Source organism: Phyllopteryx taeniolatus, chromosome 6 (genome assembly GCF_024500385.1).
Source record: "Phyllopteryx taeniolatus isolate TA_2022b chromosome 6, UOR_Ptae_1.2, whole genome shotgun sequence".
In the NCBI taxonomy this organism is placed as follows: domain Eukaryota; kingdom Metazoa; phylum Chordata; class Actinopteri; order Syngnathiformes; family Syngnathidae; genus Phyllopteryx; species Phyllopteryx taeniolatus.
The window spans coordinates 21,934,148-22,042,886 of record NC_084507.1 but is presented as its reverse complement, the minus strand read 5'-3'; the positions used below and the strand labels follow the sequence as shown (position 1 = coordinate 22,042,886).

General features: G+C 41.0%; 1 protein-coding gene across 5 annotated transcripts; it reads left to right on the top strand.

Annotated features, from left to right (window-relative positions):
* The first annotated feature begins 1,218 nt into the window (after positions 1–1,218).
* On the top strand, positions 1,219–108,079 carry mef2d (myocyte enhancer factor 2d). 5 transcript variants are annotated; one of them, XM_061776796.1, is made up of 13 exons: positions 1,430–1,720; positions 36,302–36,394; positions 56,899–57,172; positions 67,871–68,074; positions 77,882–78,019; positions 85,902–86,139; positions 88,341–88,394; positions 92,954–93,138; positions 94,319–94,348; positions 96,225–96,342; positions 98,777–98,936; positions 99,773–99,841; positions 102,270–108,079. In XM_061776796.1, exons 3-13 carry the CDS (start codon positions 57,119–57,121, stop codon positions 102,721–102,723), a joined length of 1,704 nt encoding a protein of 567 aa, XP_061632780.1. In that variant the 5' UTR covers positions 1,430–1,720; positions 36,302–36,394; positions 56,899–57,118; the 3' UTR covers positions 102,724–108,079. The 5 variants fall into 5 exon arrangements, with proteins under 5 accessions (XP_061632782.1, XP_061632783.1, XP_061632780.1 ...); XM_061776795.1 differs by lacking the exon at positions 36,302–36,394; XM_061776798.1 differs by lacking the exons at positions 36,302–36,394; positions 99,773–99,841 and having other exon boundaries at positions 1,219–1,720.
* Positions 108,080–108,739: the final 660 nt, after the last annotated feature.

Genomic DNA, 108,739 nt, shown 5'->3' with positions numbered 1-108,739 from the left:
GATTTTGGGTGTTTTAGCGATACAGGCAATTGTGCTTTCTCAAGCAATTGTTTTTCATGGGTTTTGACAGCATACAGGCAAGTCCAAATTTAGAGTTGCGTGCCTTCAATATGGCACCACGTTGTGCTACAACATAGCTGGCAGCACTGAGGTCTACTGGAAGAGATGCAAATTAATCAAGAGTGAGAAGAAGAGGCGGAGAAGGTCCCCAACGAAGCTGCAGTAATGGTCACTTCCACAAAGCAGAATATATTCCTGCGAGTATTGTTATTAGGCTCTGTTTGTATGTGTTGCTCCTCCATGTGTGTTAAAGTAGCAGTTCTTTCACAGTTTAAAAATACTGTAACACCTATCTAAATGTCTGTTAGTCTGTCTATGGCGTTTTGTATTGCGCGTTAGATGTAAGCTATTGGAGCTTCATTATTATTAGGTTTGGTGAATAATTTTCTTGTTTGATTACACAATGTTTAATTCTCTTTTGTTTTACATGTCAGTTTTACAGTAAACCTCAAGGTGACAAATACACAGCTTGAAGCAGGCACGCTAAGCCTCTTATTTGGAGGACTGTGCAAGCGAGCTTTAAAAAGTGCGTTTGAATACATTTAAGTGAGCTCTAAGACGTTTAAATGTATTCGAACGTGTGTGTCGGACGGGTAAAACTATATAAGAAATGTATATGGTCTTTCTACATCACAATTTTAAACTGGTCGGTCTGGATTGTAAACGGGTTCACTGCATCACTTTCGCGCTGTCTCGAGCCTAGTTGCCGTTGACGTCACCACGACCGCAAACGAGCTCGAGGATGACGTCACCTTAGACAAAGCTGCTTCCACTCCAAACTGAGTCATATTTGTTCATAAGTCCTATTGTAAAATACAGTAATATGCAAGTCGTTATTATTGCTGGATGCGCGCACGTGCTGCACTGTCACGAGCGCACGCTACCACCCCCTCTCCTCCCTCCGCCGTGACGTCAACTTCCCCCGCCTTGCTCGCTGTAAACATAGTGTTCATCCACCTGACAAAGTAGTGCGTGGGGTCGCTTCCGAAACGCACGTCTTTCGAAGGTAGAACTGGCCGCTCGTGCGCCACATTGAAACGCATAGTATCCATCTAGCCCTGCATGTAACCATGCTGAAAATGAGGAAAGTAGCAATAAATCACGAACATTAGTTGTGTCGCTATGGCTGCTGTTAAATGGCTACACGAGGGTCCACGTTAAGGCCAGTCACAGTCAGCCAGCTTGTCGACAACTTTGACGGCGTTTTTAAGAAGTCTTGGTGGTAATTTAAACCGACACTTGGCGTAAATAAGTTAGTTTAACTGGTGAAACGTTGGGACAGCGTGCGACTCGAGGCAAAGCGGAGGGATACAAGCCAACAAGAGGGCGGTCTAAAAGCCCCGCCCACTTCCCCGCAGCTCACCTTCTCTGCCGCCACCCGATTGGCCGTAGCGACGCGGAAGCCTCGCTCCTATTGGTCCGGGCTAGCTGTCAATCACTGCGCGGCGCCTCCTCAGGACGAGCCTCGGCTCCATTTGCAGTGTAACTAAATAGTTACGCCGCGCTTCAAGTCGGGGACAATTTGATCGCTCGCAGCCGGGGCGCGCTCGGCGGGACGAAGCACACTCGGCGACCGCGACTTGGGACGGTTTGAGCGGGCGTTGGACGCACCGAGACCTCGCTCGCCTCCTTCGGCAGATGCGGATGCTCCTTTGGCCCGGTAGGTGACTGACTGCTGCTTCTGGCTGGCTTAGTGTCATCTTTTTCGGGGTATTCATGTGTGTGCGTCCGCTGCTTAGGAATGTGTGTGAAAAGCCGAGGACCGAGCTGGAAAGGTCGTTAATTGTTTTTATGTATTTATTTATTCATATATTTATATATATGTTTTTAAACCTCACGTCACTCTGCTACAACGTGTACATAACATAGTAGTGCTGGACTCCATTTATTTTGCGTAAAATATGCCTTAAACTTGCGCAATCTCATGTAGTTGAGACTTTAGGTCAGCGAGCATCAAAGGAGAAACTGCGAATATTTGGCTTCTTCTTTGGCCCCCCCCACTCCGTCAAAGTTAAGCCACACTCTTTTTTTTTTTTATTATTATTTTTTTTTTAGGGTAAGACTGTGTGGTTTTATAGTCTTGACTTTGTAGTTCATTGATTTTTATACTTCTATGTAGGTTTTAAAGTGTTTGCTGTACAGTTACACATAATGATGGTGACAGTTTTACCCACGGGCAGACATTTAATTAAGAATTTACTCCGGAACAGTTTTACCCAGCCGTAGACATTTAATGACGATTCTGCGATGGTGGCAGTTTTACACTGGAATGGAACGTTAATGCATAGTTTTACACAGGAACAATTAATTAATGGATGGTTTTTACCCCGGAACTGACGTATAAGGAAGGTACTATGATGTTGACAATTTTACCCAGGAACAGACAGCTAATGAAGGTTAAATGATGGCGGAAGTCTTACTTTGGACTGGACACTTGATGACAGTTTTACCCTAGGAAGTCAGACAATTAATAAATCTTCCAAAATGGTGGTAGTTTTCCCCTGAAACAGAGTTAATGAATGACCTGGAATGGACAGTAAATTAACTCATTTCATCTGGATTGGAACTGACTTTTAACAAAGGTTAAAGGTTCTATGATGCTGACAGTTCTACCCTGTAGTGGACAGAAAGTTTTACCCCGGAACTGACAGTAAATGGACAGTTTGATCCTGGGACGGACATTTTATGAAGGTTTTACACTGGAACATAAAACTGTTCGTTTAATGTCTAGTTGTAGGCTAAAAATGACTGTTAGTTGCAGGTAGAGCTGCAACAATTATCGAATTAATCGACAACTATTTTGATAATCTAGTAATCGTTTAGCGACCTTGTTTCACTTGAAATTGTCCAAATCCTCGGAATTTCCACCTCTTAACACTAAATCATCCCAGATATGACAATTGTCCATGAAGGCAGACTGATTTGATCTTTGTGTAATCAAAATAACATATTTGCAAACATCTGCTTTTGCTTTGGAAAGCAATGATCAACGTTTTTGCCCATTTTCTGACATGTTAAGGGCCAAACCATAAATCATAATCAATTTATGTTTGTGCATTTTCTGCACTGTCGATTTGAAATACAGTCCTGTTTTTGAATAGAGGGGTGGAAATGAAAAATGTTCTGTTTTCATCCGATTTATCGATTAATGGAAAAAATAGACAGATTAATAGATTATTAAAATAATCATTAGTTGCAGCTCTCGGCTCAGGGTAAAACTGTCGCCACTGTAGAATCTTAATTCCCTGTCTGTTCCAGGGTAAAACTGCCATCAACTGTCCTGTCTGGGGTAAAACTTTCCTTACCGCAGAACCTTCATCAAGAGTCTATTCCTGGGTAAAACCTTCATTAACTGTCAGTTCCATGGTAAAACCTTCTGTCCACTCCAGGGGAAAACTTTCACCATTAAGTCACCGTCATTAACTTTCCATTCCAGGGTAAAACTTAAAGTATTTTAGAAACTGATGGCAATAGTTTTACTCAGGAACAGACAGCTAATGCAGATTCTGTGATGGTGACAGTTTTACCTACGGCAGGATGAGTTCTCCGATTTTCTGTGCGAGTGAGTTCATCGAGTTGCTCATGGGAGGTTGCCTGTGGTTGTGTTATTGTTTACAGTAGTGGAGGAAGCGGATTCATTATGCGGCGCTTGTTGACATCGTTACGACGGCGTCCATTTACTCAAAGTGTTCAACGGCAGGTTTGCGGCACACGTGGAAGTAAATCACAGTTCGTCCGCGGGAAGACTGTTTGCGTCACGATCCGGCGGAATGAAACGACTGCGCGTCTTTTGCGCCGGGTCCATTTCCGCTCGTTGTGCTCTCATTACGGCGCGTAATTGCCTTTCTCCCGGGAGGAGAGAGTGTCATCAAACTTCTCATTTCCTCTTCCGACCTGGAAACCATTTTGCTGGTGGATGCCGCCACTGACGTGTGATGGTGGCATCAATTACAGCAGCTGCTCAGCTTCTTGAGCCAGGTGATGGCCACCGGGACCACGTCCTTGTCTTTGATGAGTTATTGTAATGCCAGTGTTTCCCCCCGCTATATTGCGCAATTTTTAAGCAGCTTTTTTTTATTTTTTTTATGGATTTTTACTGTATTCACCCAAATCTGAATTAAGAGTTGTGCGCCTTCAGTGTAGTACCAGATTGTGCCACAGCATGCCGGGCAGCACTGAGCGCTACTGGAAGACATGCAGCGTATTTAAGCGGAAGATACAATGGTATTATTCGAAAAATATAAAAATATTCGACAAAAACATTAGACAAAAATACTAGACAAAAAAACCCCCATAGAAAACAATGGCAAAAAATCTAAAATATTAGAGAAAAAAACCCACCAAAACTTAAAAAGTACACAATTATAATAAAGAAAATACAAAAAGATAAAAAGTAAATACTTGAAAAGATTTTAAAATAAATAAATACTTGACATAAATATATGGATATTTGAAAAGCACTTTTGACTAAAATACAAACATTTGGCAAAAAAAGACATACAAAACCAAAATATTAGAACAAATACCACAATATTAAAAAAATTATCTATTAGAGGAAAAATTTTTAAAAAATAAAATACACAAATATTAGACTGGAAACAGAAATATATTCGAAAATTACAGAGTACATTGGAACCCTGCTATTCGTGGGGGTTAGGGACCGCCCGACCGCCAATAGCAAAAATCCACAAATAATTGACGCCATTACATTGCATTGAAAAAAACAAATTTAAACCCCCAGAATTTTTGAATAAGCAGGAATATACCGCCAATAAGCGTTTTCCATGAAAAACGGGGGGTTGTGAATATGTGAATCCGTGGGTGCCAAACCGCACATATACGGGGTTCCACTGTAACAGGAAAAATAAATATTTAACAAAAATACAATACAACTAAGCATAAAAACAAATAGAACAAATTCCACAATATGAAAAATATATATTTAATAGTATTTGACAAAAAATACAAAAATATTAGACAAAAAATAAAAACCTAAATATCTGAGAAAAACACACATATTAACAAAAAATACAAACATTAGAAAAGATTAGTCACATTATAAAAAAATACAAATACTACACAAAAGTAAAAACATAGACAAAAATACAAACATTACAATGTTTTTGGTTGGCACGGTGTACGACTGGTTAGCACATCTGCCTCACAGTTTGAGGGACCGGGGTTCAATCCCCGGCCCCGCCTGTGCGGAGTTTGCATGTTCTCCCTGTGCCTGGGTGGGTTTTCTCCAGGCACTCCGGTTTCCTCCCACATCCCCAAAACATGCACGGTGGGTTGGTTGAGGACTCTAAATTGCCCGTAGGTGTGGATGTGAGTGCGAGTGGTTGTTTGTTTCTATGTGCCCTGCGATTGGCCGGCGACCGGTTCGGGGTGTACCCCGCCTCCCGCCCGAAGATAGGTGGGATAGGCTCCACCAGCCCGCGACCCTTGTCAGGATAAGCGGGAAGGAAAATGGATGGATGGATGGACAATGTTTGCGAAAAAAATACATGAATGTCAAAAAATATGCAATTTAAAAATATTAGAACAAAATACAGAAATTTGACAACAATATACAACCATTTTGATGCACAGATATTGGAAAACAATTGCAAAATATTAGATGAGAAAATGATATGAAAAAATGCATTTCAACTTTCTTTGAGCAAAATAATACAAAATATTGAGAAATACAGAAAAAATAGTAGAGTCATATTTAATGGGAAAAAAATACAATGAAAAAAGTCACAGTCACCTGTGCAGCCTTTTACAGTTTTACCCACGAACAGATAGTTAAAGGTGATTCTGCGATTTAGCCTAGAACTAAAGAAGGTTGATAGCCGTCGAGTACTTTTCTTTTGGCATCCCATTCAAAGTACACAATCCACACACTGTAGGAAGTATCGTAGGTGGACTTGTCGAGCAAAAGGGGGCTTAAGTGGCAGATAACGAATGTGTTTAGCGTCACTAATTTGCTTTTGTGTTCCTGAAAGCCGTGACTGCTGGTACATCCATCCGCACTACCCCCCCCCCCCCCCCCCCCGCCCCACCCCGTTCCGTGTTATCAACACAGCAGGGAGGAAAATCAACTCCCCCTCCTGGAAGTACACTCTGCAATAGTTGACTCTTTTAAAGGGTCACCTTTGACATGTATTGCAGTCAACTCTGTACTAATCAGCTAAAATAGTAGAGCATGCGATTGGCTCGTGACCAGTCAAGGGTGTCCCTCGCCGCCTCTCACCCAAAGTGCTGTAGCTCAGGCGTCTGCAACCTTAAATACATAACAATGTAAAATATAGATTTGCAAAATAATAGCCAAATAAAATCTTTATTTTACCTGTTTAATGAGATTCAAATGTGTTATTTATTTTGTTTGCTCCTGAACCTCAGCGTACAACGTTGGCGCATCAGGGCTGTGGCGTCACTTTCATTTTCATAGCCGATTGTCATCTGTGAGGCGTGAGCGATGTTTGTTTCTAATGTCATCATTAAACGTTCTGTTTTCTTGAGAAATGTCTCCTTTCTTGGATATATCTATGGCTTATCTACCGGAGGTTGAATAGCTCAATAAATCAGGTGGTAAGTGTTGCACATTGGCGGTTCTGACGCATGTTTTGAGCAGCCCAAAAAATGTAAACGTTTTATTTTAACGTTACAAGAGCACCGCAATCTTCAAATTTAGAATTACATTAGAAAAATGAACCACTAAAATAGAAACAAATTTAATCCTCATTATTTATTTTCCGAAGTCACAGAGAGCCACAGCAGAAGGATGAAAGAGCCACATGCGGCCCTGGAGCCGTAGGTTGGAGACTGATTGCGCTAGCTCACCTCCGAGTGAAGGGTCAGGACAAGCGGCACAGAAGATGGATGGATAAGATTAAACAAATATATATGTTAGACAAAAATGAAAAAAATATTAAAAAGAAAATAAAACATTATAGGAAATAGGGCTGCACAATTAATCAAATTGGAATCGTGATTGCGAGTTTGGCTGCCAAGTTTAAATGAGCCTGATCGTTGGCGATTTTTTTATTTATAATTTTTTTTTTTACATTGAAAATGCGGACACTGCTGCAGGCAAAAAGTGCTTAATTAGCAGCAGTGCCCGCAACCTAGTCAGCCAGCCACCAGGGGGCGAACTTATGGTTAATGCTTCAATAATGGCCAACTTCAAAATAAAAGCTTAAAATGGCATTGACGTCCAATGTCGTAACATATGTAGCTTTTATTTTGAAGTTGGCCCTCTCAGCATCGTCGTAGCGGCTGCCTTGACTTCCAACTTTTCGGCTGGCCTAACTGCAATGAAAGACCCCCGGGAGTAAATAGAGAAGGAAATCGCAACTCTCGAGTTCTTTGCCGTTTGTGACCATGCATGACTGACCAGTGGTTGAGCAGAACAACAGAGATTTACCGGTACTTGACAAATGAAAAGTCTGTGCTTACAGCCTAATGTTTTATGCATTCACTGTATTTGCTTCCATTCAGTTGTAATTCGTGGTAGCACTTTGTAATAGCATATTTCCCTGTATTCAGTTAGCCTTTGCTAAAGGAGATTTCTTTTGTTGTTGGATGGATTGGATTATTATCTATCATTTATGATTATTTAAAGATTCATTTTGCACTGAGAACTGTGACATTGTTTTTTGAAAAGTAGTCCCGTAAAAATAAAGATAACTAACATGAAGAATGATCGTGATCACAATATAGTCATTGCAAAATAATCGCAATTATTATTTTGTCCATAATTGTGCAGCCCTAGTAGCAAGTAATACCAAAATCTTAGAAAATAATACACGAGTACAAATATAAAAACAAAAAATATTAGGTGATAAACACAAAATAGTTAATTGAAAAATACAAACATGTTTAAAAAAAAATGTTAGACAAAAACCAAATATAAACAAATACTAAAAATATGTACAAACATATTTAAATATACAAAAATTACTAATTACCAATCATTATTATTTGACAAAAATACCTATGTAAAAATATTAGTACATAACACAAAAATGGTATAAGAAAATGCAAAAATATTTGGAACAAATACAAAAATATTATAACAAAATACAAAAATATTTAAAACAAATAGTAAAGTAAGTGGAAAATTAATGGATGGTATAAAAAAAAAAATACAAAAATATTTAAAACAAATAAAAAAATACAAGACAAAAATTATTAAAATGCCTGTGCGTACTGCAGTATGCTCTGTTTGTATGCATTGCTGCTACGTGTGTTAAAGTAGCAGTTTGTAATTACCGTAACATCGATGCTGATTTCTGTTAATAATTTTGTATTCTATGTTAGCATTGAGCTAGCGGACTTGGCTGAAATTATGTTTTGGTTGAACATTTTGGTGTTTGAATATGCAATGTTGATCAGTTTTACAAGAAACTTGAAAAGTAAGAAATAAATAAATAAATAGTATATACTTTCTCCTCCTTGAGCCGTCACCTTGTCGTGGTGGAGGGGTTTGTGTGTCCCAGTGATCCTAGGAGCTAAGTTGTCTGGGGCTTTATGCCCCTGGCGGGGTCACCCATGACAAACAGGTCCTAGGTGAGGGACCAGACAAAGCACGGCTCAAAGACCCCTAATGATGACGACAAACAATGGACTTCGTTTTCCCTTGCCCGGACGCGGGCCACCGGAGGGGGTGCTGGAGAGCGCTCCCGCTGGGGACTCCATTGTTCTGTTGGGGGACTTCAATGCTCACGTGGGCAATGACAGTGAGACCTGGAAGGGCGCGATTGGGAGGAACGCCCCCCCCCCCGATCAGAACCCGAGCGGTGTTCTGTTATTGGACTTCTGTGCTCGTCACGGATTGTCCATAACGAACACCATGTTCAAGCATAAGGGTGTCCACACGTGCACTTGGCACCAGGACACCCTAGGTCGCAGTTCGATGATCGACTTTGTGGTCGTGTCATCGGACTTGCGGCCGCATGTCTTGGACACTCGGGTAAAGAGAGGGGCGGAGCTGTCAACTGATCACCACCTGGTGGTGAGTTGGCTCCGATGGTGGGGGAAGATGCCGGTCCGACGTGGCAGGCCCAAACGTATTGTGAGGGTCTGCTGGGAACGTCTGGCAGAATCCCCTGTCAGAAGGAGTTTCAACTCCCACCTCCGACAGAACTTTGCTCATGTTCCGGGGGAGGCGGGGGACATCGAGTCCGAGTGGACCATGTTCCGCGCCTCCATTGCTGAGGCGGCCGACCGGAGCTGTGGCCGTAAGGTGGTCGGTGCCTGTCGTGGCGGCAATCCCCGAACCCGTTGGTGGGCACCAACGGTGAGGGATGCCGTCAAGCTGAAGAAGGAGTCCTATCGGGCCTTTTTGGCCTGTGGGACTCCTGAGGCAGCTGATGGGTACCGGCTGGCCAAGCGGAATGCAGCTCTGGTGGTCGCTGAAGCAAAAACCCGGGCATGGGAGGAGTTCGGTGAGGCCATGGAGAAAGACTTCCGGACGGCTTCGAGGAAATTCTGGTCCACCATCCGACGTCTCAGGAGAGGAAAGCAGTGCACCACCAACACTGTGTATAGTGGGGATGGGGCGCTGCTGACCTCGACTCGGGACGTGGTGAGTCGGTGGGGAGAATACTTCGAAGAACTCCTCAATTCCACCGACACGCCTTCCCATGGGGAAGCAGAGTGTGGGTTCTCTGAGGCGGGCTCTCCTATCTCTGGGTTTGAGGGCACCGAGGTAGTTAAAAAGCTCCTCGGTGGCAGGGCCCCGGGGGTGGATGAGATTCGCCCGGAGTTCCTAAAAGCTCTGGATGTTGTGGGGCTGTCCTGGTAGACACGCCTCTGCAACATCGCATGGACATCGGGGACAGTGCCTCTGGATTGGCAGACTGGGGTGGTGGTCCCCCTTTTTAAGAAGGGGGACCGGAGGGTGTGTTCCAACTACAGGGGGATCACACTGCTCAGCCTCCCTGGTAAGGTCTATTCAGGGGTGCTGGAGAGGAGTGGTCCGTCGGGAAGTCGAATCTCAGATTCAGGAGGAGCAGTGTGGTTTTCGTCCTGGCCGTGGAACAGTGGACCAGCTCTACACCCTCGGCAGGGTCCTCGAGGGTGCATGGGAGTTCGCCCAACCAGTCTACATGTGTTTTGTGGACTTGGAGAAGGCGTTCGACCGTGTCCCTCGGGGAGTCCTGTGGAGAGTGCTTCGGGAGTATGGGGTACCGAACCCCCTGATACGGGCTGTTCGGTCCCTGTACGACCGGAGTCAGAGTTTGGTCCGCATATCCGGCAGTAAGTCGGACTCGTTCCCGGTGAGGGTTGGACTCCGCCAAGGCTGCCCTTTGTCGCCGATTCTGTTCATAACTTTTATGGACAGAATTTCTAGGCGCAGCCGAGGCGTAGAGGGGGTCCGGTTTGGTGGCCTCAGTATTGCATCTCTCATTTTTGCAGATGATGTGGTTCTGTTGGCTTCATCAAGCCGTGATCTCCAACTCTCACTGGAGCAGTTCACAGCCGAGTGTGAAGCGGCTGGGATGAGAATCAGCACCTCCAAATCTGAGACCATGGTCCTCAGTCGGAAAAGGGTGGCATGCCATCTCCTGGTCGGGGATGAGATCCTGCCCCAAGTGGAGGAATTCAAGTATCTTGGGGTCTTGTTCACGAGTGAGGGAAGAATGGAACGGGAGATCGACAGGCGGATCGGTGCAGCGTCATCAGTGATGGGGACTTTGTATCGGTCCGTTGTGGTAAAGAAAGAGCTAAGCCGAAAGGCGAAGCTCTCGATTTACCGGTCGATCTTCGTTCCTACCCTCACCTATGGTCACGAGCTGTGGGTCGTGACCGAAAGAACGAGATCCCGGATACAAGCGGCCGAAATGAGTTTCCTCCGCAGGGTGTCCGGGCTCTCCCTTAGCGATAGGGTGAGAAGCTCGGTCATCCGGGAGGATCTCAGAGTAGAGCCGCTGCTCCTTCACATCGACTGGAGCCAGATGAGGTGGCTGGGGCATCTGATTCGGATGCCTCCCGGACGCCTCCCTGGTGAGGTGTTCCGGGCATGTCCCACCGGGAGGAGACCCCGGGGACGACCCAGGACACGCTGGAGAGACTACATCCTTCGGCTGGCCTGGGAACGCCTCGGGATCCCCCCGGAAGAGCTGGATGAAGTGGCTGGGGAGAGGGAAGTCTGGGCGTCCCTGCTGAAGCTACTGCCCCCGCGACCCGACCCGGATAAGCGGTAGAGAATGGATGGATGGACGGATGGAGTATATACGTTTTTTTGTATATCCATCCATCCATTATCTGAGCCGCTTCTCCTCACTAGGGTCGCGGGCGTGCTGGAGCCTATCCCAGCTGTCATTGGGCAGGAGGCGGGGTACACCCTGAACTGGTTGCCAGCCAATCGCAGGGCACATACAAACAAACAACCATTCGCACTCACATTCATGCCTACGGGCAATTTAGAGACTCCAATGAATGCGTGTTTTTGGGATGTGGGAGGAAACCGGAGTGCCCGGAGAAAACCCACGCGGGCACGGGGAGAACATGCAAACTCCACACAGGCGGGGCCTGGGATTGAACCGGGGTCCTCAGAACTGTGAGGCTGACGCTCTAACCAGTCGGCCACCGTGCCGCCTTTTTTTGTATAAAGATAACATATTTGACACGCATGTGCCTGCTATAGTCAAAACAGCAAGGAGGAGAAATCAACTGCCCCTACTCGCCGGCGCTACTCGTTGAAGGAAATAGGATCACTCTCTCTTTCTCTCCCCGCTGAACGGCAACGGCCTCGCTCAGCTGGCGTGCACTCCAGACGTGACACAGAGTGCTGTTGTGCGCCCTCCGGGCCTCGTCGCACTGACCGCGCAGTTTGCTGCACGGGAACCTTCTTCTTCCTTTACAACCCTTTTCTTCTCCTCCAGTGGAACTGTGACAAGACATCACAGAGGGAGCGGTTGTTTTGGTGGAAAGGCTCCAACCGTTTCCCTGGCTGCAGTACATTTTGAATCTAACGTATTAAGTTCTCAAAAGGTTTTCTGGAGAATTTTAAAACTGCAATAGTGCTCCAACTATGATGAAAAAACGCCTAAAAAAATATAAGGTAAAAACAAAAGTACAAAATGGGTGGCTTTTGAAAAGGGGGGAAAAAGTTTTTTCTACATTGGCCATCAATTACACGCCGACTTTCGCTAACCGCTGTCGGGCCCGGTCCCTTCGAATACCTAATATATATATAAAATATACAAAAATGCACAAATATAACTAAAACAAAGCCAAAACATATTTCAAAAAATGCACAAATATTAGCGCTAATACCCAAAATATATGACAAAAATATTGAAAATATTAGGCAAAAATATCTCAAATTCTTAAAAAGAAATGTCCACAAAAAGTGTAAGAAATATTAACTAAATTAAACATTTTAACAAATGCACAAACATCCAACACAACACAAAACACATCTCCAAAATATTTCAGGCAAATAGATAGATATTAGAAACACTATTAGAAATACAAATCTCATGACAAGTAATGCAATAAAATGATACAAAATCTTAGAAAAATCTCCAAATATTAGACAAAAATGCGCAAATGTTAGAAACAATATAATCTTATTATAAGTAGTACAAGAAATAATTGAAAATATTATATCTCTACAGAAATCAGACACAAATTCACAAATACAAAATCTACAAAAAATATGACATAAAATAGACAACTAAGAAAATATTCGCAAAAAGGTGATGACTGGTTAGCTCATCTGGCTCACAGTTCGGAGGACCCGTTTTCAAATTAATAGTTAATTGAAGACTGTAAGTTGTCCCTTAAGTGTGATTGTGAGTGCGAATGGTTGTTTGTTTGTATGTGGCCTGCGATTGGCTGGCGACCAATTCAGCCCCGCCTCTCGCCCGAAGATAGCTGGGATAGGCTCCAGCACGCCCGGCGACCCTAGAGAGGATAAGCGGTACGGAAAATGAATGAATGAATATTAGCAAAAATAAAAAAAATATTATTAAAAAATATACAATAAAATAATAGAAAAATCTACCCAAAATATTATCCCAAAATATAGCAAAATAATGAAAATATTGGCTATTAAGAAAAATACCCAAAACATTAAACAGAAATACCAAACATTTTTCACAAAAAAATACAAAAATAGTAACCACAACCCATCCACCCATTTTCCATATTTCCCATTATTCTCACTAGGGTCGCGATTGTGTTGGCGCCCATCTCAGCTGCCTCTGGGCAAGACGCGGGGTGCACCCTGAACTTGTCTCCAGCCAATCGCAGTAGTAACAAAAAAAAGAAAGTATGACAAAGTGAGAAATACATCAAAAATATATGATGAATACAGTGAAAACATACCGCCCGAGCTGCCATTTCACAATCTGCATCTTCTTCTATGGGTCACATATTCAACTTTCTGTGTTTCTGTTTTTTGTTTAGTTCTCAGTAAATAATCGATGAAAATTCAGGCCTAAATGGTGCCACATTGTGGTCCAAGTGTGTGGAACCAACTGAGAAAGCCTGGAAGAGATTTGCCGAAAGTCTTTGTTCTAGTGTATGAGAAGCTATCGTGGGGGCGATACTAATGTGCTGTTGTTGTAGAAAGCTGTCAGGTTGGCGTCTTGCCCGCCATCCCGCTGCTTTGGCCGCTTACCTCCTCTACTCGCGGCGGAGGAGCGTCCTGCCAGGTGAACATGTGTTGTCCGTGTGTCCGGTCTCTCGCCGGGTTACGAGAACACACCCGTGCTCCTTTTCCCACTATTTCCTCATTCTGTGTCTTTCGACGCTAGATGAAAAATACACAAATATCAGATGAAATATGCTCAAATATTCAATGAAAATCGGCAAATATTCAACAAAGAATATGCAAATATTCAACAAAATACACAAGTACAGCACCAAAATGCATGAATATTAAAAAAAAAGAAAATACGAAATGAAGAGACCAAAATATTAGATGTAAAATGCACAAATATTTAATGCAAATTTCATACAAAAAATGCACGGTGTGAGCCAAAAATATACATGTATGACAAAATTGCGCAAAAATTTGAAAACAAAACCACACAAAAATAATGGACGAAAAATACAAATAGTCTAAAATGTCAGTTGAAAGAATAATGACAACAGTATTGCAAAATGCAAATGTATGTGAAATATTAGAAAAAAATACATTATTTTTTAGAAAAAAACGACAAAAATATTAGCTGAAAAATGCCAAAATATTAGGTGTCATTTTAATCTATACATGCACTGTGCATTCCTCCATCACAGTCACATTAACAGATGATGAAGACTTTTGTGATAGTAGTGTGAGTGACGATTGTGATTGTGTCTCAATACGTTTGTCTCTTTGGTGCATTTGCATGACCCACCACACAATACTGTACATCCAAAACATTTGCAGCAATTCATTAGAGTTATTCGAGCATGGCGTGTGTGCGTGCGCGTGTGTGTTACTGTGTTTGCACGTCCCCCGAGAGCGTTGATAAGTTTATTTAATCAACTCTCATTGAGGGAATTGTTAGACAGCCTCTGGTATTGTTCTCATGTTCCTTGCTTTTTTTTTTTTTTTTTTAAAGAAAAAAAGTGTTTATTTTTTTTAATGATATGAGATCATTAAAAAGTCCTTTGAGCCTCTTTTCTAACGCTGCAATATGATGCAATGAGTCTTGGTTTCGTCGCAACACTCAGGAACAAATGTGCTAAAAGATTTGTCAATTTATTATTTTTTAATTTTTTTTAATTTCTGTATTTAAAAAAAATACAAACAAGTCCATCAGAATGACATATACAGTCCAGCTATTTGCTTTTATGGGCTGAGGTTGTTGAACGCAAGTAGCACTCAGCATTAGAGTTTTCATCACTTTTTGAGGTGAAGAAAGAATGCTCGTTTTTCCTGAATGGGAGCCAATTTCAACTTAGCAATTTGGTAGGCTTGTCAAACATGAGTAGACCCACAAAACGTCTCATGAAGCCATGTCAACATGCTAGAGATTTGGTCAAATTGCTACCAAATTTGGAGCAAGTATACCAGACAGATAGGTGGTGGTAAATTGCAAAAAACAGAACATTTTCGTCCTTGTATGTGGGTGGAGCATGCCCGCACAGTTTGATGACTCTTGGTTGCAGCTTGTAGAATTAAAAAAAAAAAAAAAAAAAAAAAAAAAAAAAAAAAATCCTGTCCTTGAAGCCAGTCTGACTTAGCAACATCGAATTTGGTAGACATGTCTATCGTATGTAGACCCACAAAAAAGACCGGAAGGAAGCCATTTTGGTTTGAAGAGGACGGTTTAGGGTTATGTTGGCTCCATCTAGGACAAACTTGTCCAATTGCTAAACGATAATGGAAAAAAAATAGCAGAGCGAACTGGACTTGTTGACGGAAATGAGCTTTTAACGATCGAACCTTCGTTTAGGGTGCAAACTCGAGCGCTATGCCAACTGTGACGGTGCATCCGGGCTTTAATGCTGAAATTCTTGGACTGAGTGGAATAACAATGGACACTGGATCTACCGAAGAGCACACTTTAGTGGACAGCCGGCTGGCCTTCACTCCTGTCCTAAAGGTCAGCGGTGTTGGACTCTCCCGGATCATTTCCACTGGGATGATCTCAGTGTGGAGTCATTCCTGATCTTTTCATACACTTGGCTGTCATCTGTCCACACCATGTTGCATAAACATTCATGGGAATTAAAACAAAACAAAAACAAAAACGGTAATCCCCGCTCAGTTGTCGATTTTGGCTAAAAATAATCAGTACACAGCGCTAAATTTACCCGCTCCGCCTCTGACTGAATTGCTGTCAATTCGCTTCCGAGCCAGGATGGAAATGACCGACCTGGCTTTGGCTGCTGCGAGTACAAGCGGATGAGCGAATGAAAAACATTGAAGGATGACTACATTTGTTTTCATCAGGGATTAAGGAATCTGCCAGAATCTGGCCGTCTCATTAAATTTCATATCCGGGAATCTGTGCCCGCTGACGCATTGATTTCTCTCGGCAAACACAAGCGAGCCTGATCCGAAGCCGGTGGTCCTGCGTGGATCCGCAAGCTGCGGAGTCTCGTGTAGGTTAAAGAGAATTTAGAGCGCAATTGGTGGGATTATCCCCAAGTGATGGGGAAATGGCGGTGCTCGGAGTTGCTGCGCCACACAAAAAAAACTCAAGAGCCCGGCTTGACCTTGACTGGGTCATGGTGTCAAAATCCACTTAGATTCTATTTGAATCCGTTTAGTTCGGCTTCGGGCAACCTTCAGCCGCGCCGCCTTTTATTTGGAATTGCATTAAGAAGCTCACGCTTGGCTCTCAATTACGCTTGTGGGAGCTTTTGGCAGGAGATTGAAATGGAGGAGAGGAAATGCGACAATGAGCGCTTCCGTTTGGATTTTGCTCTCATGTTAGAAATGAAAGTCACAAAACGGCATTTTATTGCAAAAGCAGAAAACTTGTCTCATCCGTGAATGTCAGCGCTCTTCTCCATGTTGTGTTGTGTCAATCTAAATAACAATGAAAACATGTTTTATGATGTCATTGTAAACTTTTGCGAAGCATCATCAACAACGGGGCTCTAACAAAGAGTGTCTCCACGCTCTTTGTTATTTTTACGCATTATTAACCAATTTAAAGTGTTGAAAATGGCTTGAGAGCAAATCTATTAACTCACTTGAAGTGCCTGGGGAGTGTTGTAAAACTGTGCGCAAGCCGTGCGGAAGTATGTCGCCTCAACATTGTAGGTCTAAGTGTTTTTAGTAACGAGTGAAAATAGTTTTCCAATAGCCGGTTTTGTTAAAAATCGATAGCTGTATTACATTACTTTGGTGCAGAAGGATCGAGTCAGCCACAAAGGTAAGCTTGCCTGCAGATTTATTTCCGTCCGTCTATGACACTGCTTCGGCAGCCCATCATTTTATTTATTGCATCGCTCATGACTAGAAGTTTGAGGAAGAGTTTGAGAAGATGATGTGACCACAGTTGTTTCCTTTTGTGAAGCGTTAAAGGCCTTTTGTCTGGTTGGGGGTCGGGGTTGTGCGCAGACAATTATACATCAGAAGAAGTAGTATTTCAATGACGAACACGTCCTTGCATTCTGCACCTGGAGGCGTCGGTTTCGACCTAAATGTGGGCAGGCCAAAATCTGGCAGAACTTCAAAGTCCGGCATCAGAAAACAAGCTTCAAATTTCTACTCACCGGGGTCTACACGAACTTTTGCACTAGTAGCACAGTTGGTCGCACCGGCACATGATTTTTTTGTTCCCACCATTTTTTGGAGAGGTTTCAGCATGACCATGGCATACCATAGTTCGCATGAAGTAAAGATCGACAGTGACTCGAGATATGATATTTGCTAAACATTTTACTGTGAGCAAGAAATGTGTCCGTAACAAACAGTGGCAGACAAAACAGGCCAATGGAAAAAACAAAACAAAAAACAAAACAAAGGCTTTACTTTTATTTGATTATTTGTTCGACTTAGAGGGGCCAGTTTTTATTGCGAGGGCTCCCTTGGAAAACCACTTCATTTTGAGCAATACCACGACCATATGATTGTTACATTTCAAAATGAATACACAAGCGTACCACCACCATATAAAAGTACCGTTTATGATTATTCACACTATTTTGCAAATGATTTACTTGCAAAACAAACCAATTTACCTATTTCAAATCATAGTCCCAAACAGAACATTTCGAAATCATTACTGCTGCAATCATTGCACTTTATTTGAATGATAGTTTGTTTTCCTATGAAATCCTCATTAAAGGAGTTTGGGCTTTTCAACTTTGCACATTATCTTCATATGTCTATGCTATAAACAGGGTTCAGGTAGACGGATAGATAGAGTTGTTAGCTTTGCTAGCTTTATAACAATGTTATTAAAACCTTTGCACGTGACTATGTGAAGTGTTAAAGGCCCAACACACACACACACACGCACGCGTGCACTCCCTCATAATCGTCATCATACGAGACGTCGCGCGGGGAAAACATTTGGTTTTATTCCCTTGACAAATCTAGCAGCATTTATAATGTTTTGTGTCAATCGAAATGCTGCAGGTGACTTGCAGCAGCTTTATCGGACTTTACAAGGTAGGTGCGGGCGAGCTAGTAGTTCAGATGAGTTGACGGCTCACACTTGTCATTCCAAATGAATAAGTAGCGGGCCGGCATCGATATACGCACGTGGTGGCCACTCCACTGGCCGGACACGACAGCGTACAAGCCCGTCTGTGCCGCGCATATGTGGTGCGCATGGACGCTGAGGGTGTCCACAACTATGGAATAAGTGCCGATGTTCACAGCTTTAGAGAAGGTCCTTTAAGATAGCCACTTCAATTTAAAAAAATAAAAAATAAATAATAATAATAATAATAATAAAAAATGGCAGACTTCCTGTGTCTTTTCAGGCATGGGTTGTCTACTCATAATAGACGGAGCTCGCAAATTTCACGTTGGTAAGTAGAAGTGGCTTCGGGGGAAGAGTTTTCAAAGAGTGTGGAGTTTAAAGAAGTTGAGAGAGGTTAGGTTGTCCTGTGTGTTTATCTTAATTCTAAACTGGCCACGTCAATCCAAAATAGCAGACCTCCTGTGCGCTTTCAGATATGGCTTCTTGAGACCTTTTTTTGTGTGTGTCTACTCATGATAGACATGTCTACCCGATTTCATGTGACTAAATAAAACTGCCGTCAAGGACTGAATTAAAAAAAACAAAACAAAACAAAAAAAAATCCAGGGGGGCCATTGATTTGGATGTGCGTTTTGGCAATGAGGCTCCTCGACTAAGCCAGCAACAGAAGGTGAAACCAGAAGGAGGTCATGTGACACGCGCGTTACCAAAGGAACGAGTGCGGTCAAACCAAAAATGGTTCAGGCAAGCATCGTTATACGAGCGAAGCCAAACCAATGTGAATTTAGCGGCAACAGGACTCAACAGGAGTGCCAATAAGTAAGCACTGCGAGCAGCCTCCCCGTCTTCTTACTGAGTCGCAAAGAGCCCTGCTGTCAAAAAGCGTTGGCAGCGACTCCAACAAAAAGCATTTCTGGCAAAGACGACTCGCAGCTCGTATTCTGCTCGGGAGCAAAAGGCTCTTTGATTACGAAACACGGAGGCTGGGAGATGAGTGTACTTCAAGATGCCTTTCTAAAACAGACGCATGACATTTTGGAGATTCTATATTTTTCTTCTCTGCTGTTGCTACTTCCTGTTTTGAGAGGCGTGTGTGCACCGCTTGATCCTCCTCGTTTCAGCTTCTTTCTTCTTCGCCTCTGTTGAGTTGTTAACAAAACCAATCGGCGACAGTCTGAGCCAAAATGAAAATGAAAATGAAAGAAGAGCATACAACAATAATCAGGCATACATTCTCTCCGCTCTGTGGCAACAACGTCGATTAGAGTTTAATTGGGGGACCTTTTCTGCCTCTTCTTGTTGCTCTTAATTACCCATCGCTTAAAAATCAGCGATATGGCGTGAATGATTTGTCGGTGTACCTTGAGCCAAACGTATGTTCGGATCATTTGTGTCTTTTCGTACATTCCAAGAGCAATAAATAGGTCCTGGAAGTACTGAGATATTTGCTCTTAATGTGACGATTTGTCAAATGGGGAATTTAAAAATAAATAAATAAATAAATAAATAAAAATGTTTTTTTTTTTTTAAACACAGACCAAAAACAAAGGGACGCTCGCTCACAGTCTATGCGGAGAGCAAAATAGTGCTAGAAAGCAAGGGAGCGAGAGAAAGCGAGAGAGAGAGAGCGCACTTGTTTGGTGTCAGCATGGTTGGCATTAGATAACGTTTTATTTGATGCTGTTCAATGGCTGACTCGTCCTCACCTCTCGCCCAAGCCTCTCCAGCCCACACACACGCACACGAGCAAAGACACACACACACACACACACACACGTCCGCCCACTCACACACACACACATACACGCACGCACGCACGCACGCACGCACTCTCTGGAGGATTCTGGCACTTGTTTATGTTATTGAACTGGTTATCACATTACAGCTGCAACTCCAGAGTCCTCCAGCTTCCGCTAGGAGGATACGAAGTCAAAGTGTTCTTTAGCATCCCGCTTTCACGCTGCCATTGTATGACACTCTTCACTGTGTGTGTGCACGTGTGTGCGCGTTTCCGTCTTTCCGGCTTGTGAGTTGCTTCACGCGAACAGACGACCTCGTTTGTACAAGATGGTATCTACAGCACTGTTGTTGTTTTAGCAATACAGTGAGCAATTATAATGACCACATGTACTGTACTACCCTTTGTTTACATCTGCGACCACGGAGGCCTTTATTTATATGCATTTTTTTTGGAATACTGTTAAATAGTATTAGCAGTATATTCCGCTTTATGTCAGGAGAAAGTGGAGTATTATGGCGAAATGCCGAAAAAAGGCACACAACATTGTGGAATGGCCAAATGTCAGAAACTGTCGTTTAAGACAAAAAGAGTCGGAGAGTTTATATGGCGTTAACGCTGCCGTTCTGGTGAGCAAATGGGCCATGAGGGAACTTTTTTTTTTTCCCCTGCTGGGGTGAAGGGGAGGCACCTATTTGAGGAGAGGCTTTTTGTTTCAGCGAATGACCCACCATCTAAAATCATTCATCATATTGTAACTGCAATAAATCGTAACACATCTTAATTGGAGTAAATTGTAGCACATGGTAATTGGAGTCATTCGTATTTCATTGAAATCTTAATTGGAATAAATTGCATCACCTGTAAATGTATTAAATCATATCACATTGTAATGCATCGCAATCTGAGTAAATCGTATTTTATTATAAGCCCAAGCCCTTGGATCACTTGTAAATGTATTAATGCATATATATCATATCGTCATTGGAGTAAAATTGAATGAATTGTGATGTGACTAAATGGCATTGCAATTGTAGTCAATCACTTTGTATATGGAGTAAATCGTATCTTATTGGAATAGGAGAAACGTTCAATGATATTGTAATTGGAATAAATCACATCGCTTATAATTGTATCATATCATAATTGGAATAAATCGTATTGCATTGGACAAAATGTTATCGCATCGTAATTGGAGTAGATTCTATCAAATAAGTAACGTGTAATAAGAAAATCTCTGAATTATATTGAAATCATAATGCGTCACCATTAGAGTAAATCCTATTAATTGTAATTGGAATCCATTTTATCACTCGTAAACGTGTTAAATCTAATTGTATCGTAATTGGAGTCAAATGGAATCATACCATGATTGGAATAATTCTTATCTCTTGTAATTGTATCACATCATAATTACATGAATTGTATTGCATTGGAATTGAACAAAGTCTTATCACATCATAATTGGAGAAAAAATGGAATTGTATTGCAATTGGACTGAATTGTATTGGAGTAACTCTCGTCATATCACATCATAATCGGAATCATTGTATGTAATTCTAATTTTAGGAAATTGTATCGCATCATAAGTGTGGTAAAATGAAATGATATTGTAAATTGGAATTTGGACTGAGCGGTATTGTATGGCAATGAAGAAGAAGTGACTTTCAGCTTGTTCCTGCCAGGGGTTGCCACAGCGAGTCACTCGCATGATTCATTTGGCACAGTTTTTACACCAGATGCCCTTCCTGAAGCTGCCCACCCATTTTTATCTGGGCATGGGACTGGCAGTGGCTGGGAATTGGTGCGCTGACCAGGAATCGAACGGTCCTTGTATTAGATCAAAGGCACTTTTAATCAGTTTTTTTTTTAATGCATATCTTAATCTCCGTGGGTGACCTACACACCACCCGTGTGTGTGTGTGTGTGTGTGTGTGTGTGTCCCAGGTACATGAGCTCAGGTTGCTGACTGTCGCTCTCATGCACGTTGCCATGGTGACAAGATGAGAGCATCAGTGACTTCTCACAGTGGTTGCGACCACTCGCCGTCAGCCCAGCCCACAGTGATGTTGCACACGACGTTCATGAATATGAAATATGAAATAAAGTTTTTGCCTCACGCAGCAAAACAGCAGCAGTTCAGCGATGGGGGACAAACTCGTTTGGTGAATTAAAAGTCACCTTTTTTTTCAGCTGTTTTTGCCCACACGGCAGGAATATATCACGCACAGATGTTTTTCCTCGCTTTCTTTTGTCGTCAAAAGAACAACAAATATAAAAATGCTGTGCGTTCAAATCTCTGCTCGTCCTAAATATCCCGCCGCAATTCACTTTTTATTTTCCTTAGACAAAAGTTTGTAAGCAGGAATGTCAGCATCTCGTTCCTAACGCTAAGTGTTTCTGCTCGCAACCGCTTTCACTTTGACTATCGTACCACAAGAAAATTGGTAATAAACGATGAACCAAAAGTGAAAAGATAACCATGAAATTATGTTTTGCCAATTTTGTCAAACATTCAAAAATAGTTGTAAGCATACATATTTCAAATGGACCTTTAAAGCAACCCTCATCAATAACCGAATATGTTTTCCCAACAATTGTGTATTTTGAGAGCAATGCAGCTCTATGGGGGGCACAAGCCAGTGCAAACTGCAGGCCGGTCCCAAGCCCGGATAAATGCAGAGGGTTGCGTCAGGAAGGGCATCCGGCTTAAAACTTTGCCGAACAAATATGAGCGTTCATCCAAAGAATTCCATACCGGATCGGTCGTGGCCCGGGTTGACAACGTCCGCCACCGCCGCCGTCAACCTGTGGAAATTCAGCTACTGTGGGTCGAAGTCGAAGAAGAAGAAGAGGTGGAAAGCGGGTTCTTTGGCAGAAAGAGAAAAGGAAAGCACAGAGCCTAGAACTGAATGTGGGGACTTTGAATGTTGGGGCTATGACAGGAAAATCTCGGGAGTTGGTTGACATGATGATTAGGAGAAAGGTTGATATATTGTGTGTCCAGGAGACCAGGTGTATCGGCAGAAAGGCTAGAAGTTTAGGGGCAGGGTTTAAATTATTTTACCATGGTGTAGATGGGAAGAGAAATGGAGTCGGGGTTATTTTAAAAGAAGAGTTGGCTAACAATGTCTTGGAGGGGAAAAGAGTATCAGATCGTGTGATGAGGCTGAAACTTGAAATTGAGGGTGTTATGTATAATGTGATTAGTGGCTATGCCCCACAAGTAGGATGTGACCTAGAGGTGAAAGAGAAATTCTGGAAGGAGCTAGACAAAGTAGTTCTGAGCATCCCAGACAGAGAGAGAGTCATGATTGGTGCAGATTTTAATGGACATGTTGGTGAAGGAAACAGGGGTGATGAAGAAGTGATGGGTAAGTACGGCATCCAGGAAAGGAACTTGGAGGGACAGATGGTGGTAGACTTTGCAAAAAGGATGCAAATGGCTGTAGTGAACACTTTTTTCCAGAAGAGGCAGGAACATAGGGTGACCTACAAGAGGGGAGGTGGAAGCACGCAGGTGGATTACATCTTGTGCAGACGATGTCATCTGAAGGAGGTTACCGACTGTAAGGTAGTGGTAGGGGAGAGTGTGGCTAGACAGCATAGGATGGTGGTGTGTAAGATGACTCTGGTGGTGGGGAGGAAGATTAGGAAGACAAAGGCAGAGCAGAGAACCATGTGGTGGAAGCTGAGACAGGACGAGTGTTGTGCAGCTTTTCGGGAAGAGGTGAGGCTCTTGGTGGACAGGAGGAGCTTCCAGAAGACTGGACCACTGGAAAGGAGAGAAGGAGACTTGGTGGTGGAACCTCACAGTACAGGAAATCATACAAGGAAAACGGTTAGCTAAGAAGAAGTGGGACACCGAGAGGACCGAGGAGAGGCGAAAGGAATACTTTGAGATGCGATATAGGGCAAAGGTAGAGGTGGCAAAGGCCAAACAAGAGGCATAGGATGAGGTTGGACACGAAAGAAGGAGAAAAAGATCTATACAGGTTGGCCAGACAGAGGGATAGAGATGGGAAGGATGTGCAGGAGGTTAGGGTGATTAAGGATAGAGATGGAAATATGTTGACTGGTGCCGGTAGTGTGCTAGATAGATGGAAAGAATACTTCGAGGAGTTGATGAATGAGGAAAATGAGAGAGAAGGGAGAGTCGAAGAGGCAAGTGTGGTGGACCAGGCAGTGGCAATAATTAGTAAGGGGGAAGTTAGAAATGCATTAAAGAGGATGAAAAATGGAAAGGCAGTTGGTCCTGATGACATTCCTGTGGAGGTATGAAAGCATCTAGGAGAGGTGGCTGTGGAGTTTTTGACCAGCTTGTTCAATAGAATTCTAGCGCGTGAGAAGATGCCTGAGAAATGGAGGAAAAGTGTTCTGGTGCCCATTTTTAAGAACAAGGGTGATGTGCAGAGCTGTGGCAACTATAGAGGAATAAAGTTGATGAGCCACACAATGAAGTTATGGGAAAGAGTAGTGGAGGCTAGACTCAGGACAACGAGCAACAGTATGGTTTCATGCCTAGAAAGAGTATCACAGATGCATTATTTGCCTTGAGGCTGTTGATGGAAAAGTACAGAGAAGGTCAGAAGGAGCTACATTGTGTCTTTGTGGATCTAGAGAAAGCCTACGACAGGGTACCCAGAGAGGAACTGTGGTACTGCATGCGGAAGTCTGGAGTGGCAGAGAAGTATGTTAGAATAATACAGGGCATGTACGACGGCAGCAGAACAGCGGTGAGGTGTGCTGTAGGTGTGACAGACGAATTTAAGATGGAGGTGGGACTGCATCAGGGATCAGCCCTGAGCCCCTTCCTGTTTACAGTGGTGATGTATAGGCTGACAGATGAGGTTAGACTGGAATCCCCGTGGACCATGATGTTTGCAGATGACATTGTGATCTGCAGTGAAAGCAGGGAGCAGGTGGAGGAACAGTTAGAAAGATGGAGGCATGCACTGGAAAGCAGAGGAATGAAGATTAGCCGAAGTAAGACAGAATATATGTGCATGAAGGAGAGGGGTGGTGGGGGAAGAGGGAGGCTACAGGGGGAAGAGATAGCAAGGGTGGAGGACTTCAAATACTTGGGGTCAACCGTCCAGAGCAATGGTGAGTGTGGTCAGGAAGTGAAGAAACGGGTCCAAGCAGGTTGGAACGGGTGGAGGAAGGTGTCAGGTGTGTTATGTGACAGAAGAGTCTCTGCTAGGATGAAGGGCAAAGTTTATAAAACAGTGGCGAGGCCAGCCCTGATGTACGGATTAGAGACAGTGGCTCAGAAAATGGATGGGATGGATGGAAGAATATTAAGAAAAAAATGTAGCCATTATTTTGACACAAACGTATTACTTTTTTTTAAGAAAAAATAGATTGCGAATGAAATGAATTTGTTGTTGTTACTATGAGCGTAAAGAACAATCGCATCGCATCGTGACTGGAATGACTATCGTCATTGGAGTGAATCGTATCACAATTGGAGTAAATCTGTCGTGGGTGTGTGCGTTCCGGTTGTTGTCTTCCCCCTGTCTCATACACACCTGCTCCTGAGAGCATCTTCACCACTTGTGCCTCGTTCACCCTAATTACCCCTTGCATTTAACCGCGTGTCTCATTCTTTCTAGTCGCCAGTTCGTTGTACCTCGTCGTCACGTTCCAGCATTCCTTGTTTCCACGTCAAAGACTCACAGTAAGACTAGACCCTGTTCCGATTATGGACCTCGCCTTTTTGCCTCACGCTTTTGGATACTGTTGCCTTTTTTGGATCGCCTGCCTGTGTACCGACCCGCTCGTTGATTAAACCTCTCTCTTTTTGAAACTGTCCATTTGTTTTGGGGTCGTGCATTTTGTGGGTCCTATCCTCTGTTCCGTTCATCACACAATCTCGTAATGGAAGTTTATTGTATCGGCTTTACACAATCAGGATTTTTGGGGCCGATCACTGATCAATGAGTTTAAAAAAGAACGATAACCGATCATTGATTTTTTATTTGTATTTTTTTTCTCAAATACATTTTTAAATATTTTGGAATATGTTCTAATATTTAGATTTTTGTTTTTTGTCAAAAATATTCTCTAGTCGGGTCATGTATTCTAATCAGTCAGGTCAAACCAAACATTATAACATGACAGAAATAATGGGTGCTTACTGTAATGAAATTACTTTATTGTAATGAAATTACTTCACACAAACCGAAACTTTAATTGGAGTTGTATCACTTCAGATTGTAATTAAAGTAAAGCATAGGGTACTGAATTGGAGTCAATTGTATTGTAATTGTATTGCGTTGCATCAAAATTGGAGTCAATCGTATTGCATCATAATTGAAGTGAATCGTATTACATCGTAATTAGACTATAATTGTATGTTGTCGGAGTAGCTCATATCATATTGCATGGTAATTTGAGTAAATCATATCGGACTTGTAGTAAGTTGTCATTGGAGTAAATCGTATTGCCCCGCATCCTAACTGGAGGATATCGTATCGCGTCATAATCGTAATTCATGTGTCTCGTATCTGCATCATATTTGGAGTGAATCATATTGGAATTGGAGTAAATCATACTGTATTGAACTGGAGTTTTGCATTGTAATTTGAATTCATCGTATTACATTGTAATCGTAGTAAAATGGAATTACTCTGTATTGAATTGGAGTTAATTAGATCGTAATTGTTTTGTATTCTAATCATCCCGCATCATAATTTGAGTTAATCGTATCATGTTGTAATTGGAGAGGATCGTATCAGAAATGTAGTAAATCCTCTCATAACTGGAGTAAATCGTGTCGCATCATATTTGTAGTCATTTTTATTATTCCCTGTGCTCAAAAAGGAGTTTGAGCCCCTGCTGCTTCATTCAAGTGTGGCCTGTGGAATTATCACATTAGCGTCATGCATGTATGTGCCATACACGCATGTGTCATACATGTGCTATGCACTATGGGTGTCATCATAGGTGACTGCACATTGTTTCCTGTTCTAGTAAAGATGACAGATTAACATGACGGCTTGTTCTTTTCTTCTTCCTCAACTGCTGCTGCTGCTGCTGATAACGCTACCACCTCCTCCTCCACTGAAGCAAAGAAGCTTACGGCTTCTAGCCTTTAGCTCGGCTCGCCGCTTGCATCTGTCGCCGCACGCATGCACAAACGCATGTGTGCGCACACACACACACACACACACACACACACACAAAGGCCTCTCCAACACATGCTGGAGGGTCATAAAGGCTTGTTTTGATGCCCAGCGAAGAGGTGGGTGATACGGCATTTCACCCCAGGACAATTCCTCTGGAGTCACAACAGGTGTGCATGTGTGTGTGCGTGTGCGCGTGTTTGTGTGTTTGCGTGCACTAAAAGGGAAGTATGAGCTCTACAAAGGTGGGAGGAAGAGGGGACAGAGGACTTATGGAGGGTCGCCTCTGACCCACCTGTAGCCTGTCAGCTGTTGTAAGCCTGTTAAAACGTCAGCTGTTTCTGAGGACAAGTGTGTGCGTGTGTGTGTCGGTGGGGGGGGGGGGGGGGGGGGGGGGGGGGATCGGGTGGTCAGTTGCTGGTTGCACATACACCGTCTCGTGTCCTTTGGGGGTTTTGTCATGTGTCGGCCACTGTGAAAATCCTGCTCAATACAGTAAACTCCCTTTTACCGCAGGGGATATGTTCCAGACCCAGCCGCAATAAATCGCTACTATAGAGAGACAATATGAAAATAGATATTTTTAATAGTTTTAGCCCTCCCACACACTTTAAATATGCCAAAACATATTAAAACAGGTGGCACGGTGGCCGACTGGTTAGAGCGTCAGCCTCACAGTTCTGAGGACCCGGGTTCAATCCCCGGCCCCGCCTGTGTGGAGTTTGCATGTTCTCCCCGTGCCTCTGTGGGTTTTCTCCGGGCACTCCGGTTTCCTCCCACATCCCAAAAACATGCATTCATTGGAGATTCTAAATTGCCCGTAGGCATGATTGTGAGTGCGAATGGTTGTTGGTTTCTACGTGCCCTGCGATTGGCTGGCGACCAGTTCAGGGTGTACCCCGCCTCCTGCGCGATGACAGCTGCGATAGGCTCCAGCACGCCCGCGACCCTAGTGAGGAGAAGCGGCTCAGAAAATGGATGGATTAAAACGCACTAACTTGTATTCTCTTGTTAGCTCGTAAGTCCAGGCACCAGTGTATTAAAGATATTTTTACGCCACAAATCATGGATTTGTCTCATGCTGAAAATCAAACAATATCCCAGAAACGGAAACAAAGAATCCTTTTTTTCTTTCTGGGCGCAATACATCATGGGCTTTACTGCTCTTCTAGTGACTATTGGTCATTCACTCTTTATCACAATGCATTTAGGGCACTGTAAAGGGGATAACCTAGAGTCACTACACAGTTGAACAGCACTACAAAATGGCCAACTCACTCGATAGTGGATAGGTAGCGATTCTGAACACAGTCTAGGTTGTGGGGTGGAAGCCATTTTGAATATGGTCTGGAGCCGTGCAGCGCCATAACCTAACGCAAGCGTCCGGGAGCTTTGGGCCTGCGCTAAACTTCCGGTTTCCTCTTTTGAACCTCTTGAGCAAACCTTTGTATTTCATCAGGCATGACTGCTCTTATTTTACCGTACGTAAGCTAAACGTCTGCCGCCTCCTGACCGGTCGCAGCATGGGAGTCGTCGCGGCTGTCGGGTGATTTATGACTTTAATTTACTCGACAGATTAGAATGTAACACAGCCACACGGGCGGCGTTGTTAATGAGGATATCGCAGGGAAGTCCCGTCTCTTTGCGGATTCTTAGTTTTATTGATTTCACCTTCAAACGAACAAGACGAGGAAACAGCTGAGGACATTTTGAGTTGATTTTTTTCCTCCCCCCCTCCCCCCCCCCCCCTTTGGCTGCTGAGTCGAATGGACATGCAGCGTCTGTTAGGGCTCGTCGTGACGCTCGTGAACTTTCACCTTTGTGCTGTGACAGCTTCAGGAGTGGGGGCACGGCTTGTCGAAACATAGTGACTGTCGCGTCTTATTTGCTAGAAATATGTCAGGGATTCGCTCCTGGAATTGTAAATGTCAAAATACGAGGTACACTTGCATACGTACTCTAACACACACTCACAGCAATAATGCACAAATATATGAAACAATTGACAGAAAAAATCCATCCATCCATTTTTTGTACCGCTTATCCTCACTTGGGTCGCGGGTATGCTGGAGCCTATCCCAGCTGTCTTTGGGCGAGAGGCGGGGTACACCCTGAACTGGTTGGCAGCCAATCGCAGGGCACATAGAAACAAACAACCATTCACACTCACATTCACACCTATGGGCAATTTAGTGTCTTCAATTAACCTACCATGCATGTTTTGGGGATGTGGGAGGAAACCAGAGTACCTGGGAAAAAAAACACAAAGGCACGGAGAGAACATGCAAACTTCACACAGGCGCGGCCGGGACTTGAACCCCGGTCCTCAGAAATGTGAGGCAGATGTTCTAACCAGTCGTCCACCTTACCGCCAGAAAACATAGATATTAGAAATAATAGAACAGTGTGAGGAAAAAAAACAACATACAAATACAAAATGATTATGTGAAAAATATTAGGCACAAAATATTGAAAAACAAATACAAAATCAAAATATTAGACGGCAAAACGCATGCAGCAAAAGAGAATTGAAACATACGGTATTTTTAAACACCAAGATGTTCAAACAAACCATATTATTTTGTCCAATGAAAGGTCGCCACTTTAATGCTAACATATAATGCGAAACACCATAGACGGGCTAACAAAAATAAGCATTAATTCTAAATCTACTGGTAATTATAACCCTTCTCACAACTGCTACTTTAACACACGGCGCAGCAACACATACAAACAGAGCTCACAGGCATGTATTCTCTTTGCTCTGTTTGAACAATGGAGATGAGTTGGGGACCTTCTCTGCCTCTTCCTCTTGCTCTTAATTACTCTGCATCGCTTTCAGCAGCCCTCAATGCTGCCAAGCATGTTGTGGCACAATAGTGAAGGCGTACGAATTTCGACTTACCCGTATACTGTAAACTCGACAACGTGCGAACGATGAATCGAGATCTAGCAGGGGAACACTGTACTTTGAATGGTTGTAGTGTCACTTTGAGGCTGTGCAAAGGTTGATCAGTGAGCGGCTGAACAGCTTTCATGAACTTGTTTCAGCTTTTTGTCTGCTGCATGTTCCGCGTTCATTATTACGCTACAGGATTTGTCAAACGTGTGCGGGAGACTGTGTACAATTGCCACACAATGTAGGTCAGAGCAGACGAAAGCGTTGTCATTTTCTTCTAATTTCTCCAATCGTCCGCGGGCAGGAGGGAAGGCATGGCTGATTTGCATAACGCCGTCAAAGCTTTGCGACTGCGTCGTGTTTTATTTCCACACTTATTTGTGGCAAACGAGCGTAACTTCTTCTTCTTTGTAAAGCAACACACATAAACAAAACACGGCGGATGGCGTTCAGCAATCCAGAGAAGAGCATCTCGGCTTTCGACTTAAATACATGTGCCTGTAGGCCGACTGGCTGCTTCTTCACAGCGCTGTCTTCTTCTTCTTGGACAAGAACGTGTCGCTGCCTCCCCCACCCAACCTGGCAGGTCCTCGCTTGGCTCGGCAAGAGAGCGGAGGAAGGATCACAGATCCTCCTTTCGGGCTGCCGGCCAACATCGTGTGTTGCACTCGGAGGGATGGGGGGGGAAAAAAAACGGCATTTTTACTTGATCGTTGTCGGACAGGATGGACCTCGACAGTCTTGAAATTTGTGCAGACAATGCAAATGTGATACACATTTAAAAAGATACATATATAAGACAATAAAACAAAAATATCAGCCCAAATTCATCCATCCATTTTCTGAGCCGCTTCTCCTCACTAGGGTCGCGGGCGTGCTGGAGCCTATCCCAGCTGTCATCGGGCAGGAGGCGGGGTACACCCTGAACTGGTTGCCAGCCAATCGCAGGGCACATCGAAACAAACAACCATTCGCACTGACAGTCATGCCTACGGGCAATTTAGAGTCTCCAATTAATGCATGTTTTTGGGATGTGGGAGGAAACCGGAGTGCCCGGAGAAAACCCACGCAGGCACGGGGAGAACATGCAAACTCCACACAGGCGGGGACGGGGATTGAACCCCGCACCTCAGAACTGTGAGGCTGACGCTCTAACCAGTCGGCCACCGTGCCGCCTCAGCCCAAATTATTCGTTCAAAAATGAATGTATACTAGAAAGAAAAAAAGAAATAGAAAAATATTCGAAAAAAGTACTGTATTTGAAAAGTAAAAATCTACGAGATGAAAAAATGACGACAAAACAAATATTAGACAAGATTAATAGTAAAAACAATTGCAAAAATGTTCAAAAGAAAAAACGCAATTATTGGAAAAATTTAAAAATATTAGAAAAAATATGAAGTAATATTATACGAGACAACAAACTATTATACAAAAATATGAGTTGAAAAATAGAAAAATACATACATTTTCAACACCGCATATCCTGGTTAAGTTCACGGGGCGCTGGAGCCTATCCCTGCTGACTTCGGGCGAAAGGCGGACTACACCCTGAACTGGCCGCCAGTCAGTCGCAGGGCACATATAGACACGGACAACCGCTCGCACCCACATTCACAGCGTCACTGAGTGGGAACTGAACCCACGCTGCCCGCACCAAAGTCAGGCGAGTGTACCACTACACCATCAGGGACAAAATACAAAAATATTTAATATATTTTTTACCTGATTGTTCTAATAATGCATGGACCTCAATGATCCTAAAATCTTTGCAGGCAATGCACAAATAATACAAATGAGACCATATAAACACAACTATTAGATGAAAATATTAGTGAAAGATGCATAAATACTGGCGAGACATTACATAAAGATTTGAAAAATAGAAAAAAAATAGGAAAAATATTGGAAAAGTGCAAATATATTAGACATAATATAGAAAACACCAATATTAATTAATCATGATTGAAAAAAGAGCCAAGTGTGCTTGATGTTTATTACCATTTTGAGTTGAAATTGATTGTAAAATGTAAGAAACAATATGGAATCAAACCGCATAATTTACGAAAGTCTGATAGCTTAATGCTAACACATAATGCAAACACCGTAGTTGGGCTACTGAAACAAGCATCAGTGTTGCGGTATTTATAATAACCGTCCGTCTAAGCAACAGATACTAGAGCACAAAGCATGCAGCAACACATGTAGACACAACATACAACAATACCCACAGGCATTTATTCTTCATATGGTCGCCTAATTTGACCGGAAGATCAGAGGAACCAGTTTGTCCTTCAAAGTAAAAGGCTTGGCTTGTGTACTGTAAAAGGAGCGACTGAGTTCTTGTGAGCGACAGCCGCTGGGCTTCCCAAGCAAGAACTCCCAGCCGGGTGCCCTTTCTTGACCTTCAAGTCTCCGCTGGGGCTGGGAGGGTGTGGGAAACGAGGGGCCGGCAGCGGGTGGAACAGTCGCGTCATTGACTTTCCGCAACAACGTCGCAAATGTCCAAGAGGGGTGCAGCGGTCGCGTCTGTGCCAGCGGCCCCGTGGACCACATTCCAAGAGGCGGTCACGTCTGGAAGCAATAACTAACATGGCGAAATTACGCCGGGCCGCCAGGGGCCCAAAAATGTGCCCGATGATGTGAAAAATATACAACAGCGCTCAACTAAACAAACAAAAACAAAGCTCACTACGATTAGTTGCAGTGGCCTTATCTCCAAAGTCGCTTTCTCATTTACTTCCCCTGCAGGCCGCCTGGTGTTCCTCAAGCACTGCTGGCCGCTTAACTCAAATAATAATAATTTTCACATCAATTTAGTTGAACTTGGATAATTACTCATGGCACACCTGGTGATCTCTCCCGACACAGTGATTGGGAATCACTGGACAAGTCTCATGATTTGGTGTAAACCTCTGAGGTAAACCTCATGTGGACAACCTTTTATAAAACGATCTTTCATGACTTAAAACATTGCAAACTGATGGACGAGACACAAGATGGTGTAAATGACTGGTCTGATGTGAAAAACAATTTCAAAGGATTGGCGGCTTTAAATCGCTGTAAAGTTATAGACTCCGCCCCGAGATGACGTGGAAGGATGGGTTGGTGTGAAAAACGTCTAAAAAGACATTTTGTGACTTCTTTCTTCAAAACAAAAATTGACTCCGCTCCTGAAATGACTCATAAACGGCTGGTTTGATGTAGAAAATGTACGAAAAGATCGCCATGACAAGAGGTGCGAGCTACCAGCTCGCTCGCAGACTAACAGGCTGGGCTTAAGTAATAATAACTAAGTAACCCGCAGTTGTGGTGGGTAACTGCTGGTGCTATCGGGGACGCTTCAGTTCTAATATAGTGTGTGCGGGGACTCATGTCACACACCAAACTGTGTCAATGGGCACCGTTTTAGGCATGCCTCAAAAAAAAAAAAAAAAAAAGGAATTGTGCGAAACAGTAACTACTACAGTATATCTCCACAATTCAGTACTACATCGTTCTCAATCATTTTCGGCAATTATCTTCAAACATGTACCTGTAATTTATTGAAAAACAAATCTCTGAATTCACTTTACAGGGTCTTTAAAACACTGCGACGTGATCAACTCGACTCCTGAAATGGAATAAATGACTAGTTTGGTGGGAAAAAAACATTAAAAAAAACAAACAAAAAAAACCAAATGGACGAGACGAGAGGCGGCTTTGCAATCAGGCGCTGGTGTTCTTATCTCCAAAGCCACTTCCTTAGGTGGTGACCCCGCTCACCGCCTGGTGTGCCTCAAGCACTGTTGGCCCCTTAAATCTGCAACATTTTGTTGTGCAGGGATTCACCAAGCTTTGAGAAAAGCTGTTTGAAAGTCTTGATAGTTACGTACAGTACTTTGGGTTTTTGGGTCATGGTTTGGTTCACATTGGGTACAGTAAGGGAACACAATGGAAAACAAATCTATTTGTTTTCATCTTTTGTGTTAATGGGAACACATTGTAGGAAATTGAAAATGAAACGCTGTAACTAATACCAGAGTTTTGATCTTTTTAGGAAAGTGCAACTTCAATAGTTTGTCTTTTTTTGGGGAAAAGAAGGACGAGTGCAACAGTAACAGTTTGAGCCATGTGGATAAGTACAAGAACACCAAATCTATACAAAAGCTTCAATCTTTTTGTTTTAGGAAAGTACAAAATCCATAGTTTGTCTTCATTTTAGGAAATTAAGGATGCAACAGTGACAGTTTAAACAGTGTGAATTATTGCACTATAAAAACACCATTGAGTTGAATAATATGTGAATATACAAAATCTGAAATCTTCTCCGGAAAGTGCAAATTCAAAAGTTTGCAAGCTTTTTTTTTTTAACCTTTTAAGTGTTTTTGTGCTTCTCATCTTATTACAATGGTTTCCCTCAATTTCAGTACCAAGGTCTATATCAATATTATCCATATTTGGATGGATCCTCCCACCACTACCGTGTAGTTAGGCCGAGAGGCACGAGACATCAGCGGTGTGTTTGTACAACTCTCCGACAGCTGAGCATGTGTATGCGTGTGAGTGTGTGCACTTGTACAGCTGTCTTTGTGTGGACTGCGCAGTTCAAATAATCTGAGTGGTGGTCCGAGATCCCCTTTGAGACAGGTTCAAGTGTTAAAATGTGATTTAATGGTGCTGCTGAAAAAGGTCAAAATAACACATACAGTATAAAAGTACAAATTATTGCTCCGTAAATAGTTTTTTTTTTTATGCTACGTACAAATGCTACTAGGCTATTCTTACTGCTGCGTACATTCACTTCTGCCTACAGTATTGAACACCTATTTATTCATGGATGATTTCGCATTTACATCTGCACCTATATAGTATTTATCATTCATGTACAGTTGATACATATACTGCTGTGTGTGTGTGTGTGAGAATTGGGGGTGGGAGAGCTCTTTTGAGGGTCCCTTGGAACAAAAAGCATGGCTCCTCAGACACACACGTACCAATTTTTTGCCATGTTTTCATCCATTTGCAATTGACTTTTAACGTTATTTTGTATCGGATTTGACAATGTTAAAAATGACGAATGCAAATTAAATGAATTGAAAATAGGAATTGATTGTCTACACTCATAAAATGGATTAAACAGCCGGTTTAATGTGAAAAACATACAAATCGGACACTTTGATGCTTAAAATCACTGTAGAGTAATAAACCAGAAACTTGAAATGGATTAAACAGACAGTTTAATGGGGAAAAACTTAAAACAAATTTTTTGGGCTTAAAACACTGCAAAGTAATGGACCAGGCTCTTTGAATAGATTAAACAGACAGTTTGAAGATCAAAACATGATGTTTTGTTAGTTAGAAACACTGCAAAGTGATACTATTTTCAATTTTTATGGCTTTAAAAATGCTAGTAGATGTCTCGAAAGAGAATGAATCGCTGTTTTGATGTGGAAAAGATGGATAAAAAGATGACATTTTGCCACTTAAAACACTGCAAGTGATCAACTACTGTACTCCTAAGATGGTATGAACGTCTGCTGTCATGTGGAATGCTTACAAGGAAAGTTTTATGACGTAACGTTGTAAAATGATAAATTAGACTCCAGAAAGGAAGTAAACAGCTGCTTTGAGGGAAAATGTATAAAAATGTGATATTTTGTGACTTACAACATTGCAATGTGATCAAAGAGACTCGTGAGATTTTGTAAATAACTTTTTTGGGTGCGAAAAACATAGAATGATGAAAGACTACAAAGTTATTGACTCGACTCATGAGATGCCGTAATAGCCTCCTCGTTTGATGCGGAAAATATTTTACGTCCGAAAAACTGAAAATTCGTCGACTCGACTCAACAGATTGCGCGAATGACTTGTTTGATGTACAAAATGTATAGAAAATAGTTTTATCATAAAAATGGTTCGATCAATCAATCAATCAATCAATCAAATGTAATAAAATAAAAACAATAGAAATTGATACAATCGATTCAGAAATGTATTAAGCAGCTAGTTTAATGTGGAAAAACATGACAAGATGAGTTTTTTTTTTTTTTTTTTTTTTGCTTTCAAAAGAACCTTCCTGCCAATGTGCAACTTGAACACTGATGAATCGGTGGCAGTTGCTGAAGGCATGCAGAGGGGTGAGGTGGGGGGTAGGGTGGGGGGGGGGGGCAAGGAGTGCATGTGCTTGTAAGAGGTGTTAGGTTAGGGAGGCCAATGGAGTTGGGGAGGGTTGCTGGGTGTTCAGTGTGCAGGGTAGATTGTGTGCGTCCAGAGCTTGTTGGTAGGGGGGGTGGGGGGTTAGGGCGTTCCAGCAGCAGTTGTCACTCGGACGTTCACTGGCGGAGCGACCACGCGTACACTCCACCGACATCGACCTTTCTTTCTTTCGCGACAGGGACGCTAGCTGCCATCTTGGACCTGGATCTGGACTATCTCCTGGCTTTTTAACCAGCCTCCATCCAGAGTCCTTGTTGGCTTTAGTCCCACGGTAAGAGCGAGCAATGGTATTTCTTATTTTAAGATAACCTCTCTCTCTCTCTCTATATATATATATATATATATATATATAAAAGGTTAGGGGGGAAAAAAAACGCTTGAAGCAAGTGAAATGGTCTGCCTCGTTAGAAGTAACAAGTATATCTTGCCTTGCTATTGAGATATTAAATCTTGGTCAGATTCTGGATTTTGCTGTGTAGATTATCAAATTAAAAAACACAAACTAGAAGCCAGATGGTGAAAACAAATCCTATATGGATGTATGAAAAAGCAGCAGTGAACAATAAAGTTTTCAGGCCAGATTTACAGGTTTGAGTAGATCTCAGGTGTTCAGGAAGTTTGTTCCACAGTTGAGGAGCATAGAAAGAGAACGCTGTTTCACATTGTTTGGTTCTGAGAACGATCAATAAGTCTTCATTTGACGCACTCAGGGGTCTGGAAGTCTCATAGGAAACTAAAAGGTTTAGGTCCAAGTACAAATTCAAGACAAACTCTGGTGCTCGGTGGCTTCTAAGCAGTCTGTAATAATCACAACGGTGAAGATTTCACAAGGTGGATAGCAGAAGTGGGGGATTCCAGTCACATGACTTGAGTCGAGTAGGACTTAAGTCGCCAATTTTAGAACTTGCTTGGCTAAAACACAGACTCAACTTTGACTTGGGAGACTCAACTTGACTTTACCGAACCGAAGATTATTACATTTTATGAAATTTGGATGCAAAGAATATCCATCCATCCATCCCTCCATTGTCCGTACCGCTTCTCCTCCATAGGGTTGCCGGTGTCCTGGAGCCAATCCAAGCTATCTTTGGGTGCCCACCAATCACAGGGCACAGATAGACATATAACCATTCGCACTCACATTCACACCTACAGGCAATTTGGAGTCTTCAATTAACCATGCATGTTTTTTGGGATGTGGGAGGAAACCGGAGTACATCTGCCTCACAGTTCTGAGGACCGGGGTTCGAATCCCGGCCCCGCCTGTGTGGAGTTTGTATGTTCTCATGTGCCTACGTGGGTTTTCTCCGGGTACTCCGGTTTCCTCCCACATCCCAAAAACATGCGTGGTAGGTTGAGTGAAGACTCTAAATTGCCCGTAGGTGTGAAAGTGTGCGCCAATGGTTGTGTGTTTATATGAGCCCTGCGATAACATGGGTGGTAATTAGTATGTATGTTAGTATATACATTATTAGTATGTCCAAACAGGTCCCTCTGCTGGTCACTTTTAATATTACAGTCGATTCACTGTATATTGCAGTACACCAACATCGCACCAGACCCTGCGATGTGACTATTGGACACACGTACATTGCGTTGACGATGCTCAAACCATATATCGTGCAGCCCTATCATCAATCACTATAAAACCCACAAAGACAAGTTAGCTGTGTTAATGTCATATTATTTTAAAAGTCTGGATGTTTTTAAGACAGTAACGACTGAAAATGGTGATGTTAGATCCTGTTGAGTTGGCTTGTTTTTGTTAAAATCAATCGCTGTGATGCTTTGTGACAGAAGGATGCTTGTCAGCCTTGGAGGTAAGTTTAATATTAAGATTAATATCCGCGTTAATACACCGGGTCAGTTGGTTTGTCATTTTATTAATTGCATCGCTCATGGCTCTGGATCATTGAAAAACAATTTGGGACAATGGTGTAACGCAGGTTTTTGCTTTTGTGAAGTATAAAAGTATTTTTGTATGGTCGGGGGCTCGGCGTGAGCGCAGGTTGTGATGATGAGGGCTGGCGCCCGGCGACATAGTCTACCATTTGAATCAAGCGGAGTAAATTAGCAATTTAAATTAGCGATTGCTGAACGGTATACAGTACAATATAAGGCATAAAAAATGGTGGGGTTTTTGGTGGGCTAGGACGGATTAATGGCATTTTAATTCATTATAAAGAAGAAGATTTAAGTAAATTAAGTTATGAGCTTGGTCACAAACAAATTCAATTCCTAAATCAAGGTACAGAGACTGGTTTGGGACCGTTAAATGTAAATTATGAGTGTATTAGTACAGTTAACTAATGCAATTACTATACAGATACTGAGTAAAAAGTGGCTAATGTGGAAATGTATTGTATGTTGTGACTGAGTAAGATTATATTACCTAATTTATGACTTGGTATGCCAAAATTTAACATGACTTGATTTTTTTTCAATTTATTTTAGTGGATTTTGAATTGGCTTGCTTGATTTTTTTCGCTACAGTAACTTGGGACTTGCTTTGAAACTTGAAGGTTAAGACTAAATGGACAAATGTGAGTCACTCCCACCTCTGGTAGGTAGTGCAGAGAGGCCATCGTCAGCTGCCGAGCTGACTCCAAATCTGCGACGGGGTGGTTGGTGGTGGATGTCATTGAGGGTGGGGGTAGAGGGGGTGTCTCAGGATAGATTTACAGCCCCGCTAGCTCTAGCTGCTGTGTGCCTCGTAACTCCGCACCTGTTGGTTTCCCCTCTTGACTCGCAAGGCTATTAATGTGTCGAGTGTCGTGATTGGTGGGCCCTCAGCCACCTGTCAAGACACGGTTGTTTACCTTCAAAAGTCAGCGTAAATATGAAGTCTTCGTCTTGCTACGACGCGAACATACACCGTGAAGCCATGTTGATTCATTCCTCCCGCATGAGATACGGTCTGTTTGTTAGCGTATCGTCAGAGCTGTAAAATCAGAGCTGCCGCATCCACTCTATCATCAGCAGTGATATTGGAACACCAAATTCAATGGAAATAAATCAAATGCCAATGACTCAATGTGAGGGGACCATAACTCAGCCAATCACAATCCTACCTTGACAGTGAAATGGTGTTGGTGGCCAATCAGTGGGCAGCAGTGGAGGGTCCTTTCACAACTGTGTTAGCATAAATGTTGACTTTGTTGTCAGCAAAGACGATAATGATGACTCAATTAGAATGGGTTTTTTGACTGAACAGATTGCATTAATTAAAAAACATTTTGGCTGCAGTCGTTTTTTTCGACTGTCCAAGGTGGCAGTTAGCATTAATTACGATCTGGAAGAGGACTTTTATTAACGAAACAACACTTCCTGGTTGGGCAGTTACTAGAAAGTCCTCTGTGGGTGACCAGGCTGGACTGTACGAACTTTTGCGCAGAGGTGTGTGTGAACTACAGTTTTATCGATCCGATCATGTAATTTTTCGATGACCGATATCCGCTGAAAAAGATCAGATTTTCTTCATTTCCAAAGTGACAAAATAATCACTGAGTGCAACAGCCTTACCAAATGGAAGCGCAATAGCTTAGTTTCATAATATGCAATGTAATGTTTCAAGTTTTGTAATGGCTGTATTTGAAGAGCAACAGCAACACAGCCGGCCGGCTTCAGGCAGCAGTTTGCGCGTCTGCAGCCTGCCACAGTGTTCTCTGTAAGAAGCGTCACTTCCCAGAGCATGTGTTCTGAGTGAAAAAGAAATGGCCACAAGCGTTCATGCTCATCTGCAGCTTGTAAAAGGTCCTCTTCTGTCAGAATCCAATTTTTCTTCTGTTCTTCTGTTTTATGCATAACAGGTCAAATTGAGTTTGTCACATAGTTATTATTTTTTTTTTGACATCTATGCGCCTTGCCGATTGAATGCAAAAGTCAAACGGCATAAGGCTTGCAAAACGGTTGGGTTTAAAATCGCTGACGACGTGATGTAGTTTTCTCAGTTAATATTCAAATAACTGCCAACTTCGTGTTTGGTAAGCGCCCACTCAACTCAGCTGAATGGCAACGCGGCATTTCCGGGTTTTAAGGGACCGAGTCTCAGCCGCAGCTGAAGCCATGGAAATACAGTCTATAATGTATACACTTGTCGTGTTTTACAACAATACTTAACTGTATTCTTAATTAACGATGTAACATGTATTCATAATTTGTGATGTAGCAGTGGTGGATGAAATAGCGAAGCTTGCAGTCATTATCTCCAGTAATGATTATCTTGGCAGGTTCAATTCAAATTCAAATGGGAGTGGACGATGAGCTCAAAATAGCCCGCTCTTTTTATTTTCATCCACGTCCCCTTTCAGCTTGGTGAATTGTGCTTCACAATGATAGTAACGAGGAATTGGCTTCCCGCTGGGCGCCGTGGTGGCTATCCCGCATGCAGTTTGCCTTTATAATCGAGCGCAACCCACGAAGCGCTGTTTTGAAAGTGTGCTGCAGTTCTCCTCCAAGTCGGGGGTGTCGCTGGGATCGCTACTTTTACACCTCAAATGCCAAGTGGAAAAGAGGGATTGGGCACGACCAAAAATCACGAAAATCTGTGAATAATTGATTCGCATTATAATATACAACCCCAATTCCAATGAAGTTGGGACGTTGTGTTTAACATAAATAAAAACAGAATACAATGATTTGCAAATCATGGTCGACCTATATTTAATTGAAAACACTACAAAGACAAGATATTTAATTTTAAAACTTATAAACTTGATTGTTTTTAGCAAATAATCATTAACTTGGAATTTCATGGCTGCAACACGTTCCAAAAAAGCTGGGACAGGGTCATGTTTCGATCCTGAGGGATCGAAGGTCACAGGCATTCAATGTTGGTTTTCGGCCTTGCCGCTTACATGCAGTGATTTCTCCAGATTCTCTGAACCTTTTGACGATATTATGGACCGTAGATGATGAAATTTCAAAATTCCTTGCAATTATACGTTGAGGAACACTGTCCTTAAACTGTTCGACTATTTTCTCACGCACTTGTTCACAAAGAGGTGAACCTCGCCCCATCTTTGCTCGTGAATGACTCAGCAATTCCGGGAAGCTCCTTTTCTACCCAATCATGGCACCCACCTGTTCCCAATTAGCCAGTTCACCTGTGGGATGTTCCAAACAGGTGTTTGATGAGCATTCCTCAACTTTTTTGCAACCTGTCCCAGCTTTTTTTGGAACGTGTTGCAGCCATCATTTTCTAAGTTAATGATCATTTGCTGAAAACCATAAAGTTTATCAGTTTGAACATTAAATATCTTGTCTTTGTAGTGTATTCAATTAAATATAGGTTGAACATGATTTGCAAATCAACACAATGTCCCAACTTCATTGGAATTGGGGTTGTAGTTGCATTGGGGGGAAAAAATAAAAAAACGAACCCCCCCAGATGAATAAGCGGGGATATACGGCCAATAAGTGTTTTCCATGAAAAACGGGGGTTGTTTCCTTGGGGGGGGAGAAATCGCAAATATGTGAATCCGCGAGTATGCGGGGGTCCATAAATATGTCGAATTCAATTCACCTGTAAAGGTTATAGGACATTTTAGGTTAATTTCACCCAAAAGCTGAATATCCCCAACTTTTTGCGAGCGGTGTAATTAAGCTGTGTATCCATTTTTTGCGATATTTTTATTTGGTGGTGTGCCTTGAAAATTTTCCAATGTAAAATATGTACTTTGGCTCAGTAAAGGTTGGGATAACCCTGGACTAGACTTCTTGTTTGCCGTAGATGTTTCACAGTTAATCCACAAAGCTTCATGTCAGTTTGTTGGCCGCTGTCTTGGCCTGTCTCAGTGTCACTTGTCCAGTTGGCATTAGATTTTGTTTATAAGACGTTCGGAAAGCTATCAGTGGGAGAAAGCGGTCAGCCGGGCCGGTCTCCAAGCAGCTGGCGGATGCTTGTTTTTAAGTTCATCTCGACAACAAACGCTTCATGACCGCATGCAGTCATCGGCGTTGGTTGCGTGCCGAAAGCTTGGCCAGTTGTCAAATTGTCGGCCAGATTTTGTTGTGACTTGAATGCCTTCCGCATGCCTGTGGTTCCCGTGATTCATTGTCAATGACAGATGAAATTCGCCTTACTCTTTGCGGTGAAGGCTATAAATGTACAGGTGCGATCGTACCAGAGTTCCTCCTCCCACTCACTCAAGCGATATTTTTTTCCACCTCGGGCTGAATTTACACTCCATGCTTAAAGTGACATAATTCAGATTTTTTTTTTCTGCGTCTCAACTGTGATATGTGTCATCCCAGCGTAAAGAGAAACAAATGTGTGGAATCAGATGTGCTGCAATCGGAATCGGGTGCCTTTCAAATGTGGATAAAAATACGTATTGGGTATGATCTGCCAATGCTGACCATAGCGGAAACGTACCAATGCAATATATTGTACCCTGTCAATCACCGACCCCTGTCTGCAAAAACAACATAAATAAAGCATTAAAAACACCTAGGCATAGAAAATTAAATATGAGGTAAATATGATGCATTGGAGATGTGTAGAACATTAAATATGATGCATATGATGATGATGGTACATTGGCGAGGCATTCTTACTTGATTAAATGAAGTTTGATTGTCGCGAATGTGATGTACTGTAAATATGGTAGCTACTGTACATGAGAGGTGATGAGAACAAAGGACCATTCCACCGAATGGGTGCCATTAGCTTGTTGTAACTCTCAAAATAAACTTCAATTTCTGTCCTTTTTCAACTTTAAATCAAATAATACACATATTGAGCTACAGTAGACCACCGCATACTCGCGGTTCGGTTAAGCTATTCACTGATTTCTTTAAAAAAAACAAAAAAAAAAAGTTTCCAATTGTTTTAGTACAGCTCACTAACTCGATTGCAGATGCTGAGTGCAAAGTGGCTAATGTGCAAATATACAGTGTGTTATGGACTGATCATGATTGTGTGACTGGACTAATGACTTGTTTAACCCGAGCAGAGACTCAGCTTGGTTGAAATTTACTGGGGAATCGACTTAACTCGTAGTAACCTGGGTCTTGAAGGTTAAGATTTGAGACTTAGGAATTGAGCATACTCTATGTGATCTACTCCCACCTAGCCTAAATAGTATTACTTCGAAGAAAGATAGTATTAACCTTGTTACAGGATTGAAATTCAACTAAACCAACCATGAATCTAAGTGAACGACTCAAAATTCAAGTAACCACAAAGTTGTTCCATTTTGTCTACGGCAGCGAGATTGTACTAGATAAAGATTCGCTGAGTGCCAAGACACAAAGTCAAGAACGGGAACAATCCTGTCTCAACCGTAAAACACTTTTCCCGTCACTGTTCCGCCACTTCACAACGATGTTGCACCTAACGGCGTGATGGGTGTGCCCCCGAGGCCTGTTTAGCTTCCCGTCGCTGATTTAACCAGACAGGTCAAACTACATAGTGGTAGTAGTCCAGTCATCCTGCCGGTGCGTGACAAAAGATACTTTTTTGTTTTTTGTTTTATTGCGGCGGGGCTTGCATGTGATTTGCTGTTGTCTCTGCAGCAATGCTAGAGGGGTTTCATCGGGGCAAACATGTTTAGTTTTTCCCCAAAATAAAAAAATAACAGGACGTTGCATTGTAAATGCATTTGCCAATTACGCTGCCCATGACGTCCAACTGTGGTCGTATATGTCTATTCTTAATTGACGAAATAAAGTTTGATTAAACAGAATACCGTCAACCCCTGCAATATTCATTATTATCATTTGTACCCCCACTATATAGCACATCACTGGCATCAATAACGATGATTCTGATTCTGATTCTGTCAGGCGGAAACCTTCACTTTTCAGGTAACCAAAAAAAACGGCATGTTTGTTGCGCCATTAACGTTGCATTGTCAAACAGAGCAAGCCATTTTCAATGCTTTATATTGGTCAATAATTTGTAAAAAAAAATAACATACCCACATGGGGATTGACCAATAGTATCGATATGTGAAAAAATATGAAATTGACCAAATTTGGACGTTGGTGGTTTGGGCCCAACGCCAGCGATAATTGTTTAGAGAATATACTGTATGCTTGTTACGATTGGTCTGAGCTCTGTTTGTACGTTGTTGATCCATGTGTGTTAATATGGCCGCTCTTTGAAGATCTTTGATGACTGTAACATCGATGCTAATTTCGGTTAGTCTGACTGGGGTTTCGCTAAGTGTGTTATCATTAAGATAAGGGGAAATTACGGTGGTGCCTTAAAACTAATTCATTCAGTGACCATGCCCGTATCTCAAATCATCTTTCCCGACTGAAATGAATGGAAATGCTATTAATCTGTTATAGCCCTAAAAAACACAAGCAACGTTTTTTAAATCAGAAAATAGCACTTACTGTATTGTAATTTATTTTAAAAAAATACAATAATGACATCATTAGAAGAATTTGTGCATCAGGATTTCATGCTTCAATGCCCATTGACATTGTGCTGTTCCCTCTGTTGTGCCCACCTTGGCCACTAGGTGCCCTTGTATTAGAGACGTACATAATACACAAGAAAGACTGTCACAACTAAGTGACTCTGTGAGGTGCAGTAATGTTTTTTTGCAGAGGATAAAGAATATATACCTTTGAGTATTGTTAATATTGTCTGTCTACATGTGTTGCTGCACAGTTTGTGTTGATATCAGTTGCTTAAAGGGTTATAACTATTGTGACATTGATTCTAGTTTTGTTAGCCCCTTTATGGTGTTTTGCATTGTTTTTTAGTATTAACGGACTTTTGAACGTTTGGTTTCGTTAACTACACAAATTACTTCTCTGATTCTGATTCTGGTTATAGGTTTAGTTTTACAGTCAAGTTCAACTGGGAGTGGCAATAAACAGCCTGAAGTAAGCACTTTGCCTCTGTTTTCAAGAAGTGTTCGCTATCTGCCAAACTGCTTTTTGTTGTAAAGTTGGCTGCCACCATCTCGCGTGCATAACTCAAATTTTTGCTTGCAGCTCAAGACAAAAAATTAGCCAAGAGACAACTCACATTTTGAAAAACTAATAAGTCAGGTCACTCGTAAGTCGAGGTAGCACTGTATATGGTTTGTTTGAACATCTTGGTATTTGAATATACTGTACAATGTTTTTAAAAATGATATGGTTGTGGATATTCACCTATGGCAGGTGGGTCTGGAGCGTTCAGGTATCCCAGTGATAGACGAGGTTTCACCATTACATGTCTTGCGGATGCCCTACACACTCACTTTTAATAGTATTGATCCTGTGATTAGGGCCATTTTAATTAGGGTAATGAGGGGCACAACTCATTTTTTTGCCACGGTTATTTTTTAATTATCATGGCCTAACAAAATAAACAAGGAAATGCAAATAGAAGCCCAGCCTGTGAAATTTGTCATCTTCCGAAAATGTCTTAGGCGGGATTCCGAAGTTGCCAGGACACGTGACATTTGCTTCTATTGCTTTGAAAACAATTGTCGCTGTCTGGCAACTATTTTCAAGGTCACACATGATGCTGATGTCATCTAATTATCTGATTTCGGGAAGCTGTGTTGGCTTTGTGCCGTCACATGCATACACGGCATTTTCCTTGGATTATTTTACATTTATAGCCTGCACGTTTTTTTTTTATACACACGTGTACAAAATCGGGTTATGTCACCACTGTAAAAAGGAACTCCGTCGAAAACTGAGGCGACCCTGCATTTTTACTCGTGTTAAAAGCGTTATCGCGCAAAATGAAGATGCATAGTAACGATAATGTAATTTGAAACGGTAACACTAACTCTCTGAAACTTTAATCCGGTTTATCAGACAAACCAAAAATATACCCTATGTACAGTCAAAATGGAAAATATTAGATGGATAACACACCAATTGTAGGAAAAATTGTATTACTAAAAAAATTCAAAATATATGAAAATACCATATTAAAAGAAATACAAAATCATTAGGCAACACTGATATTGATGAAAAACACACAACTATTTAAATTAAATAAAAATATTACCATAAATATAGTATTACACAAAAAATGACAAATATTAGACAAAAAATAATACCCAATTATAGTTTTTTTTTTGCATACAAATATTTACCTAAACTATGACTTTACTTTGAAAAATAAATTAAAATATTGGATGAGAAATACAAATATTAGTAAAAAATATATAGGAAAGATATTCATAAAAAAATAGATGAAGAATACCATACTATTAGGAAAACATACAAAAATATTTAGAAAAGAATGCTGTCTGTAAAACATTGAAAAATTAAATAGATGTATTCTTAAGAAAAAAATATATGGGTAAAAAAGAAATAGATGAAAAAAATATTAACATAAATATTGAAATTGAACTAAAATATACAAATATTAGAACAAAATACAAAGCCATTAGGCAAAAAACAACAAACAAATAGATTACGCAAATCTGTTTTTTCCCAATTGTGTATTTATTTTATGTATATATATATATATATATATATATATATATATATCAGGATATTATTGGCAAAATGCGACAATGGAATTGTATCGCAAATTAATCCTGGAGTTGCTCGACGGCTTTATCCATAGCTGCTTTATCCCATCCCCCAAATCACCTCCACTTCGGAAGTACTTCCTTTGCACTGCATCAACACCCCCACCTCTCTACGGACACCCTCGTGATTGGTTAAGTGGATTGCAGGGAGGGGGAAGGGAGGGGTTAGATCATGTTCCTCTGCCAGTGCTTGGCAGTGTGGCTGTACAAAAGCATCCTTCAGATACCAGGCCAACAGCTCACCCGCCTCCTGGCCTCCTCTTCCCTCCACCTGCAGATGCTCCCACCACCAAGCTTTGTTGACACAGCAAAGATGGACGCCGAGCCACTGCTGTGGTTTGCCGTGTCTCCTGGTTGCCGGGGGACATGAGCAGCGGTGGGAAGTAATGAAATATTTGGTTACTGTACTTAAGTAGATTTTTTTTCAAGTTACTTGAGTGCAGTGATGCCTTGACGTACGAGTTTAATTTGTTAAGTTATCACACTTGGAACTCAAAACGCTCGTATCTCATCTTCATCATGGATGGATGGATGAGTTTTTTTATTCGAAAAAAGTACTCTACAGTATTTTACTTTATAAAATGGTACTGTAATGACAAATATATAGAATGTAAAGAATTTAAAATGTTTGTGCATCATCATTTCATGCATTAATTCAAAGGGCATTGTGTGTCCGGTGTAAGAGAATTGATGTTGGCATTGTGTCTCGTGCGAGCCTAAAAAGCACAAGCTTTTTGTGTTTAAAAATTGTTTAATCTGAAAAATGCATACAAGTAAGGTGCATGACGGATGTCTCGGTTATTATTAGCTATTTTAGCATTTTTTGTGACCTAGTTTACAATGTTAGCAAAAGTATGGGAGCATGTTGTTTTGTTAGCATAAGAATCGAGCCAATGCTAACTAGCGTTTTACTTTTGTACTTACTTACTTTTGTATCTTTTGTTTTTTTTTATTTTTTTGACTTTCTTTTTTGTGTTTTTCTTTAACGTAAGTACAGTGGACCCCTGCATATTCACACTTCGGATTTCGCAGATTTAGCTACGGTATTTGTGGCTTTATTCGCAGAAACTCTTGCTTATTCTCGTTGTTTTTTTCCTTTTCACCGAACCCCTCTTATTCACGAAAACTCTTGCCTGTAGTTTTTTTTTTTTTTTTGAATTCTCGCAATTATAAGGAAGTGGCTATTAGTCACAGATTTTTGCTATTCACAGTTGGGCTTCGTTCTGTCGCTCGCTAGTGTACAGTAGTTGAATCAGTGCTTCTACTTTTACACAAGTATCGGAATTTATACATAGGAGAGAGTGTGAGTATGTTTCCCACTTCTGGACCTGAGGCATCACTCTGTAAATACCCCAGAACTGGTGCTCTTAACCTCAGCGGGTTAAGGGAGGCCAGTCAGTGGCCCACTTAGACAACCAGCCAAGCACTATCATGTCAGCCACGGTGCAAAGCAGCCTGCCTTCATCTTCGTACCTACCTGCTAGGACTGAATTTATGCTTGTAATGTTGGGCTTATATGGAAATAGAGACTGAGACCCTGCCGCGAATAGCGATAAAAGGGAAGTAATTGATGCCCTTAAAATCGTTGTAATTGCCTAAAATAATAGTTTCAACTGTGAATACAGTGGTGTCTTGAGAAATGAGTTGAATTAGTTTTGTGACTGTGCTTGTAACTCAAAACACGTCCGGATACACATGTATGTCGATCATAAATCCTCAGTAAGCCGCAGTAGTTGTCCTTCACAGAAAATAAAGACTATATGCCTGTCGTTGTTGTAATTGTTATAATATGTGTCTAAGTCTGCTGCTCCACTGTTTGTGTCCAAATAGCCGTTGCTTAAAGGGTCACAATTATGGCTGTGGCTATCGAATATTTCAGCATTCAACTCAAAATGTAGCCACCTGCGGATACGATGCAAGGGCACTGGCCGTAACGTACAACTACAGTGTGCCCGACTATAACGTGACGTAACGTATTCAGGGTGCTTCTTAAGCACTGTGAGATGTGTCTCAGCTTGACAATTAACTTTTTCCTGCCATTCACAAGCAGCTACTGTATATACCAATAGTATTGAAATCCCCTCAGAAGTGGTCACGTCGCATGCCAACAGCCATTCCCAGACTGATTTTTTTTCTTGGCTGGCAGTGAAAAGTTAAATAAGCGGATCCAGCCCTAGTCACAATACTGCGACACCGTCGCTATTCATTAGCCCGTCTGTGACATTTTGCAGTGTTTGTTAGCATTACAGTCACTGATGGTGTGCTGGTACACTCGCCTGACTTTGGTGCGGGCAGCGTGGGTTCAGTTCCCACTCAGTGACGGTGCGAATGGTTGTCCGTGTCTATATGTGCCCTGCGACTGACTGGCGACCAGTTCAGGGTGTAGTCCGCCTTTCGCCCGAAGTCAGCTGGGATAGGCTCCAGCTTCCCGTGACCCTAACCAGAATAAGTGGTGTTGAAAATGGATGGATGGATGGATGGATGGTTTTACGCTAAACTGACTTATTAAAGCAAAGCTATGTGGTTTTAAATACATGTGTAATTCTTTCTCTTTTATGTTTAGTTTGGCAGTAAACCTTAACTGGAAGTGACAATAAACAGCTTCAAGCCTCTTTTAGAATAATTGTTCAGTTTGTGTACTGAGTTTTTGTATGTCAAAATTTGCCCCCCCCACACACACACACACACACACGCGTTAGACGCAATAAAACTTCACACTTTTAATTATGGGAGATTAACATTGTTTAACATAACTTTAAGGAAATGAAAACAAAACTCTCTCGCTCCCACAGTTGTTTAGATGGAAAAAGCCTGCGAGAATGTGTCGACATTTTGTATCCACTTTATAGGCTAAATCCTCGCTGCTCTCTGGGAACAACGGCTATGGTGGGGGCCCTTCTTCGTCCTCTTCTTCCTGCTCTTACTTAAGCTGCATTTCTTCATGTGGACCTCACTGCTGCCCGCCATGTTGTGGCACAACATGTTACTTCAGTCTTGCATGTCGATTTTGATCCAGGTAACCACAACGGATGCCGCGGACTAAATCACTGATGTTAATCAAAGTCGTGTGGGAGGAACTAAATTACCACAAGCATTTTGCCAACTGACGCTACGTTCCGGCTCTTTTGCGTCATTGTCTTGATGGGGATCTTCCTGACTGTGAGCATGTTATTCCAGTTTGTGGTTTTGCACTGGCAGGTGGCATGGATGACGCAATCTTGCTTTGCAGGAAGCGCAATAAGCAGTGAAAGTCTTCAGTAAACCAGTAAACGACCATAGCACTGAGGTTCATGCTTGCATGACAATGACTGAGCAAAAATTATTGATACTCAATGTTTTTCTCAAAATTAATACTTGCAAATTATTACCCCTGAAATATACTTTTGTACTTGAGTTAATACAGCATGGGGTTGTCTTTGGCATTCAAGTAATGGGAGTAAGCAACCTATAAAGATTGATTGCAATTGGAAAAAAAAACAACACAAGAAAAATATGAAGTATGAGTAAAAATAGTAAAAAAAAAAAACGTGTGTATATATATATATATATATATATCGTCAGATTTTTCTCAAAATTAAAACTTGAAAAGTACTATAATTAAAAAAAACATAAATAAATAAATACAATTTTAAAAAAATAAAATAAAATTCCATACTTAATACAGCATAGTTTTCTCTGGCATTCAAATATTGGGAGTAAGCAACATATAATTTTAATATACTTTATATCATCTGAACAGACTATTATTATTAATCATAGTTTTGAACTGTAAGTATCATTATTACTCTTTTTAGCAACTCTTTGAGATATGACGTTTTCCTACCGTTTCATCTCAAGAAAGCGATGTTCCATGCAGGACAGTAGCAGGCTGTCAATGCTGTTTCAAATTGTATTTATCGTTAATACCGTATTATTTAGCATTGCAGAGATATGAATTCTCCTAACGTTTCATCTTTAAAATGTGACATTTTCTGCAGGACAGTAGCAGGCTGTCAATGCCTTTCCAAATTGTAATTATCCATGATACCGCATTTAGCACCTGTTTAAGATATGGCATTTTCCAGCCGTTTAATCTCGAGAAAAAAAAACGACATTCCATGAAGGATCATAACGGGCTGTCATTGCTTGACTTTTGCTATAAATTCTGTCCTTTGTCACTTGGATGTTGCACAGCATCAATCGCTTCTGACCTAAACAAACCGCTGTGATTTTGTGCTTTGACTCACCGTGCCTCGGTCACCCATTTTCTGCCGCCTCGAAAAACACAGCGCGGAACACGGTGCCCGGAGGCAGTTCGGCGGCAGGAAGGTCACCCGTCCGCCAACCTCAACATCCAGTCCGATCTGGGTCACTTACCCCCCAGCCTCCCGTCGTCCAGCAGGTGACGGCGGCGAATAAATGTCTAAGTCACACCGAGACCCCCTCACGGCCCCTTCAGCTCCACTGCAGAGAGCAGATTGAAGCTTTGAATTGCAGCAACAGATGTCTGGGATAATGATGCCACCATGCAACATTCTCTAACTGCTCTTTTAGCGCTAATCTGTGTGGCAAGCGGCTCGGATGCAAATGACCTAGCGTACCCCCCCCCCCCAACCCGCCTGAGCTTAGCGGTCGCGTTCACTCAGATACTCAGTGCTTTTGCTTTTTACCATTTAAAAAAAAAATACATAAAAAAACAAAAACAAATCCAAAGCTTCTCATTCACGATAACATTCAAGCAGTGGTGGCCGGTCAGGGCTACCACTTCTTCCGGAACAGGACATGTGGATGTTGGAGTTTTATTTAAAAACTTTTTTGTCCAATCAGATTTCATCCACCTTGTGTTGCCATGTCAGTTTAATCTGCCCAGTCCCTTTTAGAATCAGTGGTGCTGTCAGATGTAACTTAAAAACTGTATTAGCAATGTTTCTGTTTCTTTAACCAATCAGAGTTCAAATTCATCCTCAAAGGGCCCTTGACGATGTCAGCAAAGACTTGATGGCTCACACGTTTTTCGATTTGTCAGCTTTGTGTGGGCCACATGCACGGGTTTCCTACACTAACTGACACAAATGTTATTGGGCGGTTTGGTGAGGAAGTTCTGCCTCCACCAGTGAAAATACTGTACATTTGAATTGAATCGCTCGCTTCATGGCTTATTGCTAGTCCCTATTATCGAAACATAGTTGTTATAGGGGTTGGAAAAGTCACTAAATATAGCCACAAAGTTGACAACACAGAGTTCTCCTCGCTTCGGCACAGTGACCTAGCTCCGCCCCTGGTTGTCATTGCAACGAAAGCCGTACTCTGCATTTGCTTGAGTCAGGACTGAAATTCTTTCCCCTTTGTGGATTTTGATACAATAATATCAGAGCATTTATATTTTATAAAGACACCTGGGAAGCCTTTTAAATTGTTGGGAAAGAAATGCATAATGTCTTTAGTAAAATACATGTGAAAATGTGGTCTGGAAGTTAATTCACACTTGTTTTGCTGTATCCCGATCTAACACTGCTCTGTTTTTGGTGTCAAAAGTCCACGAGACGAAACTTCAGATGTTGAAAAACCAAGAAATCAAAGAATATTCACGCTGAAGAAGCTGGAATCAAAGGAGTTTCCCCCCCCCCCCCCCCCGACTGCTTCTTCTGCCCAGTTCATCTACAGGGATGATGTAGTTTTCATCAAAAAGTAGCTGCACCTCAGATATTCTTCATTTCCTCAAAAGCACTGCTGCGCCACGTCTGCTTTTATGTCTGCTTGCTCGCTCACTTGCAAAATGTCCACGTTCTCTTGAGAGAACCCACTTTTCATGTCGCCAGGCATCCCCCAGGGTTCCTATCTAGGTCCTCCGCAGATTTGCTAATTATCAGCATTTATCTTTCTGACACTTATGCATTGCAGGCTCTCCACGTAAACATGAGCTTGTGAAGGGTAAAAATGCTGCGACTTGACCACCCTGGGTGGATAAAGGACGTTTTCATGCGGAGAACAATCCGTGCAAGCCGACTTTGAACTGGAGCTCGGCTAATGAAGGCTGCAACTGACTGAGAGAATGACAAACACACACACACACACACACACATGCACCTTGTTAGCATTTGGATTTAACATGCCAGCGAGCGTGTCATTCGAAAGAATGTTCAACACATTAGGAACACCTACTCCTTTCTCTTTAGTAATTTATTTATTTTTATACGCAGCGAGGTAATGATGTGATCCAGGTAGAATTCAATATCCTCCTCTGAACTCTCTTATCAAATCTGTACCAGCGGACGTTTGAAGAGGAGTTAAAAATGGATTTTTTTCCCAGTGTAGAATTTCACAAAGATGTTGCCGACGGTTTCGACATCGCCGCTGTAGATGTTCTGGCCTCCAGTTCTTCATCAGGAAAAGAATGAATGCTGAGCTGCCACACTACCTCCTTCCTCCCTTCCTCCCTGCCATCAGTGAATAATTTATATACTGTATGTCATAATATTACAAGACTGAAGTAACTTTTTTTTTGTGTGTGTGTGTGTTGGGGGGGGGGGGGGGGGGGGAGGTCATTATTAGAAGAATAAAGTCGTGTTTTTTCAAGAAAAAAGTATTAATTTTATGAGACTAAAGTTGTATTTCCTTTGGGGGGGGGGGGAAGTCCTAATATGAGAATAAAGTTGTATCCCTTTGCAAAGAATAAGAGGCAATATGATAAGATGGAAATGATATTCTTTCAACATAGTAAAGCCATAATATTGCGAGTATGAAGTCAGTTTTTTTTTTTTTTTGAATTCATGGTCTTATGACATTCAAGTCTTTTTTTTGGTGGGGGCATTATGTTAAGAGATGTATTTCTCAAAAGAAATGTCTTAGTGGTCATGTTTTCTTACAAACAAATTATGATATTACGAGAAGTCATTTTTGAAAGGTCTTAATATTACAAGATTAAAGTCATATTTGTTATTAGAAAAAAGAGTTGTTTTAGAGATGGAAGTCATGTATTTTTCAGTATAAAAGTCTTAACATTACAAGTATAATAATGATTGCGACATTGAATTCATACAGTATTTTTTTGGTGGAAAGAAGTAATATTGCAAGATTTAAGTTGTATTTTCCAATTAAAAAGAGGCATAATATTACATTTGTCTTTCTTTAAAGAAAAATATCCTATTATGAATTTAAAGTCATATTTTAAATTAAAAAGTTTACAAGAATACAATTTTATTTGTTTGAGAGCACAACTGCAATATTACAAGTGATATTTTTTTTGAGGAAAAAAATGTTACACGATTAAAAAAAATATATATATATATATTTTTTTTTAAAGTAGTAATATCATGAGAATATTTTTTTCCAAGAAAAAAAAAAACAAAGCAAAATGATTTATTGGGAAATCCAAATATAATTTCACAAGGAAGTTACGGATGGTTTCGACTTCCTGCTGTCGATGTTCTAGCCTCCGGTTGTCCATCAGGAAAACAATTAGCACCAAGTCGCCCACACTCACGCCCTCGATCCTGTCGGTACATAATTCCGGGCCAAGTAAGTTATAGTACCATGATTAAGACAGATTATTTTTAGGAAAGTTGTTTGTTTGTTTGTTTGTTTGTAAACATGTTTGATTAAGTCATACTATTAGATTTAAATCATATTTTTGGGGATAAACAAGTGGTCATTACAAAAAGTCTTTAAAGAAATGAAAATAAAAAAGAGAAACAAAATTGCAACGTGAGCGAGGTGATTTATATTTATTTATTTTTAGAAAGTCGTAATTTTAAATAACTCATTCTTTCCCCCCCCCCCCCCCCCCCAAAAAAAAAACCCAGTCAGAATATTACGACATTTAAGTCAGTGCAACCATCCATTTTCTGTACCGCTTATCCTCACCAGGGCCGCAGGCGTGTTGACCCCCATATCAACTGACTCTGGGCGAGAGGCGGGGTACACCCTGAACTGGTCGCCAGCCAATCACAGGGCACATAGAAAAACAGTCATTCACACCTATGGGCAATTTAGCGTCGTCAATTAACCAACCATGCGTGTTTTTGGAATGTCGGAGGAAACCGGAGTACCCGGAGAAAACCCACACAGGGTCGGGGTGAACATGCAAACTCCACACAGGCGGGTCCGGAGATTGAACCCCAGTCCTCAGAACTGTGAGGCAGACGCTCTAACCGGTCGCCCACCGTGCCGCCCTGCCTCATACAATAGTGTCACAATTAAAGAGGTGGAAATAAATAAGGAATGGGGAGAACATTCAAACAGGAATGGGTGAGAACATTCAAAGTCCACACAGAAGAGGCCGGATTTGAACCCGGGTCCTCAGAACTGCGAGGGAGATGTGCTAACCAGTTGTCCTACCGTGCCGCCAAACGGCTAACTTGCCCTGAAGTCCGGGCAATCGCTAACACACCTGGATAAAAGTTTGTACGTTTTTATTTAGCCACGTCAATATGTACATCTCAGAATTTAGCTTGAAATCATTTTCTTATAATTTACCCTGGTTAAAAATAGCCCGAATATGTTTGTGTATGTACAGTAGTGAGCCCACTGAATTTCACATACCAACACCTGACAGACTCACAATGGCGGCCAGCAGGTAGGCAGCAATGCAAACAATGTCGATGTGTTGGCGTGGCGTCGTCTCCGCTCGTGTGTACACACAGTCTGCATGCCTGCATGTATATATGTATTTATAGACTGCTATTTTTACTACACGGCCGCAAATAGTAGCTACGGCGCCCAAAAGCAACTCTGGTCTCCCTCTGCGTTCCTGGCCACATGCCGACTTCTCATTCATGACTTTGCAGCAACACTGGATACATTCTTCTTCCATGGAATTTGGGAACGTTCTCCCCACCGCAACCACCAGCTTTTAATATACCTGCTAGACTGGAGCTGCCTTTTATTTAGATACAGGCTGTGTACTAATACTACTTTAATGTACTTTGGGCAATTTTTACATTTAGTGTGCTGTCATTTAAAAAACCAAAAATTAAGTGAACTATAGTTTTTTCAGGATTAAAAAGCATATTACAAGAAGAAAGTCAAATCTTTTTGAATGTTAATATTGCGAGAATCAAGTCAGATTTTTTTTTTTGACACAATAGGGTGCACTATTATGAGATTTTTTCAAAAGAGCCATATAAGATTGAAGTCATATTTTTCAGTGAAAAAGTTGAAACATTACAAAAATATTGGTTTTTTTCCAATAAAAAAGGTTGACGTGTTTTGGAGGTAAACCTTTTTTTTTTTTCTTAGAAAACAAGGTGTAATATTACAAGAATCAAGTTGTATTTGTTCTGGAACAAAATGCTAATATTACAAGATTGGAGTAATACTTTTTTGAGAAAGTTATAATTTTACAAGAATAAAATCTTACTTTTCCAAGAAAAAAAGCCTAAAATATGTTTAGTTAATTTTACAAGACAATACATTTCTTTAAAAAAAAATCGTAATAGTCTCAAATAAATATGAAATAAAAATAATTATTACAAGATGTTATTTTTTTCAATAATATAACTTAATACTATACAAAGTTGTATTTTACAACATTGAGGTTTTATTTTGGGGGAGAGATTGAAATCATATTTTTCAATACAATTTCCAATGTTGAAGTTATCTATTGCGGAGAAAATAATTTTTTTTTATTTTTATTTTTTTTGAGAAAAATGTGTAGTACCAGATTTAGGTCAGATTTTTCAGTTAAAAAAAAGTCTTAATATTAAAAGAGTAAAGCTGTATTATTTTCAACAAAAAATATATACTGTTACAAGGTTGAACTCATATTTAACACTACTTTTTTTAAATTAAAAAAAGAATTCTATGTTTTTTGTTGTTGTTGACTCACATGATAAAAGCAGAACAACAAAGCATACTTTTTATGATTAAAACCGTTTCTTTCCAAGAAAAAATAAAAAGCTGCCCGGCCGCTGTCATCCGCGCGTCGGCCGGCGTGCCAGGCGGCCCCAACCGGGCAGCCGGTTGCCGTGGGCGACCGTCCGATCAGTGATGTGGCGGTGATGCCTCTAATGAAGCTGACACAGCACAGCCTCCCTGCTCGTCGGGCCGCCGAGGGCCTCCTGCTCTGCGTGTAGCAACAACCCCCTCCACGTATCGCCCCCATCCGCAGCCCGCCTTGTTTCATGTGCGGCTGATTTGATGGCCGCATCATTTATTCTCTTGTTTATTGACGCGGTCGAGGCAAAGACGGTGTTTGTAGTAGCTAAAGTGGGTCACAGTCTGCAAACCCGAGCCCCCCCCCACGCTCCCTTCACATCCCTGGCTGTGTGATGAACGCCCGTGTGTTGTTTTCCAGGAGCCGGCCAGCTGAGGTGAAGGCGAGGGCACAGTGTGGATGAGCCGCTGGGGGAACGAGGACCATGATCTGAAGGCTCGCTCGTCCTCTCTTCTTTCTCCGTCCTCATCATTGAATAAAAAGCTCCCACGTCCGGCAGGAAGTGTTTAAACGTGCGAGCAGGAAGTGGAAGAAGATTTAGCCATCACCCCTGAGCCCCCCCAGCTGCAACACCACCAACATGGGGAGGAAAAAGATTCAGATTCAGAGGATCACCGATGAGCGCAACAGACAGGTTAGCGCTAATTGAACAGGAGACCCTTCTCAACTTGGTCTACTATGGTGGCCACCTTTTCACGTGGTTGTTAAAGTTGCAACTAGGGCTGAAATGAATTCATCCAATAACTCAAATTATTCAATTACAAAAAAAAAACTGGAAGCAAAATCTCTGCCTCGAAGCTCACATGGTTGTTAAAGTTGCAACTAGAGCTGAAACAAGTAATCGAATAACTCGATTGCAAAAAAGTAGGGCCGAAATGATTCATCGAATAACGACAATAATCTGAAGCAAAATCTCTGCATCGAAGCTCACATAGTTGTTAAAGTCGCAAAATTGGCTGAAGTGAATAATTGAAATAATACAAATCATTTTATTCCCAAAAAGTCAAAGCAAAATCTGTGCCTTAAATCTCGCACGAGGTTTAAAGTTGCAACTCGGGCTGAAACGATTAATTAACTCAAATAATTCCATTACACAAAAGTCACAGCAAAATCTCTGCCTCAACGCTTTGCAGTGATCATTTTTCTCCAAGGACTAATGTTACCACAAACTCGTATAGCACTCCTCGGAGAAATTTAGGTGGTGAGGTAGCGGCGGGCCACGAGGAAAGAGTTCGTAAAAGACAGGAGAATGTCCCAAATTTGGGATCATTTCAAATAAAAAAGACAAATTAAAATGTGTCTACTAAAAACCAGAATTATCTAGCAACAATGGCCAGCGCAAAGTATCGCTGTTAGCTAATTTCACTAGCCTATCACCGCTAGTTAGCACGTATGGTAATGCCCGCACAAGTGGTCATGGTGCACTTTCAATCGTTTTATTGAGCAAATGGTAAAATGAACTTGTCATAAGCACATTCATCTACAGCTACAACTCATGCCCACGTATTTAACATGCATACCGGCTAACAGTTAGCCAGTTGACAGCTAGCCGCTAACCTGATTCACCGACACCCATGTCACTCACCAGGCCAGGCCCCACCTTTTAAAGCCACAGATATTATAGTTTGGAACACTAATAATACCTCCACCTCACATGCACATTCTCTTCCTTATTAAAGTAAAATCAATTTTTCATCCAGTGTCTTAGTTAATTGATGGGATAACCGGTAGAATACTCAATTTTGTCCAATTTGGTCATTGCGTGTGAAGTATCAGCACAACACGACGTCAAAGCGTGATTTTTACAAGGCTCATATTAAACTGGGGACCATCATGGGGTTTCTCCCAACTCGTGAAAATGCAGAGCAAGATGGTATCCTACAACAACAACAAAAATGTCCTCAGAGCATGGTTACATCAGGAGCATATTGTCATCCAGGATGAAAGGCTAAATGATCCATCGAAAACGAGTCGCCTGCTAAATGGGCTTCGCTCTATTGAGCACATTGAGTAATGGATTTGACACGGCCGCCTTCAGCAGCCCACAGTCGGGGAACAACAAGACGACAGAGCGGGAAAAGAACAAGGTAAATAAAATAAAAACCCTAGGCCGCCGGCATTTTTGGGGAATATTATCCTCCGCTTTTTATTTCTTCCTCATCAATCCCAGCAGGTTGCATTTCCATAAAGGAGCGCAAATGACGCCCGCAGGCCACCACGACGTCTTGTTCAGACGCAATTGGAGCTATTTGTGGTGCGGTTAATGGATCCGGAGCTCGTGACGGTTGTCCGACAGTTAGGCGATAGTTTGACGAACTCGCTGAATTGATTGATTGATTGATTGATCCCGGCTGGGTGAGTCATAGCATTGCAAAATTCCCGGATTTTCAAAGTTGGAAACTTTCCATTGGAATTAAAGGGAATTTAATGTAAAGAATCAGGAATTTACAAAATTGAAGTTTGGTTTTTAATATCTCAAGTCATCTCCATCGGAATGGATGGAAGGGCCATTAATCTGTTCCAGCTTCACCTAAAAAAAAGTAAAGGATTGTGTTTTTAATGAGAAAAATAGCACTATAATAGGCCGACAGTACTTCATAAAAACACCCTGTAATTAAATAGTGAAATGGAAAGAAATTAAACACTTAAAAAAGATCTAGCCTCAGCTCAATGGACATAGTGCTGCTCCTTCTGGTGTGTGCGCTTTGGCCATTTGGGGGGAGTATAATACGGTCATACGGATATACAGTATTTGGCGACATCACAGCTCCTCAGTAAGCCGCAGTATTATTACTCGTGCTTCGCAGAAGATAAAGAATATATGCCTTTATCTGTCTGTGTGTTGGTTCAATGTTTATAGTCAAATGTAGTTCACTGCTACCACAGAGTGCTCGTACCTCATATTTTTGCTCGCAAGGCAAAGCAAAAGAAAACAACAGCTCGTACCTCGAATGACGACGATCTTGGAAAAGTCGCAAGTTGGGTCCCTTGTATCTTAAGACACCACTGTTTATACAGTATGATATAAACTTCATATAAGCCATTATTATTATTTTTGTTTTCCAAGACATTCTCTTGTAGGGCTGTCTATTTGCTAGTGCTGGTTAAAAAAAAAAAATCGTTTTGATGCTTAATGAAGCGCGACGCCGATGAAAGGAAATCAAATGAATGTCGGCGAACATGGCGCCCGTCACCCTCCCACATGTTGATTGGGGAGATGGTTCCATAAGCTCCACAAAACAAACAGCCAGTGCGAGTGTGGGCCCGGCTGGAAGCGTGACAGTATCTGGCATTGCACATTTCTTCTTCTTCTTCTTCTTTACCGTCTCCTTTCAAGCATGACTCACACTGTGAAGCATTGCTGGGTTTTATTTATTTATCATTTTTTCGCAAATATTGACATTTTGGAAAGACAAATATCGTACAGCAATGCATTGGCGAAATGCGATTTTCTTACTATGGAAACCTGTCGACGTTTGGTACAAATTGTCTTGACTCGCCATAAATTGGCTCGGTAGCACGTCACAGAATTTTTTCGGTTTAATGCTAAATTTGGCCATTCCAAGGGGACTTAAAAGGCCTCGAGATTTTGTCAGATCGCTACCAAATTTGAAGCATATACGGTACTACACAAGACAGAAAAATGACGCTAAATTATTGAATATTCAAGTTTTTGTCATTGTGTGTGGGCAGAGCTTGGCGGAAAACTTTGACTCTTGGTAGCTAGCGCATTGTCGAATTATTATTATTATTATTATTATATTATTTTATAATTCAGGCCCCCGAAGCCGGTTTTACGTAGCAACGTGAAATTTCGTAGACATCATTTCTAGAAGCACAAACAAAGTCTCATGAAGCCATCCCCACAAAGACAGAAAACTCGGAATAACCTTAGCCTTCTCACTTTCGTTAAATGTTTACTGTTTAACTTGCCAACATGAAATTTGGAAAAGATGTCAATCATGAGTAGACCCACAAAAAGTCTCAAGAAACCATGTCAGAAAAGACGCCGGAAGTCATGCATTTTTGTTTTAAGCGGCCATTTTAGGATCATTTTGACTATTTCCGAGCGTCCTTCAAAGACAGACCCCTCTGAGAGATTAAATCTGATTGCTTCCAAATTTGAAGCACGTGTACTAGACAGATAGATGACGCCAAGTTCTGAAACATTTTGAGTTTTTAATCATTGCGTCTGGGCGAAGGATGGCGGCGATGTTTGATGAGTCTTGGTAGCACATTGTGGAATGTAATGGGTGAAATTCAGCCTCAAAACCGGTTTCATCTAGCAACATGAAATTTGGAACAAATGTCTATCATCACTAGATGCACAGAAAAATTTCAACACCCTCTACCTGAAAAGACACAGGGAATCTGCCATTTTGTTTTAGAGGGGGCTTTTTTTTAACATAACGTAAAAAAGATCAAACACTGAATGACATTAGCGTCCAAAACTTTGTTAAACTAACAAATATGGAAATTACAGCCCCCAGTTTTACTTGGCATCATGAAATTTGGTTGACGTAAGCGGTACAGAAAATGGATGGATGGATGTCACATATGGTGAGCAGGCAACCCCGCCACCCCTTCCCCCCAATACAAATGGGGCAAGAAACCATACTTAAAAAGACGGGAAGTTTTCCGTTTAGTTTGATTCCTACCAAATTTGACCTACACAGATGGATGACGGTAGATTGGGGAAAAAAATCCAAGTTTTGGGAACTGCATGCATCTAATTTGAGAAATTCTTGTCCAAGAAAATCAGGCTACAGGAAGTTGTACAAAAAAAGAAGTCGGCCCATTTAAGTCCATCCACGCTGGTTGCCATGGCGGCTGTGAGCGTGTTGTTGTTCTTCCAGCCCTGCCGCGAGCTAACAAACGCTGGTTACGGTAAAACGACGAGAGTTCGTGGCGGGCTCTCAGTGGTGGTTTTCCTCGTCCATCTGCCACGCGAGCAAAGCCCTGCCAAGACGCACACACACACACAAAATCCCCACTCCATCTTCTTTGCTTTCTTCCGTTGCCATTGGTTACCTGGTCTTCACCTCACTTACGTCCAGCTCGTTTGTCCTGGATCCAACCTGAGGGAAGCAAAGTACCCTACTTGGTTAGAACAAAGGGAAAGATGGATGAACGGACAGATAGGAAGAGAACCATTAAAAATATGTTTATTATAGATTCTGTAAACTGTGTTGCATGTGTCCTGCCACCTCTCTTCTGCTATTTTGGCCCTGTATAGTATATGGTCATTACTTTATAAAAATGACTCACTAATATTAAGTTGCAAAAGCGCTGTTTCTGCGAACTGCTTCACATCTTAGTTGCATAAAGTCCACCAACTTCTCGCACCTATGAGCCTCCTATTCCAGCCCAAGAACACCGGATTGCATCTTGTCATTCTAACATGACTATAATGAAAATAATATATAGTTTTGTATGAGACCTGCTTCTGTGAACTGCTTTACATCTGTGTTGCATGACTTGTGGCACCCGCCAGCTGCTAGTCCAGTCTCCAAATGACCGACCTCCGAGGGTGATTAGAACAAGCGAATGTGTTTTATGACGATGGCGATATAAACGTGAAGTCTTGTAGCTGGAAGCCGCTCCGCTTCGGGCTGGCGATGCAGCGCAGCCGGCGAGAAAAAGGATGAGCGGATAAGATAAAGGAATTGAGGACGGAAGCGTCTCGGTGTGAGGTCCTTCTTCCACGTTCCCCTCCGTCATCTCTCCATCCCTGTGCGGCTCTGACATGTTGCAGCATCTGTCATGCCTCCTTCTGACTCCTCCTCCTCCCCTTTCGCCCTCGTTCGCTCGTCGCTTCCTGCTGCCACAAATCAAATTATATCGGGGTCGTATCCACGGGCAACCGCTTCCCCTCCGCGTCGCACCCCCCCCCCCCCCCCCGCACCCTCACCCAATCCGTTTCCCACCTCATCACACAGTGCTGCCATCATCTCACCCACCTCCACTTCCCTCTCCTCCCCCCTTAGCACTCATTTTTATCTCCGTGCCCATCTCCATATCACACGCACACACATTGACATGCTCATTTCTTCAAGAGTCACCTTAACCTCACCTGAAGCTCATCTCAAACTACGTTTGCACTCTCTCACACACACACACACACACACACACACACACATTGGGCAATGTTGGTAATGGAGGCGATAGCAATTACGACCGCTGATTCAAACAAAACAGATTTCAATGCAAAAATGACCATAATATACTGTATAAAAAGTCCAGTGGTCCTGATCTGGAGTAGCAGGTGCCCTAAAATGAAGCGCTGAAACAAACTAAATAGGAATTCAGTGGTTTTCATGCTATAATAATAAAATGCAGTCCAATTGTCCTAGGCTTGGAATAGCCGTTCACAGGTGCTCCAAGTTGGTGGACTCCATGCAACATAGATGTAAAGGAGTTCATAGAAACATTGCTTTGACAACTAAAAAACAGTTCAGGATTTGAACCTATAATGACCAATACAGTCCAGTAGTCCTGGGCTAGAATAGCAGTTCACAGATGCTACGCCCTTGTGCAACACAGAGGTGAAGCAGTTAACTGAAACGGTGCTTATGGTTTACAATGAGATAAAAGCTCAATTATTTTAATGTTATAATAGCCATATAAAGTGTAGAGTTTGTGGTGCTTCCTACGTGTGATTATAAGTTGACAGATGCCTCCATGCAACACAGGTGTGAAGCAATTGTCAGAAACAGTGCATATACAAACAAATGTATGGATTTTAAATGCAATAATGACAGAATACAGTCTAAATGTCCTGGGCTGGAGCAGTAGTTCGCAGGTGCTAGAAATGGATGGATTCCATGCAACACTGATGTGAAGCAGTTCACCGAAAGAGTGCTTGTACAACTAGTTCCAATTGGACCCAATTAGCCAATTTCCCTCCCCGCTGTTATGACTCAGTGTTAAAAGGTCTTGGTTGCGAATGGAGAGCAGGTGTGTTAATTTGGGTCTTATCACGCTTACACTCATTCTTACTGGTCAGTTTAATGTAGCACCGCATAACAAATAAATCTATGAGAATCTGAAAAAAAAATTCTCTCCATAGAGATTAGAAGAAGAAAATAGTGGTGGCTACACAAAATATTGACATTTGTGCCCAATTTGGACATTTTTACTTAGGGGTGTACTCACTTTTGTTGCCAGCAGTATAGACATGAATTGCTGTGTGTTGAGATATTTTAAAGGGACAGTAAATTATACAAGCTGTACACTGACTAAGGCCAATCACAGGGCAAATTAAGTTGCACCGAAATGAGTAACCAAAACGTGCGTTGTTATTCAAAAAGGTTCGGTATCTGATGTATAAGCACCCTCGGTGCCCAACCCTCGTCATGATAGAAAAGAGACCCATTTGACTTCTTGGTTGTCAAAAAAAAGATTATTTATATATGCTCCTGAGACCCAGCCTATTCATTTGTGTCCACTGTAGTAGACATTTGGTTTTGGTCTCTAACTTTTGACTCATTGGAATTACCCTACTAAGTCCTGGTGTGCACAGTGGAGGACATCCTGGCCTTTCCAATGATATCTCGCGTGTTTGGGTGGGCTCTAAGTAACTGTGCTTTCTTCCTGAGACAAAATGGAGAATGCAGCAAAACACAAATGCCAGGAAGAGAGAAAAGGAAAGTTACATTTTATTAAGATAATGTTTTTTCACCAAAGGCAATCATATATTTTTGTTTATGAACATGTTATGAGTCATCATTTGCAGTCAGAGTTCAGTTGAACCTTTTGTTTGGGAAAATAATAGCCTTTTTATAAATGTCTACTGTAATGGACATGAGGATGATTTGATAGTGTTAGCTAATAACTAAATAGCTTTCAAGTTCTTTGTTTACATTCCATTTTCTGCCCCAAAACACATTTTTTTTGTGGGGTAATAAACATGCTGAATGTATTATCTGAATAAAAAATGATAGATAGATAGATAGATAGATAAGGTTATAATTATTTATTTCAACCTTTTTAATTGTGACACTATTGTATGAGGCAGGGCGGCACGGTGGATGACTGGTTAGAGCGTCTGCCTCACAGTTCTGAGGTCTGGGGTTCAATCTCCGGACCCGCCTGTATGGAGTTTGCATGTTCAGCCCGACCCTGCGTGAGTTTTCTCCGGGTTCTCCGGTTTCCTCCCACATCCCAAAAACATGCACGGTAGGTTGATTTGAAGACTCTAAAAATTGCCCGTAGGTGTGAATGTGAGTGCGAATGGTTGTTTGTTTGTATGTGCCCTGCGATTGACTGGCAACCAGTTCAGGGTGTACCCCGCCTCCTGCTCGATGATAGCTGGGATAGGCTCCAGCACGCCCGTGACCCTTGTGAGGATAAACGGCTCAGAAAATGGATGGATCTATGAGGCAGAAGCGAGGCAAATTTTGTACCAAATAATTGAAGAAAATTCAGTTCTGGAATTGTTCAAATGAAGAAAATACAAACAATGAGCTTGCTTATGCTGGAGAAGAGAGAGAAAGCTCAGAAGAAGAGGCAGGAGACTCATCAGATGATCTGACAGACACACACGAACAGGAAAACCGTCGTCGTCTGTGGGCCGAGACCAGCACGTATGATAAGCAATAGTAAGTAATAAGATAATAAGTAATAATAAGCCAAAACATGACAAGGAACAGTTCAGTTCTTCAAGTTGATAAACTCACTGAAGATTGTCAATGACCTGGATGTAACAGAGGAAACAAAGAAGCAAGACATTCTTTGGAGAGTCAGGCCTCCTCTGGACAGAGTAAGGCAAGGCTGTCTTAACCTCCTGAAACCAGGGAAGGTCTACATCGATGAGCAAATGATCCCTTTTACAGGCAATTTGTTCCATGTAAGCCATACCCGACAGGCTTAAATGTATTTGTCCTTGCTTCTCCTGGTGGTCTGATGTTGGACTTTGAAGTACCGTATATCAAGGGAAGAATACTTTTGGTCAAAGGTTGGGAATTGGGGCAGCGGCAGTCCTACGCATGGTTGAAACTGTTCCCACAGGAAGTCCGCTGTACTTCGACCGCCACTTCACGTCAATTAACTTCATGGATGCATTGCTGGCCAAGCGCCTTCCAGGAACTGCGACCATAACAAAAAAAAACGTGTCCCAAAGCCATGTCGGTTTCCTGATGACCAAAAAAATTGAAAAGAGAAGGGAGGGGATAGTCAGGAGAAGTCCAGAGTTGGCGATCACTAAATGGTTTGACAACAAGCCAATTTTGATGGCTTCTACTGCACAAAGAAGAAAACTGCTTCCTGGAGTACCATAGCTACAAATTGATTAATGAAGAAAAGAGGAAGCTGAGGAGAAGCTGACACATTGAAATTTGTGCTGCCGAGGCCTACTGGCTTGAGAGGACAAAACATGTTAAAGCTCAAGTCTGTCAAATTGTAATAGCCTTTTTGTTCAGCAGTTTAAATGAAACACAGGCCAAAATGTTCTGTTTTATAAAAAAAAATTAAACAAAATTTCAGGTTATCATTTTGTTGTGTTATGGTTAATTCGTTCTGCTGTCAACTACAGTAGATATGTTGTAAAATCAAAATTAAAAATGTTTTTTTTAAAACTGAATTGTGAGTTGTTTTAGGAGGCAGGAAATCATAATACATTGAATAATAAATCAAAAATAAATTGGAAAAACACATTTTCCCTTGGTTCTCAGGAGGATTGCTTTGTTTTACTTTGTTTTCTGCTGTTAGGTCTGCATTGTTAACAAGAATTTGTTCTCAATTGCCTTACCAAGATAAATGAAGGTCAAATGAAATAAATCAGTGTACCTGCAAAAAATCATTATTTACATCCTGTTTAATGATACCATAGCCAAAGCTGACTTCGTCTGTTTGGTTGACTGAGGCAATTTTAAAGCAAACCAGCACCCTATGCTCACTTCTATCACTCCCAGTCACTATCTAAGCATTCTCACAAATGTGTGTGTGTGTGCGCTTTGATGGAGCACGAGTGTGTGTGAGAGAGAGAGAGACAGAGAGGGCGGGCGTGGAAAAGAGCATGGCAGAGTGTGAAAGTGACGAGGATAGTCAACGTGACAGCAGACGAGAAGCATGTTTGGCCAGCCGGTCCTCAAGTCTGTTGCCTAAAAACAAGCTCCCTCCCCTATCGCTTTAATGCAATCCGATGCAATGAATGGCGTAACAGAAAGCAGCAGAAGTGTGATTAAAAGTGTTGAAATTGTACATCCCGTTAAATCGAGAGTAAACACGACTTGTCAGGATGATCTGCAATCCCGCCTGAGCGCATGTAGATAAATCTTACAGTCCTCGGCCTGTCAGTCAAGCAAGCGCTTTGGCCCACATTGTAATGTTGAGTCCTGATACGGGCGGCCTGTCACGCAACATTGTTTACGCCTTCTGTTCCAATAGGGAACACTTAACTTTGGGAAAATATCAGTCCCCGAAGCGAGTTGAACGTAGCAACATGAAATTTGGTAGGCATGTCTATCATGAGTAGACCCCCAAAAAATCCTCAAGAAGCCATGCCTGAAGAAACGGAGGAAGTTGGCTACTTTGCTGTGAAGCAGCTATTTTAGGGTCATTTTGACCATTTTTCCAGGAGTTCTTAAAAAAAGTATACTTGTCCCACAGATTTTGTCCGATTCGTACCAAACTTGAAACGTTAGACTGAAGAGTTGACCAAGATAAATTGTGAAGGATTTTAAATGTGGTCTTTGTGGAGGATGGCAGTGAAGTTTGATGACTCTTCAGCCCCAGATGCCAGTTGAACTTAGCAACATGAAATTTGGTAGGGATCTCTATTATGGATAGAAACCCAAAAATGTCTCAAGAAGCCATGTCTGAAAGGACGCATGAAGTCTGCCATTTTGGTGCAAAGCTGCCATTACAGGGTCATTTTGGCACATTTTTTCATGGTATTTTCAAAGACAAACACGTCCAAAAGATTTCTGCCAAATTTGAAGCATGTATAATAGACACCTTTTCATTTGGGGAAAATGCAGCCCCCAAAGCCAATTGAACTTGGCTGAATGAAATTCGGTCGGCATGTCTATCACGAGTAGACCCACAAACACGTCTCAAGAAGCCATTCCTGAAAAGACACAGGCAGTCTGCCATTTTGCTTCAAACCGGCCAAACCTCTTGTGGGTAATGAAGAGACTCATTGGCGCCCTCAACTGGCAGATAAGTAGGGATGCAATATCAATATGTCCGTGTAGGTAGGTCCTTAGTCATCCAGGTCATGGTAATCCGAAAAGGTGAAATGTTTTTTGTTTGTTTGTTTGTTTGTTTGGTACCCAGCACACCTCCCAACATCTCACTCCCCTGTTCACCCTGTTGTTGTCCTTCCATGCAGGTGACCTTCACCAAAAGGAAATTCGGCCTGATGAAGAAGGCATATGAGCTGAGCGTGCTATGCGACTGCGAGATTGCCCTCATCATCTTCAACCACTCCAACAAACTTTTCCAGTACGCCAGCACCGACATGGACAAGGTGCTGCTGAAGTACACGGAGTACAACGAGCCGCACGAGAGCCGGACCAACGCCGACATCATCGAGGTAACATGTCGAGAGACCACACATTGCACACTTTCAACACATTTCAACATTTGAAATCGGGCTTTGAAAAGTCTTCCTTTGTGGCTGTTCTCACTCTCTTGCTGTCAAGAAATGGAAGACTATCGTATAACATCTCTTTGAGGAAACTCAAACTTTCTCTCCAAATAAAAGGCGAAGCGTAATTGCTTCAAACTGTTTGTCACTCCCAGTCGAAGTTTACTGTAAAAAAAAAAAAAAAAAAGAATTTATCATTGTATATTCAATAGGGCTTGGACTTGCCCTCTAAATCCCGATTCGCTATTCACGTTGACAGTAACAAATGACTCCCGAATCAGAATCTAATCATTACTCCTCATCCTATTCCAAAATAAATACATCATTGTCCAACAAATGAAAAATCCAATTTGAGGATTCCAAAGCTATCTGTCGAACTGGAAATAGAGCACACTGTCGTATTTTGGGTGATGCTTCTCCCTCTGGAAAAGTTTTTCCTTTTATTTTAAAATGGCTTACTTTAACCAAGATCCCTCGCCGTACCGTGGCCAAAAGTCTACATTTTTTTCACCCGTCTCGGCGCAGTAAAATGTGTAAATCCACGCTGACTGGGACCATCTGCTAGCTAGTTAGCCTATGTTGCGCAGCTTTCTTCTTTGTATTCTGCCACGGGTCGCTGTCTGCCATGAACATCCGTCCGTGCAGCTCCTCGGGCGCGGCTATCGGACGCCTCCTTCTGTGGAGATCGTCGTCTCGGTGGAGGGCTATGGCTATTTGCGTCCGTAATCCATGATCAACTGCAGGACGACAGTACTACCCAACTGCGCATATGCGCGGAAACTATGCGCCCTAAGTCAAAATGGCGTCGGCCATAAACAAAGGCTAAAAATCATGAACTATTTTGTATTTTATGAAGTAAAAGCGGTGTGGCAGCAGTTGCAGCTCTTATCATAATAAATAAGAAGTATGATATTCTAAGATTCGTTCTTATTCGAGTCCAACAATTGTAATTTTTTGATCGCTTTTCCACACCCTTTCAAATTCCAATTGGAGTCACCACCTATTTGTGAACAGCCCTCATATTTAAACACTAAAATGTCCAACCAAGTTTCAGATTTTTTTTTTGGGGGGGGGGGAGTTTTGAATCCATTTTTTTAATTACGAATCATATTTTTTGCAGCTTCAAACTGCTGCTTTTGGTTGACAGCTGCCTTTAAGGAGCATAGGTGCTGAGAATGTGTTCTACAAGCCATATTTGAATCATTGGTGGGCAAATATCACCCAAACAACAGATTCATGTTTGAAAAGCGGAAAAATCAGACCTCACAATTGAAAATTATTGAAAGTAAAAAAAAAAAAAAATTATTCTAAAAATGAGAAATCATTTTACGTGCATAATTTAAAATGATAATAGTAAATAACTACAGCAATAATTCAGAATTTGATTGAACTTACCTGTATAATCAAAGCATTTATCAAAGGTACAGAGCTTTATTTTAATGTTTTTTTTTCCAATTCACTTTAAACAACTAAAACTTATGATCTGCATTTGTCACACTTTGTTCCTCAAAAGGTAAGTCACTGTAACAAGAAGCAAGGGATGTTTATTTTTTTTTTTTTAGCATTTTGTGGATTTATTCTCCCCGTTAACCATAACAATACTCTACAATGGATAGCTGTGTGCGTCAAAGTGAGCAGAGAGAATGTACAGTCTAGTTTAAGTGCCTTGTTAGCATTAGTCATTACTTGTTGCGCCAGAATGCATTATTACAGTTTTATAGGTGACGTCAATTTGTGAAAGTTACGTATCGATCGCTAAGTCACCTAATTCCACGACCGCAAGCGGTGCGCTTGGGCTTTCAGAATAAGAGCATAATACAGGAGCTGTTAACTGTGTAAATGTTGGTAACTTAACCGCATTCTTCATAGATATCATTTGCAGGTGTACTCATTTTGAATATTGGGATTGTTTATCCTATGTTTGAGTTCACTTACCAATGTGTAGTTGGTTACACACACACACACACGCCTACTTACACGCGCGCACACACATTCCCACTCTACAGCCTCTAGCATGTCTTGTTGACTTGCCGGATCACAATCTTTTTGGCAGCTTAATGCTTTTTATTTGGCCTTTTCAGAATGTGTTGTGGTTCAGAGGAGCGTAACTTTGACTTCTAAAATCAGAATTCTTTCACAGAAGAGTGTGGCTTCCTTGAAGGCACGATGTTATTGGGGTTTTCTCGTTTCGCTTTGATCATTATACAACTATAATGACTTCATTGTTTTGATTGTTCCTGTTTCTAGGTCATGTGCAATTATCATTTAGGTGTGTTCAAGCCAGCAAAGAAAAAGTTGACTTTCAGTTTTTGTTGTGTTATGATGGGAAACTACGATGCTTGGACAACAAAAGAAAAGGTGTGTCATCTGGGAACATGTTGGCGAGTATCTGTGGGGATTTTTTTTGTTTGTTTTTATGTTGGCCGTAAAAACCAAATGGTAACAAAATGCCACGATTGTCAGCCCGTTTTCCGGGCAGATTTGGGAGGTAAAAGGACTCTTAGCACAGCCCACACCACATGATCATCTTGAGACGCATCCCATAATTGGGCCTTTTCAGGCTTAAATCAATGGGAGAAATCTTTTTCAAATTTTGCAATCAAGGTCACCTTGACTTATGAGTGCCCCAACTTCCAAGTTTTTCGAGTTGCAAGCCGTAGATTATTTTTTTTCCCAATTATTCTAATTAAAATTTCAATGTATTTATTGATTTATTTATTTTACTTTTGTTTTGTTTTTTGAGCCAAAATCTGAGGTTACGGGCGAGCTTCAAATACAGTACGTCGCCAATTTGAATTAAGTAAGAAAAATTGAGCCATTTAGGTACTGTAATGCACTCTCACGCACAAATACAAAATGAAAACACTCACAAGGAGCTGCCGTAAGCCACAACTCACTCCCGGACAATCACACACTAACTAACCGGCTCAGAATAGGTGAGTTTTTCAGTGAGTAATGGAGGAGAGGATACGTCAAGTTTATTTATTTGTATAGCCCTTCATCACGAAAGAGTCTCAGTTCACAAAAATCAACAACATCCCCTGGCCTAGACACCCCATCTGGGCAAAACTCTGAGAAAACCCGCTGAAATGGTTCTTCGCAGGACCTGTCCTGGTCGGTCGATGCAGAATCCACCACAGCATCGGCCACGCTTGACTCATAGCCACCTAGCCCCGCTCTCTGAGCAGGAGAGGAGGGGGAAAGGAGAAGGTGAAGCGACAGTAAAACAGGCCAAAATACAGATGTTGTCCCAAAGTGCCCACACAGTTGGAACCATACAATTGACCTCAAGTATCTCAATTGGGGACAACTAAGGAGTCGAGCATAATGTCTTATTGATCCATTGATTGATTGATTGACGGTTTGTGAGGTCAGTGAGTTTGCACATCTCCTTTCTGAATCTGGACTATTTTTCCCCCCCTCATCCCATCTTCTCCTTTTCCATCTTTCTGTCTCAGAGTGTCAGCAGTAAAGCTTTCTCCAGGCTGTAGCTGTAGCTGCAGATGGCTCTTAAATGTGTGTGCGCATGTGTGCGTTTGCGTGCTTGTGTGTGTCGCAGGGCGTTGCGCAGCTCCGGGCCACATCAGCTCAAGCTCCACTGGTCCTGTTTGTGTGCGCACGTGTGTGTGTGTGTGTGTGTGTGTTTTCCAGTGTGTAAACGTGTGTGGTTGTGTGTGTCACGCTGTCTCTTTCTTCCTCTTTATGCTTGTGTTCATTTGTGCGTGTGTGTGTGTGTGTGTGTGTTGTGTGCATGTGTGTGTGTTTTGCACGCTCCTCCGTGGCCCCAGAGAGTGTCTCATACAATATTCAAGCCTGGTGTGCGTCTCACTTGTGTGTTTGTGTGCATGCTTTGCACGGGAGCATCCCTCCCCAATGCTGAGCTGTTCTATGCTATGCTGCTGCGACCCCCTCCTCCGCCACACACACACACACACACACACACACACGAGCGATGTGTTCGGTGACTTTGTCCTCGGTTGTCCCCCTCTAGATGCGGTGGCCCCCCTCCTCGTTAAGCAGGTGTTAGTCGTCTGGCCGTGGTTGGTTAATCCTCAGTTAGTAGTGCTCCTCTTCCCCGTCCTCGCGCGACGCCTCTTTGAAATGTCCTTTCCCATTATTTTACGGAGAATCGGACGTTCCAGGATGCTGCTCAACTGGATTTCCCCGTAAGAAATTCTGGAAATTGTGATTGAGACTTTAAAAATTATACCAGGAGCATGTAAAGACAATGAAATAGTAATTTCACAAAAAATCAACTGTACTAGATAGAACGATGTGTAGACATAAAACAACATAAAGTACAAATACAAGAAGAATGTCAAATTTTAACATAAAAAGTGTGTCGATACAAATGACGGAAAATAAACAATACTTTGATAGAACTAACAGGGTAATATATTTTCTATTTTAGGCTATAAATAAACATTAATGATCATGAACAAGTAAATAAATCAACCATAAGTTGTGAAATATTGAGTGGCAGCTCAAAAACTCCACTGTGGCAAAGTAAAACTGTTCCGGCATAAAAGGGATACAGATCCTCCTTTTTCTTGGACCAAACAGCCCAACAGGACAAAAAAAAAAAAAAAGTTATGAAATATTAACCATTAGTAACTGAATAACTTTAACCTGACCCATCTGTGTGTGTGTATATATATATATATATATATATATATATATATATATATATAATTTTTATTTTTTATTTTATTTTTTTTAAACAATCAAGCACTTTGGCTTAACTTTCATAACGAATGACAAAGGTGCATTGCGCCTCATGCCAGGTGATACAAATGGCAAAAGAAAAGTTTACCACTGTTGATAGTCAAAGGTAAACACAATAAAACTTTGCTTTAATGACGAATTATGCAGGTGTTTTTAATTGTACGTCAAATGGTGACTTAAAATGTGACCCAAAATTGAAAAAAAATGGGCTGCCACTCGAGTGAAATGGGGGGGAAGCAATTACGGAAATGCCCTTGCATGTGGGCAAGGAGAGCCACAGTCAATGATGCACTTTCAGCCATTTGTTGAATGGGACAAATAGTCAAACATACAAACACAAAATCAAAACACTCGCAAGTAGCATGGGCCGGACGCTAGCACTGGACTAACCGTGTGGTAAAGGACCAACCCATATCTCACTAGGCCCCGCCCCTTAAAGGCACAATAGCAGGGATCCTCTGTATTGGCATTTCCATTCATTTCAATGGCGAATATTGATTTGAAATAGGAATAAATTAAGTTGCGCGCTCGGTCACGGAACAAATGAAACTCAGAAGTCAAGGTACCACTTTACTCTCAAACCCCCAAAAGTTGGCCAAACTCCAAACATTCGTCTAAATAATCTAATATGTCCACCCGGGGCCTGTATAGAAATTCTCCCGGCTCCGACAAAAGGTCCTCGTCTTTGGGGAAAAAAAAAAAAAGACAGGAAGTGCCCAGCCTTGGAGCTTAACATCGATAAAGCTTAAGCGAAAAGGGGAGATGAGACGTTACATTTGCCGGGCAGCTGTCATTGGAAGCGTTTTTTCGAGCCGTTGCTGTCACCACGGCACCCGGCCCGACCCGGTCGGGACGGCGTGACTTAATTATACAATTTACATTGGGCTTAATCTGCGGCCAGAGGATGCCAGCAAGGATAATTGGTCGGTCACCAAATGCACTCGCTCTCTCTCCCGCTCGCTCCCGCTCGCTCGCTGCCTCCGTGAGCCTCTCTGCGAGTGCTTTTGACTATAAATTATGAAGTGTGGATGTAGTCACGAAGGTTGGCACGCACACACACATACCGTATGCACACACACTAATACACTTGGCTTAGTGCGGGTCATAGTGCATACGACCGTTTCACTCTACTGTATGCTTAGAAGCACTTTAGTGCATGTGTGCGTGTCCGTATTCGTCACACGGCTCGACATTCCTTCACTCCAGTGAGAGGCAGCACATATGCGCACGCTGCCTCTAAACGCAGTGTGTGTGTGTGTGTGTGTGTGTGTGTGTGGGCGGCCTGCCTCCGCTGCCACAACGTGTTAATCCGCTCGGCTGCAGATCCCAATCAGGGCGAGAGAAGGAGGAGAAAAGAGCGGCGGAAGGCAAGGCGAGCGAGCACAATGCGAAAAGGCCGCCGATGAACAGGCGAGCGAGGAGAAAGGAAAGGAAGGCAGATGGATGGATGGAGGAGGAAGATGAAGATGGTGTGTTAGGTGGGGGGATTAATAAAGGTGGTGGCGAGCCTCATCACAGTAGCGTCAGGAGGTGTTGTATTGTAAACACCATCCTGTGGCATTCTGAAATTACAGTGGTGCTTTCATTACGAGCTTAGTTCCGTTCCCACCTCCCCCAAAAATGTTTGTAATGTATTTTTAATCAAAAAGAATATCACTCATATTTTACTTTATAGAAACATACAGTAATGATATAATTCAATCGAATATAAATAATGACACCGGTTTTGCTACATTTTTTTGCTTCAATTCAATGGACATTGTTCTGCTCCTTAAGGGGTGCGCACGATGCCCACCTGGGGCCAATATAATAGAGACATACGGATGGATATACACGGTGGTTGTTCTCAGAGGATAAAGAATATATGCCTGACAGTATTGTTATATTATCTGTCTACATGTGTTGCATCAGTTTGTGTTCAAATATCCATTGCTCAAAGTGTTATAACACCGCCACATAGATGCTTTTCATTAGCCCATCTATGGCGATTCCCATTATGTGTTCGCATTAAGCTAGTGGAGGCTATATGATTGTTTAGCTACATGTGTAGTTCTAGTTGTTTTATGTTAACTTTGACAGTGGACCTCAGCGGGGAGTGGCATGAAACCGCTTGAAGCCTCTTTTTTTCGAGTTGTTCACTAACAAGTTACTCAGCCATTTGTGTTCAAACATCCATGCTTAAAGGTCTATAACCATGACACCGGGGCTATTTGTTAGCCCGCCTATGGTGTTTTTCCATTGTTAGCCTTTGTTAGCATTCCTAAGGCAAAGTTCAATGGTTGTTTTAAATACACAATACGTCATTCTCTTTGTTTGATGTGTAGTGTGACAGTAAAATTCAGATGGGGGTGGCAGTAAAGAATTGTACACAATCCGCCAAACCACTATTTGTTATAAAATGAGGTGAGTTCTCTACCACCATACAGCACTTGCATCTTTAAGTTTTGCTTGCAGAAGTCTAAGCAACAAAATCGCCCATACGACGACGACGGCTCCTATTCATAAGTTGGGTCGCTCATATCTCAAGGCACCACTGTATTCCTGTTCACTTTACACCCATTAATTGGCCGTATTTATTTATGTGACAACTGTAAAACTGTTGAACAATAATAGCTTTGTGTTGTGCGTGTGTGCAAACACTCCATTTGCTCCTCAAAGAAGACCCGGGTCCGTCGCAAGCTCTTATTGTGGCCTCGAGCTATTGTGCTCATTTTATGCATCTTTCAGGACACACGCATGTACCGTGTTTTCCATGGCATGTAGGTGACAGAGCACATGGCTGCTGTGTGTTCAATTTATGTGTGCGCGTGTATGTGTGTGTGTGGCTGTCCCCCAAATTTTAGGCAGACGTTAGTTAGTGTGCTCTGATTTTCATTTTCCTCTTTTTAATAAGCTTCTTATGTGTTCATATTTGACGTTAAAAAAAATGTTGCGTAGGCTCTCCTGGGCTCTTCGAATGGAACCAAGGCAATAAAAAAATGCCATTATTGGTGATTTTGTCACATAGTAATTCACCGGTACTGTTATATCCTTTATTTCCCTAAAAGCAGACAAACTATTGATGTGGCACTTTCCTAAAATGTAAAGATTCTAGTTGTTGTAAACTGTCTTTTACCAAGGCCATTTGTGTTTTTATAGCATAATAACTCACTGTTACTGTTGCACCTCCTAAAAGAAGACACTATTGACATTTCACTTTCCTAACATGAAAATATTGAAGCTGTGATTCAGTGTATAAGACGATTTGGTGTTTTTATATCACAATTCACACTGTTCAAACAGTTTTTGTCACATCAATCATTGTCTATTACAAAAAAAAAAGACAAACTTTTGATGTTGCAATTTCCTAAAAAGAAATGATTCTGGCTGTTCCATTTAATATGAAGGAAGGCCATTGGTGTTTTTATAATGTAATAATGCACACAAATGAAAATGTAACAATTACACTTGTCTGTATTTCCTAAAAAGATGATGAACTATTGACGTCGCCCTTTCCAAAAACGAAAGTTTTTAAGCTGTTATTTAATATTACGGTCATTGGTGTTTTTATAGCGTTGTAACTCAAACTGTTACCGTTATATAACTAATTTCCTAAAAAAATGTTGATGTTGCACTTTCCAAAATATTTCTCTATTTTTCAGAATAAACTGCTTGCAGTTCAGGGTTGTTTTTTTTATTCAGCTTTTTACAGTGTCGCCAATAGATTTTCAAGGCAGGAGATTTCCCGGCCGCTCACGGCGCCTTTTCGTCGGCCCACCCGGCCACAAAGCTTCTTAGCTTAGCGGCAAATCGGGTTGAGCCGGAATCCTCCGTGTGCGCCTCTTCCCGTTTGCTTGCATTGACACCACAGCTTTCACACCAATCAGCAGCTGCGTTGATGAGGTGCCAGCCGGTGTTGACTTGCCGGAGTTCAGGTCCAGAGCGTCAGCACTCTTTGGATAGAAGAACATTCTGGCGTCTTCCTTTGAGATGCTTCTTTCTTTATTCTGAGCTCCCGAGTGCAGATTGAGTTGTCCATCCGAGGTTATTCCGGGTCACAGTCGTGTGTTCTCCCCTACCTGAGGCCGAAATGTTTTCCCATTTCCTGCTCGGATTCCAGCGTAGGCAGCGCAAGTCTGGCAGGACATGTGGAAGTGTTTTGTGGTGATCTTTGGGCAGCTCAGTCAAAGGTTCTGGGTTTGAATCTGGACTCGGGTCATGGCTGTGTGGAGCTTGCATGTTGGTGCGTTTTCATCCCATATTCCCAAATCATACGTAACTTGAAATTGTCCATCAGAATGAATGTGAATAGGTGTTTGTCTGTATGTGCCCTGTGATTGACTGATGACCACGCACAAATGATTTTAAACAGGTACATTTTCAACATAATGTACATACTGTACATTGTTGCTTTATTTGAACATATAAACAAAAAGTTAATAATATATATTACATATGATGAATAAAATAGACAAAAGAAAAAAAACAGCAATAAATTATATAATTTGGAGCAGTTTACATGTTCAAAACATAAGGTGCGCGGACCAAAAGCGGCCCGCTAGAGAGTACAATCCGGCCCGCAGGATGAATTTCAATGTGAAAAATCTTGACATTTTTGTGGTGGGGAATAAGTTTACTTTTGAGAATTATTATGCTTATGTAGAAAATGGAATGGTGATCATTTCTATGTCTTCATAGGTCGTTTTAATTTCAAAGTTCAATACTATCGTTTTCAGTTTTGAATACTAGTGACTTAAAGGTTTGTGCCTTAAAATACAATCACTGTGGTCAGTAAATACACACACGTACACGGCAAAAAAAACCAAAACGTATTGTTATTCATTATTATATTAAGTATGGTGTGATTTTAGTGGTCCGGCTCAATTGACATCAAATTAGGCTCTATGCGGCTACTACAAGTACAATGAGTTTGTACCACACCGCTGGTGTAGTAGGTGTTGGCTCATCACATGACGCGTGTCTTTTTGATTATTATTCTTTTGATGACACGTGTGTGTGTGTGTATGTATGCAAATGTGCCCCCCTCAGACATTGCGAAAGAAAGGCTTTAACGGCTGCAACAGCCCCGAGCCTGACGGCGATGACTCCATCGACCAAAGCCCACTAAACGACGACAAGTACCGCAGCAAGACGGAAGACCTGGACACCCTCTTCAAGCGCTACGGCGTGAGTACCCTCGCACCTGTGTCACCGTCTCTAACCCCTCTCCTCCTCCTCTTCCTCCTCCTCCTCCTCCTCCTCCTCTTCTATCCGCCTCTTCTTCCTATCTTCTTCTATTTGGGCTACCAAGGCTCTGAACAAGAAAGAGCACCGGGACTCTGAGAGCCCAGACCCCGAGGAGCCCTTCTCGCTCACGCCGCGCACTGAGGAGAAGTACAAAAAAATTGACGAGGAGTTTGATAAAATGATGCGCAACTATAGGCTGTCAGTGAGTACCGCCACGCCTCCTCTGTGTACCTCCCCTTTTGACCCCTCCCCCCTCCTCGGGCTGCTGATGGCAGCGGCTGACTTCTACTCACAGAGCACTCGCATTCACCATCCTCACACCTCCTCCTCTTCCTCATCCACGTAACCCTCACCTATGCAAATCCGTTTGAGCATTTATTCCGTATCCTTGACCTCCAGCTTGAAAGTCCGTGTACTCATACTTGTTTGTCCTCACCGGTAAAGCAATTCAGCACAATAGTAGAAGAAACGGGGCCAGTGGTAGAACAACTGGGTCTTACTTGTAACAACACTACTAGCTTATTAGTGAGGACAAAGAGCGTTTGTGCATCGACCTTAAGCTGGATATCAAGGATGCACTAGTCGCCTCATGGACCTCACTAGTAGCCCAAAAATGCCCACTTGTAGAATTGCCTCACTCGTAACATGCAGTTGTCTTACTAGTATGCCAAAGTTGTCCTACTAATGTGCCTAAATGTCATACAGTCGTGGAAAAAAACGTTACCAGTAAGACAGTCACGTGCACTGAATTGTCTTACTTAGTGGAATTATGGTCCATGTACTAGTACGTTCCTCACTAGTTAGACAATTCAGCGCACTAGTAGAATGACTGTCTTATTAATAACTTTTTTTTTTTACATTACTAGTGTCACTTTGACATGCTAGTATGCAATTAAACCTTACTGAACTTTACTGTGCTTCACTAGTAACACGACGAGGTCCAACTAGTAAGCATGAGTCACACACTAGTAGCACCAGAAATACCCACTAGTAATTTTACCTCAATAGTAACATGTAGTTGTCCTGCGAGTATGCCAATGTTTCCCTACTAATGTGCCTAAATGTCATACAGTAGTGGAAAAAAATGTTACTAGTAAGTGACAGTCATTCTACTCGTGCGCTGAATTGTCTTACTTGTAGGGACAAAGTGCACACTAGTACATGGATATCCAGCTTCAGATTCATGTACTAATACGCTACTTGTCCCCACAAATAGGTCAACTTTGGCATACAAGTGGGACAACATGACATGACTTGGTTACTAGTGAGGCAAAACTGGGCCCTAGGCTGTCAGTGAGTACCGCCACTAGTAAGCATGAGTCACACACTTCGTAGCCTTCTGGACCCTACTAGTAGCACCAAAATGCCCACTTATTATTACACCCCATTTATTTATTTTATTATGTAAAATTGCTTATTTTACAATATATATATATTTGAATCAGTTATAATTCAATTAAATAAAATTGCATTCAAAAATAAAATAAATATTAAGTTTATGTCATTTTAATTATAATTCAATCAAAATATTAAATCAGAAAAACAAATGTATACTGTATGTCAAATTATTTATTTTATTCATTTATTATTATGGTTTTCATTTATTTTAGTAATAGTTACATAAAATTCTAATGGTCAACTCGAGCACTTCACTAGTAGTACTAGTAGCAAGCAGATGTCACCTAGTGCACAGTTTTGCCTCACTCGTAACATGCAGTTGTCCTACTAGTGAGCCAACGTTGCCCTACTACTGTGCAGAAATGTCATATAGTAGAGGAACAGCAGTACGTTACTAGAGACACACTTGTTCTACTAGTGTGGCGAATTGTCTTACTAGTGAGGGAAAAGAGCATACTAGTAAATAGACCTGAAGCTGGATGTCAAGGATATCGAATAAATGCTCTAACGGCTTTCCATACTCACCAGCACATCGGCTAATGCTAATGGTGTGTGTGTGAGACGAAGACCTCCCCAAGGCAGGCCAGGCAGACAGAAGGTATTTGAATGTTCAGTTGTTTTCATTAGTTGCCAATTGCGGTGGAAGCTCAAAAGTCGAAGAAATGCGCCGCTAAAGCAGGGCTGTGCAAAGTTTACATTTACATCATCAAGAGTCCTATATTTGTTTCATGAATTAACTTCATTATTTTTGCAGTTACTTTTTGCGCCTTAATTGGTGAATTAAAATGTATTCATTTATTTGTATTCATTTATTGTAAACAAAATTCAAAATGAACAGTAAAATAATCAATTACAATTTTTTTATTGACTCAATTTGTCATTTAATCATAATTAAAGTAATTATAAATCATTATGTTAAAATGAACATTATTATTTTATAATTAAAATTAATTATAGATATTACTGAAATAAACATTGATTTACTTTGATTTGATTTTAAAATATTTCATTTTTTTTTTAAATGTACATCTAGAATATTTATATTAATACACAAAGAATAATTCATGCGCATTTTAAAATTTTCTTATTTATGATTAATAAAATAAAAGGAAAAAATATACCTTTAACATGTATTACTTTATTTTACGAACTGTATTTTACTAGTTCATAAAATAAATATTAAACCTATATGTAATATTTTACATGTAAATCTAATATTTATTTTATAATGTCAAATGTTTTATTTTACTAAGAATATATTTTAATCTGTTATAATTCCATTAAATACAATTTAAAAAATGAAAGAAAAAAGTGTGTATTTTCAATTATAATTAAATATATCCAATTATTATTAAATCGTAAAAATAAATGTTTGATTTTAGTCATTATTTATTATACCATAAATCAATGAAACAATTATTTAATGAGAAATGAACACAAGATGAATGCAAAAGGAATTTGTGACATCACGAGAGACCTCCGTTCAGCGAGCAGCCTCCCCAAGGGCCGTTAAGAGACACAGAAGACTATAAACAGGAAGCACAAACCAACAGTAAGGGACTGTATTCAAGGTTCCACTGTATTATTATGATTTTGTACTTATTATCTTTAGCGGTTATCATTTCACAGTTTGTTCTCATGGGAATTTAGTAGGATTTCCTACAAAAAAAGACTGAAATCAGTAAAGAAGATACTGAATTTTTAGCTGACTTAGTTTTGCTTTTAATGAAAAAAAATATAAGATCTTAAGTGCTTTTTTTGTCCACTTTTTTGCCGCAGCATGTCAGCCACGTTTGTGGAGTGTGTCGCCACATTTTTTTGGGCATGTGCACGAAGCTCATGTTGCCATAACAAACTGTGTTTATGAGCTCAATTACTGTTTTTTTGTACAATTTCCCACTAAATTGTCACGAGAACACTGTCTGTGTGTATGCCTGCGCTAGTGAGGATCACAAGGAAAGCATCATGTGGAAACACGTGGCTGTTTCTTTTGAGTCGTTTTCAGGGCAACCAGTGAATGATTAAAAAAAAAATAATCAGGAAAGTGTTTGTATTACATTACATTTATGATTTATATTTTCTGGAAATGAGTCAAAAAATATGAGCACTCACTTTCAAGTTTAAAATTTAAATGTTTTAAAAATATATATATTCAATGTTTTTTTTTTTAAATAAATGTGTTATGTATATACAACAGCGTGAAAGGACAACTTAACTGTTGTGGATTTTCATTTTGAATTTATTTTCAAACAATATATAAACAAGTAATATGTTAAAACTAAAACAAAAAATACATTGTTGTAATTAAAATATAGCTAATCAATTTTTAAGAATATACATAAAATAAAAAATTTGTTTAAAAATATATGAATATACATACATACATTTTAAATTAATTAAATGAATAAACAAAAATACATAACTGAATACAATTAATTGATTTAAAGATATAAGTTATCAATTCAAAATAAAATATAATACAATATATATTTTTAAACAATACTGTATATACACAAATATTACGTTTTAAAAAAATAAAATAAATAATAAAATAAAATAACCAAATTTACATTGAAAATAAATATAGAAACTACATTCAGATTGAGTAATTGAATAATATTTATTATAAATGTTAAATAAATTGATATTTAAAAAATATGTTATGAATTCAAAAAACAATGAATAAAATAGAAAATAATACAAAATATACATTTTTCAAACAATATATATGTAAGTAATACATTTACAGTAAAAATAAGAAAAACTATTATAATTAATATATTGGTAATATATTTTTAAAATATGTATTAAAAAAACATTAAAATACATTAAAAAGTGTTTAAAATCTAGAAATAATACTAAAATACTAAATAAAATAGTAAAATAAAAATGAATTAATAATAAACATTTATAATAAAGACAATAACTAATTTGAAAATGTTATGAATCATATATATTATAGAATTTGTCTTAAAGGCCAGTTGTTGTGTGCTATAAAAATAATCACGTGGCATGCGAGAGAAGCTCTAACGACACCCTGAACTGTCACAACAGTCATCATGGCAACCACAGAACAGGAAAACACACTTTTTTTTTTTTTGCAATAACTCAATTTAATACCTCAGGTTCATGCCTTCCTACTGTGAAGAGGTGATGCTATTCATAGAGCTGGCGTGCAGTCGCCATGGCAACGTCCCCGACTGGAGACGGTACTCCCTTCGTGAACCAGCTCTGTCTCTGGGTCCGGGTTCGCCTCTCGCCACAATTGATGTCTTTTCCCCTCATGCTCAATCACGCCATTAATGTCACCTTAACGAGCGCCATTCACTTTTACGAGCTCGCTAACTGCCGGGCTCATGATTGGTCGCTGGGGAACATGCACGGTCACCCTGAGTGCTTTTATGGTCTTACACCTGCGACTGAGACCACCACTTGCATAGTTTAACGATATATTTTTTTTACTACCAGATGACACATATTTCAACACATCATTTAAAAATGTATTTCATACAGAGATTGCGCAAAATTAGTGTATTAGAGCCGTCTTATTAAAACACACTTTTTAAAGTATTCTTTAGCGCCTGTTTTCACTCCCGCTGTCAAGAAAAGGAAGGCTACATCACTTTGAGGAGACGAAAAGAGGCACAGCATGTTTGCTTCAAGCTGTTTATTTGTCACTCTATTTGACGTTGACTGTAAAACTGACAGATAAAACAAGAGAATCAAACATTTAAATACCAACGTCGTCAACAAAACTGTATAATTTCATCTAACGAACGTGCACTGGCTTAATGCTAACATATATAGTGGTGCCTTGTGATACAAGTTGAATTAATTCCGTGACCATGCGTGCGCACACTAGTATCTTTCACCAATAAAATGGAAGTTTCAATGACAATTAATCCGCTGCCTCAAAATAAAAAGCCCAAATTAGCTTTTTGAATGTGTATTTTCCCAAGAAAAATCACACTCAGTGTTGTACTGTATAAAAGCACAAAACACGACTGTACCTAATGCAGTGGCCTTTCTTTTTCTTCGGTGGGGTCTATTGGTGGTTGGCGAACCAGTTTGAATGTGCATTAGCGCCACCAACTGATATTGTCCTTCCACTGCAACGAAACCAATGTGAATCGATGATGGCTTGATGTTATAAAGTTAGCTTGCACCATCAAATTTGAGCTCGTATCTCAAGACAAAACATCAGCGCGGCCGCTCATATCTCAAAAAACTCGTGAGTCAAGGCACCACTGCCACCACAAGCTAAGGGAAATTAGCATCGATGTTACAGTAATTCTAAACCAGGGGTACTCAAACACAAATCCTAAAGCGGAAAAACTTTTTTAATAAGTAAAAGGTCCGTTTATCTGCTGGAATATTCCAATCAAAATGTGCTTTTCATTTAAAACAACCAAAATACAAACTGAAATAAAATGTCATTTCCATTTTTGCATAAATTAAAATAATTAGTTGAATAAAACAAAACATGATCTCTGTTGCAAAACCAAAACAAACATCAGAATGGGGTTAAGAGCTTTGTTCTTTTGAAATATGAACACAAAGAACCACAAGAAAGAAGGAGATCCAGCACAACATGGTACTACACTAAAGGGGCGCAACTCTAAATTCAGACTTTTCTGAATGCTGTAAATCCCCATTTGGTATGAATGTCATCATGTCTTGAGGACTGACAATAAAAAGCTACCATACCATACCCACACATTCCCTATCAGTACCTTTTACACATTACAGCGACACGTAAAAAATGTTTATGTTTCGAATGAAGAAAAGTTTTCTTCCTCACAGTCAAAGTGGGTCCCCGCCTGTACGAGCCGAGCACAGAGTGCAGAACTCGGGTGCTTTGGCCCACATTCTTTATATAGAAGTCCTGCTTTCACTGAGAAGTGGGTCACCTTGCGCAAGGACCTGAAAAGGTCCTTGACATACATTTTAGTCCACTGTATGGACTCCACAGTTGAGACAAACACTTCCCAAAATGTCACTCTGCGTGTGTGTGTCATATACACCAGTTAAATGTGTGAAATGTTCAATGTGTTGTAATGTGATGTATCATGAGCATATAGCATTACCAGTGTCATAGCCGTTTCACGGTGAGATGCCACACAAGTGGTCGCATGTAGCATTAGCTATGGGATGTATTTTGAGCGGTGGAATGTAGCATTAGCAGAGTGACCCACTGTTAGCTGTGGGATCCAGTTGCAGTGTAAGTGGCGGGGTGTAGCATTAGCTGGAGGATGTTGCTTTAGCGGTGGAATGTAGCATTAGCTGCTTAACCGACTGTTAACTGTGGTATGCAGTGTATATTTAGGTGGCGGTATATAGCATTAGCCGTATGACGTAGCATTAGCAGTTAGCAGTGGGGTGGACATTTCCTGGCATTAATATCCATCTTAGTGTAAGGTCTGCGATATAGCATTAACAGTCACATAGCATTAGCTGTGTAACCCACTGTTAACGGTGGGATGCATTGCAAATTGTGGGATGTAGCGTGAGCATTCGACTGTAACATTTGCTGTGGAATGTAGCATTAGTTGTGTGATCCACTGTTAGTGGGATGCAGTGTAAGTGGTTGGAAATAGCATTAGCTTTAGGGTGTGGCATTGATGGGGAATGTAGCATAAGCGTTTTAATCCACTGTTAATGGTGAGATGCAGTGTAAGGCTATAGCCTTAGCATTAGGCTCTAGCATTAGCAGTGAAATGTTAGGTTAGCTTTGGTAGCGACATTATCTATCCGGACATTTTATTGTGTAAATTGTGAGAGGCAGCATTCGCACTTATGTAGCATTAGTCGGGTGATCCACTGTTAGCAAAGGGATATAGAGGAAGCAATGTTAGTCGTTTGCAGTGGCATGTATCATTAGCGGTGGGATTTGGCATTAACGATGCAATCCATCAACACAGTAGGATGTAGCATTAGCAGTCGCATTAGCGATGGGATGTAGCTGTAGCAGTGCGTGTAAGTGTTGGGCTGCAGCATTAACAAGTTAGGTTAGTTTAGGTAGATATTTTAATGATACGAGAGGACATTCTATGTAGCATTAGCATTGTGATCAGTGTAAATTATATAACATTAGCCGGGTGATTCACCTTTAGCAAGGAAGTGCTGTTAGCAGAGGGATACAGCATTACCAGTGAAATGAGGCAATAGTGTTGCGATTAATCATCGCAGTGGGATATAGCATTAACATTGTGAGTTACTGAGCTAGTAGATGACATCATTCAGGCTGAGGCTTGTGTTTTGTATGTTTTGGTGTGACTGTTTTCCACCTTCAGGCTTGTTTGCTTCGCTGATGCTGAGCTAACTAAGCTAATTTAGTCACCTGTCCCTTACTCTGATGATTGGCGTTGTAAACATGGACCCCCTTTACACACTTGCCTTCCTCCTCTCTCTCTCTTACCACCAGGCCGCCGTCCCACAGCCAACCTTCTCCATGCCTGTTACCGTACCGGTATCCAATCAGAGTGCCCCACCGCCGCAGCCAACCACCCTCCATTTCAGCAACAACCCGGGCGGCACCCTGGTCACCACCACCTCCTTCGTCAACGCCGCCCTGTCAGATCCCCGTCTGCTTTCGCCACAGCAAACCGCCCTGCAGAGGAACAGCGTCTCCCCTGGACTGCCGCAGCGACCTGCCAGCGCAGGTAAGACATGCCAAGGTGTTTTTAAGTTTAGGGCTTGAGGACGGCTGTGCTAAAAAGGTTTGCAGTCACGGAGGTTTTGGAGAAAATTCAGCCGCCGAAGTCAGTTGGCCTAACTCACATGTAATTTAATAGCAATTTCTATCACGAGTAGGCCCATAAAAAAAGTCTCAAGAAGCCACGCCTGAAAAGATACTGGAAGTCGGTCATTTTGGTTTGAAGCAGCCATTTTAGGTTAAATTGGCTCAGGTGCGCTCAACCATGTTTTTAAAACAATTCAGCCCCAGAAGCCAGTTTGACTGAACAACATGAAATTTGCTAGTAATGTCTATCATGAGTAGACTGACAAAAAGTTCACAAGAAGCCATGCTTGAAAGGTCACAGAAAGTCAGCCAATATTTTTAAAGTGACCATTTCCTGGTTGTCATTTAAAGATGAAGTCGTCTGAGAGACTTTGTCCAATTGCTTCCTAATTTGAGCACATTTATAATAGACATATTGCAACCGGTAATTTGTGAGGTTTTTGGGATCCGTAGAGCCTAACAGGCAAAATTGTGCGATTTGATTTCCTTCAAACTGTATACTTGTACGGAGTACTCCGTGTGGCGGGGCTGTGAGGGCCCATTATTTGCTGCTTTAATTTAAACTTTTGTAACTTCCAGACACACGCACAAGCCGACAGAAACGTCTTTTGATACTCGCTGCTGACTGACGAGGTTCGTAAGTCTGGAAACTTTATCAAGCGAAGGAACGCCAAAACAAAAGCCTCTTCAAAAACAACAGCCGGCTGTGAAGTGACGCCCACACGCTTTTGATTGACAGCTCCTCTTTGCGAGACAAACGACTTCTACCTCCCGAAACATGTTTGTTTACTCCCCCCTCATCTTTTATTATATTTTACTCTTACACGACCTCCTCAAAGACGCAGCACATTTTACACTTAGCTGCCACTTCATTAGGCACACTATCAAATGTGGAAATTCCGCTTGTGCAAAGATATTAATGCTCACTTTTGAGGTATTAACTTTTACAAGTGTACTATACTAAGAGTTAGTTCTAATATTTTCGCAAAAGGCTCAACATATTAGAAAAAGCAACAGAAATACAAGCCCTGGAATTCAAACCAATGTAACCGAATTTCTTTTCAATTTGGGGCATTGGTGTTTGAAACTTTTTTATGTGGCTTTTTATGATAGACATATCTACCCAGTTTCATATTGATCAGTTGAACTGATGACAGGGGCTAATTATTTTTTTTTACTTTCTGAGAATCCTTGAAATGATCCTCACACTTTGACCATGCTTGCAAGACAGCCGAGGCAAACAAGTTTGGCAATTTAGTGTCGCCCATCCGTCTAATATACCTGCTTATTTGGGCTTTTAAAATACATACATTTACTCCAGGATATACGCACGTCCAAGAATTGGTGAGGTTTTTTTGTTTGTTGTTGCTTTGTTTTGTTTTTGTTTTGGATGCTGAGACCCTAAAATTGTGATGAATAACAACAAACATCCAGTATGGTTATATTACCAGACAGCATTTTTGATACACCTTTTGGATGGGATCTTATTATATTTTGTACCTAATGAAGTGTCTTTTGGGTATATTAAGATGCAGTGCTTACAGTTACAATCATGCAGTTTAAATGTTCTTGTTTAATCGGTTGGTTGACATTTTGTCCATCTCATTTGGATTAAAGCACAACATAATTGTTGACTGTGGAATTCCTGTTTAACGAGACACTTGATTGAGAACAGTGGCAGCTTCTGATGCGTACAGCCACACAACGTGAAAATGTTTTCTATTGGCATCATGACATGGAAAAACCTTGCCGTTTGAATGGGGAATTTGCACACCCTTGTGGAGACATTGTAAGGCGTTTTACAAGGGGTGAGGTTATCGATTTCAAGGAAGGATTACGTCTTCATTGTTTGAAGAGCTCTGTATTTAGGGGAGGAGCTAAGGTTAGCTTGTTGTTGGTAGGAAGTGACTGAGAGTGTCATGGCTGCTTGTGTAGGTGCATTGTTAATTAAAAATGCATGCTAACCAGTGACGTAGGTCATTTAGGGTCTAAATGGAGGTCTCGCACATGGCACCATTCAAGCAAGGACTGCCGCTGCTTGAAAGATTAAAGTGGAGTATTTAAGACAAATATAAATGATTTTGGTTGCGTTAAACTCAGGTTTTGTGTTCTCATCCGCAGGTGCCCTCCTCGGAGATCTGGGAAACTCCAACGGAGCGTGCCCGAGTCCAGTCCGTAAGTGCAATGACACACAATAATAACAATAATAAGTTGAGAGGGAAACATGGTGGCTTGGTTGTCACAGTTACAAATAGAAGGAAGACCTTAAATGTAGTCTGAAGAAACTTTGAAAAAAAGTCAGGCGGAGGAGGTCAAATGGGGGGCGTGGTTATCTGGTCTTAAAGGTGACCACGCACGCATTGTACGCACAATTTATCCTGCTTGTCGTCAAATGATTGTGGCGGTTCACAAACAAACAACAGAAGAATATTTTTCTGTGGGGCAGTTACAGGTTTGGTTTGGCACCCACCCACACATCACACACACACAAACACACACACGCACCCCAATACTGGTGACAGGTGAGAGCTGAGGGTCACAACCCAGAGGGTAGAATGTGACAGGGAAGCAACAGCAGGGGTTTGAATAAGGATTTTTGTATATTGGATAAAAGAAAGCGATCTTTTAAAGTGTTAGTAAACGATCATCTTTTTGTATCATAAACTGTATGATGTGTTGATTCATTTTTAAGACAAGACAATGGTTATGTTCTGATCTTGTATTTGTTGCATCTGTTCATGTTGTGTAAAGTTGTAAACAAATGGCCAAAACAAAAAATGTTTTTAAAAGACACTTAAAGGAGGCGGTAAGTGTTTTTTTTCTTTTGTTTTTTTTCCTTTCTTTCTTTCATAGTTAAAAAGAATTTCCAGGTGTCTTAAGATGTCTGTGACATGCTCTCGTCAAAATGCACAAGGCATAAAGAACGACAGCACGCTTCATCCCATCTACTTGTCACACTCTGCTTGAAATTACACCTAATTGCATGTTGATTGGGGAATATTTTTAATAATTTTCCACAAGAGGATATTGAGTGAGTATTGGGTTTTTGTTCAGGACCCCTAAAATACATAACAAATGTTCATCTTGATGCATCTGCTTGCATACATTTCAACAAAAGTAGTACCTGAATTTACGAGTGACCCCATTTATGGGTTTTCCAAAATACGATTTGTTGCTCGCCAGTATTTTGTCTTGAGTTGTGAGCAAACATTTTAGTTACAAGCACTTAATGGTGGCAGGTAACTTGACAACAAACAGCAGATTTTGAACAATTCTTCAAAAAACAGCCAAATGCAAATGGTTGCTTGAAGCTGTTTATTGCCATTCCCCGTTGAAGTTAAAACATAAAACAAAGAGAATTACCGGTACTTTAATTAATTGAATTTATTTTAATTAGACCACATAACTTTGGAAAGTCTGCTAGCTTATTGCTAACACATGATGGAAAATACCATAGACCGGTTAATGAAACTAGCATCGATGTTGCAGTCGTTATAACCCTTTAAGCAACTGATATTTGAACACAAACGGTGCAGCAACATATGTAGACAGACAATACATTACTATATTCTTTATGGTTTTATGGGGGAAATAACTCATACTACTAATACAACTGCAGTTTACTGAGTCATGTAGTTGTGAAACTCTGTTTATTATGAATGTCTGCATTATACTGCCCAATCGTGGCTAAGGTGGGCAAACCAGAAGGGGCAGAATGTCAATGAGCATTGAAGGCTGAAATCGTGACTCACAAACTGTGTAATTCTTGACACTCTAGTTAATTAGAGTATGTTATTACTTTGTTTTTATAAATTAATATACTATAGTGTGCTATATTTCTTTTTAAAACACTCGTTACAATTTGTTTTTGTTTTTTAAGGGGGGCTTAAAAGGAATAATGACATTTCCATTCGCAAGTCAAAGTAGCACTGCACAGACGTGTCTGTCAAGACTTTCTTGCGCAAAGCAGCTGAGAGCAAACGTACCTGCAACAAATAAAACTTGTGTTCTGGTACCCCCCCCCCCCCCCCAACACGCACGCAAAATCTCTTGGGGCCCTTCTCAGCTGTTGCCCCACATCTCCTCTCTCCGCAATTGCCCCTCCCCGGCGTCGCCGATCTTGGCAGCAACCGCTCCTCAGAGGTGACTTTGACGCTGGCCAGAGTTTCCCCCTTAAAGCCCATTAGCGGCACACACAGTGCCAGCAGTAACAGATATCTTCTTGGGTTTTTTTCGTTTTTTTTTTTTCTGGGCGCTATGCTGCTTTTTTTTTCCCCCGCAACATTTTTGTCATTTCAAGACAAATGTAATGAAACTTCCCAATGGTAACTGGGGATTTTTGACTCATATCATTTCCAGCTTCGGCTCGTTAAATGTGTCAATATCCTGTTTACGACAAATTGTACATTTTGGCTCTGTTGTGGACCTTTTATGCCAATCCGCTAAATGCGGAATGTCACGTGACCAAACCCAGAAAACAGGATAGCAGACTTCCTGTTTATGCTACGCTAAAAAGCATGACGTGTTTGAAGCCACACTTGCTAAAATTTTGTTTTCTTTGTGCCTGGTGTCTTCGATTAGAAGTTAAATACATGTATATCGTGTATTTATACAAATATATGATGTATATATGTAAACAAACAATGCTGGAGCATTGAATATTGTCATCTTTGGTGGCTCTGTGGTGACATCTTTTTTTTTTTTTTTAAAAAGACGTAGTTTAAAGTGAATGTGGAAGTAGGTTGCGCATATACCGTATTGAAACCCATTAAAACGATTTGGTTAAAGTGGGTTTCATTCTAGACTTTTCTACCAGATTACATTATTAATACATTTTTAGACATGTAAGCAGTTTCATATAATATTCTTACTTTCTGAAAAGAGGCGTTCACTGACTTACTGCACTCCAATGCAGCAAATGAATGACTGATGATGATTTCAAGAAGTGGAGATACCCTGACCAGTGTTGCCACAGTTACCTTGAAAAGGTAGCTTAGTTACTTTCCTGATTGCTTGAGCTTAAAGTAACTTAGTTACTTTACTGATTACTTGATTTCAAAAGTAATGAAGTTGGAAAAAAGTAACTGTTTAGTTACATTCAGCAGCTGCCAAGAGGCAGTAATATCACTTATCCACAGTACAAAAAAAGCATTTGCTTAAACGTACCCATTACTTGGTAATGTATGCCACACAAGTTACAGAATCATGTCAAAAGTAACTATTGTTGGATTGAAGAAGTAACTGTAGTCTAATTACTTTCGCGGGAAAACTCACGTGTTACTTTGCTCGTTACTCAAAATGGCAGATTCTTGGAGTAATGCGTTACTATGTAATTATTATTACAATTTAGAGCGACCTGATAGGACAAAATATTAATGTGCATTGAATTAAAAATATATATTTTTCCCATTATGTATCTGCAATATATTTTTCTATTTTTAATTTAATTGGACTAATCGAATATTATTTTTAATTCCTTTCACATATGCAGTATTGCCCATCTATTTGTGAGAAAAGGTTTAAAATTGCCTGTAGATGCCACAAGATCGCAGCAACGCACCACTTTTGTCTAAATGAACCTCCTCAACTCACTATAACATAGTGCCAAAATAGAAATGGGGGGGAAAAGAAAAAATAATGGCTGTGTGCTTATATTACATACTTTAAAAGTATAGTTATAGCAAACAAAAGAGCACTATTAATATTGTAAACATGGTTTTATTATACATAAAACAAAAAATGCAGGTATATTTAACTAGAGTATATATGTATGTTAAATATTGTTAAATATTTTCATGATAAGAGGTGTAGAAATTGATGGGAATTATTTTCTTTAGCTTGTATTTACATATTTGATTTTTTGTTGTCATTGTAAGTCGGGTTTTTTAATGTTTGTCTTTCTGGGGGTGTGGGGGGTCTTCTTGAGTGTTGTCTTCATCGACATCATGTGTTGAAAGCTGAAACATCGTCCAATCAAATTACAGCTCAGGTGACTCCATGCATCCGAAAGCTTCTTGTGGTCTGCTCATGCTTCTCCTGGACCACCATCCCCGCCTTCAATATTTCCTTTCTTTCCCATCTGTTCCGTCTCGCTCATGCCGGATATGTGCTGTGTGTGTGTGTGTGTGTGTGTGTGTGTGTGATGTGTGATGTGTGTGTGTGGCTCTCAGCTGTTGTGCGCTTGGCTCTTTGGGAAGATCCACATTGACGTCAGGCGCCATTCCCAGCATTCCTCAGTCCAGTCACCACATCGCCACCCTGTGGACTCCACACATACACAAAAATACAAACACAGAAACACTAATAATACAAGCGTGGAATACAGACTTTGTGCGTGAGCGTGTGTGCATGCGTGTCTGATTGACATGAAGCAGAGTCTCATGTCACTGCTGTCATCAAGAAGTGGCGTCATGGAGAACCTCTTTCAGCTATCTTACGCAGACCCGCGTGTGTGTGCGCGCGCGTGTGCGTGCGTGTGCGTGTGTGTGTGTGTGTGTGTGTGTGTGTGTGTGTGGTCACCTTGAAGACCAGAATACCACGCCCCTGTTTGGCCTCCTCCTCTTCCTTCTATTTGTAACTGTGACAACAAAGCCACCATGCTTCCCTATCGTCTTACTATTGGTATTTAAATGATTATTTGTGACTTATTATATACATATAATATTATTATAGTAATTTTTTTTTCTCTTATTATATATATTTTCATTTACATTCCACTCTCTGTGCATCTGTAGCTAACGGCTACATTAGCGCCCGGGCCTCGCCGGGCCTGCTGTCCATCTCCAATGGCAACAACAGCAACCTGGTCAAGGTGGTCCCGGCCAAGTCTCCGCCTCCTGCCAGTCCTCAGATGGTCAGCGCTCGCAAGCCAGACCTCCGGGTCATCACGTCACATGGCAGCAAGAGCCTCATGCAGCTAGTGAGTGACAAGAAACTAGCATGAAGTTGAATAAGAATTAATATTACTGTACATTGAACCCCCTTTTATGGGGGGGGGGGGGAATACATTCCAGACCCAGCTAAGAGATACAGCCCATGTCAGTTTTTATTTTTAACAGTGTACACCTCCCACACGCTTCAAACACATTTAAACTTGAGACAGAACAGGTGTTTGCCAATAGCTTCCTCTGTTGTAGTACAGTAATTTTACTGATAGATGGTGCTGTTGGTCTGTAGTATTTGGGGATTGCATAATCTAAGGTGAGGCTGACTGCTCGCTGCCGCACTACACGTTTCGCCCTTGTATTTGAACACGAAATACGCAAATTAATTTATTTTGATGATGAAATCAAGGACATTATTGGATTCAAAAATAAAATGTATATCAAGCACAGTCCAGAGAGCTAAAATGGAAATTAATTTTATTTATTTATTTATTTGTCTTTACAATGCTGTTGAGGCTCTGCCTCCCCTGACCGCGCCTTCCTGAATCATAATGTTTCCCTGCTCTTTACCAGGAATAACGACCCAGCCCTGCCTCGAATAGCAAAAATGTGCGAATAATTGACACCCACCTAGAAAGGCTTCTAATTCCCTTAAGATGCCACAAGACTGCTACTTTTGTCTACATGAAGATCCTTAGCACACTACAACATAGTTCCTTGGCACCAAGATGCCCACAAAAACAGTGAATAGGTGACATTTTTAGCAATAATGAAGGCTCCGTTCCCCCAAAAATCTATGAATCGTTGAATCTGCATAAGGTACTGGAAAACCTGTAAAATGGATGTTGAAGTACATGATTTAACTGCTGGATAGACGGTAAAGTGTTCTAAAGGAATCCGTTTTCTTTTATTGAATGAGGGAGGTCAAATTTACACTTAATAGTATTTTCCAAAAAGCATTGATGTGCCTTTTCAGGGGGAAAACATCACAATCACATCAAAAAGTGGTCTCTCGGTGAGATTAGTCTTAATTTGTGAACAATTAGACCCATGTTGCTCCTGTCTCTTAAGCGTCACTGAAATTAAACTTTAGTGCTGACAAATTCAAATTCCCCATCACGACTATACACTTTTTGTTTTCAAAACAAAGATGTCAATCATGTGCAGCATGTTTGACTTGACTGGTCACCTTGTGTGTTTCCTCCCGGCGTGCAGACAGACGAAGAACTGGACCTGGTCAGCGAGGTGAATAGAAGCTTTCGCAACCTTCGGCACGCGCGTTTCATGTCCCATTGTGTGTCAACGCACCGTGCATGAATGTGCACATGCCCGTCACAGCCCAATCTAAGTCGTTATGAGGAGACACATAGCCGACTGGTCGCTTGATTGAAACTTTTTCAACATTTTTTTTTTTTTTTTTTTTTTTTTTTTTTTTTTTAAACCAAATCAGTTTTTCACGACAACAACAAAATGTGAGGCTAATTTCAATTGAATTATTTTTTTATGTAAAACTTTTGACAACCAGGCGACCCTCTCCGCTATGCCTAACATGTGCACGTGTGTTTGATGTTTATTCAGCTGCTGCACGGGTTCACAAGTAGCAAATAAAGTAGGTCAGGACAGTAGAAGTAAACCAGACCGTGTTATGCCTTTTGAGGAAGGGATCTGACACGTAGCAAATAGGAAAGGACAGGACAGTAGAAGTGAAAAAAATCCAATGCTATACCCAGTGAAGGAAGGTATGCAACCAGTCGCAAATAGGAGAGGACAGGGACGTCTCAGTGAGCCAGACAGGGCTACATCCTGTGATAAAGGGACGCCACTCGTTACAAATAGGACAGGACAGTAGCATTGAGCTAGGCTAAGTTACACCCTGAAAGGAAAGGAAGGAATACAGCAATTATAAAGTAGGACAAGACAGAAGTAGTTAGCCAGGCAGTGTTACGCACTATGAGGAAAAACATACAACAAATAGAAAATAGAAAAAGAAAGGTACAGGACAGGATAAGTGAACCAGGCAGTGCTACACCCTGTGAGCAAGGGATGTGACAAGTAGCAAATTGGACAGGACAGTAGCACTCAGCCAGGAAGTGCTACACTTAGTTAGAAGGGGGAAGTGACGAGTAGCAGACGGGATCAGACAGGACAGTAAAAGTAAGCCAAGCAGTGTTAAACCCTGTGAGGAAGGGACGTGATGAGTAGCAAATAGGACAGGACAGTTGCTTTGAGCCCGGCAGTGATCACCCTGTAAGGAAGGAACACAACAAGTAGCAAATTTAAGAGGACCTGAACATAGCAGAGCGACCCAGTGCTGCGGCCTATGAGGAAGTGATGTGACAGTAGCAATTAGGACAGGACAGAAGTATTGAGCCAGTCATTGCTAAACTCTGTGAGGAAGGGATTTGACAAGGAGCAAAAAGGACCGCACAAAACACGACAACACCAATGAACCAGACAGTGCTGCGCTCTGTAGTGTACGAAGGGAAGCAGATTGGACAGGACAGAAGTAGTGAGCCAGGCAATGCTACATTCTATGAGGAAGGGAGGCCATAAATTGCAAATATAATGCAGGACAGGACACAAGCAGAGAGTTAGGCAGTGCTACACTATGTCAGGAAGGGGCGAGGCAGTAGTAAAGTCAGGAAAGAAGTCATGATCCAGGCAGTGTTACACCCTTTAAGGAAGGGACACGACCAGTAGAAAATTAGACAGGACAGTTGTGTTAGGTTGCTAAATTACTATATTTTGAATGTCAATCCAATGAGAAGTGGCCGGAGAGTGTATACAAACACACACACACATACGCATGGCATGCCTCGCACTTTTCACCACGACAAATGACCATGACGCCCGCATTACCATGACAACATGATGTGCGAGACATCTTTGCACGCCCATGCTAAAAGTTTGGCAGCAGAGGCAAAGTCTCAGCGAGCTTGTTAAGTCCCGACGAGGTGTTATGTATATGAATATTATACACAGTTGACGACTGATTCTATGCTTGTTTCATGTTCATGTAGAAGCAGGTGTTGCGGGGCGAAACCTGCATGCAGTGTGCCGTGTTTGCAAAAATCACCGCGAGCATCCACCTTGGGCTCAGCCATGTTGTCTGTTTTCCCAGAATGCTCAACTGCTAGGCAGCTCCCAGGTGCCGCAGCCCCTCACCACCCCAGTGGTTTCTGTGGCGACTCCCAGTCTCCTGGCGCCCTTCTCCGCCATGCAAACGCCCTACAACACTGGTAACATCATATTGTTTTACACCAAACATTACCTCAAAAAATACTTCCCTAAGTACCACCATAATGACCAACATTAAAATACAGTGATTTAATGGACCCCGATTTAACAGACTTCTAATTTAATGGACCGTAAAAAGTGTTCAGTTGGAATTTAAAATCACTCCTGTCATGCACCAGTGAGGCAAGTTTGGATTAACTTGAAATCTTTGCAAACATTTTCAAGCTTTTTTATATTTAGAATAATTTTGTACTATACTGTTTTTAGCCCACGAAAAAAAAAATACAAAACCATAATTTTGTACTGTACTGGTGTTTTTAGGCCACAAAAAGGCGAGTGGATTTGGCGGACAATCTGATTTAATGGACGGCCCCTCCGCCCCCATTAGTCCGTTAAATCGAGGTTCCACAAGGTAGTAGTCCCAAGTGTTCAACAAAAACAAGGCAAAAGCATTTTATTCCTGAAAAGTATATAAAAAATGCATTGAAAATGTAATGTACTTCAAAGTTAAATGCAACTGAACTATAATCAACAAATGTACTGTACTGGTTGAAAAAAAAAAAGTATAGTCCACTGTAATGTTACAGGGATTTTGAACATTTAATTCAGCGATTTCTTCGCATACTAATAAAGGGAGCCTGCATATCCCATTTAGAGTGGTGTTACATATTTAATGTTTGCACCTGTAATATATCATATTTCCATCTTAATTGTTTTATACACCTCTAAAGTGCCATGTGTACATCATGTTTAAGTTATGCACTTCTATTGTACCATATCGTTAGCCTACTAGTTCAGTTGTCGAAGTCATTTTTGAAAGTTTTCCGAAAACAAGAAAAAAAAAAATTCAACAAACACAAAAACAAACAACAAATTCAACAAACAAGAAGAGTCCAATGACCTCGGTTTAACCTTTGCAGATTACCTGGATGACTGACAATCTCCACACACAAAGAAACAATTTTTTTTAGTGACCACATTGTTTTTTTTATTATTATTATTATTGATAGTGTGAGAGTAAGCTAAAAATGACTTGGGCAATTATGCTATTAGGCTAATTATATTTACATAATATTTTATGAACAGTTTTTGTCCTTTCTCAAATTATTTTGTTTATTTTGCCTAGTTTCCCCACTTTGTTTAATTTCATCAATCATATGTAAATATAAGACAAAGAAACCAAGTTAACATTAAATGCAGTTTTTAATAGTGATTTTTATTTACCAATAAAAAAATATTGGAAGCTACCTGGCCCTGTGTGGAAAAGGTAGTTTAAGTCATGAATTAGCTGTGGCTAATCAAATTTTTTAAACGTGTGGAAACTATGCAAAAATGCCAAATAATTTTCACAGCACTGTAGCATCTGCATGTATAGTATAGCATATTCACATAATTAAATGTTATAGCCCTAAAGTGCCATATTAACATTTATACACCTTGTATATTAATACTATATTACCTCTAACCTACCTTATTTAATATTTACATCGTATTTAATGCACACACTTCAAATATTCCATATTTACACGAGCATTTAATATTATTAATCAAGTTGTTACTGCAAGATTGTTTAAAATGGACGTGAAAGTCAAAAAAGAATTAGAAATAATTTTAGATAATTGAAATTACGAGCTCGCTGGTCCATTAAACAGTGTCTAGGATGGCTTTATCATGTATTTATTATTGAAATAAATCCAGTTTTATTTACAATGTAGCTGCGCTCATGATCAAAAGCTTTGAGCGCAAGTTTAATTGGCGCTGAACTTTTGACATGAAAGCGTGCCGAGCATTTCAAACAAGAAAGTGCTGTTTTGCTCCAGTTAGCAGCTGACCCACATCCCCGTGTTTGTGGGGAGCCATCTGCCTCGAGCGGCGCTAGGTAACGCGCGTGTCACATTGATTAAATCGCATTGTGTGCCACTTAAACATCCGCAACAACCCTCAGCTGGCACTCCCAGGTTAGCCTCCTAGCTGTACGAACACATTTCAAATTAGGGTAGGGCTGGGTCGGGGTTTCAAACTAGGATTAGGATTTCAAATGATTGTTTCAAGCCAGGGTTAGGGTTTCATCTTAGGGTATCAAGCCTGTGTGAGGGTTTCAAACAAGGGTTGTGGTTGAAATGAGTGTTTGAAGTGCTTTTTGCTTCTGTTAACTGCGCTGACCCACATCCGCATGTTGGTGGGTGGCCGTCTGCCTCGAGCGGCGCTAGGTAACGCCGGTATCCCAGGGAGTAAGACCCGTTTAAAAAACATTAATAATGTCGTCAAAAAGTCTTGCGCGCCTCCCGGCAGAGAATGAATATTCACTTTGTTGCTACTTCAAAGCTTGAGCGTGAATACGATATGAAGAGAAATATGATGATGAAGATGAATATAGATTAGAGCTGCTGCATATTGATGTAAAACCAAAAAGGACCGGTCTGGTTGTGTTTCCAGAGTACCAGCAGACGAGCGCGGACCTGACGGCCCTGCAGACGTTCACGCCGGCGGGCCTGGTGCCTGGTAACATGGCTGCTTGGCAACAGCAACAGCAGCTGGCCGTTGCCCAGCAACAGACGGCGCCGCCCATCAGCCTGGCGTCACTCACCAACCTGGTGTAAGGCACACACACCCTACACACAGACTTTGAAATCCATACTGATGACACAGGAAGGTCTTAAATTAGGGTTAGGGTTTTAAATGAGGGTATCTAACTGGGGTTAGGGTTTTAAATTAGGGTATCAAATGAAGGTTTGGGTTTTTAATTAGGGTATCAATCTAAGGTTAGAGTTTTAAATCAGTGTCAAACAACAGATTCATCCCAGGGATAGGTTTGCAAATTAGAGTTTTAAACCTGATCCAGGGTTTCAAATTAGGCTTTGAAGCCAAGGTTAGGATTTTGAATTAGGGTTTGACACTTGGATTAAGGTTTCAAGTCAGGGTTTGGGTTACAAATTTGGGTTTCAAACCTGGGTTAAGGTATCAAATTAGGTTTTCAAACCAAGATTATGGAGAAAGGTATCGGGTTTCAAATTTGGGATTTTTAATTTGTATTTCAAGCCAAGGTTAGGGTTTCAAATTAGCGTTGGAAGCAAAAGTTGGGGTTCCAAGGTAGGGTTTGAAACCAGATTTAGGGGTTCAAGTTAGGGTTTCAAGCCAGGGTTGTTTGTCATGACATTCTCAGGCTGTTGTAAAAAATAAAAAAACAAATTTGAAACAGATTTGGGCACCAAACAGCCTCAAATCAGGGTATCAAGTGTGCGTTAGCGTAGCATCGCTTTCCCAATGATCGCCTCCATGCAAGTAGCTTGTTCATCTTGAAGGCGACACATCAGCAGCAGCATCCTCTGCTACTCTGCTCAGAAGAACAACAAACAATTGAGGTTGTGTGTGTGTGTGTGTGTGTCCCCTTACCCCCCCCCCCCCCCCCCCCCCCCCCACTTGTGTCCACAGCATGTGGGGTTCAGACAAACAGAGCGCAGAGATGGTTAACTGCATCTCCAACATTGCTGCTAACCTCAGGTGACGCTCAGCCGCCACACCGACACCGTCCGTCTGGCTCGTCTTTTGTCTCTGCTGTGTGGCTTCTGTAATGCAGTTGTTGTCAAACCGGGATCCCCGGGGGTCCGCGAGCTGTCGTCCTGGCGGTGCGGAAAAAGAATTTGCAATGAATGATTAGTTATACCACATCATTCCAAAAATGCGCTTTCAACACATTTAAATTTATAAAAAAAAAAAAACAACTTTTTAAAGTATTCCTTGGTGCCTGTTTTTCAAAGAAGGGTCTCAGTGTGCTTGCTTCAAGCTGTTTAGTTGTCACTCCCAATCGAAGTTTACTGCAAAACTGACAGATAAAACAAAAGGGAATGAAACATTGTATGTTCTTCATTTCCTTTCGGCTTGTTCCGAAACTCCTGAATAGTAAGGTTGGGCTTTCAAGTATTCAAGGTTTTAAATGGGTGAGGATTTTAAATTTGGGTTTCAAATTAAGGTTAGGCTTTTGAATTAAAGTGTCAAGCTAGGGTGAGGCTTTCAAATGACTGTATTAAATTAAAGTTAGCGTTTCAAATTTGGTTTGGGGTTTCAAATTAGATGCAAGGTTTTAAATTACATGAATAAAACCAAGGTTTGAATTTTACACTATTTTATCAAACTAGGGTTAGGATTTTTAATTAGGGGAAATAGCTAAGATTAAAGTATCAAACTAGGGATACAGTTTTGAATTATCGTAACAAGTAGTTAGTGTTTAAAGTTGGGGTTTCAAATTAAGTTTAGGGTTTTTTAAATTTGGTTATCAAATTAGGGTTCAAGTTTATTTACAGTTGAGAGGCTGAAATTCTGAGAATTTGGACAGTTTTGAGTTAAACAAGGTCTCTAAATGATTTACCGATTATTATAACAGTTTTCGATTCATTTGATAATCGATTTCTTGATTAATTGTTGCACCTCGAGTTAAAACCTATATATTTTTTTTTAAAAAGCGGCAAGCCAGTGTACATCACATCATTCAGTGAGAAGCAAAGCATTCTGGGTAAGATGTCTTTTTCTCGCTGTGTCGTTAGCGCTGGAGCTCGGCCGCCGTTCTGGACTCCATCACTGTCACCGGCACGCTGACTCGGGCCTTTTTTGCCCGCCGTCACCCATTACCATGTTTGGCCCGAGGATGGAAAGAGTGTGTGTGCGTGCATGCGTGCAAAGGCCAGCAAACGAGTGGATATTAGCAGCTGATGAGACATATTAGAAAGTTCCCCACGGCGGCCAAAGGCGCTAATTGGCAGCGTGAAATTGGCGTCCGTCACGTGGAGCTGCAGGCGAGAGAGAAAGAAAACGTCCTGACGGCAGCGTCAAAGGATGAGCCGTCATTAAAAGTTGTAACGTTAAAGGTAACGCTTTTTTGGGCAGTGCTGTCCAGTGTTTGGATAGCGAAAAAGTAGAGAATGGGAAGAAGAAGGGGACATGATGATGCTGCTGGTGGTTGTTGTTGCATCCTGTGTGTTGAAGCATGGCTTTTATGTTTAAATTGAAAATAAAGTCAATCTAACAAGAATTTTTGACAATGAAGACTAAAATCATATATATATATTTTTTTTTGTTCAGAAAAAAAGTCCTACTCTTATGAGAACAAAAGTTGTGTGCTTCCACACTGTGCACTTTTAATTTGTTATGAGGGCAGTGTCATTACAGTGTTGTCTATTGATTATTTTATTTTTAATTTTTTTGAATTGGTTATTTTTTAGAAATTTTACTTTTGTGTAGTACAGTATTATAGGGCCACCATGAACAGGTAAAAATGTGACTTTTTTAAATAAGGTTACACATTTTTTCACCTAATCTGCCATATGCGGAACTTTGTTCTTGGGACATTATGATTTCAGTCACATAAATATTACTTTATTTTCGTAAAATTGGGACTTTTTCCCCCAAAAATATGACTTTATCCTCGTATTATGATGGAAAAAAAGATTTGTTTTTTAAGATTACAAAAAGTACCAAATATTTTAAGTAGTTCTTGTAAGGTTAGGAGTTTATTCTTGTAAAAAGTCTAAATCTTTCTTGAAAAAAATAAAATTTTGATCTTGTTAGATTACAACCTTCTTTCTGGAAAAAAAATATGGTTAAGATCATGACTATTTTTGTAATATTGACTTCCCTCCCCCCCAAAAAAAAGTTATTTTGCACCACCTACAACTTTTGTTCTCATAAGAGTAGGACTTTTTTTCTGAACAAAAAAAAATATATATATGATTTTAGTCTGAGAAATTACAACTTCATTGTCAAAAATTCTTGTTAGATTGACTTTATTTTCAATTTAAAAATACATCAATAAAAATAAAAGATTGCAACTTCTTTTCCCGTAGTTTTTATTTATTTTTCTTCAGTGTGTCCCTTAATGCGACTTGTACTCCAGCGACATCTCACTCTGTTTTTTTTTTTTTGGTCTGTTACACAGGCCGATGGCTCCTCTCCCTCAGGGCACGGCACTGACCATCAACACCAACCCTCACGTCAACATCAAGTCCGAGCCAGTGTCACCCAACCGGGACCGCAGCACCCCCTGCCCCACTTTGGGCGGGGGTGGCGGCATTCAAATCCACGGGCAGGTGGCGCCGTCGTACCCCGCCACCTTGCGCCTGGAGGCGGTAGGCCAAGGCCGCTCTCCCGTCGACAGCCTGAGCAGTAACGGCAGCTCCTACGACGGCAGCGACCGGGACGACGCCGCCGGCCAGGGTCGGGGCGGAGGAGGAGTGTGCGGCGGCGGCGGCGGCGGCGGGGCTCCGGACTTCCACCTCCACCAGCAGGCCGGCGTCCAGCAGCCCACCATGGTGCTGCTGCGGCCCGCCTCGGCCGAGCCTCAGGAGCAGGACAACGTGAAGAGGATGAGGTTGGACGCGTGGGTCACATAAAGCCCTCGTGCCATGCCGGGCTGGGCCGGACAGAACCAGTTGAGGCCCGTACCCAAACCCCATTAACACACACCAGCCCCAGAACTCCTCCACACACACACACACACACACAAGCATGCTTAACACTTTTGCACACACACTAACGTTCACAGTCACTACTCACAGCAAGGGCTTTGGCGTGAAGTTTCAGAATGAACCTAAAATGCACTATAACCTTTTCCGGTGAACTTAATTCTGACCTTCGAACTTTTCGAATGTCCAACTGTTCATCGATTCCGTATTCTTTGCAAAACTTTTTGTTCCCTAACCAGGAGCTGAATTTTGTGTATTTATTGTTTTGTTTTGTTTTTGAAATTCTGTTCACTTTTAAGCCTTTCTGTGACTCTTCCAGTCTCTCCGTTGCAACGTGCTGAAGACACTGTATGACGGTCACAGCTAAGTGGCCACTTCACTCCACTCCAACGTCCTGTTCAAAGCCGAGCAATGGCGTAAAATGAAAAATGTTACTTTATTTGTGTAAGATTTTGACTTTTTTCAGGTATGCTTACCATACTTTCCTCCCAAAAAATAATGTTAAAACCTCATTGACCAAAAAAATACATATATTTTAGTTTCATTAAACAACAAAAACTATCAAATATTTGTATTCTTGTAAGATTAAAAGTAATCTTGGTGAAATAAAACTTTACAAAATGTGGTTTTATTCTGATAAATATGCTTTTATTCGGATAAGAATGATAAAGAAATTAACTTAAATTAATTATGACTATTGTAGGGTGAGTTTTGTATTGGCCAGTAAATTTATAGTCATCAGCAGGTTTGCAACAGAGATACAGAGAGACTGGAAGAGTCACGGAAAGATAAAAAAAGTGGACATCCTTGGAAATGTATGAGGGTTAGGAAAACATTTTATTCTCATAAAAGATAAAAACTATTACATTTTATTGTACTTTATTCTAAAAAGAATACTTTTAGTTTGTATTTTTTAATACAATTTTGTTTTCTGGGAGAAAAAAAGTATTGTAAAATTACAAGTTTACTATGGTGAGATTACGATGGTTACTGGTCTTATCAATAGGTTGCAACAAAGATACTGGAAGAGTCACAGAAAGGCAAAGAAGTGTACATTGTTGAAAATGTGGCTCAAATACCTGTGAGTTTTGCTCTTCAGCTCGTTGTTACAGAACAGCAGCTTGTGCAAAAAAGTACTGAAACATTGAACAGTTCGAAATGTCAAAGTATACAGAAGGTCAAAATAGATTCACCTGTAAAGGTCATATAGTGCGTTTTAAGTTCATCCTGACATTTGACCTCAAAGTTCAATATCAGTTTTTGTGATCACATTTGCGGGTAGACTTCTATCCCCTTATTCCGTATCGGTACCTTTCACATGCGGCAGCAAGCCAGGAAGAAGCCAGTTTTAATGGGTAGTGTTAAAGGGGCTAACGAGGTTTCCCAGCATGCCTTGCGTGTGCCACTATTGCGTCTGCGTGTCTCCGGAGTTTATCAAGTAAATGAAGGAAAAGTGTGCCCCACACTCACGGTCAAGAAGACCCCCCCCGATACAAGACTGACGACCCTCACGAGTTTTAGACCGCTTTAACGCTTTACGGTTTGTAAGTGAGGTGGTTTTGAGTCCAAGTGTCCCAAAATGCATCGCAACAAACCATGTGGCATAGCTCTCTTCTTTGATTGGTCAAAAGAAAGTCAACAAAATGTTGGTTTACCGTACTGACTACAACACAAAATGCACACCAGGAAATAGCCCAGGTTCAGTTTCAAAGATGAGTCCCCGTGAATAACCAACTTCCTTTTCAGTTTGGGACACGATTCACTCGGAATGGCAAAATTCCTGTTCAATGTCACGCACAATTCCCCTTAAAGGGCCGCTTCAAACCAAGACAACTGACTTCCATAATTTAAGAGACGAGTCTACTTCCTGTTAGATTTGGGACGTAAGTCCCCCCAAAAATGGCCGACTTCGTGTTAGACTTCAGGCACGAGCAGCCGACTTTTTCAATTTCAGGCACGACTCGCCTAAAATGGCCGACTTCCTGTTCAATCGCAATCTTGAGTCCCCCCCCAAAATGGCCACCTATACTGTATTCAATTTTGTCCCAAATACCCAATACCTTTTCGTGACCAATTTCCCAGAATTTAGCACTACAACGTCTTCCTGTTTGCACGCTTTTAATCAATCAGAGAAGAGAACAACCTCAAAGTTTTTGTCGCCATGCGTTGTTTTTTTTTTTTTTTTTTTGTTTTTTGTGAACACTAACTTACGTTGCTTACAAACCAGAAAGCAGAGACGCTAACTAATTCGTGAATGACTTAAGTAATTAGCTAAGTAAGGTGGGAAAGCAGCCTTTATTGGAATGATTTGTTGCCACGGCAACGATAGAATCAGGGAGGACGATGAGCCGCGTGTGTGTGTGTGTGTGCCTGCGCGCGCGCGCGGTGACTTGTGACATGAACCACATTGGGGTTGTGTACATAAACGTGTGTGTGTGTGTATGTGTGTGTGTGGGTGACAAGTTTGAGTAATAATAATTATATAAATAATAATAATAGATGACGACAACCACGTGCACGCCACAGGGATTGTACATAGGAGCTCAGTATTTGGCAGGAAGTAAGGAAAGAACATAACAAATTCTCAGTGGATTTTGTTTTGGTTGTTTTTTGAAATAATTCTTTATGGCTGTGTGTACAGTATAAAGGTGTAGTTTGTTGACAATGCACCAGAGGGCGCTGTGGGGCAGAAAAGGGACAGTTGGGCCTCGATGATGATGATGATGATGATGATGATGGAGCGCACTTTTTACACACACACACACACCCACGCACACAAAGATCAATGCAAAGATTCGATCCGTCCACGTGCTTTTATACTTTTTGACGTTAAACTTTTAGATCATGAAGTCAGCAAATTGCTGATTTGGGGTTTTAGTGACAAATAGTGCAAATTGTAATATTCCTATTATTATTCAGTTATGTTGCCCAAAGGTATCAGTTCGCTTTTGTTGCATGTCAAATTAACCCGCCTGTTTTCAAATTTTAAAACATATATATATATATATATATATATATATATATATTTGTCCTTTAGTGAAATTTTTGGGCGGGATAAAACTTCTGTTGGCTTTACTTTTTTTTTTCAACACTCCCCCATACATGATCATATATATAAAAATGACAAGTGGCTAAAAGGGGGGGGAAAAAAATTTCGAATTTATACAATATTTGCAAATATTATACACTCATTCCCACTGTATTCCATATATGACATTACACACACACTTTATATGACCGGTCAGTCATCATTTTGATGACATCATCCCCTTTCCCATTGGGTTGAATTTTTCTAAACGTATTGCATTCAAACCCATTCGAAATAGTTTTCTGTTGCCGTGACGACGCAGCTAGCATCGATTTATTTTGACGAGGATTTATTGGGGAAATGTGCGATACGGTATTTTTGCTGCGGTAAATGAACATTTTACAATGGATTTTCCGCGGCATTCTCATTGTCATCATGATTACAGGAGTCTGCCTCAAGCCATACGCGACATGGATGTTGTTACCCGTGCGCTTCCTTTAGGGGGCGCCGTAATCACGAAAAGACAATCATTTTCAAACCCGCCCACCTTGCAAAGCTGTTTGAGTATTTTTTCCCATATCCTCAATATGCAGCTTAAGGTGCATGCACTAGTACATTCTTTGTCCTCACTTGTAAGACAATTCAGCGCACTAGTAGAATGACTGTCTTTGTAGTAACATGTTTTCCATTACTAGTTTCACTTTAGACCTACTAGTATGGAATGAAACCTTACTAGTAAACTACTGTGTTGCTCTGGTAACACTACTAGACCCAGCTAGTAAGTATGTGTCACACACTAGTAGCTTCCTGGATCCTACTCGTCGCGCCAAAATGCCCACTAATAGTTTTGCCTCACTAGTAACAAAGTTTTCCAACTAGTGTGCACAAATTACTATATACTAGTAGTGGAAAAAAATAGTAGTAGTGCACCCTAGTCCTGGTAGTGCATTGAATTGTCTTACTAGGGAGGACAAAAAGTGTAGTAGTACTAGGACCTGATACAATATCCTTGAGATCCAACATTAGGTCCATCTACTAGTATGCTCTTTGTCCTCACTCGTAAGACAATTCTGCACACTAGTAGAACTACATGTTACTAGTGAAGCAAAACAGTGCATTAGTTGACAGCTGTGTGGTACCACTATTACTAGTGACACTCTAAAATTCTACTAGTTAACATCTGGAGCTTCACTAGTAGCACTCAGGTGCCAACTAGTGCAGTTTTGCCTAACTTGTAACATGTAGTTGTCCTACTGTTTGCCAAAGTTGTCCTACTAGTGCAGAAATATCAGTAGTAGTAGTGGGGGAAAATGTTACTCGTAAGACCCAGTCATGCTACTAGTGCACTGAATCGTCTTATTAGTGAGCACATAGAGCATACTAGTAAATGGATACAGAATAAATGCGCAAACGCCATTCATTCGGTATCCTTGATGTCGCACTAGTAGGGCAAAAGTTGCACTACCAGGGGCGCTAGCTGTTCCTACTATTGCACTGAATTGGCTTACTAGTGAGGACAAAGAACGTACTAGTACGTGGATCCTAAGCTGGATATGAAGGATTTCAAATAAACGCTCAAGCGGCTTTCCATCCGCGGGCCACCAAAGCTAACGCGCTCGCTTTCCGGTGTTCATTTGTGCTGGTGACAGTCTGTTTTTTATGGTGATATTATTCTTATAATAAATATGAATCATCAGCATCACGATGAGGTCATCGACACGATGAAGACTTTCTTTGTGTAGCTTAGTTTAATTTGATGAATATCTATAAATACCTTTTTGTTTGTTCGTTTGGGGGATTTTTTTGTGTGTGCGTGTGTTGTTGTTGTGTTCTGAATAAACATCGCACGATTTTTTCGACGCACAAGTTAAGCGAGGATGTCACTGCTGCATGGATCAAGAGCAAAGGGGAATAAAATGTAATATCAACACACCGTCGTCACACATAAATATATGAAAGTAAAAATGAAGAAAAAAAAATAGTAAATAAATCATAGCTAATATATTGTGTTGGGCTAGTCTGCTTTTTTTGTTGTAAAGAGACTTTTGTTGGAGAATGATATACAATTTGTGTATATTTTCATAAATAAAAGTATGCACTGATATGTTATTACAAAATCTATACTGCTTTTACAAAAACAGAGTGTTTGTTATTGTACCAAAGTATCTGATGCTACCCTTCTTGCGCCCCCACCCTCGCTCCCCTTTTGCGTATGTTTTACCGTATTTTATATATTAAATAGACAAGTTGACCTACCACATTTTGTCGCTCTTTTCTGTGCTTCATTGCATTCTTTTTAAAGATGGGAAAAAAAGGCAATTTACCTAGAGAAAAGAAAAATAAATAATAACCAAAAAAATACAACTTAAAAAAACATACATGTACATAAATGAATGAGAAAATGACAAATAGAATACAAATAAAACAACAACCTCGACAACAAAGAATACAGAAGTCAAAAGTTGACTTTTCCACTTACAAAATAGTCTTGTTGTTGTTATTTGTTCTTCCAGTTGAATAGAATTGTTTTCTTAGCGGCAGCTACCGCGACGAGTAATGATTGTGAACATTGATTATGAAGGTCGATTGTGCTCCGGCGCCAAAATATGCCCAATCTTGGGGAAAGCGGAATCCTGAAATTCAAAATATAAGCGAGTTTCTGTGCAACTGAAGACCAAAAGCATTGAATTGGTGTGCATTCCCATATCGCATGAAAATAGATATCGGCGCTATTTTTGGGTGGATTGCGCGCATATATTAAATGGAGAAACCCAGTGTGCTGAGTAAAGTGTGTTCTCTGCAGCACTTTATATTGTATAAGCTGTAAATTGTCATTCTAAACGCATTGTTACATATCTGTATCCAGTAATTAGGTTCAGCAGACATGGAAAGGTCTTCTTCTCATTTAGTGATTGG

What these genes read in the sequence shown, in the direction of transcription:
- mef2d (XM_061776795.1), top strand. Translation starts at nt 57,119, where the DNA reads ATGGGGAGGAAAAAGATTCAGATTCAGAGGATCACCGATGAGCGCAAC. An exon ending in AACTGGACCTGGTCAGCGAG is followed by an intron (nt 94,349 to 96,224) that starts GTGAATAGAAGC and finishes CTGTTTTCCCAG; the next exon opens with AATGCTCAACTGCTAGGCAG. An exon ending in GCAAACGCCCTACAACACTG is followed by an intron (nt 96,343 to 98,776) that starts GTAACATCATAT and finishes TTGTGTTTCCAG; the next exon opens with AGTACCAGCAGACGAGCGCG.